The sequence below is a fragment of the Wolffia australiana genome, chromosome 1 (genome assembly GCF_029677425.1).
Source record: "Wolffia australiana isolate 7733 chromosome 1, ASM2967742v1".
In the NCBI taxonomy this organism is placed as follows: Eukaryota; Viridiplantae; Streptophyta; class Magnoliopsida; order Alismatales; family Araceae; genus Wolffia; species Wolffia australiana.
The window spans coordinates 10,461,330-10,605,508 of NC_135835.1; the positions used below are offsets into that span (position 1 = coordinate 10,461,330).

The following is a 144,179-nucleotide window of genomic DNA, read 5'->3' on the forward strand; positions in this document are numbered from 1 at the left end:
AAATAGAAAGATAGAGAATTGGAGATAGGGAGTAAGAGAACTAGGGAGATAAGAAAGGGATGGAGAAATAGAAAGATAGAGAATTAGGGATATCAGAGAGGGATAGAGAAATTGGAAGATAGAGAATTGGAGATACGGGGAATTGGGGATAGAGAAGTAGGGAGATTAGAGAGGTATCGAGAAATAGGGAGAATGAGAATTTGAGATGGGGAGATAGAAAGATAGAGAATTGGAGATATGGGGAATTTAGGATAAGGAAATAGGGAGATCAGAGAGGGATCGACAAATAGGGAGATAGAGAATAGGAGATAGGGAGAAAGAGAAACAGGGAGATCAGAGGGGGAATCAAGAAATAGAAATATAGAGAATTGGAGACAGGAATTAAGAGAAATAGGGAGATAAGAAAGGGACGGAGAAATAGAAAGATAGAGAATTGGAGATAGGGGGATAGACAAATACGGAGATAAGAGAGGGATGGAGAAATAGAAAGATAGAGCATTGGAGATATGGGGAACTGGGGATAGAGAAATAGGGAGATCAGAGAGGGATCTAAAAATATGGAGAATGAGAATTTGAGATAGGGAGAAAGAGAAAAATGGATGTCAGAGAGAGAGATCAGAGAGCAACAATCGTTTCTTTACTGAAGACTGAAGCGTACGATCGGAGATGGCATGGAATAAGATCAACGTGAAGGAAGAGGATCGGATATAGCATGGAAAAACAAAAAAAATTGCACAACTCATCATGAGAGAGCGAAGAAGAAGATCCACGTGAAAGGAAAAGTTCCACAGTTCTCCACTTCTCCTTCACGAATTGCAACTTGCCAGAGAAGATCAACGTGATCTTCAACGGTCGAAGTCTCGACTTCAAGTTCGAGTTCGACGGGCTTCCGACTTTGAGTTCCGACTTCTACTTTGACTTAGATGGTCAAAGTTTGACCTAAGGGGACTTGGACGCAGAGAAGTAGAAATTAGGTTACTATGTTTATTAACATAGTAAAATAAATAACATTACTTCCGTCACCAGTGACGGTGACGGCGTCACGGTGATGGTGACGTGACAGAACGAGGAACAAGGGACGCGTGATGGGTACGTGATGGAATTTTTCAGAATCCTCCGATGCGTGACGAGATGGTGATGTGATGAACATTTTGTCACGTCACCGTTCGTCACGCATCGTCATCCGTCCCGTCAAGTCCAGGGCATCACGTCCTGGACGTGCGTTCCCTGTCTGTAGTATGTGTCCACCACTCAAGAAGTGTCAGATCTGCTCAGCAAAGTGACGATTTATAGAAAAGATAAAATGCAAAAAGGAAATAATATTCATTTATCGATAAAGGTACATTTATAGAGAGCCGTCTCCAACAGCTAGTTGTAAAGGCTAGTTTTAACTAGCCGTTACTTACCCGATCTGTCATTTAAGCAGATCGGGTAATGGGCTTATGAGCCTGATACGCACAGAGTTATTGGGCCTGTTAATAACTGGCTTTTCACACTGATTACACTTTATATATTCAACACTCCCCCTCAAGTGTAGGAATATATATTAGTCATTCCAAGCTTGGACACCAGATATTGCAGGCTCTTAGTAGGAAAACCATTGGTGAAAATATCAGCACATTGATCTTCAGAGTTTACATACTCAGTCTTCAATATTCCTTGCTCCAAGTGATCTTGTATATAAAATCTGTCGATATTCACATGCTTCATCCTGTTGTGTTCCACTGCACCGTGGGCTATGCTGACAGCGGTTTTGTTATCGCACCAGATGATAATTGGCTTTAGATATGTAATCCTTAAGTCGTCCAATAGATTTTTTGTCCACATCACTTCATCAATTCCCTTTGACATGGCTCTGAATTCAGCTTCAGTACTAGATTTTGAGACAACACTCTACATCTTGCTTCTCCACGTTACTAAATTTTCTCAAAGTATTATGCAGTATCCAGTAGTTGATCTATAGTAAAGTCGAGAATCAGCAAAGTAAGAATCCATATAGAGAATAAGATCAAGTTTACCAGTCTTTCTGTATGCGATGCCCACTCCTGATGTTCCTTTTAAGTACCTGAGAAGCCTGTTCACAGCTTGAAAGTGAGAGTTTCTAGGTGAATGCATAAACTAACTTGAGACTTTTACTGCATAGCATATATCCGGTCAAGTATGTGAAAGATATAATAACTTTTACTACAATACTTTGATACGAGCTAATTTGTACTATAGGTTCATCCTCATTGAGAGTTAACTTATGATAAACTTCAATTGGTGTCTCATTCACATGGCAATTCTTATGTTTCGTTTCATCAATAAGATCAAGTATATATTTTTTCTGGGTCATTAAGATCCCTTTACTCGATCGTGCAAAATCTATACCTGAGAAATATTTTAAGGGCCCTAATTGTTTGACTCAAAAATCTTTATCCAAGTGGTCATCAAGAAGTGTTATTTCTCCTAGATTTTTTCCCGTAATTATAATATCATCCACATATACAATCAAAATTGTAATCAAATTCTGGGGTTGATTTTTAAAGAACTAAGTATGTTCCCCATTGTACTGATTATATCCAAGATTTTTCATGGCTTGGGTAAATCTTCCGAACCATGCTCTAGGTGATTACTTTTAACCATACAGAGCCTTCCTAAGTCTACATATATTACCCTGTTTTCCTTTATCTTCATAATCTGGAGGAATATCCATGTAGATATCTTCCTTTAGATCTCCCTGAAGAAAAGTATTTTTAATATCATATTTATTTAATGGCGAGTCTAAATTTACTGCTAAGGAAATTAATATTCTAATAGTATTGATCTTTGATACTAGGGTTAAAAATCTCTTGATAGTCAATTCCATATGTGATTGACATGGAGCTTTCCCTGATACTTCATGCTCTATATTCGGGTCAGCAGTATGTGGTTCAACCTGAATAATAGGGACAGTTGTGTCAGTTCTATACTCTGACACCTTATTTTGCTCAAAAATATTTTCATAGAGTTCCATATTTGTATTCTCACTAGCAAGTAAATGAGATAAATCTCAATGGGTCTCAGTACCTTTTGGTTTGTAGTAAAAAGATTTTTCATCGAATACTACACCCTTGGATACCATATATTTACAAGTGATAGGATGATATAATTTATATCTTTTTTGAGTAACAGAATAGCCAACAAAGACACATTTTAGTCCCTTTGAAGACCACTTATTCTGTTTAAATGCATGATTATATATGTATCCCACACAACCAAATGTTATGAGAGGTAAACCAGTTTTCAGGCAACTGTTTTGGATAATAAGTCTCAAAGTAATTCAAGGGAACTTTTAAAATATAGAACCCTTGATGGGAGTCTACTAATCAGATGAGTGGCTGTCAATGCTGCAAATCCCCATAAGTTTTCAGGTAACATTTCATGTATCAAGAGTGTTCTCCCCTTATCTACTATATCCCCTAGCTTTCTTTCAGTCACTCCATTTTGTTGTGGAGTGTAGGGACATGAAGTCTCATGCCTTATCCCCTCAGAGGTAAGAAATTCCCTTAACTCATTGTTCAGGAAATCCTTGGCATTGTGTGTTCTTAATCCTTGGACTTGATCGCAGAACTGTCTCTTAATCAAATTACATAATCCTTTTATGTTCTTGGTCACCTCATGTTTGTATTTTTTGTAAAAATACCCAACTATATCTACTATAATCGTCAGTACATACTAGGAAATATCGATGTCCTAGTATGTCTGATTGGGGAGATGGTCCCCAGACATCACAATGAACCATTTGAAATGGTTTAGTCATTCTGGTGTGGCAAAGAGAAAAGGTAACACGTTTAAATTTCCTCATTGGCAAGCTTCACAAATTAGGTTTTCTACTAAAATGTCCTTAAACAGATGTGGGTACATATGTTTTATGACATGATAAGATGGATGACCCATTTTATGATGGATCTCCATAATAGTCTCTTGGGGGGATGCCTTTACAGCTGCCATCTTGGGTTCATCTTCTAGTAGATGTCTTGACTTCTGCCAAGGTAGGTAGTAAAGACCCTGCCAAGGTAGCTAGTTCGATCCTCCACCCGATCCCCTAATGACATAAATAAGCATCCAGATAATCAAACAGAACACTGAGTTTATTATGTTTTGCAAGTTGTTGTACTGAAATTAAATTTATAAATAATTTTGGCACGTATAACACATTTCTCAATTCCCCAATGGCTGGAATGTTCATTCTACCAATGTCATCTACAGGGTAATGTACCATCGGCTGTTTGAACACGCTTGCCAGGAGTAATGTTTTCATATGTAATGAAGAGATCTCTTCTTGATGACATATGATCTGTTGCTCCTGAATCTAGGATCCATGCATTTGCTGGATCCTTCGTAAACAAAACAATATTAGTAATTACTTCCTTTTTACCAGTATTAGATATGGATGTTGACCCAATGACTGACCTGAATTGATTATGGACTTCAAATTTTCAAGTTCTTGCGTCATCTTCTGGAAATCCTGAGCTGAGGGAAGATCATTCCCAGTATTAGATGCTCCTTGTTGGCCTACATGAGCTCGGACAATTTGTGGAGGCTTCCCATGGAGTTTCCAACATTTATCTTTGACATGCCCCTTCTTCTTACAATAGTGGCAACTAACTTCTTCTTTGCTCACCTTTTCAGAATCAGTTCTCTGGTGATTCTGATTTTTTATGACATATGTTGTACTTTCAGTAATTCCTCGACCTGCATTTAGACGGCTTTCTTCTTGCGTCACTTTGGTCACTGTTTGATCAAAGCTTGGTTCGTCCTCCCGGTTGTTTAACTGACTCCTGATCATCTCAAATTCAGGTCGGAGCCCTTCCAGAAATTGACAAAGTCGGTTAGTGGCTTGATGGGCTCTGGCAACTGGATCAGTAGATGGTGGTGGGCAGTGATCCAACTCGTTATGAATGTCCCTCAATTTGTTTGAGTAAGTTAGGACATCCATATCACCCTGTTTAAGGGTGTATGATTGCACAATAAGATCAATGAATTTTGTTTTATCATTCTTTTTAGAATGACTTCGATGGATTGCTTCTCATAATGCCTTCGAAGTCCCATATAATGAATATCTGGCTATTAGCTCTGGTGCAATAGAATCTAGAAGCCATGCAAAAACGAACTCCTCCTCCATTATCTATTTTTGATAATTTGGATGAGATTCTCTTGGACTGTCTTTTGTAAGGTGATGAATGAGTTTACGAGGCTTCAGCACTGCTTGAATATTATGTCCATTGAATATATTGCATTTGAAAATTATTGGAAATGGGTAAGCCATCTATCAGCAAAAAGTACATGATTTCCTGATGATGATGATGGACCCACTTGTGCAGATAACTCTTTTGGAAGCTTTCCTAATTCTTCTCCGATGGCCATATAGATAAATTAGCAGAATAAGATCCTCCCGTAGGATGACCGTCAGCTCAGATGATGGACAGAAGCACCCAAAATGAACCAGAATCCTCCCGTACGATGATCCTTAGCTTCAATCAGACATTCAGGTAATCTCGTAGGTCACTCCTGCTCTGATACCATGACAATTTACGCTGATCTTTGGAGAGAGAGAAAGAGAATGGAAGTGAACAGAAAAGATAAAATGCAAAAAGGGACTAATTTCATTATTCAATAAAGATACATTTATAGAGAGCCGCCTCCAACGGCTTGTTGTAACGGCTAGTTTTAACTAGCCGTTACTTACCCAATCTGTCATTTAAGCAAATTGGGTAATGGGCTTATGAGCCCAATACACACGCAGTTATTGGGCGAATTCTTCTCTCAGCCAGGCCATACTACTGAGGAGCATAAACAAACGATGACATATGGACATTTCCATTCTGAGTGAAACCATGTGGAGTCATCAACAAAGATGACAAACCATCAGCTTATTGACAGGCTATGCACAGGCCAGGGCTCCCAAACATCACTATGAAAGGAACTTAAACTTCTATCACCAAAACTTTTAAACGACGAGTGTTTAGTTTATCTTATGCCAATCAGCAAGCCTCACAGACAAGGGTACTGATAAGATCCCGACTCGGAAGCATGATCGATCCACCATTGTACCGGATTTTTAAGAACAATTATACCAACATTTTAGTCCTGTAACGACAAAAATGTGGACTTATTTTTTTAATCTTTCCAGAAATATACCGCATTCTTCTGAAAGGTACTTTGAAATTGAGACGTTGGAAGAGTGGTTTTGGTCTTCCACTAATAACTTATCGATTGTTTCTCTCCTGTATCTTCCAAAAGGGAAACAACCGGAATTTCATTTTCTTTGAGTTGAAACTCTTATTTCTTGCAACCTTCGCTTCCAACGTTTCCAAAAAAAAAAGTGCAAAGCTAGGCGATTATAAAGAAATGCCAGAATCCCATCCGTGATGTTAACAGCGTACGGTGGTCAAATAGGATTGTTTTCTTCCCGTGACCTTTTATTTTTTATGATTAATTCATTCCAGTTTATGTGCTTTTCTCCATGTGGGGAGGGGCTCCGTGATGGAAATGAGGGAATGTTCACAATATGTGGATTCGGTCAGATACAAATTGAGGGATATTTTAGGTACATTAATCATGGTTTAAGGGAGGAGTTTGATATGTTCCCAATAATTGATGTCCGTATGAGTATTGATATGTGGTATTGATACTGATATCCAGTATCAATGTAATGTGGGTATGCTGAATTCGTTTATTGTTATGGATATCAGATATATGTCATCGTTATTGGCAAGTATATTAATAATACTAGACGAAGTTTTTTTTCGAAGAAAATATAACTTTCAAGTTATTTCTTATAAACATCACCTTTTAGGTTTTAATAAAGTTATTAACCTATATTCACACATAATTATTGACTAAGTCAAGAAAATTTCCAGTGGAGACTGGAGAGGGGGGCAACTTAATCGATCAGCAGACTGGAAAAGTTGTAATGAGTTTAAGTTTAATAATTAACTTCAAGAACTGTCTGCAGCTAGTCCAAGGACCCATCATTGATTGGCTCACCTTTAGCTTTATTAAGATAAAACTTTTCCGAATGGGTGAACCATGGAGGTGTATCCCATATAGATAATGATGTCTGTTATCCATAATAATATCCCATAATGGACACGACATCCGCAACCAAACAAGGTTCTGATATCAGTATCTGGTGTCATTGATCCTATCCTATACTGGATATCATTGATACAAGAATCAAATGCGGATACTGGTGTCATTGATCCCTATCCTATCATCATTCATTTGTTGCTTGAAAATTGTCACTGTTATTCTCATCATTATTGACACAGACGCTTGTGATGATGACGATGGCAATGTCAGGATGATTATGAGGACCTCTGGATGATGACGACGACACTGTCCGGGAAGGATGAACACTTGTCAGAATCATTCTCTTCCAATCTGATATTACATTTGCGAACTGAACACAAGATAGTTTATTGTCGCTTGATTAATGAAATATACAGGCCACTCTCAATTTTGCGGTGAATACGTCCCAGAAGGAGCATGTAGTTTTTATGAGCATGTGCCCTCAAGTCAGAGCGCATATACAGTACATGAGTATATGGCCCAGTTTTTCTGTTGTGTTCTATCTCTCCTGTCGTCATCATCATCCAAAAATCAGCATCATCATCATCATCATCCGGAAATAACCATTGTCCTCGTCAGAAGCATATGCCCTCAAGTAAAAGGGCATATATTTCATGAGTATAAGAGCCATTTTGTCTGCTGTATTCTCTCTTGTATTTGTACTTCATTTTCTTTGGAATTCCATACGGAACTACCAAGATTACTGTCTTCGTAATTCCATATGATCCATCATACTGACTATCTCTCACCAGGAGAGCAAAAATAGCAGTTAAGCATCAGCAAACATAATAAACACACCCCTGCAAAATCGTCATAATTTCCTACTAGCACAAGTAGAGATGAAGAGATGAAGCTATGGATCACAAGTAATTCTTCCTATTATATGAAAATTTATACAATTTGATGACCCATGCAGCTAGCATATCGCAGTAATGAAAGACGAGGGTTCATCCCTATGGACGTGGCTGGTGCCGATGCCGAATCAGCCCAAAGATTCCCTGCAAGAATGTTATGTTGAACACCTAATTTATGTCTTCAAAATATAGTCTATGAGAAGTTCGAGCATTGAATGGACATCGTAGAAAAGCAAGCGAACACCCACGATCAGATGATGACATATAAAGAAGAAACATCGTCAATAATAAAAGGGATGAGATTTAAAATACAGTGATTTGAATTTCAAGCAGATGTTTTCAAAGAGAAACTTTAGAAACGGATATTCAGGAAGAACTATCAATCCCTGATCCAATTCAGCCTCAGGGTCTTCGTTGAAGAACATTTTCTGTGCGATAATACTGCTGTTGAAGAAATTTTTATAGAAACTACGGTTCCATAGATGCGACTTACACTGCTAATCTGATTTCTTCCGAGCAGCCCTTGCGTTGTCGTACTCAAACTTCAGCACGTCGGTGATGTGAGATGTGTCTTTGATGTAAAAGAATCTTCCCAAAGCGCTCTCTTCAATTGAGGGGAAGTAATCGATGAGCAGAGAATGAACAACCCAGAACCACAGCGCGCCGAGGATCATCCCCAATGTCGCTCCCGCAAAAACCTGAAAATCACAACCAGCACCAAGAACAAGGGATAAAATAAGAGCGAATAACTAATCCAAGAGAGGGAAAACAACCAGAAATGAAGATAATTCCAGATCGATAGTCGAAATTCACCTGCGCGACGCTGTGGTAGCCCAAGTAAACCCTGGAGTACATGGTGAGCAGAGCGAGGGGCCAGGAAATCAAGGCGACGATGGCCTTGCCGGTGCGAGTGGGTATGCAGACGCCTCTGAAGGCGAGCAGAGAGAAGTAGACGGCGAAGAAGAACATGTACTGGGAGTGGCTGGAGGGCCAGCCGTGGGAATCGCACATCTCCAGAGCGGCGCAGGTCTCGGGGCGGGACTGCTGGACGGAGGTCTTGACGAGTTCGTTGAGCAATTGCGAGATGAGGAGTCCGATGGCGAAGAAGATGCCCTGCAGCTCGCGGCGGAAGATGAAGTGGGAGACGAACCCGCCGAGGCTGATGAAGACGGGGATGAGGGAGATCCATGCCAGGAAGTGGCCGAGCTTGTCGCCTCGCCGGTATCGGACGTGGGTCAGCGTCACCGCTTTCAGATGTGGATGCAGCGCCTGCGCCATCGCCATCGCTGCGGCTTCTCCTTTCCCCCAAAGAAACGCAGTTACAGAGCTCTGAAAAAACAGAAATTTGGATCAAGGTTGAAGAGTCTATCTATACAAGAGTATATATATTATGCAAGTTTTGCTATGTCCCCTCCAAATTCAAAAGGGTTAATATCACGGCTCAGCCTAAACTTTTTCAAAAATTAGAGATACAGCCCTAACTTTTTTTTCGCCGCGTCACAGCCCGAACTGCTCACTTGGTCCGCCGCTGTAGCCCGGCCGTGACGTGGACTCGACGTGGCTGCCAGGTGGATTTCCGGCGGAGTCCACGTAGGCGGAATCCACCTGGCAGACACGTGGAATCCACGTCATAACGCGATTTGAAGAAAGTGAGAAAGATAGGAACGATTAGTCCGTCCAATGTGAGTCACCCGGGAGAGAGCTCAGAAAGGTGGTGAAGGAGAAGGGGACGAGACGGTGGAGACGGAGGAAGAAAGGGCGTGAGAGAGAAGGGGCTTCCGCGCTGATCAACGCCTTGGGCAGTGGAATCGTTGCAAGCTTCTTCTTGGCTACGGGAGTTCCACGAGGTAGGGTTCTTGGCTCTGTGTCCCTACTAAGCTTCTTATTAGGCAGCTCGTTCCTTTTTACTGTGTCACTTCGGCGATCTATAGGGCATTTAGTCTTACCGTTTTATGCACATTCCACCTGCATATTCCTCTTCCCAAATACATTGAGCCAGTTTTCTCTTCTTCCTTTCTCTCCCGAATAGAACACCTAGGTTCGTATCAGAGGCCACTTCAACTAAAACACTTTTCGTAGCCCTTCAGGCCCACTGATCTGCTAATTAGAGGACTAAGATATACCTATGTAACATTAATTTTTTTTTAACACACACTCTGTAATGTTAAATTCCTCAAGGTGATATTGATCTGAGGAAAGTCATATAAAACCAGAGCGAACATCTATTCAACAGAGTTTGAAATGTTGCAGTAAAAATCGATCAACCTTTGTAACAATAAAGAGAGATCAGAGAAAGATGAACGTTGCTCACCAGCCCTCAGAATCCGTGGTGATCTTTAGTCGGGATAGATCGATTTTAAATGATCTTATAATTTGGAAGAGTTCAGTTGTCTTCTGAGTGTACAATGTAAACAAGAAATATGAGTGTACAATGTAGGGCTGGCAGTTTTCCGCATTACATATTGTGTTGCAATTTTCAATGGCCCACTCACATAATTTGTTAGATATAACCATCTTTCTATCTGTGGACTGTTTCCTCGTGTGATGACCTGCTGTCTTTTTTAAACTGCAGAGGATATCTGTAGACTGTATCTCTTAATCTTTATGTCAGTTTATTAATGTGTTCTTTCTACATGATTTCTTACCTATCAATGTACATATCTACAGTCTTTCTATCTATCTACGTAGCTTTCTATCTTTGTACATATCTACCTTGATGAACTATTCCTTTTTAACCCAGACGTTTTGGAATCCTAATTGACTTAACTCCTAGGCTCAATGCGAACATCCTTTTGTTTCTTATATTCATGTTGAGTCTGAATATGTTGGCTGAAACTCATAAAATATGTATTGTGGTACAGTGACTTGGTTTTCTTATTTTTGTGTTATATTTATCTGCGACGTATGGTCCATCATTTTCTTCTCGAGATCCTCTCTCTTGCTTGTATGAGGAATCAATTTTTCATTTTAGATATCGACGTGTGACTTTGTTCGTATCATACCCTAGGCGGCTTTCTGGTTTCTCTCTGGTTTTTTTTTCTGCGGTTTTTTTATCATTTTAAATTTCGCTCATCTTTTTCTCATTTTGGTTCTTTGGATTCTCGGTGGTCGAGATTTCTTTACTTGTTTAGAGCTTTTTTGCTTAGTTCTTGGACTGATCTGTCTGTTATATTTAATTTTCTGTTTATTTTTCTGATGATAATGCTGCTCACTTGAACGAACGAAAATTATGACGTCCCTATCTCCAATTCAAGATATTTTCCTCATCTTTTCTGATGTTGGTTTTGAGGCTTTGATGTATTGTTTAGGCCTTTCAATATCGTTCTTGGTCGGGCTCTCTGTTTTTTCTGATGATTGCGATCCTCTGTAGAACGAATGATGATAACATTGAATAATTGTCTTGAAAAGGTTGATTTTCATAGTAGTCGACATCGTCAATGGGCAGAGCCATATAGACAGAGGCTGACACCAATCATTGTTGTCACGTTGACGAAGAGGTTGGTGTTTCTTTATTGATTGACGATGATATGGAGAACGACTGGCAGCCCTGGATTCTTGAATGATATTGACACTATACCATCAACAAATCATCAATCTGATGGTTTCAATTCTGTTTATGATAATTGGAACATGCCAAACCCCGAATTGAGCAGCTTATTATCATATCTGTAAATTCTTTCGCATACTTATTGATGAGAACCCTCAAAATATGATCCTTTTTTAGTAATAGGAAGAGTTGTCCTCTTCTCACAGGCCTTGTCGGTGCTAGGAGAAGAGGTTATTCTACTTGGTTATTATACCTTATATTTCTTGATGAGAACCATCAAAATCATTTTCTCATCCTTTTTTTGCGTTTTTAGGCGTTCTTCTCTTCTTTGACAGTGGACACTTGGCTTTAAGTAATGTAAGTTTTTATTATCTTTATTTTTCCCTTTGCTCTTAAATATTGTATTTTTTATTATTTCCAATGTTATTTCAGATATTTTTGTTTGCTGTAGAAGAATGTAAGTTCTCCTTGGTAATTTAAGTATTTTGCACGCATGATCAATTACTATTTTCCATCTGTCTCTTATACAGGGCTGATGACGAGTGTAAGGTGTTTGGTTCTGATTATGATAGCGATGATGATTCTGAATATGATATAGGTAGGGAAGACGAGGAAAGTGACGTGTACTTAAGTGCCCCCGACGAATATTCGAGTGACGAATGGAATGAGGAGTTGGTAGACGGCCACAGAATTAGAAACGAACATGTCCAACAACACACATTTGTTGCTGGATATTATAGCGAGTATGATGATTCAGAGGGTGATATGTTAACCCCCTATGATACCGATGATGAGGATGAAAATGGAAGGTACATATACAGGGGCAAGACGTATGATCTAGGATTCCCCGCTGAGAGTTTTATATTTCAATTGGGCATGAAATTTGAATCGGCTTCTCAGTTTAGGGCAGCTGTGAAGGACCATGCTATATGGAACGGATTCAACATCACTTTTCTAAGGTCCGGTGACCGGAAAGTTGAAGTCGTTTGCAAGGGATGTTGCCCATGGAGGATATACGCTAGTTGGGATGGTACGAGAGAGGCGGTTGTTGTGAAAACGCTTAATGATACTCATACGTGCAGTAGGGCTCCGAGGAATAGCCAAGCCGATTATCATTGGGTTGCGAAACACTTCTTAGAGAAAATTCGAATGAATATGGATTTGAAGGTGGCAGATATGATGCGGGAAATAAATGATCTGTTCGAAATCACTGTTTCAAAGCAAACCTGTTATAGAGCTAGATCCGAGGCGTGCATGAAGCTTCTAGGAACTTTGGACAACCATTATCACATGCTTCCTGCATATGTTGCCTAGTTAAAGAAGGTAAATAGGAATGGTACTTTTGAGCTGGTTCTTGATAGAGCGACTCCAGATTCTTTGGTTAGGTTTAAGAGGCTCTACATATATTTTAATTCGATAGCAAGAGGGTTTCTTGAAGGTTGTAGACGAGTCATTGGATTGGACGGATGTTTTTTGAAGACCGAACTTAAAGGCCAACTATTGAGTGTTGTTGGCAAGGACGGGAATAATCAAATGTTCCCCATTGCCTGGGCGGTAGTCGAAGGTGAAAATCAATCTTCGTGGACTTGGTTTATTCAGCTTCTGATGACTGATTTAGGAATGGTTGGCGGAAATGGTTGGACTCTTATTAGCGATCAACAGAAGGTACTTAACTAACTCGCCCATAAATATTTATTTCTTTGAACGCTTACTGCTTATTGTCGAACAAGTGTAGTACATTAATAGATTGGTACTGTCTAACATCGTGCAGGGACTGGAAAATGCAGTGTCCTATTTATTACCCAATGCGGAGCATAGGAATTGTGCTAGGCATATCTATGCAAATTGGAAGAAGAAAGGACATTCCACAGAAATTTTGAAGAACTTATTCTGGAAAGCTGTGAAGTCCACAACTCATGAAGATTTCCAACGGATTATGAGGGAGATGAGCACAGTGAATCCACAAGCTGCGCAAGACTTCCAAGACATAGGTATAAAGAAGTTTTACAGGGCGTACATTAGTAGGGATACAAAGTGTGAGGTGATTGACAACAATATTTGCGAGTGCTTCAACAATTACATCATACATGCTAGATCTAAGCCTATCATAGACATGCTGGAAGAAATTAGAGGTGTAGTCATGCAGCGGGTAGCAAAAAAAAGGGAGTTGTTTTCTAAAAGAACTGATACGTTATGCCCCCGGATAAGGGAGTTGGTCGAAGAGAACAAGAAGAAGTCCAGGACATGCACTCTTAGGCATGCGGGGAAGTATCAATTCGAGGTTACAGACTTGGGAAGCAGATTTGTGGTTGATCTACTTTGTAGAACATGCAGTTGCGGATATTGGGAGATAAGTGGCATTCCATGCCCCCATGCTATATCTTGCATTCATTGGATCAAGGAGGACCCCGTCATTTTTGTCAGTGAGTGGTTGAAGAAAGATGTCTACCAACTAGCTTATAGTTACGATATCCCGCCAATGAATGGAAAAAACTTATGGTGTGAAGCTGATGGGAGCTATGTATTCCCTCCTCTTGTGAGGAGACAACCTGGAAGAGGAAAATTGACGTCAGTCAGAAAGAACCCATGGTACAAAGACTATAGAAGAAAGGCGTGCGTATGAAGTGCTCCCTCTGCCACCAAGTTGGCCATAATCAGAAGACATGTACCCAACCAAGAATGGAAGCTGGAGGCGAAGTACAGTTTGAATTTTATGCCCAACTTTGTTTACATGCTTCTTTGAGTTTTTTCAACGTTAACTAATAAACTTGTTTGATCAATCATGCAGGGATCTCAGCGAGCTACATATCCGCCAATTATCAAAGCATGCAGCGATCGCCGGTGAAGTTGCAATGGGGCTACGAAACCTCAACGCGCTCAACCTTATTATTCACTTGCACTGTCAGAACATTTGTAGAACAGGATTTACTTGTCATTTAATGATACGAACTTTGTTATCCAATTGCCCAGAAGTCTCGTTCATGTTCGCCATTTCAAGCCATCTAGCAGTCTATGGCTATGAGGAAATTATGACTAAATGCCCACAATTTCCGTATTCTCTATATATGTGGCCGTCTATGTGTTGCTCTATCACAATTGATATGTTTGTCTTCGTTTATGTTAATCCCTATCTCAACATATATATTTTGATAGATATGTCCTCTCTACATATTCATGTCTATATCCTTATGTATCTCTATCTTTATCTCAAAATCTGTATCGATCTTCGTGTATTTATGGTTCTATCCCTATCTTTACCTCTTTATATATTGCTGTTTATCGATTTCTATTTATGTCTTGTTCTCGAAGTTTGTGTCCTAAAATATTTGATGGGACTGGTTTTAAAATCATTATTCTCTATGCGAGATATTTTATTGCCACCTATGTAATGGTGATATAACTCAATGGGGCTTATTTAAAATTTGTGCCTATGACAGTTTCATGACTACTAAATATAGAAGCGAGAAAGTATCAGATATTTAAACTTTTAGCAGGGATTATGGAAGAAATATCACTATGGATGGGGATGTCTAATGGGTAAGGGCGCCAACATGACACTCGTTATATTTAGATCTCCATTACTTTATATTATTTTATTTTGATTCTGATTTTAATTTTTGGAAGAGCACTTTGTAACACTCATTTTGGAGTGTCCCTTAAGGAATAAAGCAAAACCTTTAATTTATGATTTAGTATATTAGATGGGTCCCTGTATGATAATCATTCAAGAAATGAATTTATACATTTATCCTTCATTCGTGGTCGTAATGATTTGTGAAAACAATTCAAACCGCTGTTTATGATTTTGCTTTTAATGTGATTATTTTTATCGTCATAGATGTGCATCAATAATTCCTGTTAAATATGTCCTGAAATTTGTATGTGTTTGCTTCCTCAGGTGGCATAATATCAAACATTTAGAAGTTAATTTCATTAGTTGTATGTGTTTCCTTTAGTTGCACAACCACATCAGTTATGGTCGGTCTCTCATTGGAGTTGAGTGATGTACAAGCCAGAGAAATATCTATGAACTTCCACACTGAATTCAACTCTTATTCGCCTTCTATTCTTGGGTCCACAATACTGCATACATCTCCCTGTTCCAGTTTTGTCTGAACTCTCTGAGTTATGTGGGTTCTATCCACATCAATTGCTGGCCTTCCAGTAACGAGCTCAAGCAGAACGATCCCAAAACTGTAAATATCACTTTTTTCAGACATTCTATTTGTTTGAACGCATCTGCAAAAGAAAATTTCAAGTTAACAATTTAAAATAAGAGTTAACAATCTGCGGATATTATTCATTGTAGAACAAGGTAAAAACAAGATAAAATTTGATTTTTACTCAGGGTCGATGTATCCCGGAGTGCCAGCTACAACTGTCGATGGGGCTCATTTCCATCATTATGTGTATAAGGCCTAGATAGCCCAAAATCTGCCAGTTTTGCCTCAAACGTCTCATTCAATAGAATGTTAGAAGCCTTCACATCTCTGTGAATAATGGGTGGCGTGCATCCATAATGCAGATAGTCAAGTCCTGAATTCTAGATGATCATATTCAGAAAATGCTTTCATCATAAACCAATTTATGGGAAAGAAGAGAGAAATAATTTCAGCGATTCACCTTGAGCAGATTCAATGGCAATTTGAAGCCTCAAATCCCAGTTTAAGAATTTCTTATATTTAGAGACACCTACAATAATATAAATTTGACATTAAATTATGAAATAAATTTAAAGTAGAAGATCATCTCCCACGCCAAATTTCTCCTGAACCTCATTTACCCACATGGAAAGAGCAGTCAAAGCGCCACCAACAGACAACCTAGTAAACAATAGCAACTCAGTTATGCTGACTAAAGTCCAATTTAGAGGGACAGAGAGACATGGCAGGGGAGAGAAAGAAAAGATGGACACAGAGAGAGGTAGAGAGTAGAATACTGTGAGATAGAGACCTTGATAGAGAAAGATAATGGCAACTAAAAATGATAGATAAGTTTCTGATTTTTTTTTTTTAATCAGGTCATTATCTCTATATTTCCCTTCGATAGATTGATTGAGGGAATCTTTCGAACCAAAAATGTAGATAAATCAATGAATTGGTGCAAATTGTGACTCTAATCAGATCATTAAATTCATCAAATGAAGAGAAAGAGATCCACAGATCATAAGGGCTATGAATCTAGTCACATGACACTTCTAAGAACTATTATGCAGCAGTTAATCATCATCTGTGCCACCAGAACACAAATAAATTACTGGAACTTCACCATCCACGTTTAAAGTATTAAATTCATTGAAAATGTCCTCTCACGTCCGATCAGTTCCAAGAATCAGTAAAATTTCATGACAATTCACACTTCATCTCAGCATGCATGTAATACATTGTTCGAAATTTTATCTTAGACCCAATAAATAGAGAAGTTCAACAATTGATCGAAATATCGCCTGAGAAACCATGATTCTAGAACAACCAACTCTCCCCAAATTCAAGAGAAATTTTCTCTAAAACCACGGATCGAAGAACTCGCACCGCCAAAAACATAATCACTCATCGATCAAAGCTGAAAAGAATCGACGAGGAAGAAGAATTGAAGATCAATCAAACCTGGAGCTCTGATCGAATGCGCCGACGGTACCACAGTGGCTATCAGCAGGCATGGGAGTCAGCCACTGAGAGAAATCACGATCGAAATACTCCCAATCCAGAAGCATAATCCCAGAGATTCCAAGGATTCCGAAGATATAAGTGGCAATCATCTTCTTGACGGAGAAGGTCAAGAAAGCCACAGCAAGAACAGCCGCTCCCAAGCTAACCAGGCACGTCGGTAGAACATCTTCTCTGCCCATATCCTCTTTTTCGACGAACCCTAGAACAGCAAGCGCAAATGGCCAAATGGGTATGGAAGAGCATGAATTTAGCTTGCCCATCTCCTCTTTCTCCCAGGGCACCTCCGTGGCCTGGGCGCAGGCGTTGATGACGGTGTTGTAGGTGAGGACCGTCGGCGCAACAGAGTCGGGCGGCCGCTTCAGCCGATCGAGGAGGGCGAGGGCGACGGCGTGGTCGCCGTTGTGGCCGAAGGCGTTGATCAGCGAGGAAGCCCCTTCTCTCTCACGCCCTTTCTTCCTCCTTCTCCACCGTCTCGTCTCCTTCTCCTTCACCACCTTTCTGAGCTCTCTCCCGGGTGACTCACATTGGACGGACTAATCGTTCCTATCTTTCTCACTTTCTTCAAATCGCGTTATGACGTGGATTCCACGTGTCTGCCAGGTGGATTCCGCCTACGTGGACTCCGCCGGAAATCCACCTGGCAGCCACGTCGAGTCCACGTCACGGCCGGGCTACGGCGGCAGACCAAATGGGCAGTTCGGGCTGTGACGCGGCGAAAAAAAAGTTAGGGCTGTAACTCGAATTTTCGAAAAAGTTTAGGCTGAATCGTGATATTAACCCAATTAAAAAAGCTATGAAACTTTGGGATTTAGAGTGGTGCTTTTTGTGCTAGACATGGTTGTTCTGTTCTGTTTGTATTGAACGAACAAAAAAATTCTAGCTAAAGAACCGCACAAATTCGCACATAAAACTAGAACAAAATTCGCACAAACCGAACAAAAGAATAAAAGAACTGCACACGGGTCTGCGCGATGTTCTGTTAGAATTTGTTTTTGTTCTGTTCGGAACACTGAACAGAACGAACAATTCGCACAAATAGAACAGAACTACCGTGTCTAACTGCTGCCAATTTGGTGTGATGTGGGGTCCCATTTAAACAGTCCAGTTTAAATAAACATGGATATAGTTCCGGATCGTCCTGGATGTGGACGGTAGACGGGACAGGAGGAATTTCGTCCCGTCCGACGTCCGGCTTCAGTGCAGGGATGTGGATGGGACGAATTTTTCTTCTGACGATACGAAAACTGTCCCGGGATGAATTTCCGTCCCGTCTGGGGAAAAACCGTCCAATCCCTCGTCCCAGATGAGAAAAAACCCGTTTTATATTTTTAATATATTAAAGGTCGTAAAAATTCAAGGAATTTAATGCAAAATGTCACAACAAGGCCACGTGGGTAGATCTTAACAGTCGGTTGTGAATCCGACAGTTTTTCGTCCTTCTCCGACCGTCCATCATCCGAGACCTCCGGACAGGACAGTTTTTTCGTCCCACGGGACAGAAACCGTCCCGTCCGGTTGTCCCCGAGACGAATTTTCATTCTAATTTTTGTACATTCCTTTGGATGACTCAATTTTTTCATCCTGGGACGAAAAAATTGTCCCGTCCACATCCCTGCACTATATCCACAGAGCCCCTTGTGTGGTGCGAATGTGTGATTATGTATGAATTTTAGTCAAGTTTTTTTAAAACGTAACTGCATGTTGTGTGTGTTGCTCTGGGTGCTTCCTTCGTTTGCCGGCTGTTTCTGTCATCCCAATGAGGATTGTGGCATTCCTGCGAGGCTTGTGGAATCTTGGGGTTAAAAGGATGAGCTTCTGGCTGACCGAATCCAGGTGAGAGTAGTAGTATGGTTACTATGTTCATGTGATGAATCAATTTTGCCATGAATCGTTTCGTTGACATGGCATTGATCATTGGGAGTATTTGGGTTTAGGAGTAATGAGATAAGGAAGCACTCCATTCATTACTAGAATCTGGTCTATCCCAGATCAATATTATAGATGGTGTGCAAGTTCTGTTGTTGCCTATCCTTATACAGTTATTTACATGTATCAAGAAGTCTAGATATAATTCAGTATTACTTAGTTGGTCATTCTTTAAAAAGGACAATATTTTTTAAGGACTTACACTTTTTTCCATCGATTGAGTTAAATCCTAAATTATGTTAAAACAGAAATTCTCCCATGTAGTCTATACACATTTGGGGCTGACCATCTTCATACGCATGAGCTTCTGTCTTCTTCTTCGCCTTAAGCCATGTAAGGTTTTCATTGTCATTTTCTCTTGATCTTGATTCAAGTTTGGGAGCAAAGCTTGAATTATGACGTATATGTGATTTTACATTGTTTGATCATTTTTATCCAAACGATAATTGGTCTTGTTTTAAGCATTATACATATATTTATATTTATATTGTTTGTCTCATCATCCAAAACAAAGAAACAGCCTCATTTTTCATGGATACATATGATGAAAACTTATCCATTAAATCATTTTGTAAAAACATAAAATGGAGTTAATGCCTTGTTGAATAACCAAATCCTCTCTCTTATATATCGTTTCATTTGAGGTACCACTATTTCGAGATGTTCAGACCAACGTAATCACATTCCATTGAGTTCATAATGAGTAAAGTTAAGCTGTTCCATCCTTTTTCATGCATATTTTTCTATAGAGCTCAAATTTCATGTTAATCCATCTAGTGGTGAGAATTACTCTGCACATCGTTTCATTGTAGTCACAAACACCGTGATAAACTTAAATATACTGTAAAAATTATGTTGTTGATTTGAATTTAATCAATAAAATTTATAACCAATACTTGTCGGAATATCTCATGCTAGTGGATGAAACGACGTCCTCCCCATAAGGAATGGAAATTAAGGATTTAACTATCTAGGTAGTGATTCAGATAAGATGAGAACAAATATGTATAGCGTAATAAGCCGCATTGTGATGGAAATGGTGAGTTTAGAAGAGAGGTTATAGGTATTGGATACAGATGCCACCATCAATGATATAAGTATCTAGGGTGATGTGAATAGAGTGAAGGGAAATGAGGGAGTAAGATGAGTGAAGATGTAAGGAGAAGATAATGGATGTAGGTGATGAATGAGGAATGAGAGGAAGGAAGATAGTAGTTTAGGGTTTATTAGATGAATGGAGGGGAAAACACCGGACCATATTGTGAGGACGTAGATGATATGTCTTAGGTGTTAGATGATGATTGATGATGATGAGTGAAGGTGAAATATGTATGGAATTACCTAAGTAAATGTGTTGAATATGGATCAATGTCAGTTAAGTAGATAATCTTAGATCCATATGTTCCACTAGGTTCAACGCATTTTCCTAATAGATCAGCCGTTTCATGTCTCTTTTGACCTTCTACAAGCACTCAAGACACCAAGAAAATCCTTAGTGGACCTTCAATACCTCTCTCCTCCAGTGTGCCTCTCAAACAGAAAGTGTTTAAAGATATTTTTTAAGGATCAAAAGCTCAACTTATAGATCAACCTGAAAATTTCAGCTTGATCAGTCTTTCCGATCGTCAGATATTGATCCCTAAACTTGGACAAATCCTAGTACTTGATTTGATTCAAAGATTTCTCTCTCCTCATCTTCATCAGCGTCGACACATTGGCTTTAGGCTTTTGTCTTTATGATTGCATTATTGCAATGACTTACTCAGCTTTTCCACGTCATCCTTGATCGATGGCTCCCGTCGCACCACGTGTCTCGATAGGAAAAGGAAAAATGGGAATAATGGTATAATAGTATTATTATATAATAATACCCATTTATATATAATAAGGGGAATATCAATGTGATGTGATGGTGCATTAGCGCACACCACACCAACAAACTAATCAAGGACATGTTGGTCCCACTGCCTTCATTGATCGTTTAGACTACTAAAAAATGAGTTTTTTTAAAGTTTTGCCATCCATGGTTCATGCGCGCAAATATTGCATGAAAATTCCCTCCTTTTTATTGGGCAATGAAATGTTAGTAATTTGATTTCGTTAATAATAAGGGATTAGCCATGCCATAGCTGTTATTTGTTGATGCCAAAGATGTAATGGTTGGTTATTTCCAGTGATTAGAAATAACCATCTAGTGGTTACCATTGGACAAATCAAACCTCAACACATGGCGCGCCGAATAAATACCAAAATTGCAATAAATAATTCATATAAAATTAAACATAAAGCCCAAAAATATAAGCAAATACATATTTAAACTTAGAAAATCATATCTTTATGAGTATAATGTCAAAAAAAATTCTGAAAAAATCATGTTCTGACTCAGAAAATTATTTTATTTTATAAAATTACATAGGAAAAATTCTTTAAAATATTTTAAAATTCAAAATTTGAAAACTTTATTCTAATAATGTAGTTAATCATTTTAGGCTTAATAACACATTCATCACCAATTTAGTGTGAATAAGCATATAAATATTGTCCTATTAACCTATTAATAATGTGCCTTATTACACCAGTGACAGAAAAGTGTTGTTTAATTCCATCCATCACAAACAGCCATTTCCTTCATAAGTATTCAGAAAAGTTTGCAACTAGAAGGATTACATGTCAATCTAATGCTTTAATCAAATCTTCGGATTATTTACTTATTTTGCTTGTGGTCAAATGAGAGTGGATCTTTTTAGGTTTAAGAGATGGGAACTGATATTGCTTAGGATAAGTTCAAAATGCTCAGCTGTAAGATTCATTAAAATTTTCTCACCTCCATTTTCAGATTTAATGGCTTTCAGTGAATGATGAAAATTAATATTTTTGATTTAGTCATTCTTCGGGCGCTCTGAAAAAATATGAAAATCATTGTTTTAGAGTCATAATAATTAGAATGCGTCTTTAATCTGTCAAGGGAACTTTCTATATACCCATCTGGAGGATAATCATTGAATGTCATGCTATTATTTATTTCATAACCTTTTGTGTTCATGTAATTCTCTCTCTCTGCATGAATGATTCATACTTTTCTGATCTTAATCATGCCAATTGGATGTCTAGTTATGATTTATTTTAATTCGTTATTACTTGACAACCGCTTATTTAGCTGACTTGGTTTTCTGTTCAAATGATTAGTTTTTTAACATTCATTCCTCTGTTGATCTGATTTTAAATTTTTTTTCTGAACGTGTTTTTTAACCCTATCTGAACTTTGTTTAATAATTCTCTCAAAGCTAGTATAAGACTATGTTAATTCCATAAAATTTCAGATGCATTAAGTTATCTTTCTTATTTTTTGTTCTACTCTTTTGAATTTTATCCCACATCTCAATTCATTTCATCAAATTGCAATTTGATGTTTTACTGGTTCACCATGGTCTGTTGTTAGGAAGTACTTCATAAGACTTATCCATTATATTCCACGATAAGAGATATATGTCCCATCATTGAGGGATATCAAGGGAAAAGTGAAGTCAATGTATAAGGACAGGAAGGAAATCATAAAAATAAAATTGGCCAAGGTTGCCCGAGTGTCACTAACACTAGGCCCTTGGACTTCGAAGAACAACATTGCCTTTTCAGGGTCACTGATCATTAGGCAGAGGCATAGTGAAAATTATGTGAGTGTGTGCTGGCATATGCCAATCGAAAGGCTCCCATACTTTGGAACACATGGGGGAAAGAGTCCAACTTATTGGAAGAATTTGAGTTTAAGTATAAGGTATGTGTGACTGCATTATGAATTATTGGTTTGTTCTTAATTCCTTAATATCATTATGACATAGTTTTATTTAGGTGTGCCTGGTGATGGCCAAAACTTTATCAAAGAACAAAAAAAAAATGAATATTCTAGAAGAAGACTCAAAATTGATGAACCCCCTCAGTTCAATGCAACAAGATGTGCACATCATCAACCTCGTAGTCCAGGCTGGGTCGATTATTGTACATGTGTCATGGGTGCCATTATAACAGGTCATTCTATATTATAATGATATACTTGGGGTGAATGGCAAATAACAACATAACTAATTTGATTGCTTTGTTTCATACTGATAAGCCAAAAATAGGGGTAAAAATTACGCAAATTTTTTAGCCCTTGTCGTTGTGAATTTTTGGCTTATGCAATAAAATTTATAAAACTCTACTTAATATGTATAGTGATAAGTATGAGTGTCGTCCAAGGGAGGCAAGTAGGAATTTCAATTTGATTTTATTTTTGGTGTTTTAGATCCTAATTAGAGTGAATTTGATCTTCAATGAGGATCAAGTCACCCTAATTAGGTGAGAATTTAGAGAGGGGGGTAGAAGAGATGAGATGAAAAGAAGAAATGTGGGCTCTAGATTGAATTAATTGATCCAATTGGATGGATCAAAGAATTCAATTAGAGAGGTTGGAAGAAATTTTTGATTTAAGTTTTGGTTGGTTTTGAGAATTTGCTAAATCAGAAATAAAAAGGGAAATCTTAATCTCCTAAGAATTAAAACTAAATTTTTTAGAGTTTTCTTTTGGAATGCAATTGAATGCCAAGGTAAATCCCTCAATTTCTCCTCTCAATCCTAATCAGGGCTTGTACATGCCGCTCAAGCCAAGCGATTTAGAAGTTCAGATCAGAATAGAGATGAAGAAACAAACAACTTAACCTAATTCATTCAAAATGCATAAAAGTTCAAATACAATCAAGGAAAAAAAGTACCAGATAACTTGATCCAAGCTAGAGCTCCTCTCTGTCTTGCAGCTGTGATAGAGCACCATCCAGAATGAGCTCCCCCTCTCGAAATTTAGCTTTTATACTTAGGTTATAGGGTAAAAATCACCATTTTACCCCCATTTAGTACTTAATATTTATCTATCAATGTAGGCTATATCTGAATGATCTAACCGTACAGATAGAAAGAGGGGATCAAGACGAACAAATCCATAAAACAATCATCTCAATCGGACTTCAGGATCAAAAGTTATTAATAAATCAATTTTAAACTAATTTAATCCATTGGATTTAAAATTGATTTATTTATTAGTTTCGTTTTTAAACACGCAATGACGTGTCGCTCTCTCATTGGCTGGCGCATTTTGAATCCTCCTTTTTGCAGAAAAGTCCTTAAAAAGCTTGGAATTGCTTTTGGACGCCGCCCAAAAGTAATTGCGTATATGCCCCTGGCGCACTCTCTCTCCTCCGATTTCTCCTAAAACATTAAAAATATATATTAAAAATTGCAATAAAACCCTGAATGATTTTAAATAGGATCTTTACGCCTGCCGTGGCGATCGAGAGTTTTCAGGGTCTTTTTGCAACGAAACGTTGCAAAAAGGCCCCGAAAAGTCTAGAAATTGCATAAATACATTTTTTTCTCTTCTAAATATGCCCTTTTTCATAGAATAAATGCATTTCTTCTTGAAACAAATCCCAGAAAATTCCTAAAAATTCGTAAAAAATTCTAGAAAATTCTAGAAAATTCCCTGATTAATTCCCATGTTGATAAATGTCGAAATAAACTTTTTAATGTGCCATTTTCATCCAAAAATAATTATTTCGAGCTTCAATAAATCCTTAAAAATTCATATAATTAACAGAAAATTAGGGAAAAATCAGAAATTACTTGGAAGCATTATTTTTGTGTAAATATATGATAACAACCCAAATTTAAGCCTTTTAAATGCATAAATCATGCTAATAACATGAAATAAAGACCGAAATTAGGGTGTTATCACATACCTTGGGTGATGTCATACTTTGGCTAAGGGAGATAGTATTGCATTATGCAAGCAGGTTTAACACACCACTATATAACAATAGTGGCTTGACATACCATAATATAGCATTATGCAAGAAAGTTGACCCACCAAACTAGAAAAAGGTTCCCTCAAAATTCCCAACAAGGTGTTTTATGTACTATGCTGGTAGCTAATGTTGAGAAGAGGGACATTCTTGACATCATGTCATTGAACGTGTTAAAGATGCCAGTATTTGTTGACTATGAAAGAGAAATGTTTAAAGGCTATGGAGGTACACTACAACCTCTTGAGATGGCTACTGCCCTTGCTTTCCAATCGAAGGTGAAGACATCAAATGAAGCCATTGTTATCATCAGAGAAATAATGAGACATTTGCATAGCATCATGTGCAGTATTAGAGATATGACCATGTTTCACATCAATCGACACAGCAATAGATATATGTCAACAATCAGTGATTTATCAGGCAATGAAGACTAAAATGAAAATGTATGCATCAATCCTCACTCGCAACCATGCTTTCACCATTACTATACTCATTGATCCGTCCATGAAGCTACAGTTAGTTGACCACAACTATTAGGCAAAGGCATATCGTATGTGTAGAATTTAATGTATGTGTTCGAGTTCACCATTGATCAGGGCATGGTTCATATAACTTATTTTGCATGTTTTTGTCCGGCATGGACATCTACAACTGTTTTTAGTAAAACACTAGACGAGATGTTTCCAGACAGCAAGAACAAGCTCACCATTGATCCCGGTCATGACCTAGATGTTTACATTAGCTCACCTCCTACCAAGGGAACAAAATTTTTTTACTGAGAGAAGATGACAGATAAATACTTGTTTCTATAGTAGCAATGATTGTGAAATAACTATTGGCGGTCTCGAAGATGAGCATATCCTTAGAGAGATTATTCTCTACTGGTTGTGTCATCATCAACTACAAGCCCTCATGGCTGACAGCAGAGATCATCAAGCTACTCATAAAGTTGAAGTTTTGGTGGCAAGTGGAGGATGATGTCAATAATGATACCAAGCAGGAGAAAAAACAGAGAGACGCAGACCCGAGCATTGATTAGGTTGAACCTTTTTTTGGCTTCAAGACAATGAAATATTTAAAAAAATTTATTTTGATGGAATACATGCCAAATAACTCCTCTTTATTGTCATAAAGCTATATTTAGAAATTCATTCCTATTGTGTATTTAATTTTAAACATAACGGATTTAAAAAATAGTTCACATCTAAGTAAAACCTTATGGTTATAAATATCAATGGACACATTATTAAGCATAGATTACATAAATTTATTTTCTACATAGTGTTGGAAATCAATAATTATAAATTTAATTTCAAACTTGTAGATATTTTATAAAATCCTGTCTGGCTACGTAAAATGTGGTTGCAAAAAATTAATCAGTGCATTATTAAGTTTACATCATTTAATTATTATTTACATAATTGCGGACATAAATAATTAAAATTTTAATTTGAAACTTATAATTTTTTTATACAGATACTAAATGGATAGGTAAATAGCTATGGTTCTAATATATTAATTAGTAAATTATTAAGTAGTATCAAAAAATAGTTATCATCTACATAGTGATGGTCCTCAATTATTATGAAATTAATTTCAAAATAACGAATATTTTATTATAAATATCCAGAAGATAATTGATGATGGTACCATACTTATTTTTTTAACTTGATTTTTTCTATAATTATAATGTAAAGTATTATATTTAAACTCCACACGCCACTTAGGTTGTTTGGTCCAACTGAAAAATTTGCATATTGCCTCCTATTATTTATTTCTTTCTCCTTGGAGAAATTGTTGCACATTGGTCTACAGAGATGGGGACATGTACCTTTTGTTCATCCCTAGATGAAGAATTTGTCTCCTCCAAAAGCTGTGAACAACAGGATTACATATCTGTGGGGCTAGTTTTGTAGCCTGTTACTTGGCACCATTATTGCATGTTGTTATTACTCTCCTTCTCCTCATAGCGCTTTGATGCTAGCCACCACCTCACTCCATCCAAATTTCCTTGATCTTGTGAATAAATAATTGGCATTTAAAAAATAAAAAATCAACCAATAAAATAAATATTATAAACCCGTATGTGACCCATTCATCATTAAGGAAGCTATCTACATTGTTCGTCAATGGCATATAGGACATTGATTGTCTTCACCATCAATGTTGATGGATGAGGGATGGAGGATCACAGACGGGCAATGATGCCAGCGTCATTGTCATCAAAGGATGAATTTATAGTGTGTATTTGATTGGACAACAACAGATCCCATTTCATATGTAACAGTGAGGGTTCACCACCTTTCACCAAACTTTGGTAAAATCAGATAGAACAGCAAAGTGAGAGAAAACCGAACCAAATCAGGAGTAATATATTTAAAATATTTTTTGACAACCGTCAATATTGAAATCCAGGTTACCTCTCTTATATCAGGTTTACCCTTCAGCCAACTGGGCTGAATTAGTTGCAAAGTATAAATTCTAAAGGCTGAATCAGTAAAAAAGTATAAATTCTAATGGCTGAATCAGTAAAAAAGTATAAATTCTAATGGCTGAAACAGGAATAAAGTATAAAATCTAAAGGCTGAATCAGTAATAAAGTATAAATTCTAATGGCTGACCGGTACCATTTCGGGTACATAGCGGGTACGATTCGGGTCCAGTCTGTAGGTTATACAAAGCGCCGGGAGTTCACGTTTTTAGCCGGGAAACAGTCGTCGAAGGGAGTTGAAGCGGGAATGGCCGAGGAAGCTCCATCCCACAGAAGGGAGCCCGTCAAATCCTCAGGTCTGATTCTCCCCACCCACCCCTCGTTTTCTTTTTATCTTCTTCTTGCGTTGGTTTTAGTTCGTTGATTCTTCCTCAACCCTAAGCGTGTTGAAAATTTCCGGTGTTTCGCTGTCTGATAAATCGATTGCTGGGTGATTTAAAAGGCGACAACTTGCGCATACTGATAGCTTTGGACAGTTTTTTTTTGTAAAAATGTATGTGTACTCAAGTACGGATCAGAGTAAAATTCGGGTCGAATTCTAATTGTTGATGTTGACTACTTAGCTATAAGATCAGCTAAACCTTGTTTGGCTACTCCGGGAGCGACGGTTTATGGCCATTATGGAGAAACCCTTCATCAAGGAGATACATCGATTGAATTTATGTATGAAAAATGAAGATCTGTTGACTTAACGCAATGTCTGCCAAAGTGGAACAGGTCTTAGTAATTTCAATGTATTGATGGTTTTTGGTTGTACGTTTATGCTTCTCCTCGGAAGTAATATGGATTATGGACCAACTCCTAGAATCTTCTTTCTACAATAAATCCCCTTTCTATGGGATGCGGAAGTTTCTGATGCTTCTAGACATATCTCTAAACAAAAATTGACATACTTGCCTTTCGTCGAAAATTCCTGCGATCGGTCTTTCGTTAACCTTGTCAAAAGATTGATTCTTGTTATTTATTTTCTCATGGTTTGATGTATTTATTAACCTTTTTCGTGGATCCAGCGCACGACCTTGCAGGACGTCGAAGACGCGAACATGCTGTTACTCTTGGGAAAGAAAGAAGAGAAGCTTTAGTACGTGCTAAGCGCATATGCAGATATGGATTTGATGACGATCCTACATCCCAAGAAGTTGGCATGATGGTTGACGAAGAAGCTGCTGCATTAGATGCGCAGACATCTCTCACTGTAGATGAACTGAAGCTCGTTGTGTCTAATCCGTTGGTGTCTGCAGAATTATTAATCTTCTATTTATTAGCTTTTGCATCAGTCGTTCAAAACTATGGTTTTAATTCTTGATACACTATTCTGACCTAGGGCTAAAGGATCTACGAGAAAGAAAATTGAGGTTCTTCGTGAATTAAGGCGATTGCTGTCGAAGTCTGAATTCCCTCCTATTGAGGCAGCTGTGGAAGCAGGGGCTGTTGATGTACTCGTCCCGTGTCTTTCATTTGGTTCACCTGATGAGCAGGTATCTACTATGTAAAGAAACATTCCATAGTTAATGTACTCCGTCCATTTGCTTGAGATTTTTTCGATATTACGCATAACTTTCTAAAGAACTTATATTTCATCTATAGTTTTGTTCATGATCGTTCTTGTGTTCGTCCTTTTTGCAGTTGCTTGAGGCGGCTTGGTGCCTTACGAACATAGCTGCCGGTGGCCCGGAGCAAACCAGGTCTTTGTTGCCTGCACTGCCTTTGCTCATAGCACACCTTGGAGGTTAGGTTTTCATGCGCATAAATGTGCAAGACTTGTCACAGTGCCATTTACGAGCTCCATGAATTCAGATGTTCATTATCCTTTTTTCCGTAATGGGCTACGGTTAATATGTTTAAGCAGATCCTTGTTGACTTTGTTGGGTAGCAGCAGTAAACCGCAGACTGAACATGTAATTTATGATCTCATCAGAAACCTGTCAAGATTTGATGTGGTTGACATTTCATGTGAAACAAATCTTTTGTTTTTAAAAATCCTAGCAAGTATTTTCCACGCATTCAAACGCATCAGTGTAACGTTTTCTTTGAAAGAAGTCGAGTTCCCATTTTTTGAACCACGAGTTTGAATAGTTTACCACAATTTTGACAATTTGACTGGACTGTGGTGAACAACAGAGAAGAGTTTGGTCCCGGTTGCGGAGCAATGTGCGTGGGCTCTGGGTAATGTCTGCGGTGAAGGTGACGATCTAAGAGATATTCTATTCTCCCAAGGAGCTCTGTTGCCCTTAGCCCGGATGCTGATGTCAGACAAAGGTTCGACGGCAAGAACAGCTGCATGGGCTCTCTCAAACTTTATCAAGGTCCCTCTCCGTCATAGCCCATTCCTCATTTTCGATTGAAATCCATTTGCCAGGGTAGACTTTATAGTGTTCTGTTTGTAAATGCCAGGGACCCAGTCACAAGGTGGCCACTGAGCTTGTAAGAGTTGACGGTGTTGTGGATGCAATTTCGCGACACCTAAAGACGGTGTATGTATTAAGTTCCTCTGATCTACTGCCAGTTAACTTTTTCTTTGTTGAAACTTTTCGTTGATAAATGCACAGGGATGATGACTTGGCGACAGAAGTAGCTTGGGTCATTGTCTATCTCACCGCACTCTCTCCTGTCGCTACTTCTCTGCTGGCTAAGACCAACGTAGTTCATCTCCTTGTGAAAAAACTTCAAGAATCAGAAAGCCTTCAGCTGCTTATTCCAGTAATTTCCTTGAAATTCATTTCCTTTATTACTTCTGGCCAGCATTCAATTAAACGTAGACTGTGATTGATTACTTTGTAGGTTCTTCGCAGTCTGGGTAATCTCGTGGCGGGGGAGAATTATACTACAAACTCAGTCTTGGTCCCTGGGCGTGATATCACAGGTTCATCATCGTGCCTTAGTATTCCCTCAAATTGTTGCTCTTGCTGATGCCGCAGAACTGGAATTTCAGTTCAATTTCTCTCAGCGCTGGTCAAATGCCTTAGGACTGAGCACCGAGTTCTCAAGAAGGCATGTACACCGGTCCACAGCTCCAGTTCTCGCCTGTCAATCTGACCTGGATGAACTTGGTTCTTCTGTTGCAGGAGGCAGCATGGGTCCTGTCCAACACTGCAGCAGGATCCATGGCTCACAAGCAGCTCATCTTCTCTAGCGAGGCAGCGCCGTTGCTCATCCATCTCCTACTGAACTCTCCCTTTGACTTGAAAAAAGAGGCAGCATACATGCTCGGCAACCTGTGTGTCGCCCCTGAGGGTCTGCAAGGCAGCATCATACGCCCCCACCTGGCAGCTCTCGTTGACCATGGCTGCGTTCCTGGCTTCATAAGCTTGGTCCGGTCCCCTGACATTGAAGCCGCCCGGCTCGGTCTCCAGTTCCTTGAGATGGTGAGCCGCTGTTGTCTCTGCCAAATAAAAGTATGTTTTGACCATGGATTCTACTGTGCAGGTGATGAGAGGCTTGCCTAATATGGAGGGTCCCAAGATTGTGGAGAGAGAGGATGGCATAGACGCTATGGAGAGATTTCAGTTCCACGAGAATGACGAGCTCCGGCTTATGGCTAATGCCCTCGTGGACAAGTACTTTGGAGAGGACTACGCGTAGCCAGCCACCATCATCGCCTTTGTCCTTATCATCATCATCATCATCATCGTCATTGTGGGGATAGTTATGATTTGTAACTTCTCCTGATCCCATCTGATGCAAGTTTTCATCGTGGGCTGGTGATGCCAGCACGACCATGCTACGATGATGCTGGCATTATGGCGTTTGATCTTCTCTTCAAAGGAATGCCCACACCTTGCTTATACTGCAATAGTAGAGAAATGCTGGGAGTGTACCATACATTATGTGGACTTGTCTTATTGTTACGTTCTGTTGATTTGGTGGCTCCTCCAAGTTGCCTCTATGGAATATGATCATTCCATTGCGATGCTTTCTGTGGCTATGAGATCACAAATTAGGAAACTTAAGCAGAGGTTCTACGTATGCAAACTGAAATATTCCCTGTAATTTTGCAGCAAAGAGAGGATGAGGTTTGTAAGTCATGTTCATGATAAAGGGGTTAATCATGAACATGACTTACAAAGGATACCCAACTTTTCACAAAGGATAGCCTAGATTTTTACCTTCTCACATTCCACATTGACTCGGCAAAGCATATAGGCCTCCATTTCTACTGTTATCAGCGAATATCCACTGCCACTTATGCAGCAAACTATCATGTTGGGTTTTGTGGTCTCGACTTGGAGAAACAGAAGCGATTCACTCAGCAAAAGACTTTGAAGGAAATTGAAATCACATTCATAAAACCATTCATCTAATCTCCTTTGGATGGATCAGAGCCATGATTTCTTAGTTCCTCGAGTGAGACATGTTGAGCATGTGAAGTGTGCGGCCTTCGTCATGTTGAGCATGTGAAGGTGAAGGAGAATATTCGACGAAGTGTGCGGCATGCGAAGCATTCATCTCCTACTTAAAGCCTATGATAGCCCAATAACCTTTATGTTCCATCCAAATTTATCAAGTATCCTTATATTGGTTAATTAAAGACATTGATTTAACCCAATCAATAGTTCAAGTTTCTTGCATGTGTGGTTCAAAGCCATACCTATCACTGTAGAAAATACAAAGGGGTGTATTGATTCATTCATGGAACCTATCCATCATCAGTTCCCGTCTACATATAGTCGTACATCCACTTATCGCTCCTAAGACGACTTGCTGTATGGTCACCTATTAAAAACTAATTGGTCATTTGAGTTAGCACTGATGTGTTCTAACATCTTTATATAGGATTTATTTCTTTGCCTTCGCTTCATTGATCTACTCTATAACCAAAATCATTTCAGAAATTTTCATTATCTGTTACTATGTTGCTCCCAGCTTTCGGTGACTTTAACCTCTTTATTTCATAAAACTTATCCAGCATCGTCTTCATGAATTCTTTCATTCTATTGCTTCACTCCCATTTTCATTTGGAACCTTGCCTGAAAGCTAAAAGTGGAAACGGAAAAGCTAAAGAAAGAAGACAACAAGGCTGGGAACTCTTCTCAGATATTCCACTACCTTGGCTAAGTACGTCATCGCATTGTTTTCCTTAATCTGTCTCTTCTTTTATTGAGGCTGAAAGATTCCATCTTGACCACTCAAATCTTGCCCATGAATTTGTTGTTACACCCGAACTTAGACTACATTGAATTCCATAATTAAGAACTTCTAGATCTGAGTCAAAGTGGAATCGTCGATCCACAAGACTGGATTGAAAATTTGGTAGAATGCCATTCAAGGACTCATATGAATCAATTAGTGAACTCTATCAGTTAAAGAGCACCCACTATCTATCTTTAGTAACTCCACACTAATGGCTACGGGACTATCATACTCATAATATGAGTAAGACTAGATAGTGATATTCTATCCAGGTACTTTGATTTCCTTATTGATTATCCTTCAAATAGAAATATTTAGAACACATGATCAAAGACTATTGATCTATGTATTATGATCTCACCATAATTTACTAAGTCGGATCATGTATTAATGGAATTCATTATAATTAATACATTGTTTTAGCAAACATAGAACACAATATGGAATGTGTGGTTGGCTTGCCGGTCACATATATTTCATTCAGGGAAAACCCGCTCTGCTATACTCATTTTATGAACACCATGTGCACTCTATCCACAATCCACCATTACTAAATGCTACAAAACCTCCACCGAAAGGAGTTTTCATTTAAATTAATCAGTATTTCCTACAATAATTTTCATAAATTTCTCAAAAATAATTTATAAATTTTGAATAAAATAGGTTATAGGATAAATATTTTCTCACTATCTTAGAATTATATCTGAATTTATTTCACATGTTTGCTTTCATTCAATTATATTTAATTCCAAAAATAATATATATATATAAATTATAGATTTGAGCCTTGTTTTGTGCTGGTAAGGAAAACTATAATCATTATTGGATAGTTCAGAAACTTCACTGATATACTTAACCCAACAAAGACAATTTATACATTCTAAAATCCCTGCTAGAGGTTGGAATCCGTCAACGAACTCTTGATTTTGAGCAAAAATGATGGCATACATGTAGTCATTCTTTGACTTGATTTGCATTTACAAAGATGATGACAATAGGAACAAAGATGGAGCGGTCAAACAAACACTTGTGTGGAGGCTCTTGCAGATATCTGAATACATCTAGAATAAAAACATTTCCTCATGGAAAACCCTGCAACCTTTTTGAGATGTCCAAGCTTGACACCCACAGCTAATGAGTAAGAGGATTACTTGTGAAGTCCCGACAGCAGCAGCCTCACTTTGCTTGGTGTCAATCAGTAAGGGAGATTGCATTTCTAATGCTAAGGAAGTCTGTTCAATACTTTGTTGCCATCAACCTGAGCAACATGAAAATTAAATGTTTATTATGTGTCAAACATGGAATTGAGACCTACAAGATTTCCCAACTAAAGAGCCAGACCATCACAATATTGTTGATGTGCAAGGCATGGCTTCACTTGATCAACATCCCCTTTCATTTTTGTAGATATCAAGTACATGTTGTTATTAGACCCAATCTATCTAAGGGGAAAGCATCGACACAGTTGCTCACTCTAAAAATGACCTTGATCCTCATGTGTCCATGCCTAATACTCTCTCTCTTCTTTGATCCGCATAACATGCCATTTTTGAACTGTCATTAAATAAATAAATAAATAAATAAATAAATAAATATATATATATATATATATATATATAATATTACAGTTCATAAGATGATCGGGAAAAATCCTGACTTACTTGTGTTGTTTGAATTTTAATAGCAATATCTTTTAAAGTGTCTCTCCTTTTAAATCTCATTTATTCATCTTTAAGAGATAAATTATACTCTTTTATACTATAAATATTTAAAATATATTATAAAAATACATATTTTTTAGTGCTGATCTTTAACAAATAAATAGACCTATTATATTATTTAATAGATATTTAAATTATATATATATTAAAGTACTCACGTTTTATAATTTATAATATTCATCTTTAAACAATAAATATTTTTATAATACTCTCATTTAGCCAATATACATTACTTATATTTTATCTGATACAATATCATATGATTTATGATACACTTATATAATAAATATTCTATAATATATTATAAGAAAATATGTATAATATAAAATAGCATATTTTTTAATACACATTAACACCCATATTTTATAATTTATTCAGCTTTTATATGTAATATTTTATATGTAATATTTGTTTCTAATGTATTATAATAATACATATAATAATACTAAGATTCCATAGTTTAGAATTCTCTTTTATGACCAAAAAATAGTTTTTATAAAGTGCATCTTATATAATTTGTTATAGTTATAAATAATTTATAATACTCTTCTATATACAGAAAATCGTTTTTTATGTAATACATCTTTTATGATTTGTTATACTATTAATATTTATAAATTCTTCTATTGATAAAAATAATTTTTTAGCTAATGCATATTTTATACTTTATTATGGTAAAAAATAATTTATAATACTCATTTTTAGCCAGTAAATATTTTTTATCAAATAAAGAATCAAAATGGGATCACTTGTGGTTTACTTAAAAGTTAAGTCAGACTATATCAATACGTGATTGTTGACTAAAACCTGATGAGATCATTTATGATGAGCTCGGTGATCTGATCTGTGACAACCAATCCAATCGTGTTCATACAAGAATAGTCTTTTTTGTCATTCTTTTTAGAATGACTTCGATGGATTGCTTCTCATAATGCCTTTGAAGTCTCATATGATGAATATTTGGCTATTAGCTCTGGTGCAATAGAATCTAGAAGCCATGTAAAAACGAACTCCTCCATTATCCATTTTTGATAATTTGGATGAGCTTCACTTGGACTGTCTTCTGTAAGGTGATGAATGAGTTTACGAGGCTTCAGCGCTGCTTGAATATTATGTCCATTGAATATATTGCATTTGGCAATCATTGGAAATGGGTAAGCCATCTATCAGCAAAAAGTACATGATTTCCTGATGATGATGATGGACCCACTTGTGCAGATAACTCTTTGGGAAGCTTTGCTAATTCTTCTCCGATGGCCATATAGATAAATTAGCAGAATAAGATCCTCCCGTAGGATGACCATCAGCTCAGATGATGGACAGAAGCACCCAAAATGAACCAGAATCCTCTCGTAGGATGATCCTTAGCTTCAATCAGACTTTCAGGTAATCTCGTAGATCACTCCTGCTCTGATGCCATGACAATTTACGCTGATCTTTGGAGAGAGAGAAATAGAATGGAAGTGAACAGAAAAGATAAAATGCAAAAAAGGACTAATTTCATTATTCAATAAAGGTACATTTATAGAGAGCTGTCTCCAGCAACTAGTTGTAAAGGCTAGTTTTAACTAGCCGTTACTTACCCGATCTGTCATTTAAGCAAATTGGGTAATAGGCTTATGGGCCCAATACACACGCAGTTATTGGGCGAATTCTTCTCTCAACTAGGCCATACTACTGAGGAGCATAAACACACAAAGAAATTAAATTAAATTAATGAAATTTGATCCAACGGCTCGGATTGGCCAATTTTCATTTACTAATAACTTTTGATGCTGAAGTTGGATTGAGGTCAAATTTTTTGTTGGATCATTCAGATCAAACCTATATTGATGGATAAAAATTAATTATTTCTTGGGGGTAAAATGGTAATTTTTACCATTTAACCTAAGTATAAAAGCAGAATTTTGGGTTGAGGAGGTCACTTTGGAGGGGGCTCTTTCACAGCTGTAAGAGAGACTGAAATCTGGAGGTCTTGGACGATGGACGGACAAATCTGGATGCAAAACCGCCGGATTCACATCCGATGGTTGAGATGTAGCCACGTGGCCTCGCTATGATAATTTGCATCAAAGTCCCTGCATTTTTACGTGCGTGCAAACTGACGCCGCTCAGAAATAATCGTACATATATCCTTCCGCATTCTCTCTCCTCCTTATTTCCCTAAAAACTTAGAGAAATCTATATTAACATATGAAAAATGTAAAACGGGTTTTTTTCGTTTGGGACGAGGGACGGGATGGTTTTCCCTCCTGATGGGATGAAAATTCATACTGGGAGGACTGGACGGGACGGTTTTCGTATCGTCAGAGGAAAAATTCGTCCCGTCCTGTTCATCGTCCACGTCCGAATCGGTCCTCCCAAAAACCCAGACAGACCGTTTCCTTCCCAAGTTCTCTAGTAGGGTTCGCCCGTCCCGTTGCCGGTATCAGATGCCGGTATCGGGACAGATGCTGAACCAGATACCGGAAATGAATTTTCCGGTATCCTTTTTTTTCGATATCCGGATATCGGATATCGGTTGCTACAGTGTCGATATCCGATATCCGATACCGATATCCGTGTAACCCCTTCTAGACAGATATCTACTGATATCCAATATCCGACACCATCTCATCTGGCTATCGGTTGGGCGAGCCCTAATCTCCGGTGCCGACTGGGCGAGTATGAATTTTTGCGACTGTGCGCACACCAATTTTTTCCCGGGTCGCTTAGATAGATGTTAAAGAGCTTATGGGGAGGTTCAGAATCGGCCGGCTTCCTCCCTCGTCTCTTCCGCCGCCAAGCGAGAGCGGCGGAGACAGGGCCGCGCGATTCGTGGGAGTTCATCCTCGAGGCCATCAAAGATCGACCCAGTTCAAGAAAATCGATCCTAGACGCGCGCAAGATCCACGCTCAGATCATCGTCTTTGCCGGCTCGGCCTCCACATTCCTACAGAATCAAATGCTCATAACATACGCGGCCTGCGGCTCTCCCGAAGATGCCCATCGCGTCTTCCTCTCCATTCCAGTTCAAAATTCATACTCCTGGAACGCCATGATCGGCGTTCTCTCCGACCACGGACGGACCGACGAAGCCCGACGACTGTTCGCCGAAATGCCCCATCCAGACGTCTGTTCCTGGAACATTCTCATGTCGGGTTCCTTCCGCAATGGTGAGTATCACCAAAGTCTGAATCTCTTCATTTCCATGATTCGAAAATCTTATCCGCCACCCAATCGGATCACCTTCTCTTGCGCCATGAAGGCTTGCGCTGCACTCGGATCTACCCCCGAGCTTGCGCCCCAGCTTCACGGCCTCGTCTCAAAGCTCAGTTCTTCCCAAAATCCCCAAATTCAAGTTTCCATTCTCGACATGTACGTCAAATACGGGTACATCCATCAAGCCGTAATACAGCTTTACACGATGGAGAAGCCTACTCTCTTCTGCTGGAACAGCATGATCTTCGGACTCTCGAAGTCGTCGTCAACCCTGAACAACGCTCTCGAACTATTCCATATGATGCCTGAAAGAAACACGGTATCATGGAATATCATCATCTCGTCGTTGAACCAGCATGGGTTCCGGGAAGATGCCATTTCTATGTTTTCAGAGATGAACAGGCAAGGATACAAATCCGACCCAGTAACTTATGCAGCTGCTCTTGAATCTTCCGTCGCCGTCCATGCACAGATCATCAAGCTCCATTCAACGGCGGATACATCTCTTGGGCACGCGCTGTTGAACAGCTACGCCAAAACGAGGGATTTGGAAGCTGCGGGGAAGGCCTTCGATGAACTGACTCGACCCAGTATCGAATCTTGGACTGCCGTAATCTCTCTCTTTGCGCAGTCTGGATATCATGAAAAGGCCATTACTTTGTTTAATCAGATGAGGATGGTGCCCTTGGCGCCCGATAGAACGAGCTTTTCCCAGTTTCTTGGAGCTTGCTCCTCTAAAGATCACCTGGTGCTTGGAATTCAGCTACACGGGCTTGTCTCTAAGACGGGTTACGCGACTTGTACAATCGTCGCCAATGCGTTGATGGGCATGTACTCGAAAACGGGGATTTTTCACTATGTTCGCATCATCTTCCAGTCAATGACTTTGAGAAATGTGTTGTCCTGGAACGTAATCTTGGAGTCGTTCGTTAAAAATGGCCGCAGGGAGGAAGTGATGAAGATGTACGTCTGCATGCTCAGAGAAGAAGAGGCGCGGCCTGACTCCGTCACGTTCGCTATTCTCTTCTCCGTCTGCGCGGACTTGGCTGTTTTGAACCTCGGCAAGCAGCTGTTATCTCATAGTGCCAGACTCGGGCTTGACTCGGACGTCGCGGTCGCTAACTCGGCCGTCAAATTTTACGCAAAATGCGGGAAGATAGAAGAAGCGCGCAAGATCTTTGATTCTATCGGTGTGAAGGACTTAGTCTCTTGGAACACGATAATTTCTGGGTATGCGCAAAATGGGTTTGCGCGGAAAGCCCTGCAGTCCTTCGAATGCATGCTACAGACGGGGATAAACCCTGATTCCGTCACCTTTCTCGGGCTTCTCTCTGCTTGTCGGCATGCAGGGCTCGTGACAGAGGGAAAATACTACTTCTCTTGCATGGGGAGTTATCGTAATATTGAACCGGCTCAAGAGCATTTTGCATGCATGGTTGACCTCTTGGGCCGGTCCGGCCTGGTGGAAGAGGCGAAGAAGATGATAGACGAGATGGAAATCCAGCCGTCCGTTGAGATCTGGGGAGCATTGCTGAGTTCGTGTAGAACCCACTCCAGAGTTGAGCTTGCGGAGATCGCCATGGAGAATCTGTTGAAGCTTGATTCCACTCATGCAGGAGGGTTTTCCCTTCTCTCTCACGTCTACGCAGAGTCGGGCATGGTGAATGCCACAGCAGGAATGAGGAAGCTTATGAAAGAGCGGGGTATCAAGAAAAGCCCAGGTTGCAGCTGGTTGGAGTTCGACGGAAAAATCCATGTTTTTGCTGCTGATGAATCGAATCATCCGAAGATTGCGGATGTAATGGTTGCATTAAATATGATAACTATTAGTTTAAGAGCTTGGGGTTATGAGGATAAGGGGACAGCGCGCGGCCATCATAGTGAGAAGCTGGCCATTGCCTTTGGCTTGATGAACCTTCCTTCCTGGAATTCTATCCATGTCATGAAGAATCTCCGTGTCTGTGGCGACTGCCATGGATTTTGTAAAGCTGTATCACTGGTGTATGGCAGGGAGCTAGTGATAAGGGATGCAAGCCGCTTCCATCATTTCAGTGGCGGATTCTGCTCTTGCCAAGATTTCTGGTGAATTTAATCCTGTGGATAATATGATTTCCTTATGAATCGTGGGTCTAATTTTCTGTAAATCATGTAATTGTGTTGTTGCGACTCACTGGTGTCCATGAGATAAAAGAGATGAGTTTCTCAGAGAGGAGGATGAGTTTCATCCTAGTTCAGTTCCCGAACAGTTTGATTTATCAGTCGTGGGGAACAGCCTGTGTGGCCTGTTTGGGCACAACTGCCCGCCTTTCAATTTCCTTATTTTCTGATATTTTCCTTTCTATATTTTTTCCAAAAAAATGTCAAAGGAAAGGCTATAAAAATTTTGATAAGTTTCTCCCGTGACATTTTGATAAGTTTGTTCTAAGGATAAAAAGAAAGTTTTTTAGAGCTAAAAGATAATTATATATCCGATTATTCATCAGCAATATCTTAAATGAAGGGAATGTTGAGTTTTATAAGCTATATTGATGATTCTAAATGATTCACACAACAAAAAATAAAATGAATACAATTTTCTCAAAGTGAAATCACTACACTATCATATCACCTTACATGAACATCATCTACTATCACCAGGCTCCTTAGATGAATCTCTTTGTGCCGTTCATGTCCAACTATCCATCTTTACAAAGATGTATCTCCTCATCGTCCCCACAAACATAATTCGTTGAAATCCTCGAGGATTAGAGAAGAGAGGGAAGTGTTAAATATATCACATATCCCCTTTCTATTTATTTCAGAACACTTAAATATCTAACTTCCCCCGTGTTATCCATTACTCTATTCCTACTTCCACCATGTCTCGCCCCATTTTTTCTACTCTGTCTCACCTTCACATCCTCCTATATTCAATTAAACACTAAGTCAGTAAACCCTAAATTAGGTATTTCTTGTCGTGAATTCTCATCTCGTCTCACTGACACCGCTTCACATCTTCCTTCATCCCATGCTATAGTTTCCACTCTCTGGATCATGATCCATTAGTCGTACAATACTCATCCCATCTTCTTAAATTACTGCTATCTTTATCTTTGATCATTATTTTCGTCCTATCAGTATCTCTTATGCTATACATATTCCATCTCACCTTCTCAAATTCACCCTATAGAGGAAGCTATTTCCCTAATATCTTTTTTTGATGTAGATGACCATTTCTCATCACTAACTAATCAAATTTTTATGAGTAAATATTTACAACTATTATTGCTTAAACTCAAATCATATTGACGTAATTTTACCCTTTGATTGAGTTTATCACCCTCTCGCTTTATCCCACTCAGCAGTTATTTCTTTTCCCTCTCACTACCCCCCTTTTCTTATCTCTTTTTCCCTAATTCTTTTCCCCTTTCTTGTTATCTCTTTTTCTCCTCACTCTCTCTCCCTATTTAGTGATCTCTTTTTCCTGTCACCCTGTTCCCTTCTCTATCTCTATTTCTGTATCACTCTCCCTCTACTCACATCTATCTATTTGTTTTTCACTCTGTTTCCCTCCCTAACTTTTTAATTTTCCCTCTTACTCTCTTCCCCTCTCTCCCTTTATCCAACTCTCTCTTTCATTCACACACTCTCGCCCTCTCTCAATCACTCTCTTTTCCCATGGGACTCAATCCTCATCTTTATATCCATCCGTTTATCTACATCAGTATATTTCCGTTCTATACTCTCCCTCTCCCTCTCTGATTAGAACCCACATTTTTTACTCCCTTTCAGTCCATAACTATATCTTATTTTCCATCCAGCTTGAGAAACATATAACTTGAAGGGTAGATAAAGTTTAGTGTAGTCGGTCCATAGATGAATTTACGTTTCTCAAGATTGGCTTTCTACTAATTACAAAGTTTAGCGTAGAGAAAGTTGTGTAATTGATCCATATATGAATTTATTCCTCTCATGGAAAATCATGTGAAGATTTTTTTTTGATTTATTTTATTGGTTCAATGAGTGAAGTTGCACATTTATCTTTTAATATAAACATTTAGCTTTTTTTTTTTCAAAAAAATCAAATTAAATAGTCAACATGACAAGAACAAAATTAGACGTATCAATCCTTGAACAGACCAAGACTGGACCAAAATTTAGGTCTAGGTTTAGGTTTCTGCTAAAACCAGCACGAGACTGGATTGTGACCTTCCCTATTCAGGTCACTAACCATTACAAATAGGTACCGTTAGGGCATCACAAATTGTGATGCCATACTGGGCCACTCATGATATGAAATTCATTTAATTTGTTATGAGGGGGACCTGTTGGCGTATTCATAATAAACACAGTATAATGTTGGGTACCAGTCAGTACGAAAAGAGCAAAAACTGAAATTGCCATAAATATGACTCAAAGATGGGGAAAAGTGTAGACTAAAGGCAAATTTGGTTTGTAGGAGACCAAATTTATGCTATAACACACTTTTCAGATAATCTTAGGACGTGGATTGACACATGGATCATGATGATTAATTGCATAGATTTGAGCAGAATCTTTAGTGATTTTGACAATTATTCTGATTTTCTGGTGCCCTGACACATGGAGGATGAGGAGAAAGAAATACCTAACATCTTAGAATGTTTATTCTTCAAAACGTGATATATGAATATCCAATGTGAATTTCAGCTAAACATTGAGGCTAGCTTTGTCTCTCTCTCTCTCTTCTCCAATCTAGATAAAAGGTGATTTTAAGATCCATCAAGTTTTTCGTGGAGAAAATCATTGATATAATTTTGAAGAAAAAATAGAAATGGTAGGGCACCCCTCCTGCCACAAATCACCTTGATCCCAACAGAAATTAAAAATATATGGTGAGTTCCTTTCACTTCCATTGTCATATTATTCTCACCATCCATCCATCATATCCATTTATGCACATCCATACTGCAAAAGCCATCCATCATATCTTATCCATATTCCCCATCATCACTAGCATCCGTCGTTTCCATATATAATTACACATTTATATACACTAATTATTACATCTGCCTATAATTATCACCTCTCATCTCAAAATTTGATTATCTTATAGCTTATATATTTGATTACCTCAATTATCAATCACAAACTAACACCCAAACTTTAGTTCATCACAGCTAAAGGAAGACTTCAGAAGTATGTTCTTCTAATTGACCTTGAGTCATTAATCCTTTCAATATTATGGTGTTTTATGAGCAGTCCTAATTCTAAAAGCATTGAGTCCACTGATCTTGAACTAAAAGATATCATTTAAATGAAGAAAACTAATGATATTGCGTCTGAATTCTGATAACACCCTAAATTTGCTATTTAATTCAAGTAATTAGCAAAAATTTATGCATTTAAATATTTTAAAATGGGGCTGTTATCATATAATTTACATGTTAATTAATGTTTCCAAGTAACTTCTGATTTTTCCCTAATTTTCTGTTAATTTATAAATTTTATGGAATTTATTTAAGCTTGGAATAATTCTATTTAAATCAAAATAGAAGGTTTAAAAATTAATTTTAATGTTAATTAATGTGGGGATGAATTACCAAATTTTCTAGATTTTTATAGAAATTGATTGGATTTTTTAGGAATTTACTTGAGGATCAAATGAATTTTTAAATAGAAAAATATATAATTACGATAAAAATAGGAATTTAAAGTAATTTTTAAATTGTGGTTGCCAATATACCCTTAAAACAGCTCTTGGTCGCACGTTGAAGGTGTAAAAATCCAATAAAATTATTTGGAGGGTTTTATTGAACTTATCGGAATTTTTCTATGATTTTTTAATGTTTTTTTAGAAAACATGGAGGAGAGAAAAAGTGGACAGGCATATGTACAAATATGTTTGGGTGGCATCAATTTGCGCATGCAAATTTTATCAGGGACTTAAGCGCAAAACGCCAAGAGATAGATTTCGGGTAGCCACATGGCCAAATCTTGGTAGTTGGAAGAGAATCCGACGCCCTAAATGTTGTAGGCATATTGGTCTCATGGGCGGTGAGCACAACACCTGAGCTTCGCATACAAAGCGCATGCACGGGAGGTGACATGGCGGTGTGTCAATGAATTGCGCTGGTAAAACCGCACAGGTACACGCGGCGGCGGCGGACGGAGACGGGCGGCGGCGGCGTGGGCGGACGGAGACGAGTGGCGTCGGCGGCGGCCGGAGACGTGGATGCCACCGTGGAGTCCACCTGGCTGCCACGGTGGAAGCCACGTCATGAGTTGCCTGCTGTTGGGGGAAAAGAAGACGCCACTTGGCGTCTTCTTATTGGTTCTTGCTATTTTTTGGACAAGCATGAAAGTTCATGCTGCCCGGCTGACAAAAACAAAAGTTGATTCTGTTTCGTAGTATTTGCCCTTTGAAGAATTCCCAGATCTGAAATTCGAAGTTACTGTTCCTTGTTAGAAGAGATAGGTGTTTGAAGAAATTCGAGTTGTTCTTTTGTTTTCCTTCTCTTTTCCTTCTTCTATTGGGTTGGACCCACGACAGATTACGATCAAGGAGAAGGTCCTGCGATCGATGACCTTTGTTCTCGACGGGAAGGGTTTGCTTTGCCAAGAACGACGATGGAACCTCTTCAGTTCTTCCTTTTTACATTCCAAAGCTCTAGGATATCTATTGGGCGTCTATTCTTCTCCTCTCCATCAAGATTAAGCTCGTTGGTCTGTCTCGTAACGCCTTGATTTGTTATTTTGCCAACATTCGGTGGAATCACCGTTCCATGATCTGAACGATTTCGGCGGTGAACTGTTGACTTGGCATTGTGGGCGTTCTGTCTCGTCGGATTTTCCTCCGTGTAATCGCTGGGACGGTCTCCAACAACTGCCGAACAATTGCTTCTGCGCTCGCCGGTTTCTCTACGCCCAATCGGAATTTAACCCTAGTACGGTGAAGATAATATTGGCGATCAAATTCGTTACAGTTTGAGAATTTACCGTCGTCATTCAACGGGATTCTCAACTGCGGTGGATTCCCCTCATCCTTCTTCCATGATTGCTCCTTCCGATCACCTTTCCTTGTGATCTCGTCCGTTCAGCACCGAACGTGGATTAACGTGGATTAACGGGGCCGTGGAACGGTTTATTGATCTCCAGTCATCCTTTTGACTCTCTCATCGGCTATCATCGTGAGCACATCTTGTCGTCTTTAACTCCCCAAAAAAAAACGGATGCACTGTTCCTGTATTATTCATTGCCCTATTGAACATTAGACATATTTGTATTCTATATCCACATCTTTTGTATAATTATGTCATCCGGGCAACTGGCATCTTGATTGATCGAGACAACAACTGATCGAGATGCCACACTAATCTGACACCATGTGGACTGCTACTTCATTGGTTGATCCATTCACTTCGGCTGACTCCCTTCCACATCATCTTTATGGTGAGACTAACCCTAGTTTGAGAATTACTTTCGGTTGAAAGCTGAGACAGTACTCGAGTCTGTCTTGCGGATACGACCTGTCATACATATTGTCCAAAGTTGCAGGTTTGTTCGGTCCCCTATCCTTTACAGTGTTGATTATTTCTTTCAGTGCCGATGTTTCGATTGCTTCGCTGCCTCGAGTGAGTTTAAACTTGTTTGGACTAGTCATCGTTATTCGTGATAGAATCTATCCTTGTCGGTGTTGGGCTGGTATCGTTCTCGGTGACAGTGTGGACGCTCACGAACGAGACGCCCCCTACATCACGGGTCATTGGGAGCGTGATCGTGTCAAAACCCGTCACGTGTCGCCCAATTGAATTGCATCTCGTATCCTTCAATGACTGGTGTACTTCTCGTTATTATTTTCCGAAATCATATACATTATTTCATGTCATTAACATCTTCTTTACTGTCTACCCTCCGGACGTAACACGAAGTGTCAATTCTGACCGTCGTGTTACATCATGCGATCAAATTAATTCCTTCCTTTTTTCTAAATATGTGAAGGAATTTTGAAATTTTATTTGGAAATATAAAATAGTTAAAAAATTAAAATGTTTGTCATAATCTTATAAATAACATTCCTAAAAATAAAATATCTAAGAGCTCATTTCGTTATGTGCGATAGAGTTCTTATTCAATAAACTCTATCCTCTAAAGATGTTTTCTAGTTCTTATTCAATTCAGGTGTGAGTGTAAACATCAGTCCTGAATTTCGTTATGGGAATTCAAGTTTGGATATTCCACACATATTTTTTGAAATACTGCTTGCCGTTGGATCTGTTGTATAGACTTATGGGGCTTGATATGTATGAATCAAAGTTATTTGACAATTAGGTATATACCATTAAGGGATTTATAAATATCAAGTCAATAAATCTATCCCCTAAAGGGTACCCAATATCTATCCTTAATGTTTCTACACTAATGGCTATGATATCGGCATATCATCCGACGACTGAGACTACATGGTGCTATCCAATTGAGATAATTTTCATTTGAATACAATTTAGTTATTATGAAAGGCTAGTTATCTCTATATTATGATCTCATCATAATTCACTTAGTCATATCATGTATTCATGGACTTCATGATACGCATCACTAATACCATGATAAATGTGCCTATACTTCTATGGTTTTTGAATTAATTTAATCATCCAAATGTTTAATCATGGAAATATTTAACAAGATAATTTTTGTATTTCTGAATTTTAAATAAACATCACTTTATGCGTACGGTCGGTATTTTTGAATAACCTTGCTTGACTTCAATGTCAAGTATTTTCATTATTGGTGAACATTTTCAAGTCAAGTGTGTAAAAATTCACAATAATTAAATTGTGTGATGGAACTAGGGTATCTTATGTGACTTAATAGCTATTTCTACGGGCTATTATGCCAAATTAGAGAAACTCTAGATTTTGGCTTGAAGAGAAGGTGTAAGCCACATCTTGGATCCATTTCCAGTTCCCTCTAACTTCCATTTTAATTAGGACCATAAAATCAAAAATAAGGAGCTTCAGAAATTCAAAATCAAGTAATGGGAAAAGAGGAAGGGATACGAGGAAATATGAAAAAATAGAAGGTCATTTTACATCATAACCAACGTAGATTTTTCATAATAATCTATGCATAAAATTCTCTTCCTCTTTCTCTCTCTCTCCCTCATTCTTAACATACTCTATCAGGGGCTAGCTAACACGGCAAGGCTCTCTATGATTCTAGTTATTTAACCTGGTTGAAGTAAGTGTTTTCAAGTTTTCATCCTTTGGATCATGTCGACATAATAATATCCAAGTTTGAGAATAGGAACTGGGGCCTCGATACATGAGCATCAACCATCTATGAACCTTGATGTAAAGTTTCAGCATCATCCACATCTATTTTCCCTAAATTTTTTTCATTTTAAGTCACTTCATCTTTTAAGCTTCACATTGTCTATGCTTCTTCTGTATAGAATCAAAATTTTCTCTCTCTAAACCTTACAGGATATCTTAAGTCTCTACACCTAAAGGATGTAGAGAACACATCCATTTAACCTCACAATTTGTTATTCCATTTCATCTTTGTTCAACCATCTGGTTGGATCACATCCTCTTTCTTACCTATGATTTCTTCTCATTTTTGCTTTGAATTTAGTTCCGCAAAAACATAAAAATCCAAAAGTATACATATCCTTTAAAATATTAAATAAATTGTGGATTAACTATATAAAAATATTTTAAGTTATTTTCAAACCTTTATGCAGAATACAAATGTTATAAACTCCAAAACAAAACACGAAATATAAATTTTACACACTAACCTTTTTTCTTTGATTTCTAGGCTTTAAATTTCCAAAATCAAAATTTCTACCTACCTTTGGATAGACCCATTACTTTGCCTGTATTATCCATAGAGTATTAAGTGGAAAATTTGTTATCAATATTGTTGTTAAGCCTAAAATATTTATAGTAATGAATCATATGTGCATTATACAGATATATTGAATTAGTGAATATTGAAAAAAATGGAATATTTGACTGGCTTGTGGGATACATATATTTCCATTTCTTTCTCCCAATAAAAATATATAATTATAGCCTTTAGATTATTCCTTGAAATATGAATTACTAGATCCTAAGGAAAACTTCCATGTTATTTATTATTTTGATAAACTTGAATGCTGAACATGATTCAATGGTTGTTCTGGGGAAGCATAAATTATATATAATATGGAAATTTGATGACTTTAAATGAATTATCTCCGTCTATTGAAAATATATTTTTTGTTGAGCAGAATTTGAGGCCATAAGGAGAGTAAAGGGAGATTAAACTCTCACATACGACTAGTTTCAAAAGCAAAAATTCTGAGATGGTTGAATGCTGATGTGATTTATATTGTTTCAGGTAGTTCTCGAGTCAGTATTGTGCATAGGATACCCAATAAATATGGAATAATTCTGTAGAAAATTTCTGGAGAATATTATTTTGTACCCAGTTTGAACAGCTATTAACTGCCACATCTTGCATAAGGAGCACCTGCCATCTGGTGTGAGTAAACTACACAGGCCCAACAACCCCCTGTCATTCCTATGCTGACCACTACTGAGAGCCACCAAGGTAATTTCATTATTTTATTTAATAATAGTATAAACAGTTTAAAACAATACAAATCATTTTGCTTATTGACTTTCAAGGATTTCACTACTATTACTTTATCTAAAATATTATGCAATCTTAAAATACATTTCTTATTTATAAAATTTACTATGCTGTTATTAGAGCTATAAATTAATAAATTAAATTCTGACATCTTTCTAGATTGACCCCTTTATTGCCATAGACTCAGAGTGGCTATGATGAAATCTGAATTTAATAATGACTAAAATATCCCTAAATTTGGACTTATCACCAAAGTCTATGCATGTCAGCCCTTACTCTAGACCAAATTGAGTGATATTTTACAATTTTTTTTTGTATTACCTTGGATAAAATATGATAAGTTTTTAGTAGCCCAACATAGAGTTCAACAGTTAGTGAGAGTAATGTATTCCTCTTTCTCTACCACATTCAATAATTTTATGGTATTCAGTTTGCCGTCAAGTTGGTTAGAACTTTGAACAGTTGATGTTTGATAACTTATCCCGGATAGATCTCACGAATAAATAAATTGAAGGTGTATGTGATGAAATCATGATATCAGATAGATAAAGAGGTTACTTTGAGAGAGAACTTTCTCTCGTCAGTCCCATTTATGTCTATTTGGACCTATGTCTCTATCCCACATTCAGAATTAAGCCAACAGTTAAATAATTCTCGCTGTTCAATTCAATTATATATTTCTTCAAATAATATATTGGTGATGTTCACGGATTAAATTCCACATTATGACCAAAATACCATTGTCTATGCCATTAAGTTCATGTTAGTCATTTGTGTATATAGGTGGCTAAAGAAAAAATTAGGGAAACTATCACACATAAATATTTCGATTTAAGGTGTCAAATTTTCCGTAATAACCTTATGTTATTGGCAAAATGAACTCAATAACTTATTAAATATGGCCTTGAAAAATCTTAAAAGAAAACATGTTAGAAAGTAGAAGGGATTTTGCCCGCACTCTCAAATTTAGAACGTTGTTTTACTCAGTAACCTCTCCTTAAATTCTCATTGGTCCTGTATTTACACTGGTCAAATACTTTTTAATTGACCTGAAAAATTATCCCTTTTTATATGTCATGTGGAAAAATCTCCTGAGAAACTCAGATACAAAGTCTTAGGGTTGATAATTAATAGTCAAATTCTCATAGGTATCAAAGATGCTTGCTCAATCCATTCAACACGAAAATATTCTATTCGGCATTAGATGTCATACTGTGGTGTTTGAACATGGACTGATTTTGTTTGGACCGAGTTTATCAAACTGGCGCCTTTCATCGTAGTTCTTGGACTATCACCAGAGGCGTCAACGTAGGGATTTTAACTCGGGCCTTGAAATGAATTTTTCACCAGTATCTCCTGAATACTTCAAGAGAGGGAGGGGATAGAGCAAGAAAGAGGCTCAACTTACGTCTTTCGAATGCCCCAAATAAAAATGGCAAACTAAATAGAAACAAGAAGGAAAAGTATAAAGTGAATAAGTTGACCGGTGTCCAAACACCGCCACCTTTGTCACCTGGCGTTATTTTTCGATCAAACTCAGGATTGCTCTTTTATGGTGTCTATATTAACACCTACTGGTGTGCATGGTCATCTATGGAAATACGAGGCAAACAAGAATGGGAGAGGGAACCACAGGTTGATATAGCAGTAAACGTGTATCGACGGGTCTTGACCGCTTTTATTATCACTTAAATGCTTGCCGTTGATGATCCTTTCATTCGTCAAAACTTTCAAACTACGGAGGATAATACAGCACGGACAAAAAAAAAGAATTAGGGGAGCGTTTCGGGAGGACACGTAATTCACAGTCGGACGAAACAACAGTCTCTTTCTTCATTTCTTGCCACCAGTCAGGTGACGGGTCTGGTACAACGTCGTTGTTAGCTCGTCTACTATCAACGATCCACGTAACCCCTTCAGTTACTGAGTCAGCGTCAGAAAGGAAAAGAAAGAGAGAAGCCCGCAGGAGTGAATGAATATTCGCGCACTCCTACGAAAAAAATCGAAATTCTATGTACCCGGCCGTGTAAGCTAAGGGGAATCACTCGCGTCTGGTTATGGTATCGTCGCCAAGACGGGACGAGGAGGAGGACGACGAGGAGAGCGGCGCCAGGGCGTTACAGTCGGAGTCGCTGTCCTGCAAGCTCAGCAGGAGGTGGTGGCTGCTGCTGCCGACGCTCATGGAAGGTTTGGTCAGGGGTAGGACCGGCGGCGCGGCCTCTCCGGTGAGCATCTGGCCCGCGCTCCTCATGGTGGGCCGGACCGCCGGGTCCGGGTGCGCGCAGAGCAAGCCCACGGCCAGCCCGGCCTTCATCTCCGCCTCGTCGTACTCGCCCATCAACCTCCCGTCTGCCGCCGCCGCCAGCCGGCCCTCCGCCTGCAGGCCCCACACCCACTCCACCAGGCTGCCCGCGGCACCGCCGATCGGCCGCCGCCCGCTCGCCACCTCCAGAACCAGCACCCCGAAGCTGAACGCGTCGCTCTTCTCCGTGGCCCGGCCCGTGAGCAGGTACTCGGGCGCGAGGTAGCCCATGGTGCCGGCCGCGGCCGCCGCGTCCGGCGACCGGCCGTGGTCCGCCTGGCGGGCCAGCCCGAAGTCCCCGAGCCGGGCCTCGAAGCCCTCGTCCAGCATCACGTTGCTGGACTTCACGTCGCGGTGGATCACCTGCTTCTCGCACTCCCGGTGGAGGTACGCCAGCGCTGCCGCGACCCCGGCCAGGATGCGGCGGCGGCGCCGCCAGGGGAGGGGCGGCGCGGCCGACCCGTGGAGGGCCTGGTCCAGGCTGCCGTTGGGCATGTAGTCATAAACGAGAAGAATTTCGCCTTTGTCCATGCACCAGCCCTGGAGCCGGACCAGGTTCCGGTGCCGCAGCCCGGCGATGATGGTCAGCTCTGAGTAGAACTCCGCACCGCCGCCGAGGCTGGTGCAGCGCTTCACGGCCAGCGCGGCGCTGGTCTCGGCGGCGACGCCCTTGTACACCGTGCCGAAGGCGCCGTGCCCAATTATCCGCGCCGCGTGGAATCCCTTGGTGGCGGCGCAGAGCTCCCGGTAGCTGTACTCCCGTGGCGAGCTCACCATCTCCACCGCGAGATTAACGCCGGCGCCGGGACGGCGCCGGCGGGTTGCCCAGACAACGGCGCCGGCGAAGGCGGCGAGGAAGAATGCGCCGCCGGTGGCCACTCCGGCCACCACCCCGGGTCCCCGCCGGCAGAGTCCATTCCTGGCGCAGACAGTGGAGGAGGCGGAGTCGGCCGGGGCGGGCGGGGCCGCTGGAGGCGGCGCAGCCTGCCCGGCGGAGGAGAAGGTCCACCAGTGGATGTCGTGGGCCTCGGTGCTGGCCTGGGTGGCGGCGGAGAAGCCCACGAACATGAAGTCATTGACAAAGCGGGAGAGGTCGATGGGGAGGGAGACGGCGGGGTCGGCGGGGCGGGTGGCGGCGGTGGAGACGAAGACGCGGAGGAGCAAGGCGGCGCCGTCGTAGTCGACCCAGGAGTAGACCGGGTCGCCGCTCTTGAGGTCAACGGGAAGGTCAGCGGCGGCGGCGGAGACGACGGAGCTGAGGTCCACGCCGACGTGGTTGCCGCTGATGTCGCCCAGCTGCGGGTCCATGAGCGTGTCGAACTCGACGGCGAAGAAGAGCCCGCCGTCGGGGAGGCCGAGGAAGGGTCCGGCGGGGCCGAGCCCGCGGTCGTCGGCGGCGAGCAGGAAGGCGAGCCCGCCGCCGACGGAGGAGGGGTTCAAGTGGGAGACAGAGAAGGAGAAGAAGGTGGAGAAGGAGAGAGCCCGGCGGCTGGCCGCGTGGCGGAACCGGACCGGGCCGGCGTACAGCGCCCGGCCCGCGCCGCTGTTGGGCACGGGCAGCTCGGACGAGAGGCGGATGCTGCCGTTGCTCAGGTGGGCGTCTCCAAGCAGCCTCAGACTCCCCAGAGACAGCCCCCCCAAGTCGAAGCTCGTTCCTCCGCCGCTGCCGTCCTCCGCCGCCGCCGCCGCCGCCGCCAACACCGCCAGTACGAACCACCACGCCATCTTCCTCAGCCGGCTCGCCAAGCCGCTTCCATGGCCCGCGCCGAGAGTGAGAAAGACGATGAGACGAGCACCGAGAAGAAGGGGAATCCGAGGAGGATAGTGGAGTGATGATGGGACATGTGGCGCTGACAGCCGGCACGTGTACAGCCAACGGTAAAAACGAAGGCCGGACGGGCCAATGAATGCGGCCCAAGCCCAGTTCCTGTTCTAGTCCGTCGCCGGAGACCACCCCGTTGACCCGGCCGCCTCTGATTGGCGGAGCGCGGCAGGCGGCGGCGCCGAGATCTCGATCATCTGCCGAATCGGACGGCTGTGATGAGCCTCTTGATGCCATCCGACGGTCGGGGAGGGCCGGGGTTACCTGGCTCGTGCTGGGGTGGCGCAGGATCAGCCTGTGGGCGTGAAGATGGTAGCCGCAGTCGCCGGGCAGAGGGTCGGAAGGCTTGCAGTAACCACTGTTAATTAAGCGCCAATGAAGGGGATGCTTATCCGGCTAATCCGAGATTAAGGGCTTGGGAATCGAAGAAGTTAGAGTTACCCGTCTTCTGCGAAGTCCGTATTGTTGTGATCAGACGGAATGCTCGTCGGACGTCCTCCAGCAGCGTAAAGGGGATCACCTGATATCGCCATTCGCGACTGATTATTTATTTGTCCATTTATTCTATGATGATTTCTTTAAACGCACCTACGAGAGGGTGGCCCATAAAAGCGAGATGAATACGGATCTGATGCGGTCGTCCAGTCTGAATCTCAACCTGATTAATGTGTTTCCCGATCAATCATAGTTATTTTCCATCAGAGAAATAAATGGTAAAAATCAACAAGTACCTGCACCAGAGTTTGGTTTCGCTCCAAGTTCCTCTCCCGGACAGTCACCTTGCTTAGAGCCGGCTTCCCTGGAATAAACGAGAAAAATGCACGTTATAATGATTAAAAAGAGATAGTTGAAGATGATTCGGAGAGGCTGAATAAGTAAGACCTGAAGCAGATGCGGCATAGAGCCCTTTTGCCACACCCGGGTAATGGATGATGCCTATGGGACTTTCGATTAAAACCTTCGGATAAATTTTTAATATTTATCAATGTTCAGAAAGGCAATGGATAACATGTAATATATTGTGATTGAAGTCAAAAATCTTCTTTACCTCGTCTTTATCAATTATTCCCCCCACCAGTGCCAAATAGAACTTGCTTATTTTTCTCACACAACCAGGATGAGCATGAGTTTCCCTGAAAATAAAAAAATATTTTTAGTAATCTTCAAGCGGAATATTTTCGGTTTTTTATGGGCTGAATATATTTCCGGGGCTCAGTTTTAGAAAATAGGATTCAGATGAATAGCAACATTTTACATCATTGACATGGATTTTCTTGTATAATGAAAATTTTGGGAATGTTCTTCTCTAGGACAGCTGAGTGACATTAAGAAACGTAATCCGACAAAAATGATTCAAAGATAAGTAGTATATTCACACCCTTGTTTCACAACTGAAGTACCGTCTGCAAAATAAGACGCCAGTTCAACTTTTGCACGCTTTGTCTTCGCGCACAGCAGAATTCCTGAGTCCCAAATCTCGGCCAGATTAATATAGCAAAATATAATCACCAAAAAATAGTTGCAGAACCACCAACATTGATGAAATTAGAGTAAAAGAATCATTCTTCAATGATAAAAACGACCGACACACTTTATTCCTGAGGAATCATAGATGAAATAATCAAATAGATGGTCGACAAAACAGTAGAGCGATAAAGAATAAATAGGTCAATGATCTCGGCATATTTTTTTTAAAAAAACCGACGAAATCCATCCGGAATTTCCTCCGAGATGACGACTTGCTGGCCATGGCCGCGTAAGAATACTCTTTCGCATTATTAACCATAATTTCTAAAGTCAGAGAAAGATCAAGGAAGAAAAATTAATAGAAAAAGGAGAAACGCTTTCAAATGCAGAGCGTCAAAAAACCTGAGGTCCCCCTTCCCAAGCGATGAACAGGTACGGGGTGTTGATTCTGCACTTTAGAAATTTCAGGCGCCGTTGAGGAAGCAATGAATTTGCAAGCCTCCCACTGAAGCTGGGTAAGAACAGTTCGCTGTTGGAAAAGACCTCCTGGCAAGACTTGCAAGCCAGACGGTTTGTTCAACGCCAACTGAAAATGCAAAAAAAAAGCCAAGCAAAAATCAAAATCTTCAAACAGAAACTATAAAGAAAAACCAGAATCTAGAGCAACTCATTCGTTGATTACGAGTTCATCGTCTTCGTAGAGGACTTCCAGCGAATAAGGAGCAGACGGCTCTTCCCACGGCAATCGACGGTAAACGAGCACCGATCCAACTCTGATCAATAGAAGCAATACATCAATTACAAGATCCGTTGAAGAAGAATGATAATAAGCAGATGGCGAAAAACCCAAAGCAAGGGATACGAACCTGAGCTTCGTTTCGGGATCGGTGACAACATGATCATCAATGGTTACCTGTGCAAAGATTGATCTACAAAATGAGCAGGAACGACGACAGAAGGCTGCGGTAAATGTTGCTTAACCTGCCCATTCGCGATCCTCAGAAGCCAACTGCGGAATGAGAGAGAGCAGTGAGCGAAGAATTCAAAACCTAGGGCATCATATACGGACGAACTTTCAGATTTCTACCCCTGCGGAGGCGCAGAATTGGCATATTTGGAGGAATAGAACTGGATCAGCGTCAAATCTTGCAAAAAACAAACGCTCAATCCATCGCCGATAACCCAAACATTCCGAGAAAACGAAAACGACGATCGAACAACGCACCGCCGCCGACGGACTTGACAACGTCGGAGTAAGCGAGGCCGTCGTTGAGAGCCGGCCACGGAACGCCGAAAGTTCGCGCCATTCTCGAGCTCACCGTCTGCAAAAGCTCTCCTCTCAGTGGAACTGTGCAAAAGAATTCAAAAGAGGAATCAGAGCCACGATTAAGGCAGCAATAAATTCATCGACAGTTGGTACCCTCGAAGTGGATCTGGTCAACCCTTTCACAACAAAACCTCCTCCTCTTCTTCTTCTTCTTCTTCGTCTCAGATCTTGATTTCGATCGCCGGGGGAGGAGGAAAGATGATGAGAACGCGGTCGAAGGTTTCTCTGGTGTTGGCGTCGAGCCCGGCCAGAGTGGAGAATCTGGCGGCGCCGCCGCTGTCGCGGATGCGGAGGCGGCGGAGTTCGTCGTTTTCTTCCGCCGCGGGAGCTCGCTCGAGCCCTCTGCTAATGGCGGATCTTCGGGAAGGGAGAGAAGAACCGTCTTCCCCCAAAGTCACTTGCATCGGCCAAGTCCGCATCGCCAAGCGGAGCTCGCAGAGATCGAATCGAGCGATGAAATTAACGCTGGGGAAGATGATCGCGTTCAGAAAGCTCAAGCGCCTTCTTCAGCGCCCCGCCTGCTGCCGGCGAAAGCTCGAGCTCCGCCTCCTCGACAACGAAGAAGAAGAAGAAGAACAAGAAGAAGAAGAAGAAGATAGGACAGTCAGTCCAGAGAAGGAAAGGGAGAAAGGCGAAGTCTTCTCTTCTTCGACTCCTCCGAAGAACGCGCTCTTGCTCATGCGTTGCAGGACCGCTCCCATCAGAGCCGCCGCCGCCGCCGCCGCCGCCGCCGCGTTGACGGCGGCGCCGGCGGCGGAGGAAGAGAAGGCTGTGGAATCTTCTTCACGGCTTGTAGTGCTGACCAGGTCGAGATCAGAGCCGGGACGGATGACGTCCCAGATGACGGCTTTGGAGGCGCACAACTGCTCCTGGAAGGCGGCGATCGCCTCCAGGGCGGCGGCGCCGCCGCCGCCGCTCTGTTCTTTCTAGCTTAATTGCGCCGCCGTGACCGGTCTTGTCAGGAATCTCTTCATTGAAAAAGTCGGGTAAACCGCAAAAATCACAAGGCAGGATCTGGGACGGTAGATGGAATGAACATGTTTGATGATGTTGATGTCTTACACTTTTCATTTTTTCTTTGAATTTTGGGGACTTGGTGTCTCTACTCGATCGATTCTATCGCCTTCCATGAACAAAAACTTCGTTGTAGATTTGTGTGAAATATTTTGTGAAATGGGTGAGTGAGTGTGACTGGAAGACTTTTCTGGGGACTGATCCATCAATTATCTTCAGCTCCTTAAGTATGGTGCATCCGTAAGCTACTAGAAAATACTTTTTTTTAAATTTATTTCTTTGTTCTTGATGTTCATCCTCAGTGAGAGTCGATACAGCGAATAGAAAAGAACGCAAGTTCTACACACACAGGAGAGATAAAAATTCTTGAGGCATTTGGTTGAAAGTGAGTTAGTTTAAGTGAACCAGACGTTGACATGATTTCTTGGAGAAAATATAATTAATGTTGTTTTCACTTCATATGTTATGATAGGCCATATTTTCCATTTGTATTCTTAATAAGTGGCTTATCCCACTTGACTTCATAAAAGCAAGTAGTTTACTTCTTATATTTTCTTGGGCTTTGGTGGATTAAATGAGCAGTATGGAGTCAAAAGTAGGCAAAATTAGAACCCTAGTTCACAACTTGTGCAGCCTTAAGGCAGGAATAGTGTAGTATCGCGGCTTAAATCCGCAATCCATGTTCTGCTTGAAACATCATGTCTTGAATCTGCAAAAGTAGCTTCTTCATGCCTTTAACATGCTCTAACAAATAGAACTCTTAGAGATGGGAGAGACATGTTTTTCAACAAAATAAAGTACTTAATTTATAATCCTTCAAGGCTACAAAGGGCCTTACATATAAGCCACTAAATGACAGTCCCCTTGAAAAGACAGGATAGAACAGAAGATTAAGAGCCTGAAAAGCTTCAGCAAAGATATTCTACAGATTCTGCTAGAATAAGAATTTACCCTTTGAGAATTTTGTAAGGAAAAAATATGTTAAGAGTATTTTGTAGGTCTGTAGGTACATTTTTACATATCTTGTTAGCTTCAAGAAAGGTCTCCATCTTGAGTCACCGCCTGTTAATGGGCCTCAAGAAATGGACTTTTGGGCTACATCAACAACCCGCATCCATAGGAAAAAAGGCATTACCTCGCTGGAGGAGGTGCCTATGACTGAGTAAAATGATACCACATTTTGAGGATTTGAGACAAAATTGGATGAGGACTTTTTCTCCTGATCTAAGTAAGAGGAGGAGGTGATGTGAACCTTAGAAGTGCCCAGTTGAGTGAAATAATGAAATTTCCAGACACATTATTATGCATGTTCCTCAAAGAAGTGGTGGAGGATATTGTGAGTTTCTTTAGGGGCCAAAGATAGATGAAACCATCAAACCTAGAATTGACACCTACTGGGGTCCACACAGCTTCAATCTTCATCCATTAGTACTTAAGCATCATTCTCCTTACTTAATGTGCCTCCATTGCTGGGGTCTACCTCTTCGTTGCACTCTACCTCTCATCGTGGCTCTCATACATACTAATGACATGCATACTAATAAGTAATGTATGATGATGTGCGCCCATAAGTAATGTATCTATATCAACATTTTGATGGTACATCAGAATAATAAGTAATGTATGATGTGGTGACGTAGAATCACACTACATCAACAGTTTTAACCTTTTATTTAATGACATGCATACAAATGTCATTTTTGTCAAAGAAAATACATCCTGTAATAATTATATGATGTGGTGACATGGATGTGCCACCACAATTTGTTTTTCCTTCCTACACATATCAAATGGTACCACGTCACCTTCCCATATTTTTGAATTTTCTAGTTTTAATAACACTTATAAATAACGATTGTTTAATCATGTATATTTTTCCACGGTCCATGTCACCCAATGGGGAAAAAAGGCAATTATAATCACCGACTGGTATGACATCATGATTTGCAATGCCATAATTACACCTGTTTGTAATGATTAGCTGCACTAGTCATTTCAAAAAACTGTGATTGAACCATTTGTTCAAATCAAATGCCAACAATTGCACATTTAAAATCTCATTTGATATTCATTGATATAATATATTCATTATAATGCATATGTGTTGCTTGTAATTTCAGTCCAAGAATATACGCAATGAGTGAGTAAAATTTTCATCATATTATTACTAAACAGAATAACCAATTAGGATTCGACGATTAACCACATCCTAAGTCATTTAGGAGCCCCACACAAATGAAGGACTATGCATACTTGGTAAGTATTGATGGTATATGTTTCCTGAGAGGGTTGCAATACTCCTTTTTATCTTCTAGGGCATGATGATAACATGATAAATGCATGTATTTTTCCATAAATTTTAGATGTTTTTAGTCTTATTAATTTATAATTTATCATGTTTTTTATTTGAATTAACCAAATGTTTATGCATTAGCTAGAAATTCCAATTTTTGCACATGATGGTTATTTTTCACTAACTTCCTTGGCTCCTTTGAAATCGAGAAGTTTTATTACTGATGAGTAATTTATTTTTCCAAATAACAAATGAATGGCTAGGATTTGCTCCAACTTCGAGGTTTGATGTCAGAAGGTCCAGAAAGTGAATGGACCTGAAATTTTGATGGTAGCTTTGTCCGTATCTTCTTTTTTCATCCATATCATCCCAAATTTGTCTTTTACATTTATAGAATAATTGAGAGTGAGTTTACAAGATCCGTCAAGCTTTTTCTTTGTTTCCTGCATGTTTGAGGAGAGGCAAAAGTGAAGAGGGTAGACTTACCATCACTTGCAAATTGTTGTAGTCCAAGAAAGATGTAAGGATCTACAGAAAGTAGCCTCACTCTTCATTATTTATTATCACCATCATTGTTAGCCTAAAACCATATTATCATCACCATCACATCACATCCATCTACACTTATATCAAATTTTACACCTTTCACATGATCATGTCTTTGTCATCTTCCCATCAACCTGCAATAGTAAACCGTTTTATCATATTTATCCATCTATCTTCTTATCTCCTCATCATCACTTCATCTCCAGTATCAATCATTCTTATTAACTCCTTTATATCACTATCTCGTATCTAATGTAATATATATTAATCATCTTAATATTATTAATAATTTTCATTGTTAATATTTATGATTTTTTACTACTAATGATTTATTTTATCTCCTCATCACTATTTTTCTTATCTAAATGGCTTTCATATTTATATGATCTCATCTTTTTAATGACTATTTAAATAATATTAAATCCTTAATTCCCATTAGATGTGGAGACAATCTGGCTTCATCACAAGCTAGGTTTTTTGTGCAAGCACATATTTATATTTTGTTGATTAAACTTAAAAACCCTTATTTTGGTATTTATAGGCAGTCATAATTAAAATTTAAGGAAAATTTTGTACACCATGCACCTGAAATAAGTGTTTTTGGAATTTCTGGGATTGATTTGGTGAGCTTTGGGAGAGGATAATTACACTTCAGGAATGCATATAAAAATTCCAAGAAATTAGGTAATCTTACTTACATTTCTATGATCAATATTTAGACTTTTAACTCTTTATATTTACCTCTTATTTGACATCTGTTTCATTTTATCTTTCAGATCTTGCTCTTCCAAGTGAGGATCCATCAAGAAGGTCTAACTCCATTAACCCTTTTCTTCCTCTCATAGCCTCCATCGTTCAAGGAGGATCAAGCTAAGTCTCTTCATCATTCTCCTCCTTACCTTTATTGACCTCAATCTTCAAGAGAAGGCTTATGTCAGCTTGGATTATTTATCTCATCTAGTACTATCCATCATATTCTTAAGCATTATCTTCCCTTATAAAATTTCTCCCTACTCCAAGCCCTAAACTTCATTTCAGATTTTACAGATTTTCCTTTTTTTGACAAACCCCTTTCTCTTCCTATACTTTATATATTTTTAAAGTAAATTTCATAAATATTGTTCTCATAGATAAACTCTAATGACATGATCAAGGAGTTGCATGAGGAGAAATGACAATCAAAGAGTGGAAGTACACATCAGTGATGATTGAATATTGTGTCCATGGCAGATGCACATACACAACTGACAATAAAGCCGCAAGCATGCGAAAGAAGCAGTGATGAATTGGAATTGTGAGGCAAAGATTAATATAGTAGCAAGTTTGAATCGTGGAAGTGACACAAGGGCAGCATGTGCGCCCATAGGGCACAAGAGTGCCTTGTGTAGGACTTAGCCTAATCGGCTAAGTCCTGACCCTATTGGGTCAAGCCCAATTTGGCTAACTCCTGACTTAGCCAAATTGGGCTGATTCTTAGTAGGCTTACCCACTAAGGCCCAAATGCTCTACCTCCGCCACCACAATCGCCGGCGCCACCACCTCCACTACCGCCGTCTCCACCGTCGCCTCCACTCCGCCGCAACCTCTGCCGCCGACGCGTCCGCTTTGCTGCTGCCTCTACCATGCTGCCGCCTCTGCTATAGCTGCCCCCGCTGCCACTGAAGATCGCTGGAGGAGGTAATTTATCCATTTTTCAGCATTTAAATCAGAAAAAATAAGGAAAAATTAGGAAAATCATTTCTGCATCTAAAAATTCTGAAAAAATAGGAAAAATCCCTAAAATTAATCTAATTAGTTTTAATAATTTTAGTAAAGTTTTTTAAAAATTCTAACTCTCGTTTTAAATATTTCTAGTGATTTTTGTTGTAAATTAAATTCCACAAAGCTTTAAAATATTTTTTTTCAACTTCAGGTGTTGATTAAAGTTAGGAAAAATAGTTTAAACTATTTATAATGTTTTTCTTTGTGTTTTTGTCTCAATTTAAATTACAGGGAATTAGATAAATTAAATGTAAATAAAAAATCTTAAAAATACTATTTCTCACTTGTAAACTCATTTTAGTTCATTCTAAGCTTGAGAAAAATCCTGAAATTATATTTCTACCTATATGGATTGACCTCTTAATTGCCCTATATTAATTATAGAGATTCAAGTGGAGAAGTTTCATAAATGTTGTTTGATGTCGGATGTCATCAAAGACATCGTCCGATTGGTAATTCACTAAAATAAATGTAACTACGTGATGCGATTGTCCTAGGTGATACGTACGTGCAGGGGCCGACGAGTGGGTTCTGCTGAGTTCAGAGTTCCGAAGTAGACAACCAGTGACGATGACAGTGACCTTCTGACCCTCGTCAGAGCGACGATGGCGACTACAGCACCGAACGGAACATGCCCGTAGGGGCTCGCACGTAACAGATGGGCTCGACCGGTACCTAGAAAGATGCTCAACATGTAGTTTTCTCGATGAAATGCCTCTCACCTAATGTAACCCAAGCACGGTGGAGTGTAGTCGAGAATATACTGTAAGACGTAATATAACTAGCGAACAACAGGAGCGGCGTACCTCATTAGTGGTGGTGTTCATCGTTAGAATTTTCATCGATGCACGGGCCAGTGTGGGCATATAGGAGGAGAACTAGGGAGAGATGCCTATAGACGGGCACGACGTAGCTCCACAGACTGAGACAGCACATGCTGGAGCGAGACGAAGGGGAAAAAACAAGGGCGAAGCAAATGGAGGAGCGGCAGGAGAACTCCAGGCGAATTGAGAGTGGGGGCGTGAGAGGCACACAAGACCAGTGTTGTTTGGTGACACGATGCAAGAGTGAATTGCTCCATAGATCAAGGATTTAACAGTGAATTGCTCCATAGATCAGTGGTCGAACTAGTGTGTAGAGTCACCGAATGCTCACAGGGATGGGTTTGGCCGGACAGGGAACTGCCGTCTTCGGGGTGGTCGGCATCCGCAGCTAGTCACAAATGGCGGTGACGTGAGCACACAGATTCATAGCGCCTAATTCAGCCCAGTATCTTTAGTGGAATCGATTTGGCTGGCGGACCAAAAAGAAACTGGACGGGTTGCTCTCAATCAACTAGTCAGTTGGTGTGTCCAAGAGGAGTGACACAACATTCACCGGTGCCGTTCAGAGGTCCAAGACCCCTTCCAACGTGGGTGGAATTGTGCTGATCTGATTGCAAGACAACCCAATGTTCGTGCGGCGACAATAGATCTGAGAATGCCGATTAACCCAGGATACACCTTGGCCACCAAGAAGAACGCCTGATGGAGGGTAGAGTGAGGAATCCTGCTGATGAATCCACGAAGAAACCCGCACATCTTTTCCCGCGCCAAATGCCTTTGGAAGGCATTTTCTTCTCCGGTGTCCTCCTGTTCCTTGCTGGAATGACGGGAGATTTTGGCTGCACACCACCGGCCAACAGATGTGGACCCCACATAATTAGGAGATTTAGGGGGGGGGGGGCGTGAAGACCTGATGATCCCTTCCCCAGTGAATTCCCTTGGGCAATCTCTTTCCTCCTTTCTCTTCTCGTTCTCCTCTCCTCTTCTCCAACTTCTTCTTCTCCACTCAAGGTTAGATCTGAAAAAAACGTGAACGTAACTGCAAATATACTTCCAGATCTAAGATTGAATGTGGTCCCATCATAGCCTTATATAGGGCCATGATGGGCCCTTACATGGAGTTCAAAAAGGAGAGTCCAATAAGGATTTTCCCTTTCATTACAACACAAATAAGAAAAAAATGGACAAGACAACGTGACTTAAAACGATACAGACGACGGAAAACAGAAATCAAGACGGCTCAAAACAGATAACGAAAAGACAAAGATACGAGTGCGGACGTGCTCTACCTAGGGTATTTAAACCTGGGCGTCTTCACGGATGCTTTGGCATGCCGGTCGGGCTGGACACGGACCGGTGGCGATGCTGATGACAGGGATGATGATTCTGTTGATGACTTGTTGGCTCCGTCGGGAGGTGCTCCACCATTGTTGGTTAAGTCTGAATTAAACCAACGATGTAAAACCCCTAAATTTGGACTTAACACATGATGTGTAGGATGACACCCTGCGGAACAAAAACTTGAATAGTCAATTGGGTTAAATCAATCATTGATTAATTAATCTATCTTTGTTATACTTGATTAATAAGGTTGGCCAATAAAGGTTATTGGGCTGTTGAAGCTATTAACTAGACAGGTACATGGGTCAAAAGAATTAAACACACGACTTTTGTATGTTGGTGGATATAATTTATTTTTGAAGAATTTTATTAAATGTTCCCATAGAGGGGGAGATTTGTACAAAAAAATCACTGATAAGTATAAATAGCACGGTCATTATCATATGATACCCATGCGAGGTTGTTTAAGTGCATCCCTCTTTCTTTTCTTCCTCTTCCTTGAGTGCTGCCTCTAGTGGAGACTAGAAAGAGGTGAAATATTTTTGGTTACCTGTTCAGAAGAAAAAAAGAGAAGATCTAGTGCGCCAATGATCATGTGGATACGACTAGGATTGGACATGTCAACGGGTTGAAGAGGCTCACCTAAGGAACCAACAAATCATGGATTCTACCAATGTGAAGGTGATATTTTTGGTTTTTTTATGATTTTGGTTTTCAGATCGGTCTTTGATTTGATACTGTGTTATGCAATGGGGTTTTGATCATGTCATTTGAGGCCCAAAATCCCAACAGACACATGGTGGTGTCATAATTCATATTATAAAATAATATAAAAATAAAATCTTGGAAACAAAAAAATTCATAATATAATATATATTTCAAAATTAAGTGTTCAAAGATGTCATTTTTTCAAATTCCTTAATCTACAAATCTCATCCTGTTTCTTATAATATAGATTTAATCATTTAGGCTTGCTAAGATGCATATATGATTATATTGACCTAATAATTTGTGTGTTGTCACAGTCCTTCACTGCGCCAAGTTGACCACTAAAACAAAAACACAAACCTTCTGGTTTTCAAATATTAACTTTAATGAGTTTATCAACATAGTTGGCGCTTATTCCCAAGCCTCATCAACGTTGAATTCCCCTTGTTTTCCATAGTTTTTTGAATTGCAAGAAAATATTGTGATTTCCATTCATTCCATTACCGTACAATTCTCTATAGCAGCTTTCAGGATGTATGTAGAGTTTTATCTTGTTGAATATTCCATGTGCACCTTCTTTGTATTAACCATGTCCAATATCTGACACATTGAAACATAATTCACCCTCATCGTGGCTGAATCATTAGTTGTTTTCATAAAAAAACAGACTTGTTGTTGCATATAATCCTTTGTGATAAAGCTACCTTAAAATGTTTCATTTTCTTGTCATTATCAAGAACAGGGAACACCTTCCTGTTTGTCATTTGAACCAAGTATTTCAGGAATTTTCACTTCAAAGATTTATCCTTGACATTCTTAAGGAAGTTAATAAGTTCAACTAGGTGGACCTGAATATCATTATATTTAAATTAAGAATGAACTATGAATACGTGTAATGAAGGAATTTAATGGTGAGATCAAGCTAATTTAAAGGGAGAACCATTCTCTAAGCATATCTCACCTCTTAATAGATTCAATCATCTTCACCACTTCATCATAAGTAGAATATCCTCATCTAGTGAGCTTCGCATAAACTTTTGAGATTGTACAATTATATGTCCTATTGCAATCATCAAATTACTATTAAGTAGTGTTTCTTAGCCTTAGGTTCTAGACCTTCATGCTTCCTAGTGACAAATAGATCATTGAGGTTACCTAACATTGAACCACAACATAGAGAGCTCTTCACATTCTAGTTCTTTACTTTCACCCCATCATCATCATGTAATGTCGAGTCAACAAGAGCATCATTCCCAAGGGCATAGGCTTATTGCTCTTAGTACGTCGGTAATGGAGAGGAGCCATGGGGAGAATGGAAAAGAAGGAGAAGGCCCCTGACCAATTCTGACCTGGATGAATTTAGTTTAGGGTCTTCCGCTTTTAATACTAAGTAAGTATTTTTCATAAAACTTAAGTATATCTTTCAATGTCCAAAAGAACATTTGCGTATGATCCTCTAGGCCCATGTATCAGTCTAGCTGAAAACTCGAGACACCCAATAAACTTTATTGGCCTTCAAAATGAAATAAAATTATCATCATATATATTAATTAATGTCAGTGATGGGGTCCATCCAGCTTAAAAAACCCGGTAGAACCAGTTCGTCGAGGGAGGGCTCACGCACGTGACCTAGCCTTTAGAATACCCGGCCTTGTCAACATGCCGTAGAGGTTTGAAGTTATCTTTCCTTATATTTTCCTTGTTTAGGAGGCCTTGTATGTTGGCTGTGTATGTGTTTATTTTTTATTTGTTCACGTGTTTGGGCTGCTGTATGGACCTACACGTTTGCGCGTGTGTGAGCCTGAGTGTGGGCATGTTAATGGGTTTCTTTCTCCTATTAGGAGGCCCTATGACACTTTAAGTGGGCTTTCTACCCTTTATTTAAAGGGGAAGGCCCATATTTACCCCTATAAGAAGGATGGGTGCCCATAGGAAGAGAGGAGAAGAAAAATATTAAGAAAAGGTGAGTTTTGAAGAACTTTCCTTTTTTTTAGTTCTCTTAAAAAATATTAAAAAATATTAATAGGGTGTGATATTAAGAGAAGAAAAGTATTTTTTTTAGTTCTCTTAAAAAATTATGAAATTGCCACTACAAAGTAAGATGAAAAAGGGTCTTTGAAAACGTAGTCGCCAGCACCGTCATTGCTGGCAGCCTTCCCCCCTGGGACTATAGCCCCTTGGGTCACTCGTGCCACCTCATCGGCCTTTCGATTGCGAATCGTGGTCGCAACCACAACAACAGACGCTGCCGTGGGTGCAGGAAGAGCGATGCCAGCTGCAGCCGCGATCCTAGCCGCGACTGCCAGCTGTAGTTGCGGGTGAATATGCAACTGCGGCCGCAATTACAGTAGTGGTCGCCAACCGCTACCGTGGTCGTAGCCATAATCGCGACCGCCAACCACCTCTACGGCCACAACCACTACCGCGGCCGCCAATCATCGCCGCAACCGCAACTATCACCGGGGCCACCAATTGCCACTGTTGGCGCTGCAATCGCAATCGTCATCCATGGTTGCCGTGCCTTTGTGCTACCGCGTCATTGTGCCTTGACGCCATTGTGCCACTGTGCCCCATTGTCTCCCCGCCGTGCCTTACTACAGGAACAACACCGTGCCTCCACACCCTACTGCTACTACTGCTGCTGCAGCGTCTTGCCACCGACGCTGCTTGTTGCTGCTACGCCTTGCCACTATCACACCTTGTCGTCGCCGCACGTTGCCACTACCATTTTGTTGCACTCCCACCTCTTGCTGGCGCCACACTGCCACTTCTTGCTGTCACCCCGTTGCTATGCTATCTCCGTGTCCTACCATTATGTTTCTATCCTGCGGTCATGCCCTGTCGGCGCCGCACCACTACATCGTGTTGCTGCCACACTGTTGCATTGTCATCATACCGTGTTGCTACTGTTCCACCACCCTGGTAGTGCTCTGCTGCTGTCGTGTTGTACTGTTGTCATGCCCTGCCACCGACGAGCCCTACTGGGCTAGCCGCCATGCCCTTTGCAACTACTATTGTCGTGTCTTATTGCGCCACCGTGTCTACCTACGCCTTCATTGGGCCAACATGTTGCTTGCTTCTACTCTTGTCAAATCAGGCATTGTTCGTGTTTATCGCTACTTGTACGCTCATAATCTCTTACTCAGCGTTATGTTAGTTCTTTCAATGCTCCAAACATTTTCTCCACAACTGGGGTTAGGTTAGTGATAGATAGGAATATGTAAGGGGGAATAGGTTTCTATTGGTAAAATCTTGGTTGACACTTTAAACAGTGCACGCACACACGGCCATAGTCGTACTCGCACCGTTCGCCCTCAACTCGTTGCCCAGGTCATCGGGAGCAGAGTGGCATTCCCAAGTGACACACCGTAGCCTTGTGGTCGTTGGTGTCCGTCGATGCCGAATTTATACTTATCAATGATTTCATCATCACGTCACCACTTGCATTACATCCCTATTAATTGTCTCCACTACATGACATGACTACTCTTGCCCTCCCTATGTTGTACCAAAAAGCGTTCGATCCCATGTCCATCATGTTTCATTGGTTAGTATTTAACCCAATCTATAGGTTGAGTCTCCAACACGTGGGGTGCCAAGCTACACCTCGTGCTCAATAAGATACAATAGAGTGTGTATCGGCTCACTCATGGAACTTGTTCATCATTAGTTAGCATGTATAGTCCCTCATCTACTTGATGCTCCTAAGATGACTTAGGGTATGGCCAACTATCAAACCCTAATTAACCATCTGAGTTAGTACTGATGCATTTGAAAATCATTTGAGAAATCTTCTCCAATATTTCACTACCTTACCAAGGACTTCATTACATCATCTTCCTTGATATGTCTCCTCTTATAAAGAGGGTAGACGATTCAATATTACTACTGAATCATATTGGTGAAATTCTTGATGCACTTGAACTAAGTTTGTTTTGAAACCCATGATTAGAGAATCGTAGGTCATACTCAAAGCGCAACTATCTGTCCACAAGACATCTTTGGTGTCGCAGGTATAAGAACCATGTACACAATTGTGACATGAACAAATGGTTTGGTTATATAACCCTAGATCTGGATGAAGAAATCAAAACGACATGCCGTAGAATACTTTTGCAGAATCTAACAACATTGATAAAATCATTAAACGATGTACCTTTACACAAATCGCATCCGTGATTTCTTAAATCTCAGAGCGAGTTGAGTCAAACTACCTAAATGTGTAGCCTCTAGATGTATCCACGCAATCCTCAACACGTCAAATCTCCTCCTTGTTGACGAGGCTCGTTCTACCTCTATCGTCTTCATTACGCCATCCCAATTGCAACAGGCATGGAGAGGGTGTGTGGGGAGAAGGCCTGAATAATTCTGGCCTAGGTGAATTTAGTTCAGGGCCTTCACATGTCTATACTAAGTGGGTATTTTTTCATAAAAATCCCCGAAATTTAAGTATATCTTCCGATGTCCAAAAGACCATTTGAGTGTGACCCTCTAGGCCCATGTATCAGTCTAGTTAATGACTCCAATGGCCGAATAACCTTTATTGGCCTTTAAAATTAATTAACTATATCATCATATAGATTAATTAATATCAGATCAATTTAACCCAATCAATATGTCGAGTCTCCAACATGTGGGGTGCCAAGCTACACCTCATGTTCTAGAAGATACAAAGGAAAGTGTATCAACTCACTCATGGAACCTGTTCATCATCGGTTACCGTGTGCATATAATCCCTTATCCATTATATGCTCCTAGGATCACTTAGGGTATGGTCAATTGTCAAACCCTAATTGGTCATCTGAATTAGTACTGATGCATTCGGAAATCATCAGAGAACTCTTCTTTGATATTTCACGACCTTGGCCAAGGAATTCATCCCATCGTTTTCCTCGAGTTGTCACATCTTATACCAAGGAAGGATGATCCCATCTTGACCAGTCAATTGTCTTCGTGAACTTCTTGATGCACTTGAACTAAGACCGTTTAGAATCCATGATTATAGACTCGTTGGCCAAAGTCAAAGTACAACCGGTCGTCCACAAGTAGCTTTGGATTCTTAGGTCTGAGGACCACTTACACAGCCGTGATGTGAATCAACTTGATTGACAGTTTGGTATAATACCATTTAGGGCTTCGTACAGATCAATTTAGTGAAATATTTGCACTAGAGAGCACCCACTATGTATCCTTAGTGTTTCCACACTAATGGCTACGGGACCAGCCATACTTATCATATGAGTGGGGGTACATAGTGCTATTCTATCCGGATACTTTGATGTCCTGCTCTTGTGTCCTTTGAATATGAATGTTTAGAACACATGCTTAAAGACTAGTGATCTTTGTATTATGATCTCATCATAATTCACTATGTCCGATCATTTATTCATGGACTTCATTATTAGCATCACATGTGCACTGTAATGAATATGTTCTATTAATGAATATGGAATGAGATGTGGAATGGGTGATTGGCTTGCCGACCACATATATTTCATTCACAACCCTAATTGACAATCTGATATAATACATTTAGGGATTCCTATGGATCAACCCAGTGAACTCTTTCTACTACAGAAAACCCATTATGTATCTTTAGTGTCTCCACACTAATTGCTATGGGACTGGCCATACTTATCATATGAGTGAGGCTAGATAGAGTTTTTCTATCCGGATACTATGATGTCCTTCTCAAGTATCCTTTTAATATGATGATTTATAATACATTCCTAAGGACTAGTGATCTATGTAGTACGATCTCATCATAATTCACTAAGCGTGATCATGTATTCATGGGTTTCATTATAAACGTCACACATGCACTGTAATGAATATTCTCTATTAAGGAACATGGAACGAAATACAGAATGTGTAATTGGACTAATGGTCACATATATTTTCATTAGATTAGGCCATTTAAGATATATGAGGTTTTAATAGACGCTCTATTCCCCTCTATGGGTTCCCACAAAAACTTATCATTCAGTATAACCATGAAGTGTTCTTAATTGTACAAACTGACATTCTCTTTGTGGCGATCATAATCTCAACACACATTCTAAAACTTGGTGCATACCCCCACCAATCATAGTACATATTACTCAGCACCCATCTCAAGAGACTTGCAAATGATTTTACTATTTGGTAGTATTTTTTAGCTCATGGGCCCCATGAACCAGTGAGTTTGATTTTAGGAGTACCCTTGTTCCTTTATGTAACTATATTTTTTGTGTAAAATCATCAGCAGTCTACGTGACTCCTTTAACCTGACCTGGTGTCATACACTAGTTTTTAGTCTCACCTCTTGAATGAGAGGGCGTTTAGTGTACCACCACAAAACCAAGTTAAAGAGATTTAGATCCTAAGACTATATTCAAGGAGCACAACACACGAGCCTATAATTCTCATGCTACGACTCATAATTTTTGGTCTCTATTATTATGATGAGCTCTACGTAATATCTGATATTATATGTGTATTCCTTTAGGACATATGAACATTTTATGTCGCATGTGTGGTGTGAGGATGTGTGTATCATCACTATTAGCTATCTTAAAAATGCTAAACCCAACATTAATGTGAACTTTTTAACCATGTTCTAGTGATTTTACATTAGGTTCCTCTAGATTTTCCAAGACTCTCTTTTCAGTCAACATTCCACAAAAAATATTACATATTATAAATCAAATAAAAATATAATTTAAAGTAAACATTTAATCTTATTTAATCATTATTAAATTCAGGAATACGAAAAATGATAATAAAAAATCAGGAAATATTGAAATCTGTATAGACTTTTTAATCTAATAATTTAACTTAACTTGTAGGATCCAGAGTTATAAATATATCAATTCTCCACGTTTATCAAATTTACTAACACTACATCAATTAAATCTTAATTTATATAGATTAATTAAATTTAAATTTAAATTTAAATTATATGGCATTAAATAAATTTAAATTTAAATTATTCAACTCAAATAATGGGAAATCTGCATTTCCAAATTGATGATTGATGCAGGATGTCTATGACTAAAGGTCATATAAGTAAGGATAAAACAGATCACAAATCAACACGATCGATTTCAAACATTTAAATCCATAGAAAATCATCCCTTTCCTCGTTCAAATAATTAGAAATCTGTCTTAAAACCATTACAGCAAAAACAAAGCTCCAAATTCCAAATGATTGACTATGAAAAGATGCAAACCTATCCCACTAACCTAGTTTACTAAGTCAGAAGACGGCGGAAAAACACACGAGAAAATGCTTAATAATATAATGTGGTTCACCAAAGCGGGAAGAGTGGAGCTTCAGTGTAGACATAGTGTGATGGGGAGATGCATGAAGTTGTGGAGGTATTTGATAGGGGTTGTGGATGATGTGCGCTTTTACAGGGTTGGACATGGATCCAACTACATGATCAGTTGGCAGGGGTCAAGGGGGAGAGTCGACCCCTTGCAGGATTCGTGGGGCGCCACGAAACCAATGTGGTAAATGCAGCGGCGGCATCCAAGCGCGCGCTATGGTCGCGTGGGTAGGCGGCAGTGCATATATGGGAAATATACTCTCAACTACAGTGGTGGCAACAACAAATGACAACACCAACGTCAGATAAGAAACCAGGGCAATTTTTGAGAAGAAAAAATCAATTTAAAGATTAAAAAAGGATCCATTATAGCAATGGCCTATTTATAGACCTTGGAGGAGAGAGAAAATAACTAAAAAAATTAAACAAAGTTCAGAAAACAAATCTTCATATGAAATGAAATTCGGATCCCATGTCTGAGGTTGATGATGACGTGGTATCATGACACAGGATATATCCTCCTATAGTGGTGGTGTCACATCGGATGATGGGGCATGTTCATGTGTACCACCAATTCCCTCGGAGTCAACATACTTTGACTCCAATGAGTTGGCGTTAGGGAGCTCGACTGGGATCAACAGGTCTAGGCATAGCCGTGTCAAATCTTCTTCTGTGATCCACAAATTTTACGCTGCCAAAAAATGAGAAACTTCCACACCGTTCCACCCTCAGTGAAGGTGATTAGTTCATCCACTGTCTCCTAGATGTTTTCATGCTAGTATGAGGATAATGCGTGGGAAGTGGAAAAGGCAAACTCGCTCTCCATAAAAGCCATGGGCTAGGACGAGTCAATGGATGAAAGAGGTGGCGCTTCGTAGACGACCAAATTTGAGATATTGAAAATGGAGCTTATCCTCCATGGGGAGGGTGTACCAATGATATAGGCATTCCCCCTACTCGTTTGAGGATCGGGAATGACCCGACAGCTTGAGAGTGAAGTTTATAGCCCGCTCGGGAGAAAATCTCTTGGCCTTACCCTCATCATCATCAAATCACCTTCATTAAATTCTCAAAAATGATGGTGTAAATCTATATTCTGGTTATTTGATGCATTGCTACTGGTGATGGGATGATGGATTTCCTCATGCAAACTTCTAATATGGTTTGTAAATGACTCACCATCGTCTAAGACTCTAGCATGCAAGGATATGATAATCAAATAGGTAGGTTTACATAGGGAATGACCATGGACAATTTCAAAAAGGCTCATGCTAGTGGTTGGTTTAGTAATGCGTTGTAGGCAAACTCGACGCGTGGAATGATACTGCCCCAAGATTTCAAGTTATCCCCAACCAAAGGTTGTGGAAGATTTCCTAAACTCATTTTGTCATATTCAGATTGTGGATCAAAATGGGTATAAAATTTGAGTCAAGTCCCTTAAAGGTGCTAAAGAGTTTTCCAAAAATAACTAATGAAGCGTACATCTCTAGTAGGGTTCGCCCGTCTTGATATCCGTCCGATATCTGGTATCAGACAACCGATATCCGATATCTGGAAAAAAATTGGACGGTTCTGGATATCGGATATCAGGCGATATCCATCTATCAGGGGTTAGATGGATATCGGTATCGGATATCGAAAGGGAAGGGACGAGGTGGATATCGGATGCCGGTTTTCGATATCCGGATATCGGTTTTCAATATCCGGATACCGATTTTTGATATCCAGATATCGGTTTTCGATATCCGGATATCGAAAACCAGTATCCGGATATTTTTTTCAGTCCTCGGCAATCCCATATGGAAAAATTCTAATTTTTTTGGGAGTTTATAATTGCCGCAGCCATCTTACAGTTGAATCTCAGCATCGCCGGCTCGCCGCCCACAGATGCTACGTAATGAAAAACTAAGTTTGGCCTTTTCACATAATGTTGTCCAATGCCGAATTTCATATGTGAAAAATGCATCAGTCTTTGGGCCTGAACTATTGTTGGACCGAAATTAATTTAATGGAATCTAAAAAATCTAAATCTTCATAATAAGGAGGGTAAAATTGCATATTGTGGAGTTGTTTTTTTTAACTTACAACTAATGTTATAACAAAATTAATATATTTTTATTTTAAGAAAATAAAATTGCGTTATATAGTTAATAAATTTAATAATAAATATGAGGGTAATAAGTGTACTAGGGTAGAGTGTAATATATTAGTGGAATGGTTATGAGAATGACTGACGAGTGACAACTAATGTTTTAACGAAATTAGTACACTGTATTTTTATGAGAATAAAATTGCAGAAAATATGCAATACCTTTACTAGACAGTAGTAGTAGTTAGTAAGAGGAATAATGAATATGATGGTTCAATAATAAAGGTAGAGCGTAAGATATTAGTGGGATGGTGATTTTAGACTTGCAACAAATTTTTGCACGAATTTTATATAATGTAATTTTAAGAAAATAAAATTACATAATATATTTAACACCTTTAATAGATAATTGAAATAGTTAGTAAGAGGAATAATAAATATGAGGGTGTAATAATAAGGGTAGAGCGTAAGATATTAGTGCGATGGTTATTTCAGACTTACAACAATTTTTTGTACGAATTTAATATAATGTAATTTGAAGAAAATAAAATTACTTAATATATTGAACACCTTTAATAGGTAAGTGAAATAGTTAGAAAGAGGAATAGTGAAACTGACGATTTAATAATAAGGGTAGAGTGTAAGATATTAGTGGAATGGTTATTTTAGAACTACAATTAATTTTTGAACGAAGTTAATATAACTTATTTTTAAGAAAATAAATTTACATAATATATTGAACACCTTTAAAAGATAAGTGAAACAATTAGTAAGAGGAATAATAAAACCGACGATTTAATAATAAGGGTATATTGTAAGATATTAGTGGAATGCTGATTTTAGACTTACAACAAATTTTTGAACGAATTTAAGATAATGTAATTTTAAGGAAATAAAATTACACAATATATTTAACACCTTTAATAGATAAGTGAAATAGTTAGTAAGAGGAATAATAAATATGAAGGTTTAATAATAAGGGTAGAGTATAAGATATTGGTGGAATGGTTATTTTAGACTTACAAATAATTTTTTACCGAAGTTCATATACTGTAATTTTAAGAAAATAAATTTACATAATATATTGAACATCTTTAATAAATAAGTGAAACAGTTAGTAAGAGGAATAATAAAACTGCTTATTTAATAATAAGGGTATAGTGTAAGATACTAGTGGGATTTTTAATCTGAATCTTTATAGTAATGTAAGGTATGAATAGAATTAAAAATATAAGAGAGGATGAAATGCATACCATGGCAAATGTATAGGAGAATAAAGGTGCATGATATAATTTATATTTGCTATATATACTCAAAATAGTTAGTAATAGGAGTAATAGAGGAGTAAGTATACTTCTTGGCATGATATTTAATTATAGGGATTAATTTTTTTGATTGATATTAAGATTATTTATTGGATAGTTGGAGAAATATAGTAATGACAAATATAAATATATAACACGAATTGAATGGGTCTATTTAATTTGATATAAGTTTTTATATTTTACTTTCATTTGAATCTTTGTAGTAATTTAGGGATATTCAAAGGAATTTTTGGAAAATGTATCAAAATTTAGGATATTCAAAAAAAAAATATACACGGCGTTAACTCGACATTTGTAGCAAAATTCACTAACTACATCTGACTGTGGCTCTGTCAAAAACACGCAATTCTTGTAGAAATCTCCCAATGGCTCTGTCAGCGATTTGTGCTTACTTGATCATCACCTACATTGCAGAAGATAAGAAATAAGTAACGACCATTACGTAAAAATAATAAAATGTAGTTCATTTATGTGATGTGTACCTCGAGCACATGTGACCACACCATCTTCTCCGTCGTCACCATCTGAATCTAACTCAATCTCATTGTACCACCGTTTGTTGTCCGCACAGAGCCAACACTTCACAATGATTAGTGTTTCAATGCTTATTGACAACAAACGCGATCGCTTGTACATGACAATAGCATTGCCAACCGAGAACATGCGCTTGGCAGGGGCGCTCGTCGCACATATGGATAATAGGTCCCTCGCAACGGGCGTAAAAGAGGGGAAATGCTTCGCCCCCGTGCTGGCCTACCAAGATAGTGGAGTGAACACACCCTCATTAGGCACAATCTCCGCAAGGAATTGGTTGAATTTGCCCCACACTGACCACGTTGTCGCAGGTGCCGGTTGCACGTGCCGCATAGTGCTCTTAAGCCAAGCGTCCAACTCTTTACCTCTTGTCTACCCCTCCCCAACGGCTCCTCTCGGTCCATAACTCGACGAGTCACCTAGTAATAACGACCGTACATATGCGATGGTTGCTTCTCGGACGCCCGGGCAGAGCATTGACCCTTTGTGGAATGGATCCATCAATGCTGTGACAGTGATTGCCTGATTTGCCCACAATATCTCAGCATACTGTGCAAGTTTGTAATGCATCGCTTTATACGCTTGTGCCATGTTCAAACGATCTCCTTCATGCAACCGTCATACGGATGTGAAGAATGTGCCATCTTCGATTTGCTGGACCACTTCCTCCATGTGAACCTTAAGGCCGTCTATGAGATACAGGACATCGCAAATCGTTGGCGTCACTGTCTAGCAAACATGATCAGTTGCTATGGCAAAATGGCCAACGATGCGACATAACTCTTTTACCAACTCCCCCTCATCCTTCAACAACTTCGGCGACGTCGCCTTTCGGCCAAAAGCCTTCGACACTTTGTTAATTAATCACGCTTCTTCACGGCGGCCGCCAACATAGTGTACGTGTTGTTCCATCGGGCTGGACAGTCTAAGATGACCATGTTGGAGTCCTCGACTTCGGGGTCACCTTCACATGCCTGTGTATAAAGTTCTCTACGTTGCGTAGAGCTCCGAATACTCCGCACTAGTGTGCCCACCTTTGCAACTGCATCACCCAAACATAACGGCTTGCGTGGCCCCTCATTGTCATCAGATGCTGAGAATATATCACCGAGTTTGTTATCCTGGTCGCTGTCGTAGTGCGCTGCTGTCCTTGTCACGTCGCCTTCTTCGGGTTCCACATCTTGGGCCGAAGGAATAGCGAAGCTTTTTATTGCCGCTTGCACGACAATGTTCAGAATGTGTGCCACACATGGGACGTGCCTCCTGGTGCTAAACGCCGGGTTAACGCTCTTCATCTTTCTCGCCATCAATGCCAACATCCTCTTATTCGTCGTGGCATTGTCAGTAGTCACGGCGTAGACATGCATAATTACGTTCCACATTTAAAGGCACAAGTTCAACTAATAAAATGATATAGACGCTGAGTGCTGACCTTCGTCCGCAAACAGAATTCATCTAGTGCTTGGAGAACAATGGACGCCATGTTCTCCCCATCGTGCTTGCCGATGATTTTTCGGATGGCAAGTACCCGCTCTCTGTACGCCCATGTGTCGTCCACCCAGTGGATGGTGGTGCCTAGCAATCTAGTTCCATTCTCCGTAGTCCATGCATCTACGGTGAGTGACACTTGGGTCACATTCTCCCAGAGCTTCCTCACATCATGTTTCATTTGGCCGTGCATTTGGATGGACCACTTCTTTATGACCTTCGCACTTGGAGGATCCAAGTTGATAAGCGTCGCGTAACGCCACATATCCTTGAAGGCAACATTGTCAACAATGCTCCAGGGTGAATCAGTCAGGCATATGAATTGTGTAATGAAATTCTTCATCTCATCTGGAGTGTGCCCTCTAATCGGCCCTCGTCGGCTAGGCTCTCCCTGTTGTTTGCTCTGCATTCTGTCGGTGATGCGTGGCTGATCAGGGTCTTTCGGGGCTTCGCCCTTCAGTTCTGTGTGACGAGTTGGATGGCAGGATTTGAAATGTCGCCAAAATACGTTGGTGCTTTTGTCGGCTTGCCTCTTTATTGGTTTCCTCTTACTGTGCGTGTTCAACTCCCCGCACAGTAAGCATGTATAGTATCCATCTTCCATCTGTTCAAAGTAGTCAATGATGACTGAACGATTCGAACGAGGCTGACTCTGTACGGCGCGAGAAGTTCCCAAGTCCGTATGTTGAGGGCCTACAGCTCCTGACCCAGATGTTTTTTGGGTTGGGTCATTGCCTCCGGGTGGGTTCATGTTTCTGAAGTCATAATTTGGTAAGCTAAAATTCAATACAACGGCATCACACGATGCCAAACTGTGTTTTAAACTCTAAATTAAGTAACAGATGCAATGAATAAGACAATTAAATAAATAGTGAATCAAAGGAGAATGGAATATATAGATAAAGGAAGAATGATAGATATACAAGCGAGAATTATTGAGTCAGGGAGAATGAGAGAGAGGTGAGAGGAAGAATGAAGAATTAGAGAATTAAAGAGGGTGGGAGAGAACGAGGGTGATGGATAGAGGTGTAAGTTAAAAAATGGCAGAGCGTGAAAGCGAATCAGAGAGAGGGATAAAATCAGAAATTCAGAATGTAAGAGGTGCTGAGAGAGGGAGGGTGAGAATCATACTGTACGTTAGAATGAGAGGGAGAGAAGAGAGGGGATATGGAGAGGTAGAGAGTTATAGAGGGTGAGAAAAGAGAGAGGGAGAGTTAGAAGTTAGAACCACTAATTAGAGAGTGAGATAGATGTAGGGTGAAAATTGACAGCAAACCGAGAGAAATAATTAGGGAGCAAGAGGGAATGAGAGCAAGGGAGGGAGACTTAGAGACAAAAAGATAAAGAGAAACAGAGAGTGAGATAGAATGAGAGGAAGAAGGAAGAATTAGAGGAAGAATTCCACATTAATGGAATGAGAGAAAGGTAGAGTGACAAAATGACTGAAAGGGTGAATGAGAGATATATGAGAGAAAGAATAGGTGAAACAATGAGAGAGTAAGATAGAATGAGAGAAGAAAGGGAGAGTTAGAGATACAAAAAATAAAAAGAATCGAAGAATGAGAGAGAATGAGAGGAAAGAAAGAGAGATTTAGAGAAAGAATTCCATTGAAATGGAATAAGAGAAAGGATGAGGGACAAAGTGAGAGAGAGGGTGAACGAGATAAAAATGAGAGAAGGAATGCATGAGTAAGAGAGAATGAGAGAAGATAGGGAGAGTAAGAGATAAACATATAGAAGCATAAGAGTGTGAGATAGAATGAGAGAGGAAAGGGTGAATAAAAGAAAGAGTTCAATTGAAGTGGAATGAGAGAAAGGGTGAGTGAGAGAGTTGGAGCGAGAGGGTGAACCAGAGAAAAATGAGAGAGAATTAAGGAAACAATCAGAGAATAAGAGAGAATGAGAGAAGAAAGTGAGAGTCAGAGAAAAAAGATAAGAACCGGAGAGTGAGATCGAATGTGGTAGAGACTGAGAATTAGAGAAAGCATTCCACTGGAATGGAATGAGATAAAGGGAGAGTGACAGAGTGAGAGAGAGGGTGAATGAGTAAAAAATGAGAGACAGAATTAGGGAGTAAGAGAGAATGAGAGAAGAGAGGGACAGTTAGAGATAAAAACATGGAAAGAATCAGAGAGTGAGATAGAATCAGGGGAGAGAGGGAGAAATAGAGAAAGAATTCCACTTGAATAGAATGAGAGAAAAGGTGAGTGACAGAGTGAGAGAGAGGGTGGAAGAGAGAAAATTAAGAGAAATAATTAGGGAGTAAGAGAGAATGAGAGAAGGGAGGGAGACTTATAGAGATAGAAATATAAAGAGGAACAGAGAATGAGATAGAATGAGAGAAGAAAGGGAGAATTAGAGAAATAATTACACTGTAATGGGATGAGAGAAAGGGAGAGTGACAGAGTGAGAGAAAGGGCGAAAGAAAGAAAATTGGGAGAAAGAATTAAAGAATTAATCAGAGAGTAGGAGAGAATGAGAGAAGAAAGGAGTTAGAGATTAGAAGATAAAAGGAAACAGAGAGTGAGATAGAATGAGAGAAGAGAAGGAGAGTTAGAGAAAGAATTCCAGTGAAATGGAATATGAGAAGGGAGGGTGACAGAGTGAGTGAAAGGGTGAACGAGAGAAAAAATGAGAGAAAGAATGAGAGAGTAAGAGAGAATAAGGAAAGAAAAGGAAGAGTTTGAAATAAAAATATGAAAAGAATCAGAGAGTGAGTTAGAATTAAAGGAAAAAGGGAGAACTAAAAAAAGAATTCCACTGAAATGGAATGAGAGAAAGGGAGACTGGGAGAGTGACAAAGTGAGAGAGAGGGTGAACGAGATAAAAATGAGAGAAGGAATTAGAGAAACAATCAGAGAGTAAGAGAGACTGAGAGAGACTCAGAATTAGAGATAAAAAGATAAAAGGAACCGGAGAGTGAGATAATTGCTGGAGAGACGAAGAATTAGAGAAAGAATTCCATTAGAATGGAATGAGAGAAACAGAGAGTGACAGAGTGAGAGAGAAGGTGAACGAGATAACACTGAAAAAAATAAAGAATGAGGGATAGAGGGAGAATTAGATTGTAACATCGACTGGGGGAAGGAAAGGGAGAATTATCCGGTAAGTGAGAATGATCAAGAGAGAAGAGAGCGGCGAGGGAGAATTGGAAACTGGAGAGTGAAGACTGGAGAGTGGAGAGTACGAGAGAATGAGAAGAGAGAGAGAGACTTAGAAGATCAACACTCAACACTCAACAGTGAAGAAGAATCAGAGAGATTAGTATGCATTTTCCATGGTATACATTCAATAGCAAGAGCGGAGACAGAAAAATCAAAAGCAATAAAAGAGACATTCGAGAGACAAGAAAAGCAAGAAAATCAAAAGATAGAATTAAAAATCAGAGAGATAAGAAGACATACCTCTGTTGCCGCCGCCGTCAGTCGCCACCGTCCGCCTCCGCCGTCCACCTTCGTCTAAGCTCTGAGCCTTTGACCGAATGACCGTGTATTTTCGATTCAAAAATTTTGAATCGAAAATACACGGTCAACCTAACAAAAATTACGAAATAGGTTAGATCCGATGTGGATATCGGTTTTCGATATCCACATCTGATATCCGATACCGACATATATCCCCTTGAGACGGAGACGGATGCGGACATCGGGACGGATATCGGTATCGGATATCAAAAAAACCGGATACCGGAAATTGCCTTTCCAGTATCCGGTACAGCATCCGTCCCGATACCAGCATCCGGTACCGGTATCGGGACGGGCGAACACTAATCTCTAGCAAACACTATAATCTTTGGAAGACCATGGATACAAATGACTTCATTAAATAGAGTTGGGAAACACAAGAGACATTAGTGGTTTTGGAGCATGGAATGAAATTGGACATTTTAGAAAAAAATGATCTACAACAACCATGATGGAATCATGATGCCTAAGAGTGCAAGGAAGCCCCAAAACAAACTCGATGGTCACGTCATCCCACAGTTTATGAGGGACAAGGAGAGGAGTATTGAGTAAGGCATTGTACTTCACCTGCTTGGCCAATGCACTTTATAGGAATAATGATACTTCGACACCTCATTATCAGAATGAAGAAGAAATTCCTTAGAAAGAAAATATTGATTCCAGTGACATAGGGAAATTGCATACATAGAATATTTGAGCCTGGCATCATTCAACTTCTCGCTAAAAAATGCGATGGGATGGTTTTCTTGACTCAAAACACCACCAATACCCGATCTGGATGCATCACTTGCGACCTCAAAGACAACCATAGTCTAGTAAGGGAAGGACAAGTGCTTGAGTCATTTTAACCTTGATTTCTTTGAATGACTTTTCTGAAAATGTAGTCCACTCAAAATTGTTATACTTTAAGCATTCGATCATAAGTGCCATATAGTACTGAAATTTGGAATGAAGCGGTGAAAGAAGGTAGCTAAACTATGAAAACTAAAAATATCATAGACACTTTTAGGAGTAGGCCATTTGGTTATGGCGTTTATTTTAGCAGGATCTATCAAAACGCATTGTGCTGATAAGATAAATCCCAGGAATGAAATATGATCAACTAGGAATAATTATTTCCTAGGATGAGCATATAACTTTTTCGGCTTTTAAAACTTTGAATATGATCATTCCTTGATTTACTATAAATGAGAATATCATCAAATTAAACCACAACAAGATCTCAAGTGAAAGGTCTAAAGACATGGTTTGTCAGCCATTGAAAAGTGTTGGGACCATTGGATAATCCAAAAGGCATTACCTTCCACTTATATAAGCCATCCTAAATTTTAAAAGCAGTTTTCTATTCATCTCCAAGACGGATTCTGACTTGATGATAACCAATATTTAGATCAATCTTAGAGAAAATCATTGAACCAGCCATCATATCAGACATCTCATCAATGCGAGGAATTGGAACTATGTACTTAACTTTGATCTTATTGATAGCTCTACTATCAATACACATGCGCCAACTCCCATCCTTTTTGGGAGCCAGAACTGCACACAGACTAAGACTTTCATAAATGAAACCGTTGTCCAACAATTCCTGAACCTGTCATAAAAGCTCCTTGTATTGGGTGGGATACATACAATGATGAGGGAGATTCGAAAAGGATGAGCCAAGAAACAAATCAATGGTATGCTGAATATCTAGCATAGGCGGGAGAGTATCGGGTAACTCCTCAAGAAAAACACTCTCAACTTTTGTCAACAAATCAGAAAGCTCTGATGGTGTTGTATAAGAAATGTCTATAGAATGACCAGGAATCATGGAAAGACAAATAGACAACTCACTATCTAACTCCCTTCAGAATTGACGCCCATCAAGATGATACAAATAGACAAATGGATTTTGGTGTAGGTGTCTTACGGGTCAGGGTGTAAGGATGCCAAGTTAGCTTCTTCCCCTTATAAATGAAGGAACATTTGTTACTCCTACCATAAATGTATACATCATTATCATAAAGCCAATGGCGGCCCAATATATGCTTCCAACCTTCGTAGGCAACACGTCACACAAAACCTTTTCCTCATATGACTGTACTTTGAGTGGAATGAGACATTGGTTCTTCACATGAATAGTGTTAGCATCGATCTATGAAGCATAAAATGGGTGAGGATGATCAATCAAAGATACACCCAAATGTAAAATCATCACATCTGAAATGACATTGATACAATTACCACTATCAATAATCATCTTGCAAATCTTATCACCGATCTTAACGTAAATATAAATATGGATGCCCTCAAAGCAGAATCATTTGTAGAAGGCTGGTAAGGGTGCAGCGAATGATACCCCTAGTAGAAGTAGATGGATCATGTCGATGAAGTGACAATGGCAATCGATGATACTGATAAAGCTCATTAAAACCATCCTCATTGACACATTCATCGACAACATAAATTTCAACCCTGTATTCTTCCACATCGATAGGCTTATCATCAAGGGTATGCTCAAGTTTGTAATATTCATTCCCAATGTGCAATGCTTTGTACGGGCACTTGGAGGCTCAATGGCCGCATCCTTGGCATTTGACACATGTCATTCTAGACTGGCCAAGCTGAGATGGAGATGGATGAGTAGGTTCTCAAGCAGTAGAATCCAGAGATGAAGAGGTATAGTGGTGGTTGGTAGTGGGGTGGAAAATGGGGGTGAAGGAGAAAAAACGGACTAATTAATAGAGGAGCGAGTAGGTGTAAGTGCAGGCTAGGGAAGAGAGAGAGGTAAAGTGCAAGGAGAAGACGGGGTAGGATAGGATGGATTTATGTGTTCACTACGAGATCAATGGCCATTAATTGCACATGTGCTATGAAGAGTCTGGCAAAGTTCTAGATCTTCTACAATCTCGTAGGCATGTTCAAGTATAATAGCCTTTTAGACAAGCAATTCAGTCTCAAGGTAAGGGTTAAGGCTAGTTCGAAAAAAGAAATAACAATGAGAAGGTTCCCTTCTACCTTGCATGTCATGTAAAAATTTTCAACTTGTGTAATGTACTCGGTCATTGGGCATTTACCTTGTTATAATCTGTGCCTTTGGTTTAAAAGATTATCCAAATATGAGATGAGAACATACTTCTCACAAAGTTTGTCCTTCATTTGTGGATATGTTTCTATAGGACCATCTTGTCGGTTATAGATTGAAGACTCAAGGTTCTCCCACAATTTTTTTACTTGACCACCCAACCTCATCTCTGCATATTGGAACTTTTGCCACTCAAGCATATCATACCACTTTAAGTAGCTGTTTAGTTTATATTCCTAGTCAAGATAGTCCTTGGGATCTCTAGATTGCTCATAGTATAGAACATCTACTTTGACACCCTTTTTGGTCTGCCGTCATTGGTTGTCATGATCTGGATGATGACGATCACGAAGATGCATTCTATTTTCTGGAGGACATGGATTGTCACGGTCAGGGTAATTCCTATCATAACCTTGAGGTCCATCCTCAAGCGGATAAAGGTCATCAAAAAGAGGATGATTACTATCAAGACCTGGGAGACTATCCTCAGGCAAATAGGGATTGTCACTAAGACGACGATTCATATCACGAATTGGGGGTCTATCCTTGGGTAGATGCAGATCGTCACATTGTAGATGACTCCTATCATGATCTTTGGGTCTATCCTCAGGTGGTTAAGGATCATCATTATCAAGATGATTCCTATCGTGTCCTCGGGATCTATTTTTGAGTTGGTTAGTGATAAGTTCAAAATGTGTGTGTTTATATTTGTCATTATTAGGGCTTCTTCGAACTTATTCAATAAAATATATTTATTCCTTAATGGTTAAGTAAGGGGTCAAACTCTAGGGAGGCGATGGTGCAGTTCAATTTTTATTGAATTTGGGTTTAGAACTGTCACTTGGACTGATGATGTCCTTTTACTCAAATGAAAATAATGTCTATAAGTTATATTCCAAATTCAGTTCATCCTAGTCAACAGATCTTAATTTCTGTATTCTTGGCAATCAATGAGAATTAAATTTATGTTTACTTGGCCATTCTTGATAAGATTTGCTAAATAGTCCCCTAATTTGGATCAATCATGTGCCAAACTGATTTTCGAAACGTATTTAGAAATTTTAATAAATTCTAATTGATTATTAAAAAAAATTTTGACGACACATGCTCACTGTTTCTCACATATTAGAAGCCATAAGAAAATTTTACATTATTTTTGCATTTTTATCCAAATTTACCGTGAAATTGGGAGAATACCTTAAATTAGCAAATCGTGATCACGATTTGCTAATTGAAGGATATTGGGAACTAATGTGAGTGATTAAAGGTTATAATTTGACTCAAAATGGGTTAACCTAATATCATGATAATTAATAGATTCAAACAAATAAGGCAATTTGAGAATTAAAATAAGTAAAATCAGAATTTAAGGTGAGACTTTATACAGAAACAAAGTATGAAATTGCAAAAATTGAATGCCACATAAAACAAAAAATTCATTCAAAACAAACCTAGGAGTATTAGGGATGATCAGTGAATCGATCAGGGCTGATTCCGCGCAATGAACACTCAAATTTCCCAAAAATTTTGGCTAGAATTCGGGGAAGAATGCGACGATGGATCTGCAAAATTACAGCCCAAATTGAGCTCCTAATCACTCCGAGTTGATTCTTGAGTCTTCAAGGAAGCTAGGCCTTCTTTCCTTGAGCTTCAAATCAAGAGATCAATTTTGACTTTTTCCCTTTTATACACAGGTTGCACGGAGCACTACGGATGGTCCATTTAGTGCCGTGTGTGCTTCATTCCTCATACGCACCGCACCACACCGCACCACACCGCATATGTATTCTTTGCACAGACAACATATCTTGGTCAGCATGCGATCTGCGCTGCTGATTGGGCCATGTCTGGTTTTGCACGAGCTTAACTCGCTGCGTCGCACACGAGTAAAGTCTCCCAGGATTGGTCCATGTCTGGCTTTGTATGGTGCATGACATGCACAAGGCTATGTACGTGCATGTCGCGCATCGAAGGCGCAATCACACCTTCTGATTGGCTTGCGCCATTCACTTGTGCTCTGTGCCACTCACCAATGCTGTTAGCGCTTAAACTGGGCCAATAAGGGCCATTTTCAATAAAAAATGATTTCTCTTTAAAATCAACTGAAATAAATTGTAAAAAAGAGAAAAAATATTTATGAATACGTAAATAATGTTTTATTAATTTCTAAAATAATTTTTATTGTTAATTTATTTTTATTTATAGAACTAGGTCAATTAAAAGCATTTAATCTTTTATAAAATTCAATTTTAAGACGTTTAAAATGTATTAGTTAACCTCATTATTTGTCAAAAGTACTGTTTTTCTTACAAATTAATAAAGTCTTTTTTTAACATAAAATCGTGATAACATGCTCTAGAATTTGATGTTTTTAAACATTAAAATCCCACAAATATGATAATTTTAGCATTTTTAGCTCTTATTTTCATGCTATAAATAAGGATTGTCACGATCACGATGATTCCTATTATGACCTTGAATCTGATCCTTGAGTGGATATAGCTTGTCATGATCATGATGAGCCCTATCACGATCTCGAGTTTCGAGCCGACGAGTTTCTAGCTTGTCATGATCTGATTCGGTGGTTGTCCATGTCGGTTATACGTGTACTCACGTCACGAAAACCATTCGGGACAATCTCTAACACATGACCTGCATCACCACGTGATGAAGATGGTGGCGAAGGTGGTGACGATCTTGGATAGGAACATAATCCTCATGGTTATCTATGGACTGATCAGTCATGTTGACAATGTGTTTGCTTGAACGTAGATGCATGCAAGATTAAATGATGAAAGATGATGTCTAAAATGCAGGGAAGGTAGGTAGACACATGCTAGATCTGATCTTGATTTGACGCATGATGGATTGGACTGACACGGGTAGGGAAGACTAAAGGTCAAATAAGGAAGGATAAGACAGACCTCAAATCAAAAAAACTTGATTTTGAACATTTAAATTTCAAGAAAATGATGCTGGTGGAGCCCAATTCCTTGATCAAGGGTGGGAGGACTGTCTTACAACCACCACGGTGAAAACAAAGCTCCCAATCCAAAATCTCGAATGATTGACTATGAGAAGGCGCAAAAATATTACGCTAACCTATTCTACTAAGTCTGACGGCAGTGAAAAAACACACGAGAAACAATAAAATAATGTGGATCGCCAAAGAGGGAAGAGTGGACCTTTAGCGTAGGCGTATAGTGATGAGGGAAGCGGTGGAGGTGTTGGATGGTGGGAGCGGATGATGTGTGCTTTGATAGGGTGAGACACGGATTCAACGATTAACTCTCTACTATCACTTGTGTCTATTTATTTATTTATAAATATTTTATGAATATCACATTAATTAAAGTTGAGAAACTCAATTTTATTAGTACATCTCACAAAGCAAAAGCTCGACAAGCTTCTATTCCCTTCACAAAAACTCTCCAAGGATGAATCATGATCGATCATTTGGATGATATGGGCAAAGATGATATGTCTTTGTGTAAAATGAATAGATATTATGAAAATGATTTTAATATGGAAGTGTGGAACAAAAGTTTTGGAGGATAAAACTTTTATATGGAATGTATGAATGAAATCTTGATTAATTGAGTAAAATTTGTCATTAGTAAATTGATAATCTCAATTTTAGGGTTAAAATTTGTCGTTAGTGATTGAGATTATTCGATAAAAATTTATTTAACCGTACTTAAAATTACGTAGTTAATGGTGAGTAAGGATCATCTCCATAGGGAACGATGATTAAGGAATTACTTTATTATACTAGTGATGATTGATGAGAGGATCGACGAAAACACGATTCAAGGAAATGAGCTAGTGAAATTGATAAAACATATGTAATTATAAGCTAAGTTAACTTAAAGAAAAGAGTAAGTGATTGTGATGGATATGACGATGAACGACGGTATGAACGAAGATAGTGATTGGATGTGAAGTGGTGTGGTGGGGAGGATGGATAGATGAGAGAAGATAGTAAAATAAGAGTGCAAGAACGATGATAAACACTAATTATATTAACTATAGCTTCTGGAAAGAGACAACGTAAGGCGAAGATACTTACCTTACATCCTTACGTTCCACCAGGATCATGGCAATTTATGAGTGCCAGTAAGCTCCCCCTCTTCTCCAATGCTTCTCCCCACACACCTAGGACACCAATAAAACTCTTGATGGATCTCAAAACTCACTATCTTTCAATCAGCGCACAAAAGTAGGAAGTAAATTCAAGATAAATCTTCCAATGATCTAGGCCTCTATTTATAGATCGGAGAGTATGGATAGAAAGAGGAGGGCAAGATGAAGCAATGCTGAAAGGTTCAGCTCAATTGGAGTTGTAGATCAAAAGTTATGGCCGTTTGAAGTTGGAGCAATCCTAGCCCTTGATTTTTCTCTCTCCTCATCAGCATCCTTGTTTTCCGTGTCCACTAAAAGTCAAAGCGCCTCATATTCTGCACCGCTTGGTCTTCCGTGCGTGCTTTTCATATGCCGAGTGGCACCCTTCGTATGTCGCGCCACGTGTACTTGAAAAGAAGAAAAAGACAAAAGAAGAAAGAGAAAAAAGGACTATAAAAGAATATCCTCGCAGCTGATGTGGCAGCGCGTCAGAGCACACCATGTCAGCATGTGTGACCTCAGCGTGGCCCTTTTTCCTTCTCTCTGCAGAAGCCATGTGCGCGCCACGTCGCGGTTCCCGGGCCACATGTACACGTGGTCGCACGTGGCGCGAGCATGTCGCTCGTCGCTTAAAAAAAAAAAAAGAAAAAGCTACAGAAAAAGTGTATTTTTGTCTTCTTCTCCCTCAGCCCACGCGCACATTCTGATTGGGCCATGTCATCCTGCGCCAAGAAAATTTGCGTCAGTCATAAATGCAATCATCTATTTGCAAATAACTAAGCGATGATTGCTCGGCTAATGATTGGCTGATGCCAATCATTAATGTAGCTAAAGATTGGCTGGCCCCAATCATCAGTGAGCGCATTGATTCGTCGCAGTTCGACAAATCAAACGGTGACATGTGGTGACGTGAATAAAAAGGCTTACAATTTTTTTTAAAATTCATAGTAATTAAAATAAAATCCCAAAAATACATATAAATATATATTTAGACTCAGCGAAATCATATCTTTCCAAATGTAATGTCAAAAAATTCCCAAAAAATTATATTCTGTCTCAAAAAATTACATTATTTCAGAATATATTGTTAGAAAAATCAAAAAATTCTGATAATTCATAAATTCATTGTAAAAATAGATTTAGTTATTTTAAGCTTGATAACATGCAAATATGAGTAATTTAATGCATAAGACATGTAAATATAATAATATAACGCACTAGAAATGTCTTTTATCATGATCAGCCCATAGAATGGGTCAAGGATTTTGGTTCTTTTATTTTGATGCTACCTTTTAAGGACCTCAAATAATAAAGGAGGTAAAGTAATGTGTAATGATTGACCATGAGAACAAGAATTAATTAAAATTTTGATGGTCACATAAATATCACGGCATACGATGATTTCATTCATGATGTTAATGTATCCAATGTAATTTTTGTTCATGATATTCCTTTGAGGTTCGTAGATAAAATGTGAACATGAAGGATGTTCATTTTCAGCACTTCTTTATATGTCAATAATGGATCAAGGCCAGAACAAGTTTTATACAAAGTCCTTTTTACAAACTGCACTGATCATTTTATTGATAGCAAATTGATCATATTTACAAGGGAAGAACCAGATTTATTCTCATCAGAAACATGAAAAAAAATGGACACAAAGAAAGATACTTTTTATATTGGAGCGATCATCTTATGGGTACTAAATCTCAAATTTTTAGAATGATTTAATGTTCGTTAATCTTCAAATACATTTTAGTCTCAATTTCAAATTTTTATGGACCAAGAGAGGTAGGTAAAAAAACATGAGTTACATATATGCCCACAAAGGAATTGAATACCTAATAAAATCATGTTCATGTAATGTACTTAATTTCAATAGTTTTAAGTTTTATTTATTTATTTAGGTGATAGTTCTTTGTTGAATTTCCCTAATAGAAGTTTTGATCTATCCTACCTCGAATAATTTTTTGTTGTTTCATTTTTTTTCCCAAAAAAATGAAGAAACTCATTAAATTAAACAGGTCCATGATTTGTAAATACCAATTGATCCTTCATTAATTTCATAAAAAGGTAAAATAAAGAAGTTCTTGGGTTTTTAATGAAGATAAACCTTTAAAGGTATTTTAGTAAAGTGTGTTAATGTGTATTTTGATGAATGTTAGAAGTAATTCATACCTCAGTAAGGGTTGAGATCAAATCACAATAGGTGCTTGCTAAACAATCTGACTGATTGTACATGAAGATAAAGTAGCAGCCTAGTTATAATAAAAGGCTACTTAGTTTGATTATGGCTAAATCGTCAAATCATGAATTAGCACTTGTATTTTCTATGACATGAAGATAAATATATTTATGACATTGTTCAAATATTTTCATGAATTTTACTTCATTTTATTGGTTTAATAACGTGTTCAAGTTCCTAATTACTAGCTTTGATTATTTAAATCTTAATTTTCTGATGATTTAATGAAAATTAATTCCATTGGAGATATTACCATCAACGGAGATATCTTTATTAAAATGATGTGGTAAACATACCTAAAAGTTTTAGATTAGTTTTAAACTGAAATCCTTGGCATAACAACCATATTTTTCTCTGAACACATGAGAGGTTTTTTGAACTGGAAAAATAATAAATATCAAAATTTTGAACTTATGTCAAAATAGTGAATATAAAAATTTAAAATTTAAAGGATTACTATTTCACATTGTCTAATCATAATGAATACATATCACTGCTAGAATTTTAAAAAATTACCATTATTCCCCTTCATATTTCTATGTCTGTATATACAGTTTTGATCCCCAATTTCAAACTTCCTTTCTCCTTGCCCTTTGAAAGTTGCAGTTCAAACGCTAGCGAGATCTTTCAATCCTTGAAGAATTTTCAAGAAGTTTTTTGGCATTCCTTCAAGAGGATATTCTTTATTAACATCAAACCAGTTCATATAACTTGAAATCATGGTTTTTGGTGTCGGGTGACTCAAGATTCAAATGAAAGAAGGCTGGCCTTGTGAAATTCGCACGTCATTGACCTAGTGATAAGTTTGATATTTTTAACATAATGTTTACATCGATTTAGAGATTTTGTTCAACTTATGAATAGCTTCTAACATACATACAAATACTTGGAACTAGGAATCATATCTTTTGGTTGAGTTTTGAAAGATATACAGGGGTTTTAACTTGGACATGGAGGAATTGGATGGTCGACTAAGAGCATGGAAAGATTGATTCCTAGAGATTTATCTATTTTCTATTTTGAACATTTTTTGTGAAATAACAGTTGTTCATATTTGTGTTACAAAACATAAAAGGTAAAATTATCTCATTTGGTGGATGAATAAAATAGTTTAGTTTTAAACACCCGAAGTTAAACATGAATCAAGGAATTTCATCCAAATAGAAATGTGGAGGAGAAAAGGACTTGAGGTAAGAATAGGGAGGTATTGCAGCAGGGAAGTCATAATTACATCTATAAATTTTTATTTCTCAAAAAGTAAATTTCTGTTCTAAAAATATTCTTATTTAAATACATGAAATTAGGCCTTGTCTTGAATACTCTTTAAGGAGTTGTCATACCAAGTGTATTTGAGGATAAGCTATTGTTCCATAATATATTATTCTTGCTAGATCTTTGTGGCCAGTGTGGTTAAGGGTTTTGGGGGCCATAAGAAGAAGGAATTGGGTGCCAAGTTGAAGTAGGTAAAACAATGTTGTTTCATAGAAAATTTTGAGGGTCTTGGACGATAGAGCTTCATCGACTTTTTCATTTTTTGGTAGCCTTAATTAGCCCTATTTTTAAGTGATTTTCTTGGGGAGCATTCGCACAAATACATTTAGGAAACATAATCACCTGGGGACAGATACCCATTAAGCATCATTAAGGATTAGCCAAAACTAATTGTATCTCCCATTTCCTCTAACTCATGTCATAGGTAGAAAAATCATATGGTAATTAAAAGAAAACTAGAGAACCTAATTCAGGACCCCTATTAGGCTATTTCTTATCCACTTAAAGAAAAAATTATTATTACAATCCCTTAATAATATTATTCTCTTAATATCTCTGAATCTCGTTGTCTAACTTTTTACTTAATTATATTAATAAATTCCAATCTTTGAGAAAATAAAGTGAAAAAGATTGAAAATTTTAAATTAAAATAAGAAATTAATACCCCTAATCTTGCTGCATCAAAGTTTCATTGAATGTCTGGCAGATCCATCCAAGCATGTTCGACATATGATGCATTGATATCTGATTTTATGTCTCGATCAGTTGTGTAGGGTGGTAAGCGATGGGAAGGAGGGTGGGTAACGGGGTGGGAGCATTGATGATTACCAATAGGTTAATGAATAAATGTCGAGCGGTCTGGGTTTCAAAGATGGTGTGGCCTGTAACAGTGATGATTATGCAGGAGGTGATAATAAACATATATTTTATACATCATTTTGGATTAACAAGGAAAAATAAAAATTTCCCATTAAAAATTGATATTTTAATCTATTCAATCTTTTTGTTCATGCAACTAAACCCACTTGGTTCTGTTGAACCTTGGTTATTATACTTATTATTTTCTTAGAGTTTTAAATGCATAATTGAGGTAAATAAAAATATGAAATTATGGATGCAATTGAGAGATAAGCAGAAGACAAAAATATGAATCGTATCAACATAGGAGACCCAATATTCGAAAAGGAGGAAAGGCCAAACTTGACCTGATTTCGATACCATGTGAAAAGGAGACATGATTTGTGAAACTAAATCCATAATTCAAATATAGACTTTCATATTGGAAGATATATGAAAGCCTAGATCATTGATTTATTTTAAAATATAAAATCCCATTAATTGCCCAGAAATAGGTCCCATGCTGGAAAGACTAGGCCTCCACTATTTTTAACTTCTCTTCTCCCTCTTGGAATCCCATTCATGATTTTGTCCCAATGTAATGTGATGGATAAGATGTGACTATCAAGACAAATCATACCACCATGTTTTACTTATGTTCATTGAATTAAATATTGTATTAAATATTATTATAGTGTGACATTTATAATGAAGTCCATGAATATTTACACAGGCCTAGTGAATTATGATGAGATTATAATACAATGATCGCTAGTATTTAAACATGTATTCTAAATATTCCTTTTTGATTGATAGTTGAGATGGACATCGAATCATCTGGATATAATAGCACTATTTGATCCTATTTATACGGTAAATATGGTTGATCTTCTGGCTATTAGTGTGGCAATAGTAAGGACAGGTAGTGGGTGCTCTTTGGAGAAAGAATTTGCTAAATTGATCCTAAGAATTTTAAAATGGTATGAGACCTAAACGTCAGTTTGGTTGATTCATGCCATAGTTTTATAAATGATCCATTGACCTGAGACACCAATGACATCTTGTGAATGGACTATTATATTTTTTACTACGACTTATGAGTCTCTAACTGCTGTATATAAGTCATAACTCGGATGTAGGAAGAAGCCCATGGAGTTGCTTGAGGGGTCAAGATGTGATCATCCACCTTTGGTATACGAGAAGACTGACTCACGGAAGATGATGCATCTAAATACTTGGCCATGGTAGTGAAGTACGTGTTCTCCAATGATCCCCATTACACATCAGTACTAATCGAATGATGGATTAGGCTTTGACGGTCAACCATAACCTAAGTCATTTGGGAGTCTCATGAGGAAGAAGGATTAGACTTATATGGAAACTGATGATGGTAAAGGTTCTATGAGAGTTGAAAAGATACGTGGTATCATCTAAACTACGAGGGATAGGTTGGCACTTCACGAATTGGAAATTTCACCTATTCATTGGGTTGAATTGATCTTTAATTAATCCATATGTTATTATAGTCAGTTAATAAGGTTAGATAATACTTGTTATCACTCCACTCAAGTTATTACCTAGAATGATGCATAGACCTAGACGGTCACAAGTTTAAAATCATAGGGGCATTGTAAAATATATTTTTTACTTGATGGGTTTTTTGGAGGAAAATCATAACTAAAATATAAATAGGGGAAGGAGCACCCATTTTAGGTACCCAAGCCAACCAGATATAGGCGTGCCAAAACCAACCAACACCTTCTTTCTCCATTCCAAGCACTTCTCCACTCATCCAAAGAGATTGTGTTCATGGTGTCAAGATCTTCAAGACTTTCAAGAAGAGTTGGAGAAAAAGTGGACATCAAAGAGCAACATGACCGCGTGGATATTTCTAGAGGTCAGGCACATGAACGACATCAGTACAATCTCAAAGTGAGAAAGTCACGGGTGGAATAAGTTTCCCAGAAGGTACATATGATGTATTCATTTTTAAGATAAACTCTTAATCAATTACAGCTTCCATTCTATAGAAAAATTGTGTTTTGTCTACCATTGAACCAAGGCACCCGAACCCAGCTCAATGTTCTTGACCTTAGTGCATCAATGTTTCTTGCCACACTCTATCTTAAGGTTTCCAGATTGAGAGAGCAGAAATCCAAATCCTTTGATCCAAACATCATAACGGGTATGACAAACAGCTCCATACATCATTTTATATTTCTAAAATTTTAGTCTCATATTTACTGCTGGTAATCATCTAGGGAAGATAGCCCTAAATACACAAATTTCTAATGCTGATAACCATTGCTTGTCACATGCCATAACCTCTAACTTATGGTTGTGTTTTGCATGGGTGCCAACTACTGCTGGACACAGGTGATGGGTTGAATCAAACAACCTGCATCAAACACGTGGTTTTTATATTTCTTTTTTCTTATTTGTGCACTCTTGAAAAATTCCCAATAAATATAATAAAGTATTTTTTAAATAGAATAAAATGTTTTTATCATTCATAATAATTTTATATTTGACCCATTTTTATGATCTAATAAATTCTTATTAGATCATAAAAATCCAAAAGAATATAAAATATTTCTAACAATGAAAATATTTTTAACTAAATAATTATTTTTTCAGTATTTACTTTGTGCTGGGAAATAAGTCTTTATAGTTTTTTTATAAGTCAGACCCTCAAAATCACATTTATGGTCAGCATGGAGGACGTGATGAGACTGATGACGAGGGGTCAAGACCAATAGGTAAGCATGGTATTTTTGCGTAGTAGTCAGTCGTGTAGTTGTCTTGGATGGTTTGAATTTTCAAAACTGTACTTTCACAAAATGTCGAGGATTTTCTTGCAGTTCTGCCGTTCCATCCTCTCATTTATCTTTATCATCACTCTCCTATTTATTTCTCTTTTATCTCTCCATTGTCTCTTTCATTTTTTCTCTCTTTCTCATTTTTATCTCTATATCTTTCTTTGTCCTATCTCATCACTTTCTCACATCTCTCATCTATACGTGTCTCTCTCCTTTTTTCTCTCTTCTCACTTCTCACTCTAGTTTATCATATATTTTTTCTTTATATCTTTCTCTCTCTATCTCTCTGCTTTCAATCATCTCCCGCTTATCTCTCTTTCTGTTGCACTTTTAGCTGCCTTATCTCCCTCCCTTGCTGGTCGTCTCTCTCATTTTGTTCTGTATCTCTCTTTTTAATCATCTCCCTCTTATTTCTCTTTCTCTCACACACTTTTAGTGTCCGTGTCTTCCTTCTCTCTCCTTGCTCATTTCTTTCAGCTCTCTCTCTCTTTATCATATAAGGAATGGAAAAACCCTATATACTTCCTCCGAATTCAATCACTCCATCTGTGATTGAAATATCAAACCCTCTGGCCTCTCATTTGGGATAGAGTTTTTCACCCAGACCTTTCAACACCTATCTTGTAGAACCTAGAAAATATAATTGTACCTATTTTTTAGGATCATAGCTATTTTTTTGGGGGCCACTAATTCCATGCTTTGTGCCTACTCAAAGACTGTCTCCTCTTATTTTTTATCCCATTGGAGTTTCCATTGACAACTATTTAAATAAAGAGTCCCCCACTCTCTCCCTATTATATCTCTCTCACACTCTACTCTCTCTTTCTCTCACTCTTCATTAATACTAAGGATGTTTGTAAGGTTTGTCAATCTGTTTAGGTTTACTAAGTGGCAGACATGATCCCAGCATCTACACCAGTAGTGCAGCTAGTGTGAGGAGACCCAGGTACTTGCTGGCATGTGCCTTGTCAACATTGCGTACGGTGCTGAGGCACCATCTAGGTTTTATCCCTGTGTCTTGTCCCATGAACAGGCATCTCGGTTCTGATTTGTAAAATGATGTAACACAAAGAGCGCTGGTATCGGTCGGCTCGTGTTACAACACAGGGAGTTGGCGAGATAATATGTAATCAAGACTATGAATGCAGAGTATGATGAAAATTAATGAGAAATACGTCATAACTTCTGACTAAGATGACGACCAATTAAAGGATCAGAAATGGACTAGTCCATTTTCAGACTCCCAATGGCAAACGGATCAACTAGATTTCTGTGTAGCAAGGGACACGGTATGTCTAGAGGCGTCCACAACCTTCGCTTCTAGGAACCTAGTTTTTATCACAAGAAGAGTTCTACCACTCGAGAACATGTGGACTAGTCCTATTTTCATATGTTTCTCAGGCAGAGGAGCAATTCAAGACGGCACTGTAGAAAATAATGATATTGCAAAAGAAGGGGGAACAAAGTAACCTGGAAGGGTCAAAACCTGTGAAGTCCGCTGCGTAGGCAGCACTGTAGGCAGATGCACGAGGCGCTCGTAGCACACCGTTTGGTTCTGGCGTGCGAGGAGCATGCGGAGGGCGCATGGAGTGCACGGAGTAGCCCACTGGGCACTCAGAGAGCCGAGTGGCGCACGAGAACTAGACGGTTGACAGCCGGGTGCGTCTGCAGCCCTGATGGATGGGTGGCTACGGCCGTGGTTAGAGATCGGTGTGCGTGCGTGCTGAGTGATAGAATTCGGTGACTCTAACCGAATGAGGAAGAGGGATGTAGACAAAGATAGATGAAGAACAAGAACAGAATGGAATAGAAGAGAATGAGCCAATCGGCCGTGTGGTTCATGATATGGCGGGAGTCCTTAATAAACTATCCAGATGAACGTTTGGTGTCTTCCTTATTAATGACATTTAACTCATTGGCGGCGTCCACGACGTGTCGCCGTGGTCTGGCGAGATCTTCTGGTGGTTTGCATGGCTCGAGGTGGCGGTGGTAGACTGTGGTGACTTCAGCCGAGTCTTTCTAGAAGCTTCCTCTGACGTCGTCTGCTCCAGTTGTCTGGTGAGTGTGTCATCTTCCTTAACACTGGGCGCAGGTGAGCGGCACTAGGCCCTCTGCTAGGTCAAGACCGTGCAGGCGCTGGGACGTGTGCGATGCTGGGAACGCTGGGGCAAAAGAGGCCGAGCACGCGGGTGCTGAAGGGCTGGTGTCTCGGGCGCGTGGCTCCTAGCGGGGCCAGGTGGAAGACAAATTCAAGAACCCGGTTCTTCGCAGAGCAGAGGCGCTAACCAAGTGAGGTGACTCGAAGGATGGCGATGTAAAGTGGAAAGCAGCTGCAGACGACCAATAACAGAGATGTTCTTGGAGAATGGTCCCAAGAAAATCCAAGAAGCGGCTACTATGGCGATCAAGAAAGGATGCAACGGCGATGATGGCTTGGCAACGTGTGTCTCCCATGACCTACTCTTGGAAAACTGTAAAATATAACTCCCAAAGGTGAAGGGGGGGGATACCAGACGAATAAACTTATTTCAAATTCCAAATGAACTCCTAGGGCCTCTTTGGGCATGCCTCCCTCTGTATAGAGTAGGAAGGATGCCCAAGTCGGCCGAAATAGGGGAAATTGCCTCATGACAAAATATTTACCCTTAAATGTACAGCAAAGCATAAAAAATGAAATGACGGATGAAGCCCACAACACAATGGCCTATCCTATCTTTCAGAAATCAAGATACATGAAAAATGAAAACAATGATCACAACCAGTCTCTAGGCCTTGTACTTGAAGTCTGGGTAGGGGGTGTCGGCTTGAGGTTCCTCGCGAGGTTGTTGGTGACCCCTGACCCGGCTAGGGAGATGTTCGCACATCACAAGAGCAGCAATGCTACGCATGCTCTCAGCGGTGGTGGCAACCAACATTGCGCTGCATGCTCTGTGGGTTTGTGGACATGCCCACGTTCACGCCTCTAGTGGCGAATGCATTAGAACTCTCAACTGGCATGCACAGGGACTTCACGCACCCAGCGTGCAACATTGGGGTAGTGATGCCCATCATGGTCCTAGGCGACTACTTATGCAGACTTGATGTCGAGCTTTGCACAAAGCATTGACTGACCAGGGTTGGTCCTAACAAGGGGTATGTATGCATTACCTCATGCTTGTTACCATAGTCTCTGGATGTTGCACCTAGGGTGTCGGTTCTAGAGGAGGCATTGGAGGGCACCCGTTGCTAAATACCCTTTGCCTCCACTCATAAGCCGAACCCACTACTTCTAATCCTAATTTATTCATAGACTTCTGCGGTGCTGGTGAAGGCTGCTTGACTTGGTGATCAAGATCAAGGCTGACGCATTGCTAAACTGCGAAATCAGCTCTTGACAGTGTTCTCTTGAAAATGTCTCAGGTATTCTCATTGTATTCTGAATTCATTTACGTCTAAAGATGCTTCTGGAAAGTTATTCCAAGCAATCTAGATCAGGTTAGTTAATTTTCTTTCAGAGACTATATCTTTTCCCCCCCTCTACTCTCTAACCTTCGCACGACCCTTCTAGGACTTATTTCTCATCTCCATGGAGAAACCGAAGCAAAGACTATGATATTATCCTTATTTCATATAAGAACATGAGAAAACACCCCAATCATGGGATCTTAGAATGCCAGAGAGCTGAGAGCCGGAGATCGCTTCAAGGCACCCATCTTCGCCATCCTCGCAGCCACCATGTCAGCGACAACTCCATCTCCGGAGGCGCGGCAGGCACCGAGAATTGCGCCCCAGATGGCCGCGTCCGGCGCCATGGGCATCGACCCGGCAAGCTCCAGAGCTTCCGGGACATGGCCAGCGCGCGCATAGAGGTCCACCAAGCACCCAAAATGCTTCAAATTCGGCGCCATCTGGTGCAACCTGACCATCTCCGCGAACAGCGCAGCGCCTCGCACCACCGAACCGGCGTGCCGGCAAGCGGTCAGCAGACCCACGAAGGTCCCCTCGTCTGCCTTCACTCTCATCTTCTTCATCTCCTCGAAGGCAGCCATGGATCCCGCTGCCCCGCCATTAATCGCCAACCCATGGATCAAGCAGTTCCAAGACCCGACGCTCCTTCTGGGCATGGCGGTGAAGACGGCAGCCGCCGCCGCTAAGCCGCCGCTCCTCGCGTAAAGCTCCATTAAGCTCGTCCCCAGTGTGACGTTCAGCTCCAGACCCATCACCGTGATCAAGCCATGGACCATCTTCCCCAGGAAGACCTCCCCAAGCTTGGCGCAGATGGAGAGAACCGAGACCAGAGCCGAGTTGCAGAGCTCCATGTCATGAGCTTTTCTAGAGGAGAGGAGGAGGCCCAGAGCAAGGCGAAGGCGCCCATGGGCGGCGTACACACCCGCCATGACTGCCCAAGAGACTTGGGTCTTCTGGAGCATTTCATTGAACAGTTTGCGAGCTTGGACCGGGTCGGCGGCGTAGCTCTGGAGCAAGGCAGTGGCGGCGAAGGGGCAGATAGCGAGGCCGTTCTTGGAGAGCTGGGCATGGAGTTGAAGGGCGAAGGGGGAGGCGGGGCAGGCGCGGAGGAGGAAGCAGAAGGTGTAGCCGTTGGGGCGAAGGCCGCGGTGGAGAAGTTGACGGAAGAGGAGGAAGGAATGGAGAGGGGGGGAGGCTTGGGCCTGGGCCTCGAGGAGGAGGTTGAAGGAGACGATGTCTGGGCGGGGGATTTGGGGGAGGAGGAGCCCGGCGAGGGGGAGATCTGGTGGGTGGAGCCGGTGCAGGAGGAATTTGAGGAGGCGGCTAGCGGCGAAGGCGTCGAGGAGCGCGCCGGAGACGATGAATTGGGCGTGGATTTGGCGGAAGCTGGTCTGGTTCGGCGGGCACTGGTCGAGCTGCCGAAGGAGATTGTGGGTCTCGCTCGGAGGAGATCTGTCGCTGGAGAGTGGTCGCTTGCGGAGGAGGACGATGAGCTTCGGTCTCTGCCGCGTCGCGCAGATCATGCTACGTGAACCATCTGCATGAGGGTGTACTGAGAGGTTATTTATATGTTTTACTGCTTCTTCTGTCTGATGTGTTTTCTAGTGTACCATCCAAAATTTGAAGAAGTTTTGTCAATGCCCAAGGTTTTCTGCAAAAAAACATTACATCACTTATTTAAACATTACAACTTCAGACTGTTCTGACTGATAGACGACACTAATATGTAAGTAGCATAGGTATCTCTACCATGAATTGATATGGGAGCCAATTGGAATTTGTTACTACCCACAAATTCTCAATTACTCAAAAAGATAAAAATATATATAAATTGAAATCTAAACAAACCATGATAGTCGAAATATAAGCCGAGACCAGGTTGGGTTAGTAAAATCAACTTCCCCTTTAGTAGAGGCGAGTGAGAGTGGATTGGGGTTTGAACTAGAAAATGTGATATTGTTTCATTGGATTTATTTTGAATTGGATGATAAAAAACAAGAAAGCAACATGCATCTGAATCGTCATTGACTTTTTATCATGGAGATGAATCTTCATTGAGTATTTCATTATTTTGTAACTTCTATTGTGTTTTTTATATGATGAACTAGGAAGTAGGCATTGATCTTCTTAACATTCCTTTCTCTTGAAGTGGACAAGGGAGTGTATATTATAGCAATCACGGGGCCAACGAGCATGACTTCATGTGCATATAGGTCAGTGTATTGGAAGCAAGCTACTTTCACCGTATTCTGAAGTTATATGCACTTTACTGATCAAAGGCTTCATGGCATATTGGCACAGTGACCTCTGTTTTTTTGAAAATTAAATTTCCAGACTGATGATTCAAATTCCCTTTGGAATTTTTGCAGCTGTTTCAAGAACTCATGGTATGAAACATTAAATATGTTAATTATTTTTCATACCTAGCTGTTAATTTCTCTAAAAATCAGCACCTTCCCAACTAAATACTAACATGCCCTATAAGCCTCAATCCAAAATCTTACGTATGTTTTTGCACATAGTCAGATAATAGCACATACCCAATAGATGTAGTTGTCCTCGTTAAGTCATGACTATTTGTTAACCTCTACTAAGAGGTGATGGGAGCTGAAATTGCATCCTCTTCCATCTGTGAGCCTGTCCGCAATGTACAATGCTTAGCACTATCAATTCTCCAAAAAATCAACTCAAGATTTCAGATAGTATTCCCCCAACCAATGCTCTTGATAACAATCCTGCCACAAATTTCTAAAATGCAACACCATCAATGTAATGAGAGGTTTCAAAAAAGATTATTTGCCCACATGTGCTATTAATGGAACTTATCCTTATTTCTACCATGGGGACCAGGATGGAATATAGTGTATTGTTTATGGGTCTTCATTTGAGAAACAAAGAAAAACACGTCTATTTGAGGGACTTCCATGTGTGTTTCTAATGTGATTTCCCATTGCAGGACACAACTTACCCAAGAAGAATTAAGTCTTAAGAGGGCATTTGGTGTGATATTTTGGTGCATCATTCTGAGTCAACCTGATGTAATATTCATTACTTCCTTCTAAAGGGAGACCAAATCTATTCTCCAAACATAGATTGTTCTCTTGAAACTCTGCCACTGTGGTGGACTGAGTATGGAAGTGATGATCTAAGTTGTAGCCCTTGTCCTTTTGAAGTGATATTTAATTCAGCCCTTGTTATTGATAACTTACAATCTATAATGTTAAATTGATAAATATTACATACATATATGTGTTCTACTATAACATTTGCATGTTATCATAATTAAATGGACACAAATGGCTTGCACTATAGTTCTACTACCACATTTTTTTTTAATTTTTTAGTATTTTTTACATGACATTTGACCTTAGTGCATGGAAGATTTATTTTTGCAGGGCATTAAATTCTTGGCCACATGCTTTTACTATTTTTTCTGGAATTTGTCCATATTTTTTATTATTTTCTGACCATTATAGAGCCAAGAAATAATTTCTAGAATTTATAAAATAATATTTCATTTTACTTGGCATTTTAAAAAGGGATTTCCTTTAAATCACGTGGCATCCATGTCATTTGCCCAAAATTTGGGCGAATGATTGGATGCGTCAAATAAGCATTTCATTGGCTTATTATGGCATCGCAATGCGCGATGCCATAATGAGCAAATCATTGTCTCGGTTTTTACCTTGCGCGTGCAGTTTGAGAGAAGAAGGTATATTTTTTCCTTCCCTTTTGAAAATTTTCATGCATTAAATGTACGCGGAGAATTGATAGCCGCGTGCAATAAATGCCCCCGGTGAATAGATACTCCATGTTCAATTATTAAAGCACTACGCTTACCAGTCTTTATTTTTTGTTTAAACGAGAAGCTTACGTGGTGACGTGGCACTGTCCCAGCCGCTAAAAAGATATAACTTCTCTTTCTTATTAACAGTAATGATTTTTCTGTTTTATTTGCACAAAGATGTGGCAGTGTGTAATCCAAGGGCGTTGAAAACAAGAAAATAGCATCAGCAAATCAGACAATGGAATTTTTTACTTGCGTGGAGGAGAAATAAAAAGATCCAATGGCTAGGAGTAATTACTTGTAAAATAGCAATATCTAAAGATCTAGCCGTCCGATTACACCCAAATTTTGAGGGTAGGTTTGTGTTTTCCCCCTCTACAATCTATACGGTTGGATTTTTATGTAGAGGTCGGGAAGAATGGAAACCCACCAAAGAAGCTCTCCCCAAGTTGTTTGGCCAGAAAGAACACAGGATTTGCTTCTGAAGTCGACAGATCTTGCTTCAAAAATCAAAGTTGTAAGTTTGTTCTTCACTATTGGAACTTCGTCTTGAATTATTTCAAAACGTCAAGGCATGGGCGAAATGTACATGCCATTGGAGATGATTTTAATGGTGATTAGCATTGCAATTTGAATTTGAATTAGCATAGTATTACATTAGAGAAAGATGTGACTTTTAATTATTCGTTCTACATTACTTTTCATCTCAATTTGCATCTTAGATCCCTTGATGAGAGTCAAATTTCATCTATAATTGATTTTCCCCCAAATCTTTCCACTTTCTTTCTCTAGGTTAGGTCGCCTATTTTCTCTCTATAGATATTAAAGTTGATTAATGGAAAATTCAATTCAACATCTAAAATACCTAAATCCAAAAATTCGTCCATGTTCAAGCACAATTTCAAAATCCCTTTCTTTCTTATTAATTCCCAATTTTAATACATAAAAACTTGTTTCGATAAATCATCTTGATTTGAATCTTGGTAATCCGAATTACTCTGACACAAGAATCCAAATTATCGTATCTAGAGTGTTTTGATCGAAATATTAAGATCACTGTTAAGCTTTGACTTACTTTTCAATAATTACAAAACAAAAATTAAACACAATCAAGGCCCATTAAATGCAAAAATTAATTCATTGAAATTAGGATAAAAATTCTTGAGAAGTGCCTCCCTGTGGTTCGACCCCTTACTCATCCTAAGCTTTCTATATTGTGAAAAAGGGAATTCTTGCCGTTTGGTAAATATTTAATGGTACGTTCCATTGCACTTTATTAATCAAAAGATGGCATAACATTTTGACTTGGGACTAGCACGAGTCTTTAAACTAGAAATCAGAACTTTCCTGGTCCATCAAAATTGTAGCCCTGTTAACGATCAGACTTGTGGCCTTAAGGTATGAGATTATTTAGAATTCCAGTCACTTGAATTTTCATTTTCAAACTCTTTAAATAATATATTTTCAAATATTTCATCATTGGCTCTTTTATGTATCTTCCTTAACAAAATAGGGAGTTAAAGGGTATAACTGTTTTATGGGTTATTCCAGTAGTGGAGATGAGGAAATTTTTTCCATCATAATCAATAGCTTTTGATATAATCATTATAAATATTTTACTAGAAAGTCAAGTTTCCAATGTGAAGCATGACCCATTTGTTCCCTGATGGCCATGAAGAAAATATTTGTTCACGAAGAAAATAGTATTGGACATATTTTGCAGGCATAGTATTGTTGGGAATTTTGGAGCCTCAACTGACATGATCTGATCTCAATTACATGGTAGAGTATCCAATCAAAGATGGATGTGAAAACTGAAATGTTGAACAACCAAAATTTTCACCTTTACACAAAAATCACTTGTGATTTCTCAATTCCTCAGATGAGCAAATTTAAGTAGATCATATATATCAATGCAATCTTCAGAGAGTTGGATATCCTCTTCTTTCTGTAAACTATGCTGTGAGAAATATGATTTTCTCTCTATCTAATTCATATCAGAAACAATACTCAAGGAAACAGAAGGGAATAAAGAGGGATGACACTCAAGCTAAATTGCTTGGGTATCAAATGAGGGTGACCCCTATATATATTTTTTGGAAAATTTGTTAAAGTCCTAGAAAAGTTTCGAAAAATTCTTCATCCTCAAGAAAAACTAATAGAAATATGCGAACTAAGAGTATATCTACAAATGTCCAAAAAATTTTAGTGTGACCCTCTTGGCCCATGTACTATTCTGGTTAATAACTTGCAATGTCCCAATAAACTTTAGTTTAATTATAAACCATATATATCCCATAAATTTTAGTTGATCAATGATTCAGTTTGTTCAAATGATTGGTTAAGTTTCTCATGCATGGGGTGTCAATCTACCCCTCGTGCCTCAGAATATACAAAGGCGTATGTCAACCCTCTCATGAAACCTTTACCGCCATCGGGTACCATGTATGTATTATCCTTCATCTGCAAGAGATTCCTGAATGACTTGGGGTATGGTTAATTGCACTATAATCAGTCAAAATGATTATTACTATTACATGGGCGAATCATCAGAGAACACCTTTGATGCTATTATTGTTTTATAACTATTGTAAATACTCATTTAGGGTGGGAAACATACTAACTATTTTTTTGTTGAAGAAGAACATAAATAATCCTATTTCTAATGGACAATAGAAGAATTCTATCCTTGTATTCTGCTTCTGATCATACTTATGTGATATTATTGATATATCTATGTGATCATATTGATCATATTTATGTGGTCGTATTTTCTCGTGTGATCATATTGATGCTATCAAAGTTACAATATTTATGTGAAAAAATGGAGGAACATGAGATATATCCATTTTGGAAATAGTAAGAGAAGTTCAAGAAGTGAAAATATTCTTCGACACTTTTTAGAAAAAATATTCAGCTCATCTTTATTTTTAGTATTATGTTTTAGTAAAGAATTTGCCTGGACTATATGCCTGTATTTCAGGATGACCATATCTTTCTTCACTTATCGAGAGTCATACTATTCATGTTGATGATCATCAGGTTCAGAACCCCCATAATTAAATTTTGAAATTTAAAAAATTGGACTTTGGTTATCATTATAGCACATATAAGAAAATGTGAAGTTCTATGAGTTTTCTCTTCCATCCCCTGGTCATGCCTTTGGGAGATTTCGTACTACTTACTCAATCTTTGAATTTTTAATTTATTTGAGAATGAGCATAGAAAATCCCATAAAATACAGTATTTATTATACCCATTTTTATTTCAAAATAGAATGTTTCAGAATTCCTACATCCCTTAGATACAGACAACAATAAACTGACCAACTAGTTTAAGATTTTTAAATCAATTTACCTTTTCCCCAAAAACTATTGATATCAATGTTCATAATTAATAAATTACATTTATCCTTGGTACCCTCTTAATGATCATACAAATTATTTTTTGTACAATTTTCAAAACATATTTTAATCTAAAGCTAAAATTTTGAATACCTGATCTCTCATGGTTCAATGCTTACTTTCAATGTGAGTAAATAAGTTCTTATCAATTTTTATATGTATTGTGACTTGTATTTTATGAAATAAGTTGTAACATTTTCCACAGGAAGATTCTACGGGGATGGTTGGTTGCATTGGGAAGACCTGGATTGTGGAGTTTGTTCCACAAATCATGCCTCTTCTTGACATGGTTGGTTGTCTTCTCTTTTATAAAATTGTATATATTATTTTATTGAAAAAATCATGCATTTTGGTGAAACTTGAAGAAAAAGATACACTCTTTTAAATTAAACATAGTGGGGTTAGTCTCCTAAACCTTTAAATTCAAGAAAGTAGGACATATTAGAAAATATTTATTTTTCCAATTAAATCATGAATAATGTATATGATACTTGTATGACTAGGAATAAATGATTAAATAAGTTATAATCATGCATAATTAACCCTGTAAATTTAATCATATCCTGATTAATAAATTGTTAAAATCTCTAATGTATCCAATAACTCATAAACATTTTCCTTATTGAATAAAAGGTAAATAAAGTTCAAATCCACCTCGAAGAGGTATTCAACATCGAGTTTAAATTATATTTTTGATAAATTTTTGATAAATTCAATTATATGTAAAAAACAATGAAAATATTTTTTTAAAAGTTTCAACTTTTTACGGAAACATTTATTTTATTTAAATTAATTTATGGTTATTATCTAGAACTTATGGGAGTTTCTTATATTTAAAAATGGAGCTAACTAAATTAACTTCTACATGAGCTCTTTCTAGGGTAGGGTAGGAATGGTATGGTGGTTGAAAGTGTTAGGGATAACTGTTGCATAATTTGTGTAAGAGGAATGCCATTGGTGGTGGTAGCATGTAGAATATTTTAGATGCAACTTTGACAACAGCTAGAATTTTTGGATGTGGTTGGTTGTACTGGAATGCTTATATCTAGGCTATCTATGAAGTGATGTCATCACAAAAGGGATGAGAAAATAAGGATAAAAACTGTGGAAGGCCACGTGAACCTCTCACTTGACTTTGCTTTTATTCACAATCCTTGTTCAGCCTTTTAGAATATCTGAATCTGTCACCTTTGTTATCCAATAATGGACCTAAGGAGTCTTCTAAAGCTGAATCATCTTCTCCAACAATAGGAGTGAACAAATATGATACTATGAGGGGGAGAATTAGTTGAAATATGGGAATCCATCTCCAAGTTTGTTTTCATCTACTTTAGAGGCCCGTCATTACTTCATCTGAAGCCCTGATCCACATCCTCTTATCATTTCAGGCTATGAGAAATTATTGGTTCCAAAATTTGAGAGTCCCTCATAAATAAGACCTTTTGACATCGTCTTGAGCTTTTATCTATGGGTTTTTTTGCTCCATTTTGATCCATATTAAATTATTTTAATTTATCAAATTCTACATCTTAATTAAACTTAAATAAAAATATAATAATTTACCCAAGTTGCATAAATTATTAAATTCAGAAAAATTAGGACTCAGAAGCTATTTTTTTATTCTTCTATGTCAACCTTTAATGATGGATATACATAAATTGATAGATATTAAAGTCAATCTCGCATATATGCCATGTTGTGCTTCACTCAAACAAATGTTGATTCATTCTTATTAACTTCTGATATTTATAATGAATTCTTTGAATATATGTTTTTTTTGCAAAATATGATGATCTCATAATATAGAGATTTAAGCACACCTATTAAATATTCATATTCAGAAGATACTCGATATGGACATTAAAAAATCCAGAAAGAATATCTGACGTATTACACACGTCCATCCGCCGGCTGGAGTTAAGTCTCCACATTGGTCTTACCGATAGGTAAGAGCCCATGCCTAGTTATTACCCAAACCCTAGTCTTTTTGTTCTTTAAATAGGATAAGAACGCATGAAGGATGGGGTGAAAAGTATTTTGGAACATTATTTCTTCCCTCTCTTCTCTTCTCTCTCTTATGATTCTCTGCTCCTCTCCATCCTAGCGACTCTGCCCCTTTCGTGCTCTTTCACTGTTGCAGCCACCTCCGTTTGCTGAAGCTGCCAGGAGTATCCAGGTAACTCTCTTCTCTTCTAGTGTGAGAGCCCTACGCCTGTTATCTCCAGCCATAGTATGATTGTGCTTTGATCGGGTATTTTCAACACGTCGATGTGTTTTCTTTGTACGTCTACATACTGATCAAGTGCTCTCATGCATGTATGTCATCTCTGTACCTTGTTAGCATTTCCATTCTCAACCTTATAATGCGACGGACGTGAGTTTCATTCGTCTTTAGATCAGAGTTTATGGAATGTGTTTACAGGCTGTGTTAGTGCCAGACTTTCAAAAATGAACTGCCCTCAGTTGATGTCAAGTGGTATCAGAGCAAATGATGTCACACAGAAAATGTAATGAGTGGGGGAGCCGACCGTTGCTCACATTACGGTGTGGCACACCATATCAGCCATTGGAGTTGTCAAGCAACCCAATGCCATCTACAGCCACCGAAGAAGATATACCACCATGGGCTTGTACATTGCAACGAGTTATGACAGGACTATGACATATGGGTTACCTGTGTTAGAAGAACATCGGCCGACATCAGCCCAACAGTCAGAATACGACGAAGACAAAAACCTTCCTCCGCACGCTAGACCGCGGATGTTTGCTCATTGAGATCAACCACCATAGATAGCTGAAGATGGTGGATTAGACTGTCAAAGCGTCAAAGTGGACATTCCAACGTTTGATGGCGAACAAGGTCCCGAAGAATATTATGATTAGGAAGAGGCCATGGATGCTTATTTTGGGTGCGTGGAATTGTTCGAGGCCGCAAGCTGAAGCTGCTAAATATTAAATTATGGGAACCAGCCAAAGTCTTTTGGAAGAATCTATTGGAGGTAATGGCTTGATGACGAGATCAACCTATTGTTACGTGGGAAGCTGCCAAGATGAAACTAAGAGAAAAGTATGTTACTGAAGGATATCATTAGTGTATTGTGGACAGATGGCAGCAAATTTCACTAGGTAATCAGAACTCTTGAGATTATATTAAAAAATTAAAAGCTCTAATGTTAATCTGTAGACTTAACGAAGACCCAACATTGACGATGTCACGCTTTTGGATGGGGCTAAAAACTCCTATTGGAAGAGAACGTGGACTCATACGAGCAAGGACCTTAGAGGAAGCTTATCGCACGACACTGGAATATGATGAGTTCTTGGTAGAACAACTGCTTGGGCCTGTGACGGGGACTCAAGTGGTCGAAGGCGACGGCCACACCCATGCATGTATCAGGCTCCCGATGGTTCGTCTCCATTTACCAAAGGTGTTCTTGATAGTACTCTCGAGAATCAAGCAGGCAAAGCTCGAGATAAGGTGGCTGCATCAGGTGTGAGACCATCATCCGTAGTCTCTCCTGCCATTCTGCCTCGTGAAACCAGATGGTTATTAGAAGTGCCACCCGGTCTGTGAGTACCCCCACTGACATTGAGTGGACAATGTTTCTCTTGTGGGGGATATGGTCATTTTGCAGGAAGATGCCCCAACAGAACCTTAGTCATTACCCAATAAGAGGCATTGGAAGTAGTAACCGAGGAACATCCTCTCATAATAGCAAAAGATATGGAGGAAGAAGAATACGAGTTGGATCCCAACTTTATTGGCCTTGATGAAAAAGTAGAAGACCTCCATTTACTGCAACGACTGTACCATCAAACGCAGATTGTTGACCCTGTACGTACCTCTATATTAAGCACTTATGTCTGCGTAGGAGATCAACATTACAAGGTTATTATCAACAACAGAAACAATGTTAATGCCATCTCCCAGGAAGTTGTCCTGAAAATGCAATTGTCCCTTCAGAAGCATCTGTCTCCGAACCAAGTGCCATGGGTAAATTCTCAATCTATACACGTGACTCACTGATGTTTATTCAACTTATAGATTTGATCACATCAAGATGATGTTTGGATGGATGTCCTACCCATGAAAGTCATCAGCATGCTCCTCGGCCAGCCTTGGATATATGATACATATGCTTGCTTTCATGGAAGAAGTAACAAATGCAAATTCCTACATGCAAACAAAAGAGTGGTAATTAAGCCTTTTCGACCTCGATCCAAGGCAGACACTAGACCCTAGTCATCGGCCTACAACTACAAGTTATGCCTCTGCAAATTATACTCCAAGAAGTTCGTACTAAGGCAGTTCCTTTGTTTTTAGTACTGAGGAAGTTTGTACTGACTACGATCAAAACAAACTCTACCCTCTATGGACCACAGGACTAAAAACTTTTGGGTGAGTTCCCTGATATTTTTTATAAGATTTGATGCTTCAACCCTCCCACCCCCAAGGGATGTGCAACATATCATCTATTTTCACCTAGAATCCACGCTACCTAATATGCCCCATTACCGCTTAGCACTGGTTGAACATTTACAAGACCTTTTTGATCAGGGCTTCATTGGAGAAAGCCTTAGTCCGTGTGCCATACCAGCCTTATTGGTCCCCAAGAAGGATGGATCCTGGAGGATGTGTATTGACTATCGAGCAGTTAATAAAATTTCACACCCAACGCTTTCATGAGGATTATGACACATACTTTTGAGGAGAAGTTGGGATAGTGTGTGGTTGTTTATTTCAACGACATCCTCATCTATAGTCCAACTGTCAACGAGCATCTTCAGCATCTCCGGATTGTTTGCCGCATCCTACGTTCGCACCTATTTATGGCTAACCTAAATAAGTGAAGTTTCTTTCAAGATCGAGTGCTCTTCTTGGGATTCATCATTTTGACAGAAGGAATCGATGTTGACCCTAAAAAGGTACACATCATCGTTAATTGGCCCATTCCTATTAACATTCATGATGTGCGTAGCTTTCATGGGTTATCCATGTTCTACCGTCGGCTCATAAAAAACTTCAGCACCATCATGACACCCATCACCAACTGTCTCTGCAAAGGAGAGTTCTCCTGGAATGCACGGGCTTAGGCCACTTTTGAGAAAATTAAAACTATGGCTAGTACTCCTATTTTAAGACTCCCATATTTTGATGTACTCTTTGAGGTTGCATGTGATGCCTCAGGCAATAGGCTAGGAGAACTCTCCTTTTCGAAGACAGTTGGTGATGGCCGTCCTCAGTCAAGGGGGACACCCATTCGCCTTCCACAGCAAAAAGCTTAATGAATCCTGACAAAAATATTCCACCTATGAAAAGGGGCTCTAAGCAGTGGTGCAAGTCTTGAAGCATTGGCAACATTATCTCCTCTTGTGAGAGTTTGCATTATTCTGTGATCATGAGGCCCTGAAATATCTCCACACTCAACGACATCTCCACCCAAAGCATGCTAAATGGGTGGAATACCTTCAGTCCTTTTAGTTGTGCCTAAAACACAAGCAGGGGCTAGACAACCAAGTTGTAGATGCCCTCAACCGTCATCGGCATTTATTATCCGCTGTCTCCACCTAGCTTATGGGATTTGATGGTATCCCTACTCTATATCACGAGAGTCCAGATTTTTCAAACATTTATGCAGATCTCACCTCGACACCGATACAAACTATTGACCCATTTTGTGTTACTAACGGTTTCCTCTTCAAGAATCACTGTTTATGTATCCCGAGTACATCAATGAGGGAATTTATCATTTGGGAGGTATATCAAGGGGGCCTCTCGGGACACGTCGGGAAAACCAAGACTTAAGAAGCTATTCAGGAGAGGTTCTATTGGCCCGAAAGGGGGTGACATGCCAACAAAACTCTTGAGAGATGTCATACATTTGTTGAAGGCAAATCCGTCAGAACTAACCAAGGTCTGTACCAACCCCTGCCAATGCCCGCGCATCCGTGGGAGGACGTCAGCATGGACTTTACCCTAGGGCTTCCTCTAACAACCAAAAAGTAGATCGGTTCTCATATACAGGTTTTCTATTTGCATGGTAGTAGACTGGTTTTCAAAAATTGTTCATTTTCAGGATGGTCATAAAACTTCCAATACTGCTAATATAACTAGACTATTATTTCTTGAAATTGTCCAGCTCCATGGGGCCCTAAGACAATCATCTCGGATTGGGACCCAAGATTTATGAGTTATCTTTGGAAAACTTTATGGTATCGTATGGGCACTAAATTTTACATTTCATCAGCCTTTCACCCCCAGACTAACGGACAAACCGAGGTTGTTAATCGAAGCTTGAGAAATTTATTACGCTGCCTCGTTAGTGATGCTTCTATTCCTTGGGGATTCGTTGTTACCTCATGCATAATTTTCTTTCAATAGGACCAGGACTAGATCCACTCGCAAGAGTCCATTCCTGATAGTGTATGGTCATAATCCTATTGACTTACCCCCTCTTTAAAGACTTGGCAGGTCATCTTTTACTGCAGAATCGTTAGCGGCAAGCATCCACTCCCTATATAATGAGGATGCCCGCACAAATTTCTATGTCTAATCAAATGTACAAGACCCTCGCTGACACCCATCGTCGTCTCATGAAATTCCAAGAAGGGGATCGAGTTATGATCCGTACGCAAACAGCTCGACTTACCTTGACTCACAGCAAATTACAGAAATATGGGACCATTCAGAATTATCAAGAAATTGGGTCCTAACGCTTACGTCCTAGATATATCCTCACAGTGGAATATTAGCTCTACCTTCAACGTCTCAGACCTTACCCCTTATGACGGTGAGCTAATGATTCCCCTAGGCCCGATGAATCAAGGCCCTCTCCTACACCCCACACAGGCGTTCATTGATCCGCCGAAGACCCTAGTGGCAACAACTCATCAATCGGAGAAGATTTTAACTACCAGACCACAATCTGAGGAACGATCGTCCATTGACATGCTGGTTTAGTGGTATGGTCTACTCCCCACCAAAGCCTCCTGGATTTCACTAACGGATGTTTTAACGCTCATCCCACACTTATGGGGAGAATATTTTGCAGGTACCCTAGAGCACCCAACCACACCCATGGTCATGACTCCTCAATCACCGATACCACACAGTCACCCCGAGCAAGGAGAAGATCAACCTCAGCGTAGTCAACGTCTTCTACGTCGTAGTGTCCGTTTGCTCCTTCACTGACTGGCCTACCATCACCCAAATGATGACATTCTTCTTATCAGTTCAGATTCAGATTCCGACAGCCCGACTTCTCAACTGGCCATGCCACTCCCTCAACCGGTCATCCAGCCTCCTACGTGGATGCCTCACCAACAAGCACTAATTGATGAAAGTGAGATGATCCTCACAGTATGCGTCTCTGCTGCTCAGCCATTATGTGATGAACATGTCATCTACAATGCTCCAACGACGCCCCCACCCTCCACTACAGGTGGCGGTAACAGTTGGCTTGTGGAATAACTGAATAATAGGGATCGGTGGACCAACTGCATTGAAGGTACCACTCGCTTCAGTGGAGTAAAATCTTCTGAACTCCGTGGGAGTTGACGTATTACGCACGTCGGTCCGGCTGCTGGAGTTAAGTCTCCACATTGGCCTTATTACCCAAACCCTAGTCTTTTTGTTCTTTAAATAGGATAAGAACGCATGAAGGATGGGGTGAAAAGTATTTTGGAACATTCTTTCTTCCCCCTCTTCCCTTCTCTCTCTTATGATTCTCTGCTCCTCTCCATCCTAGCGACTCTGCTCCTTCCGTGCTTTTTGACTATTGCAGCCTCCGTCGTTTGCTGAAGCTGCCAGGAGTATCCAGGTAACTCTCTTCTCTTCTAGTGTGAGAGCCCTATGCATGTTATCTCCAGCCCTAGTATGATTGTGCTTTGATCGGGTATTTTCAACACGTCGATGTGTTTTCTTTGTACGTCTACATACTGATCAAGTGCTCTCATGCATGTATGTCATTTCTGTATCTTGTTAGCATTTCCATTCTCAACCTTATAATGTGACAGGCGTGAGTTTCATTCGTCTTTAGATCAGAGTTTATGGAATGTGTTTACACGATGTGTCAGCGCCAGACTATCAAAAATGAACTCCCCTCAGTTCACATTAATATCATGTTTAAAATGATTAGCGTGGCCATTAGTGTGGAGATAATATGGACCAATGCTGGCTGATCTTTAGAGAAAGGGTTCACTGATTTGATCTGTATGGATCCTTGAATGACATTATACTCAACTATTAGTCAAGTTGACTCAGGTCATGGTCATGTAAGCAGCTCTAAAACCTAAGGCACCAAAGACATCTTTTATATCTATAAATATATTTAGACTATCACTTATGAATCTCTTGTAAATGGATTTGTGTTATTCTTCACTTGGATATAGTAAGAAGTCAATGAAGGTGATTGGGTGGTTAAGACGGGATTGTCTGCCCTTGATACTGAATTCCCTACATAGAGTGGTGAGATGATGGAAAGAGTTTTTACAGTGATCTGAGTGTCACATCAATACAAACCAGAATAAAAGAAGGTTTTATGGTTATCCATAACCTTAGTCATTTGGGAGAATTACACAGACAAAGAATTACATTTGTATATTAAACAAATGATAGTAAAGGCTCAATGAGAGAGTTGATGCACATATCTATACAATCTAGAGCACAAGGTGTAGCTTGTCATCCCATCACCTAATAACAAAACCTAGTGATTGAATTATGTTAAATAATATTTATGTCAATATAGTTAACACATAATATAGGTCAATGTCTTAACTAGACTGATATGTTGGATTTGAGGGTTACACACACATGGTCTTTGGGTGTTGGTGCCATGCGGAAAAGTTATAAGGACTCCTAAGAAAATGACCATAAGAATAAAAAAAAGGGGCACCATTTCACGTGACCATGCATGGCAGGCTTTGAAGGCCTCCAACCCCCCCCCCTTGGCGACCCATTTTATTATTTTGCTATCAAATGTCTTATGTCCTTCTACTCTGACTACATAGTTAGAAGATCAAACATATCTTCAAAAAGAGTTAAAGACATTCAAGTGTATATTTATTATTCAAGTGATCGTATGGATACATCTAGAAGCTGGAAACATGAATAGTAGAACCCTTTGAAAGTGGAATATGTTTCACACGGTTGACTTAATCATCCAATGTTTTACGGCTTAATTACTACTTCATTTGTTCATTCCAAATCATAACGGACCAATAAAAGATACGTAATCAAGCCCAGAAGAGCCCAATATATCAAATATTAATGGGAACATATAATCATAAACAATTATTCAATGTTGTAAAAAAATTCCATATACATTACCAGTTAATGGTAATCCTTAATAGTCTTATGGAAACTCTTAATAATGAGACTTCAACCGCATGTCCCCTACCTTCCGCAAGAGAAGATAAATTCTCCATATTGATAATTCTGAGTACCTCACATTTGCCAATGATCTTTGATATTCCTTGACAAAAATAAGGAAACATTACAAAAATCTAAATAAAAAGTTGAAATGAATATTTATATTACAGAGGATAGATCTCTAGAACCAGGTGTTTGACATAAAATAAAGATCAGCAGAATGTTTACTCAAAAATTTTAGATCTTTAAAAATTTCAAAATAAATTTACCAAAAATTTATAAAATACAAAAAGATCAAATTATCAAAGACATGTTACAATCAAACCTCAGTTTTCTTGATTTCTTCCCATGCAAATGCCAAGTTTTGCATTGCCAACCTTGTTCCCCTTGGTATAAAAAAAGAACAATAAGATGTCAGCTATGGAGATAATTTCAATGTTATGATGCAAACTAAAACCTGGTCATTTTTCCCAGAAATCCAATGGTGAAGAAGGACTAGTGATGACGGATCAAATTAACAAAATTATATTATTTTTTAACTACATTTTACAATGTGATAAAACACACAAAACTTTTATTTTCTGTAGTATTTAATTTCATATACAAAATTCATCAGGTATATCTTTGTAGCATATTTTTAGATGCAGATCTAACATCAACTACATGTGGAAAAACAATGATGGTTTAAAAATCCTTATTAAACAAACGAATTTATCAAAAAATGATTTGGTAGATAAAGCTAATTATAAGGGCATACCATGAGCTCTTGAGTATGTTACATATACAATATCAGATATAGCTTTTTTCTATAAAACTTGTCAAAAAATTCACATCCCAAACTGAAAGGATTGGATTGTACTGAAAAATTGTCTACACAACTTACAAGGTATTGTTCTTCACAACTTATTTATCTATAAAATATTAGATTTAACTAAGAATGCCCTCATTGATGAGGATGTTCTGGAGACAACAATAATAGAAGGCCACTAATGGCATATTTTATCTGTAATGAAAAAATATTATATCTTGGAGTTCTAAAAAGAGATAATTGTAGCTAGATCAACTACAAAGGAAGATTATAAATATTTGTTCAATGCTTCACCAGAAGCTGTAGATCCAATATTTTCTCAAATAGATTCCAATTCCAGTAGACTGTCCACCAATTATCTGGTGTGATAATATTGGAGTTACATATCTAGCGGCAACTTCGTATAGCAAAACATATAGAAATATATTTCTATTTTATGTGTCAGGTTGCATCCAATAAAAGTCTTAACAACTTCATTGACATTTAGGGGAAATTTTTTGATGTTTGACAAAACCTGCCTCAAAGCTTCATTTCACTATGATCAGAGACAAGCACAGCATCATGTACATCACAGATGAGATTGAAGCAGGGTATAAAGAAGTTTCATTTGACAGCCTTAAATCGTCCTCAACAAATAGTATTCAAACGATGATAGACAATACTCAGTACAAGATTAGTGGACATGATTCAAAATAGGTTCACATATAGATTGGAAGAAAGATAGATTAGTACAATTAATTATGGATAGATTACTAAACCCAACATCGGATGAAACATGGCCAGACAGGATTAATTCTGGATATGAGAGAATAAATTAGTACAATTATTATGAATACCTGCCAATTTTTTAAAAAATTGGTTTGCGCAATAAAGATCAACAAAATACGTAGGGTTTGGCAACTGTCTTCTATCACATATTTTGTCACATCGAGGGTGCATGACAAGAGATGATGTAATAGACGATGGGGTTGGAAGTCTGCTATGGTGACGAAAGACGTGATGAATGACGAGGAGGTACACATGGGGATATGATGGGGCGTCACATTCCGACGTAGGCAGGTGGTGATCACTGATTTCGAATCATAAAAAACTCTCTGAGTCTCTTTCTGTCTCTTCCTCTCCCTCTTCCTTTTCCTTGCTCTCTCTCACTCTCTTTACCTCTCCCTCTCGCTTTCTCTCATCTATTTATATATCTCCCTCACCCATTCTCTCTCTCTCCCTATATACATATCCATCTCCCATTCTCTCTTTCTCTCTCCCTACATATTTACTCTTCTCCCATTCTCTCTCTCTCCCTATATATATATCCCTCTCTCATTCTCTCTCCCGCTCTCTTTCCCTATCCTTCTCCCAATCTCTCTCTCCCTCCCTCCCTCCCTCCACAAACTTCTCTTCACAAGTTCATAGGGGGAAGCTGCAGCTCTGGTTTCCATTTGTTGAAATTTCTTGGCCGTTGCACAAGAAAAGAATTGAGAGAAGAAGCGAGAAGAGAAGAGAGCTCGAGAAGAGAGAGAGCTTAGAATCGTTGTATTCCGCAATCTTAACTTGTTACATTGGTGAGGTATTTATATTACGTATAAGTAGTTGAAAATTTAGTAACTGTTGTAACGTATATCCATTCTAACAAGTTACAACGGATATAAATTTGAATTATGGTTATCTGATCTTGACCGTTATAATGCCTTGGGTGCACCGATCACAGCCGTTGATCGGTGCCGTGAACCATCAAATTGTAACGGATAAATGGGTTAGATCTTGACCATTATAATGCCTTGGGTGCACCGATCACAGCCGTTTATCGGTGCCGCGACCCCATTATATAACGAATGCCTGAGATCTAATCTCCACCGTTATAACTATCTACGTTTAATCCTGACCGTCTATATTAAACCTATTCTATGTTTAATCCTATTCTAGATTTGAACTTATATTTAATCCTACTTCTAAGTCTCTAACGAGTATATAATTTTATTGAATTTTACTATCTAATCTTGATTAGATCCCTAACAGAGAATCGCCAAGAATCTCAGTGATCTGTCTGATGGCTTGGCGAGTAAAACTCCTTACACCATTGACGTAATGAGAGGTTAGTACTCGAAACAGAGAGAGGGCCTTAAAGAAAGAGAGCGGGAGCCTCTAAAAGAGAGAGAGAGAGGGGGGGGGGGCGAACAAAAGAAAGAGACTGAGAAGAGACAATGAGGGAGAGTGAGAAAATGAGAGAAAGAGTTGGAGAGTGTGAGGGAGCGATAAACTGAGAGCTGACGAACTATTTGTCTCTCTGTCTATGATGAACTACTAGTGACACACCATACCATCGCCACTATTCATCCGTCCAGTCACGTTCTTCTCCTCTGCTCTTGTCTCCTCTCTCTCTCTTCTTCTATATCCCTTATCGTTCTTGGTCTTCTCAAATTCTTTCAAAGGGAGCCATTCAAGCAGGCACACGTGTAAGCTGAGGTGCCTAAACTCCAGTGGAGGATGTATTCCGTTTTACTAGATATCTAAATGTGTTTACCTCTCATCCGCTTCTAGATGTCATGGACCAATACCGTTGCCACAGCCAGATTTCTCCTTGAGACCCAAGAAGAAGAAACAGGGAAAAATGTCGGAAACTACTCCTGGGCCTGCATCTCCTCTTTGCAGGACATCACCTGGTGATCGTGTTTCGGAAGGCTCCTCAGGTAAAGACAAACCAGTATGTTCATCAACAATAATTCCCCAATTATTTTGTCTTGTAATTCCTCTTCCCTATGATCTTGTCTGTCTCCTCTAATCATTTCGCTCAGATGGTATGTTCCAGACAAGTAAACTTTTCTTCTGAAAACTTCTGTGGAAATCACCTGCCTTGTGGAAACCATTCGCACACGAAATCTTGTCACGCGCTGGCTGGGGATTTGCATTGTTCTCTTCCATGCCAAAGGCCTGAAGGTTCTGATCTTCGACTCTTTCTCCGTTCTGGGTTTTTCCACTAGTATGTGGGTGATTCTTCTTCTGTTTTCCTTATTAAGAAAGAAGTCCAAAGTTCATACCTTTATATTGGTTCAATACAACAATTTATCTGCAAAAGAACAGTAAAGAATACGATCATGTGGCGGTCCCTGCCATGGATACAAACAAAACTGATTCGATCATAGCTTTCGACTGGTTCTCTTGGATTTCTCTTTTCATTCGCAAGGAGGATTATATTAGTATTGCGTGCAGAATTGACAAATAAAATTGATTAGGTTCTGTGAATTATCCTCTTTTGAACAATGATATTTGAGAAATTCCACGTATATTCAGAAAATCTTCTTCAGTATGCTTCGTTACGAGATAGAATGATGTCTTGGGTTTAAATCTCGGGTATAATTCATGCAGGAAGCTCCCAAACTGGCCATCAACTGAAGGTTTCTCACGAAAGTAGCTACCTTTCTTTCTTCTACAGTTCACCTTGCCAGTTCCTCGAAAAATTCTCCAAGATTGACTTTTTTCGTTTGGATGAACGAAGTTGACACGAGGGATAGACGGAGTCTTAAATTATCGGTGAGGATTGATTTCCGGTCGATGCCGAGAGATCCAAGCCGTTGGAAATCGTAAACCAGGTCGACGACTTAGAGGCAGTTTCAACGCGCTCGACGCGCTCTCCACGACGACAATCCAGTCAACGCGGTCCTCGTTCAAAAGACAACCCTCGGGCCCGGTCAATACCCCCTCTCTCGCTATCTCTCTCTATCTCCTGATGACATAATCATGATGTCGTATCTCTCTCTCTAGTCTCTTGACGACGCTCCCTCTCTCTATTTCTCTCATAGTTGATTAGAATCCAAGCCTCTGATCTGACGTCAGAGCGGGGTCGGTGGAGCAAAACGTCTTCTTGCGTATTTACTGAAACCCGTTCGCGTCCCTGACCGCGTGGCCAGCCGCAGTATGTAAGCACCGCCCCCACCTCTCCTACGCCTTCATTTCCGTCCACCGCCGCCGCCCGCCGCCGCTCATGCGGACGAGTCTCGCCTCTCGAGTGGTCGACGCTCGAATCGCGCCATCGGACGTCTCCCCGGAAACTGTTAGATGACGAACTCCGCCGTCGGCGGAGCCTCTTTCTTCGTTGTCTTCTTCATCTTCTTCCGGGCGGCGGCGGCGATCGGCTCCGCCTCTCCGGTCGCCATCGTCGGCGGCAGCGGCGGCGCCGTCTGCGGCGTGCTAGCCGGGCCTTCGACGCGGGGGATTCTCTGCGCCAGCGGGCTCTTGACCTTTCAGCTTCTCCCCAACATCTCCTTCGTCTCCGTCGCCGGCGGTAGAGATTTTCTCTGCGCTCTGAGGTCGGGCGGCACGAGCTTCCTCTGCTGGGGGTTCTCCGGAGAGAACCCGCGGCCGAAAAGGGTCTTCAACGGGCCGTCGGTTCTTAGCGAATTCACCGTCGGGGAGAGCCACGTCGCCGCCTCCGTCGCCGGCGGCGGCGTCCGGTTCTGGCGAGGAGCGAGGAGCTTCCCCTCCGTTGTTGACGGAAACTACAAGTCTCTCACCTCCGGCGATGGCTTCTCCTGCGGGATAAGAGTCGATGACGGGTCGGTCAGATGCTGGGGAGAAGAAGGCGGGATCGCCGGAGAACTGCAGTCCGGGTTCGAGAACCAGACCATGGACTCGCTCGTCGCCGGGGAATCGCACGCCTGCGGGATCACCACGGCAGGTCTGCTGCTCTGTAGAGGAAGGAACGGAGAAGGGCAGCTGAATTCTCCCCGCGAGGCTTCTCCCTTCGAGTTCGCGGGGCTCGCCATGGGAAGAGCCCACAGCTGCGCCATCAGGAGGGAGAATGGCGCGGTAGTGTGCTGGGGCGCCGGCGCCGCCGCCGCGTTTCAGGCGGTGAACGAGTCGATGGAATGGATCGCCGCCGGCGGAGACCTCACCTGCGGCGTCGCCACCGTGAACTTCTCGGTGATCTGCTGGGCGGCCACCGGCGGCGCCGCCCCGGCCGTCCGCCTGCGTAGGATCCTCCCGGGAGTTTGCACCGGCGAGAGCTCCTGCGGGAGCTGCGGACAGATTCCGGACTCTCAGAGCCTCTGCGGCGGCTCCGGGGTTATCTGCCAGCGCTGCGACGACGGCGCCGCCTCGCCTCCGCCTCCCACGACGGCGCCGCCCGGTAAAGGCCCGAGACGGGGGCTCCTGGCGTTCGCCATCGTCGGTTCCGTGGGGGCCTTCGCGGGGGTCTGCGTTATCGGTTACTTGGTATGGAAGGGCGCTTGCCGGCAGAAGCGGGTCCATAATTCTGTTCAGCTCGCCATCGTCCCCGTGGCGCCGCCCGCGGTCGCCACCGTCTCGGCGTCGCAGTCCAGGTCCCGATCGCGGTCCATGATCTCGCGGCGGCTGGACCCGCGCGTGATGAGCCGGCAGCGGAGCGGGCCCTCCGTGGTCAGAGACAGGCCCGAGGAGTTCACGTTCGAGGAGCTCGCGGCCGCGACGAACAACTTCGCTCCGGAGATGAAGATCGGGTCCGGCAGCTTCGGAACGGTCTACACGGGGAAGCTCGCGGACGGGCGCGAGGTGGCCATCAAGAGAGGCGACGCGGCGGTCCGGCTGAGCAAGGTTCAGGAGAAGGAAAGCGCCTTCCAGTCCGAGCTCGTCTTCCTCTCCAGGCTCCACCACAAGCACTTAGTCGAACTCGTGGGGTTCTGCGAGGACGACGACGAGCGGCTGCTGGTGTACGAGCTCATGCCGAACGGCGCGCTCTACGACCTCCTCCACGCCCGCAGAGGCAGCCCAGGAGCGTCCTCCCGCGGCGGCGAGATTAACTCCTGGAAACTAAGGGTCAAGGTCCTTTTAGACGCCGCCAGGGGGATCGAGTATCTTCACAGCTACGCCGTTCCGCCGATAATCCACAGAGACATCAAGTCTGCGAACATTCTTCTCGACGCGAGCTGGACCGCCAAAGTCTCCGACTTCGGGCTGTCGCTGAGCGGTCCGAAGTCCGACGGGGGGCACCTCTCGTTGAAGGCGGCGGGCACGGTGGGCTACATGGACCCGGAGTACTACGGCCTGCAACAGCTCACCGTGAAGAGCGACGTGTATGGGCTGGGCGTGGTCATGCTCGAGGTTCTGACGGGTAAACGGGCGATATTCAAGGACGAGGAGGGGAACCCTAACAGCGTGGTGGACTACGCCGTGCCGCACATTGTGGCGGGGGACTTGGCCCGCGTGCTGGACGCGAGAGTGGGGGTTCCGCCGCCGAGCCAGGCGGAGGCGGTGGAGCTTTTGGCTTACGTCGCCGCGCGCTGCGTTAGCCTGGAAGGAAGGGAGCGGCCCACCATGACCGATATCGTGGCCAATCTCGAGAACGCCCTCGCTCTCTGCGACGAGAGTCGTGCGAGCGAGGACAGCGGAGGAAACTCCATCGGCTCCGACGACTATTGCTGACTGCTGTGGTTGATTCCTGCCCGATTCGTGTGCGCCAACCAGTTGGAGAACTGGCTTTCTCCGTGGAAAAAACCGCCCCCGTTGGGGAAGCTTTCCGCGTGGTCCTCTGTTGACGGGGAAATTCGACGGGCTGAAAGGAGGACCTTGAGAAAAGGACCGCAACCAGGAGCGAGACCACATCATGGAGTAGGTCAATCCCTTTCAAGCGACAAACGTCGCACTACACTGTCATTCTCCTTCAAGAGCCTCTCTCTCTCTCTCTCTCTCTCTCTCTCTCTCTCTCTCTCTCTCTCTCTCTCTCTCTCTCTCTCGCTCTCTCGCTCTCTCTCTCTCTCTCTCTCTCTCTCTCTCCCTCTCTCTCTCTCTCTCTCTCTCTCTCTCACACTCTCTCTCTCGCATAGAGTAGATGAGTAGCTGACGGATTCATTATTTTACTTGGGATCTCAAGCGTCGCACTACACTGTCATTCTCCATCAAGAGTCTCTCTCTCTCTCTCTCTCTCTCTCTCTCTCTCTCTCTCTCTCCCTCCCTCTGGCTCTCTTTTTCTCTTTCCCTACCTCTGGCTCTCTCTCTCTCCCTCCCTCTGGCTCTCTCTCTCTCTCTCTCTCTCTCTCTCTCTCTCTCCCTCTCGCTCTCTCTCTCTCTCTCTCTCCCTCCCTCCCTCCCTCTGGCTCTCTCTCTCTCTCCCTCCCTCCCTCTGGCTCTCTCTCTCTCTCCCTCCCTCCCTCTGGCTCTCTCTCTCTCTCTCTCTCTCCCTCTGGCGCTACATTTGAATTGTATGTCCACTCCGAAAGTTCACCATGTCCATTCGAAGTATTGGAATCAGTTTTATTTGACCGAGTTAGCGCTGGACCACTCGTTCTCGAACATGCAGACGTTTTGACGAAAGTAATATGAACGAAGGATTGAAGGGGGATGCAATTTATTGAAAATGACTGTGTATCATAGAATAATCAAAATACAAAAAGTACTAAATAGCCTGATCAACCATGGGTCAATATATTTTCACTAATGCAAACTCACGGTGAACCGTGCGAAGAGATCCCTTCAGACTCAGAAGTCAATCAACGTGAAGAGACACTAATTTGAAGAGAATTGGATGGAGTTACAAAAAAACTTCAGTATATGAAGAAATTTGATTTTGACCTTACAATGAACATGTAACAAATTTGTGCTTGGATTTGAAATTTTCATGATATGAATGTTGATGTATTAAGAAATGTTAATTCATTCTGCGACTCAAGTGAAAAAAATGATACTAAGATGTATGACTGTGTTTATAATAACCAAATTATTTTATATTTTTTGGATGAATACGTAATGCGTGACAACAAATAGTCTGGTTCATTAAAATATTTGATAGTTTTTCTGTGTTCAAAATTAATAAAACTCAATATTATTACTCTATTTTTTTTAATGTGATTTTTGCAGAGTTTATTAACTATATAAATAAAATTATGAAGTGGTGTAAAACATTCTTCAATTAGTCATTTATGTGAGTGATGGAATTTATCTCTTGGAATATATCTATTTTATATGAGTTCAGGGGGTACAAAATCATGGTTAAATTTAATATGGAGACAACCTTGGTCTGGTGGTCGGGTTTCATTCTTAGTACTGATCAGATGACTGATGACAATTTTATAAACGTTGTCTAAAAGTGTTTCAGTGGGAATAAGTAAACAAATTTCAGTGTTATCAATGGATAATCTCCCTATCTCTTGTCATCTAGTCTCTATCTTTATATCTCTCCTTGATAGTGAGCTATCTCTTGCATGGACAAAAAAAATTCAAGATTGTCTCTTGAAAATCATTAACCAATAAAAACATTTCTCTTAGGATAATGTTATGATAAAATGCAAAGAAAATCATACATAATAGAATATTAAAAAATATCACTTCGTTTTTCACATTATATATACTATATTATATTATTTTGGTTCATAAATCACAAAGATTTGTCAACTTTTTCATTACGATACTTTGTATTGTTTTATGATTCATCTGGATACATATTGTGCTCCCGTGACAAACATTCGTAAAATTATGAGGATCAAGATGTAAAATTAAAAAAATAACTCAAGAGAGGGAGCAAAAAATAAAGATGATAAATATATTATTATAATTTTATTTCTTCCATTTTCGCTGTGGCTTTGATATTTAAGGAGAAACCCGATGGGAGAAACACAGACACCAGTATTATAAGGAATTAAGGGATAAAAAAATGTACAAGTGGAAAGGAACAGATGGTATAAAACAAATTAAGCCCTTAAAGATAATATATTTATGTTCAATTAATCATTTCCTATTTCATATAACTAAAAACTTAAATTAGATTCTAGGCAGAGCACAAATATAGCAATGTGAATATTATTTTTCTCCTGATGTTAAGTGAAAAAAATAATGGATGTTTTAGTTTCTGATGGTGACCATGATAATGCACAGTACCGGACGTGCCTCCACCTTCTCACGAGACATCCCACGTCATGACCCGTCACCAACACCAACTTCAGAACCGTCCTTTGACGTGACACATTGACACGTTGCCAACATCGGTTAATATTAGGTTTTTAAATTTACAGCTATCATATTTTCTCGTTCCTCCAAGGCCTATACGTAGGCCAATGTTGTAAGAAAGACTTGGTGAATTTCTTTTGGAATTGAAGTTTATGCTTCTAAAAGGAAGTTCTCCCTAGTCGTCTCCCATTTGAGCCGCCGCCGCTGCCTCTGGCCACCGTCGCAGCCGTTGAGAGAAGACCACCTGTCCTCCTGCACCCACGTGCACTGCCAACTGCTCGCACCTGCCACACGCACGTCCACTCGCACCGCCCGCCCACGCGGACGCCTGCCCATGTGGACGCCCGCCCATGCAGACGCCCGCCCACGCAGATGCTTGCCCACGCAGACACCCACCCACGCGCCCCCCCCCCCAAGCGGTCACCCACCCACGCGCCCGCCCTCCCACATGAACTCTGTGTTCAGTATCCAGGGGCTTTAGGCCCTCATTCTGCAAGTGCATGCCCTGTATACCGTTAAAGTTTCAGGGCGCTGCCCCGAACCCCACAAGGGGGCAACTCCCCCCTTGACCCCCCCCAACTGACCGCGCAGTTGGATCCACAGCACCCTATCGAAGCGCGCATTACTCGCTCACCCCAACGACACATCAAGAATTACCCGCATCGCCACGCCGCACTGCGCTAGTATCGAGGTAATTCTACCCTCTTTGATGTCGGTGTTCTTCCTCCAGTGTCCCTCGACTGTTTTTCCACCACCGTTGGATTAGTTGATCAGGCTTTTGAATCTTCCCGTGATTAGTTGATTAGGCATTTTTGAATCTTCTTGTGATCGACATTCGATTTATTGAAATTGTCCCTGTTTACCACGGTGGGTGAAAGACAGTACTCCCGCCCTCGATTGAGGAAAGGGACTGTACCATCAATTTACACCATATTTAAATCTTTGAATTCAATCTTGTGAATTGTGGTCTGATTTATCCTACCCTAGTCAAGCTAGCCTGGCCTACCCGGTCAGTTCCATCATCTCGCATAGCCTATCATCCTGCATCGCCTATCATCCTACATCACCTATCATCTTGCGTCAGTTTCTCTTAGTAATCCTTCAATTTAGATAATTTCATATTGAGCAGATTGAATTATAATTGAGGAATTAATATTTAAGTGTAAATTTTGTATGCATTTATAATCAAGTAACAAATTGAAGATACCTCAGATTAAATAGAAAGTGTGCAATCTTGATTGATCTATAGAATTTTTGTGTACATGTGTAATGAGTCAAGAATACTGAGTAGAATTTCAAAGAGTTCCAAATCATAAATATTAGATTCTAAGGTATGTGAAGATATAATTTGGATTCATATTAATTTTGTATTGATATTACATTTGGATCAAGTTAAAAATATAAAACTATATCAGTTTGGTGCAAAAAATTTTACCAGATATTGATATCTAGGTATGTCCCAGATGCGTTGATTACTAGAGTTGTTGCAGGAGAATCCAACCTGATTCTTGGATGTTTTAATAGCGCATGAAAATTATATTTTTGAAAAAATTCATTATGAATATATGAATTTTTTTAATATCATTGTGGTTCATTCAGCTATGGATCTGTTAGCCTAGATCCTTAAATAAGAATATAAAATGAGATTGAGGATTTGGAACATGAATTCTGAAAAATAATCATATAGTTGTTTGAGCATCTTTCGAATCATTATTGTCATTACTTATTTCCAGATATCATTCCCTATATGAATTTTTGTTTATTATTTATTATATGGTTATTCAAATGACACCTTTGAATACATAATTTTACCTTCCTTCAAGGCTCTTCAGTATCTCTAAATTCCAATAATATTTTGATAAATGATTCCATCCATATTCATAGAAAATTTTTTAACAGAGTCTAAGCCAAGAATATCACACATAGACATTCTATGGATGTTGGTGAAAATACTAAAGTTCAAAAAACTTTTATGAATATGTTCCACGCAAGCTGATACAATTATCCTTTCTTTTATAGACTAAATCTTGATGCATTTGTTAATTCCACTATGTAAATAAGTAATTTTGTTTTATAATATCCAATATAAACTTAAGAGGATAGGATTCACTACTTATAATTTATTGTGGATATTAAGTATAGACAATTTTTTACTACATATACATTTATATGGATGTCTTGATAATCTTCGGTTTGGACTAAATTTCTATCAGTAAAATTTAAATAAAATTTCATATTTTAAGTCTAAACCCCCCTATGGATCAATACTTTTCTCTCCCTACCCTCTCTGTAGTCAGAAAAATTTAAACATATCAATATGATTCGATAAGCTTAGAGACAAACGAAGCAATACAATTCACACTTGATTGAACACTAAATTTAGGCTTCTTAATGTCTCCTCTATTTTCTGCTCTCTTTAAAACCTTTCACTTTTGGGGTTTAATCCTAATCGTTGTGCAATTCTGATTTGTATGTAATACTGCTTATAATTTTACCCTCAATCTACAAAATACAAGTGTATATAATGACCAATGGGTGAAACCACATAGAGGAGACCAAATTAGTTTGATTTTATTTTTATTTTAATTTTAAGAAAGTGGAAGATGAGAAGAGATGGTGAGAATGAATGAGAGAAATGAGGGTAATGAAGTAGATGTGTAAGAATGAGGTGTATAATCTCTGAATTCATCTTCCAGATATTTAAGAACTTATAACAGAAAAGGAAAATGGGATTTAAGGTTCATTGATGATGAGAGGATGATATAAACGAGGAGAAATTAATGGAAACTCTAATTCTAAGTTCCAAGTGCTTACCTCCTTGAATGGTGATCCTCCCAAAACCTTTCTCTTCGTGAGCCCATACATTCTACCGCGGGTGTGGCATATCGCAAACTCGACATGAGAATTGAAGAGGAGTGGGAAAAACTCACTTATTGAAGAATAAATCAACTTGAAAATGACACCCCAAGGTATTCTTTCACAAGGCTTCCTTTATAGCAAGGAGACATAAGAGAACACAAAAGTTGTAATCTATGAGCCTATTTAGGATGTGGCAATCAGTTGATGGAAGACTATGAATAGGTGCAACTTCCACAAAAATTCAGCCTCCAACTCCTTATGAATCAAAAGTTAAGGCCCTTTGAAAATGCTACTTTTTTGGATTCTTTGTGCATTTTTGAATTTTCTCTGGTTTCATATGGTCATTCATCACATCCTGATCATCGGAAGGCGCAAGACTGCACCACATGATGCATCTCATGCATTGGCGCCATCTTGAACTTTGGCTGCATCATGAGCCGTTGGATCTAATGGAAATATATGTGGACAACATGTCCATCACACATTCCATATCTCTTTCAATGTTCATTAATAGAACATATTCATTATAATGCACGTGCGATGGTTATAATGAAGTTCATAAATACATCATCTAACTTCGTGAAGTATGATGAGATCGTAATATGGAGATCACTAGTCTTTAAGAATGTATTCTAAATATTCCTATTTGAAGGATACTCGAGAAGGACATCAAAGTATCCAAATAGAATAACACTATCTAGTCTCACTCATATGATGAGTATGGCCATTCCTGTAGTCATTAGTGTGGAGACAATAAGGATAGAGAGTGGGTGCTCTTTACTGAATTGATACGTACCAATCCCTAAATGGTATTATACCAAACTATCAATCAGGTTGATTCACATCACAGTTGAGTAAGTGGTCCTTACATCTAAGAACCAAATATTTCTTGTCGAGGGACAGTTTTACTTTGACTGTGACATATGATTTTCTAACCATGGGATTCTAAATTGTCTTAGTTTGGGTGCATCAAGAAGTTCATGAAGATGATTGAGTGGTCAAAATGGGATTGTCCACCCTTGATATAAGAGGTGATAGCTAAATCAAGATGATGTGATAATGTCCTTGTCCAAGGTAGGGAAATATTAGAGAAGAGTTCTCCGATGGTTTTCAAACACATTCGTAATAACTCGGATGAGTGATTAGGGTTTGATATTTGACCATACCCTAAATCATCCTAGGAGTGTCAAGTGGATGAAGAACTAGATGGACACAATAATCGATGATGACCATGTTCCATAAGTGAGTCGATATACACTTCTCTGTATCTTCTAGAGCACAGGGTGTAGCTTGGCACCCCACATGTTGGAGACTCAACCTATCGATAAGATTAAATCAATCCAATATTAATTAATCTATATGATAATATAGTTCATTAATTTGGAAGGCTGGAGTTCTTAACTAGACTAATACATGGACTTAGAGGGTGAGATACAAATGTTCTTTGGGCGTCAGAAGATATACTTAGGTTTTGGAGGTTTTTATGAAAAATACCCACTTAGTATAAATAGAGGCAGGCCCTGAATGAAATTCACCCGGCCAAAATTGTTCATGGGCCTTCTCCTTCTTCTCCCTTTTCCTCACACATCCTCTTTGCTCCCGATGCAATCGAGATGGCGTAATGATGACGATAGAGCATGAATAGAGTTTGTATGGGTTAAGGAGCATATTTCACTTACCAAGGATTGTCTGGAAATATTTAGGGCCTGCACGTCAGCCCCATGGATTATTGGGCCTTTTTTTGCAAATTTTGGCGAGAAAATGCTTAGAGAATACTCTAAAAATCAAGAAAACTCTCTAAATTATAATTTCTTTATTCTAATATGAAAGTCCCTCCTTTTTAATTGACTTTTTTGCGACATTAATCCTCATGAATTCTATTTTTCACTAAAATAAAATTTAAACTCAAAATATGTTTAATTTCATGCAATTGTTTGTTTTGAATGGAATGATAACACAATGATAAAAATTTCAGAAAACATGATAGTGTGCAATATAATTGAATTATTTGTTCCATGAATGCATAAATTATCATGAAATATGATGCATAAATTGCATGTTATCAACTTTACTCTTAATATCATGTGTTCCATGAATCATATTATTATATGATGTAAGAATGTCATCATTTGACTCATATATCTTGTCAATATGGCACAAGTATTGGTGTTCAAGAGGTGAATATGTGAAAGTGGTGTTATTTGTCTTTAGGATTGTGAGGTTCTTGTTTGGTAGGTTGTGTGCATGGTCATGCACATGGGTCATATGTCTGATGTGATTCAACACAATGAGTTTGTATTCTTACAAGTGGTGCACCTGATAATCTCAATTTTAGGGGTTTTAATTTTGTCGTTGGTAATTGAGATTATTCAATAAAAATTATATTTAACAGTACTTACTTAAGAATATTTAGTTAGTGATGAGTACAGATCGTCTCCACATTGAATGATGATTAAGGATTTAATTTTCTCACTATAGTGATTATATGTATGAAAAGAGATAAATACGAGAATAGAATAGGCAAGATAGTGATATCGAGGAAATATAAGTAGAATTATGCTTAAGTGTTACAGGAATAGGTGGATGGTGCAACGGATACTATAGTGATCGAATGCGCGAACAGAATGATGATAAAGATAGAGACGAGATAATGGTGACGTAAGTGAAATGATAAATAAAAAGTTGATAAAAAACTATAATTATGATAACGATGATGTCCGGAGAGAAACTACGTAAGGCGAAGACACTTACCATACATCCTTACATTCCACCAGGATCACAGTGATTGGCGAGTGTCGGTAAGCTCCCCCTCTTCTCTTATGCTTCTTCCCATACACCAAAGACACCAAGAACACACTTGATGGATCTCATAACTCACTATCTTTCTATCATCCCACACAAGTAGGAAGCAAGTTAAAGATGAATTTCACAATGATCCAGGCCTCTATTTATAGATCAGAGGGTATGGAAGGAAAGAGGAGGAAAGACGAAGCAATGCTGAAAATTTCAGCTCAATTGAAGTTGTTGATCAAAAGTTATGGTTGTTTGAAGTTGAGGCAATCCTAGCCCCTGATTTCCTTCTCTCTCCTCGTTAGTGTCCTCATTTTCCATGTCCGTTAAGAAGTCAAAAGTGCTAGAAATTCTGCACTTTTTGTATTCCACGCGACCGCTTTTCGTATTCCGCGCCACGTGTACCTGAAAAAAGGACAAAGAAAAAAAAAAGAAAAAGCTTTAAAAAACTTGTTGACGTGCTTCCACGTCACCTTATTTCTTCTTTATTCTCTCTTTTTTTTGCTTTAAATGAGTCAACACAAGCGTGCCACATAAACCGGCGCCAAAAAAACATAAAAATGTGTTAGTCATTAGTGTTGGCATCGCTTCGCGAGTCGCCAAGCAATGATTGCGTAGTTAATGATTTACTGACGCCAATCATTAACTTAGCTAGTGATTGGCTAGCGCCAATCATCATCGGGTGCTATGATTCCTTGCCGCTCGACGAATCGAACAGCAACACATGGCGGTGGGAATTTAAAAAACAAAAAAATACTTTAAAAATTCATACTAAATAAAATAAAAGTCCAAAAAATATGTATAAATATATATTTCAACTTAGAAAAATCATATTCTATCTTAAAAATTATATGCTTTTAGAATCTATTTTTCGAAAATTCCCAAAAAATACACAAAAATGTAGAAAATTCAGAAATTCATTCTAAAAATATATTTAATCATTATAAGCTTGATAACATGCAAATATGAGTGATCTAATGCAAATAGACTTGTAAATATGATCATATTAACTTACTCAATACACATGTTATCGGGACCCAATTTCTTGATATCCTTATTGTAACACGGTGTTCCTCATTCTTGTTGAAGAACTTTTAAAATTACCAAGTTGATGTTGATCTTTGTGTCGCTTCCTTTCTTGGGTCATACCTCCTAGAAACCCTTGACACCTCATTAGTTTGACTCAATGACATAGTTCCTTGCCCTTTATACATATTTTTTTAACCACTTGAGCCAAGAATTTTCCCTTCCTATAAGATTAAGAATCCGTTTTGAAATTGTACCACACTTTGGATGTGGAAACCACTATCAAGTCAATTTGGCTCCCCCTACGAAAAAATCATCCAAAATAGGTGATGGGGGACCATCCAGACGATGCCGGGACGGGACGAGTCCAACCACACCGGGCTGCTCGTGCTGACGCTCGCCATCCGGGGTTCAAATACCCTACGTAAGTACTATCTCATTTCGCATTTTATTTTGCTTGATTGTATTTTCGTTTATGGACCTTACAGAGTGGGCTGGTGTTTGGGCCTCGTCCATGTTATTTTTCATTTCCTGTGTAACCGTGAATAGAAAACAAACCACATCTCGCGACGGTTCCTCCTATAAACGATGTCACTTCGCACCTATCCTCACTATATAAGGGGATAGCATGCCCAAGTGAAAAAAGGCTTTTGGATGAATTGAAATGTGTGTTTTCCATTCTACCGTAGTGTTTAGAGAGATTAGATTGAAATTAGAAAGAGTAGTAGGAACATGGTTGCTCCCATCCTCACTTCGAGATAACTCTGTGAGCCGCAGCCACACGTCTTCGTCGAGATCACTTCGAGGACTTTTCTTCAAGAATCAAGAATTGTAACCTTGGGAGTTAGCACGCCTTCGACCACCTCGTCGAGACCACTCCGAGGCCGCGTCGATGTCCTCTCTCAACCGCTGCAACACCACCACCTGGAGGAGTTGTTCGTGCAGATCAAGATCCAAGAACCAAGGTTGGGCTACCCGATTCTTGGAAATCTTGGATTCTCCAACTCCAGCTCCACGCTGGGATTGCCGCCCTCATTCCCATCATGACTCATCCAGCGTGCTTATCTCTCCGCCTGCGTACCCTGATCCTCATCCGCGTACACCGGCACTCTGCTCGCGCGCCGCAGCTCCTGCCAGCGTGGTCGGATCATCCGCCCACGCGCCTCAGTCATTGTTTGTGCCCGAGCCCCCGTCCGCGTGCCGTGGTTCTTCGCCGTGCGTGCCCGGATCTTGGCCGCGCCCCCCGCCCTTTCTCCATGTGCCCCTGCCCTGCGCGCGAGCGCATAAGCAATTTCCCTACGCGCTCGCGCAACCAAGGCACTACATTCGCGCGCCTGCATCCTGCACGCTCGCGCGCCCGCTACCACCACCACGTGCTCCCGCGCGACCGCGAGCGCGCGTCCTCACCCGCGGCCACCACTGTGCGAGTCAAGTCCCTCCATCTCGCGCCAAGCCCTGAGCCGTTGCGAGCCTCAAGCCACCTCCCCAACGCTGGCTCGCCATCAACGAAGCCCCGGCGACGTCCCACTCACCAAACCTGATTACCTCGCCGTGGCTAACGACAATCAGGTATCTTCTCGTCCCCCCCCTCCCCCCATTACATTTCAGTATTATTACTTGTTGCAGTGCGACGATAATTGCTATAGGATAGCCATTTGTCGAGAGATAGGATTTCTTTGTGGTAAAATGATTAATCGCTAATCCTTAGACTCGGAACAACTCAGGGCCATCAAACACCTTACACCGTAGTCGTCTTTAGCTGTCTTAAGGGTCATTGGGAGTCTAAGATTGATCAATATCTCTATCATTGAAACTCATTGACCGTTCACCCTAGTCAAAGACATCCTATATTGCTCATCTGGGTTTTTTTTATCGACCTTCATTTCATATAAACAGACTTGTCGAACTCACTCCCTCATTCTTACTGTGTTGTGATACGAACCGTCGATTCCAATGGAATCGTGTGACATCAATAGGACACTACAATAACGTAGAAACACCATCAATCTTTTGTGGACAATGCCAACCATCCTAAGGACAAACCCGAAGTCAGCCATGGATGAAACCATAATTTCTGTCTTACCTTTGCATCCAAACTCTCAACAAGACCTCTTGTAAAACATCAAAATGCTCCAACAGATCTAAGTTTGTTACCAAGATATTCCTTTTTCCACGAGACAATAGAGACCCAGGCTAGTGGATATTTATCATGGACTTCATTTTGTGTTAGGCCTGTGTTTATTAATCCCATTTTGGAGAATTATTACTGCTGATGTAGATATGGATGCCAGATAAAATCAAACTTAGGTATGAAAGTTATGTCATTGTTGAGAAAGTTTAAACAATACATTAACATTCAATTAAGAATTGTTGACTACCATAAATTGGGCTAAAATATGCTGTTAAAAGGGGCTCATTTCTGTAATGATATTGATAAATTTTTTCTTAGCTTGTAGAGGGTAAGGGAATAATCTACCAATAGAAGGTAATGAGAGAGAAAATTGTAATGAATATAGATATATACTAAAACATATTTAGAACAGAAGTAAATAGTTTTTTGTTTTAATAATTTTTGGGTTTTATGTATTTTTAGGAAGAAAATTCATTCAAATAAAGAAAGAACTTCAGAATTGTTTAAATAAAGAAAAAGAAATTTTATTTTTATCTGCTTAAACTAATTTCATGATTTTAAAAAGTTATTTTGGGATTTTTGGGAACATAAATTCAATTTACATAAGCTCAAAAATCTTTGGCATGCAACCCATGAGCAATATTTCCAAGCAGCAATGTCGTCGCTTGGCAACAGAGTTGCGGAACAACAGGTAGTGCATAAAAGAATGCTTCTTTCAACAAGAAGAATTGTTTAGATATGTTTGATGTGTTCAAAAGTATCATCTAAACTATTTACTAGCGGGTTTGGATAGAGATAAAGTTAATAAAAACAAATTAAAAAATCAGATATCATAAAAGACTCTTTGTTACTTCTCCCTAGGGCCAATTAATGATTTTCCTTCCAGAATCATGATCATAATTCAACTTTCTCGCCCACATTTCTGTAGAAAAATAATCAATGGAATAAATCAGATGCACAAGGCCTTCAGCAACAAGTTGAGAGAAGAAATCCAAAATTAGATACAAAGTGAGGCAACTTAACTCTCCAAGCCTTTGGATCTAATTTTAAGGAGTCAGATGGCTAGTCAGAAGACAAAAATGAACTTTTTCGTACAATTTTTAGTTTATGTTTCTGATGGTTCCTTGTTTTCACTAAGAAGATTGTAAGCTATGTGGATATATGTTGCGACGTACCAGATCTCAGCGTCGTATGGATGGTCACCATTGGCCTCAGACCTTCTAGGATTAGCGACATGTACTTCTAGGTTTGTCACTTAATCCTCTCCTCTTATATTATTCTCTCAATGATCTTTCGTCAGGTCATGGCCTTTTCACCATCGCTGACTGAAAGAGTCAAGAGAAGATAAAAGGAGAAAGGAGGATCATTTTCCCGTTCAATTTTCAGTGAGAAAAGATGGTCGAGGCAAGAAAATTAGATTTCATAGGACTTGAATGCTCCAAAGACATCCCTGGTTGATATGGGACTACTCCCCATTGCTTTGGAATGGGGAGTAGTCCCATATCAATTTGCAGCCGCAATTGAGTGGAGATCCGCTGTCATCGTTAGAGTTTAGTCGCCAGTGATGAAGACAACAACGAGGGGTAGAAAAGGTAGCTCTTACCCCTCAACCATTTGATCTATGTCTTGTGGACCCCCTTAAGTTCTGGTGGTCCTCTCCTTGTCAGAATTATCTATGTCAGCTCCGATCTCCACTTGGTCTTGCATCATTGGTTCACATCGGCGCTCATCGTTGATCTGTCGCCTATTTGACAAAGAAGGTTATTATAATGCATAGATTGGAAGCTGATAATTTGATCTTATTAAAGACGATCAACTGACAGGATTAAAATATCAGTTTCAAGGAAAATCCATGATGCCACAGGCTTGGGCCTGGGTCGTGCAAAGCTTTAAATTTACTTCTCTCTATGATTTATGCATGCGGCGGCCCATGGGCTTAGTTAGCTTTTTATATTTAACCTGGCCTGACCAGCATTCCTCTGAAATTTCCAGTTATTTCAATCCCATATCAAAAGCTTTAAAATCCATCACTAGTATATAACTGTCAAAACAATATATCATTTCAATTTAAAAGAATTAACTAAAGAAAGAAAGGCAAGGTCTCCCGCGTGTAGCACATGGGCTGATATTGTGTACCTTCGTAGTTGTGATGTAGTCTGTAGGCTTCTGTGGCTACACCAAATTATAGATATTGTCTCTTCTTTTATGGCTACAGGCTTGCCCTTAGGCTATTGCCTTAACACCACTGATCGCAGTTGTGCATGTCGTGCTGCTTGGCCACTCCTAGGCCACAGCCCCCCTTTTTTCTTTACTTCTCATGAGTAATCATTATTATATATTTTTTATCTTAGTATCTTTAGGTTGTATGCATTTTCATAATCGTGCTCAATTCATAAAAAAGAAAATTTTATATAATATGTGAATTGATGCATGAAATGGAATCTAGTGAACACATATCAAAGAATATATATACTAATTCCATGTTGTAAACAACATATGACCTTGAAAGTGATAACATACATGCATGAATTTGAATATGGCAGCTAGGATATGGATTTCCTGCCTTGGGCCAATTGCCTTCCTTCCCATATTTGATAATAAACTTTTCAAATTCAAATTATTGCTTAGTTACATGATTCTTCCCTTTGTTCAACCTGGTTCATAAAAGGGTTTGCATGGGCTTGAATAATTAACTTCTTATGTATTGTGGTTTTCTTTCATGATCTGAACCATGGCGTGGATTTCTTGTTCTACTCCACATATGACATGGGCTTATCTTTGTCTCCCATTTTCATCCAAAAGTCACCATTTCATTTTCTTAAGTTTTTTAGTTTAATTAAAATTTCAAGAAGATGTGAGAAAATTTCACTTGACCTGAAGGAGTCAAGCAGTGTTAGTCTCGAAAACCAATGAAATGCAGAATTATAACTTAGAAAAATAAATTGGAATTGTCTTTTTTAACCTGAAATAGTGAATAATGCAAGTAAAAATTAATAATAAATGGCAAAAATGAAATATAAATGCACACTTTTATTAACTTAATATGATGTTATGAATCATCTATACAAGAAACAGTGATAAAGAATTTAAATCTCTTTAAGAAGTGATGAATTAGATGAGACATGATACTTCAAAGTTTTGGGCAGACAGACAAAATAAATGGTAAGGTGAGGCGGTGATTTTAACATTTAGTACAATAAACATGATGAATAGAACTGAAGGTATATAGGATATAGTGAGATTAACGATAGATAATTAGAAAGAGAGAAACAGTTGATGAAGTGGTGATGAAGCAATAACAAGGTGGATAGATACATAGATAAATAGGTGATAATATAAATAAATGTACAAATAGGATGGCAGTAAGATGATAAAACACCGTGAAAGGACGGGCATCATACATGACGAAGATGACAGAACAATGATATGATTTAATAAGATGGATCAATTACAATAATGATCACAAACATAGAAGATTGTAAAGTGAGAAGAATTACTCTAGGTCCTTAAGTTATTCTAGGACCACAGCAATTGGCAGCTTTAGGCAAGCTCATTCTGTTTCCCCTCCATCATCACTAACAACATAAAAATGAAGACTTTTTGGATCTCTCAACTCACTCTCTTACAATCAGTAGTGAAATGTAGGAAGTAAGTTTGATGATGTTATTGCAGTGATACATGCCTTCATTTATACATCCAACTGTATTCATGGAAACAGGGGAGAAAGCAAAAGTGGTTCTCAAATCTCAGTTTGATCAAACATTGTTGATCTTCAGATATCAAGCTTTAAAGTTGAAAAATCTTGGCCATTGAGTGGATTAAAATATTCTCTCTCCTCATTGTAATTTCTGTTGCATCACATCTAGGATTTTTGGTCCTTAAGTTCTCTTTAGTAATGATTGGCAGGGAATTTATAGTGTCCAGGATTCAGAAAATTTCACATCCCTACACATAAAAAGACAATGGCTGCCACATTCAGAATGTTTGTGAAATAATATATGTCTGACATGGAAATGCATCATCAGATGCCGCATCTAATGCTGTGTTGTTCCTACTGGTCTACATATAATCGTATGGAGTCATGCGTGGCCACAACTCACTGTAGGGACGAAATTTGCATTATGCAGTCAATACATCAACTTGGTGACACATCACTGTGCACAGCCTTTATATTTTATTTTACTTAGCCCGATAACATGCAGGTCACAATTTTGACTTTTGGCTCATTCAATGCAATTAAACGAAACCATTTTAACTTGGTGATACATGTATTTGTATGTCAGTCTCCAATTATTGCGATCATAATCCTGTCTTTTTTTTTCTAGTGGTCCGCATGGCCCTTGTACTTAAAAAAATAAAAGTTTCCAGTTAATCATTATCCATTATGGCATTTCCATTTATGATGATATAATTGCATATTTTCATGAGTATTATCTGCGCTAATCATTGTGGAGACTGATGATTGGTTTTGTTCAATCAAATCAACTGGTAACAAAAGGCAGGGGAAAAATAAGACCGGAAAATTTTAATTAATTCCAAAAAATATATAATTTAGAAAATACATAAACTATAGAATATGACTTATAAAACTAATATTTCGATTAATAAAACTGCACAAAATTCATGAAAACCGTAATCCAACTAATGATATAATTTTCTTCAAGAATAGGATGTCGACAAAATCTAAAAACATACCAAAAATCTAAAAACTAAGAATATTACAAAAAATATAGATTTACTATTTTGGGATTGGTAACACACATTAATAATAATTTTAATGTGACTAAACATGTATGGTTTATTATATTAACTGAACAGGTATTGTGTGATCATAAAGTTAACTGAGTCACTAACTGAACACCCTTTCATTTGACTAAACTCACTCAAGATGCTTGTGAGCCATCTTTGTAATTTTTCTTTAACTTCAAATTTGGGTATTTCATAAACATGGCCTAGGGTTTGACTCAATAAGAAATTGAATCTCACAAGAATAGGCACAACCAGTGTGTTATTTCCAAGGAGAAAACAAGACAGCCATATTAGCTTCTTCCTCTTACACAATCCTTCTCCTAGAACATTGTTCTCAGATGTTGTCAACTAATTAACTACTATTATTTTATTACACATTCCAGTGCATTGAGACAGATTTTGGATCATGAATTCATAATAAACTGTAAAAGTGACCCTTATTATAGTCATCCACAAGATAATATTTTTGATTGGGTCTTCCAACACCTTTTATGATATTTTTATTGGTTTATAGTACAAAATTATGTCCTCCACCCATGGCAAGTCCCGACCTAATGCCTCCATGTTCAGATAGTTATAGTTTTCTTGATTTGAATTCCTCTTAGACACTTTTTATGGTCGGGATACTTTCAAGAAGACTTTGGTGAATCATAACACAAATATTGAGTTTATTTCTCTTGTTGATCTAAAATTTATAATATAATATTACTAAACTTATGATAAGTGTAAATAAAGTGTGAGGAATAGCTTAGAAAAAGAGCTTATCTTACATACTTCTTTGGTTTCCAACACTCTGTGTGTGATAATAACAAATTAGGTTGCGCATGATGAGTAGGAAAAAATTACAATGCATCAATTATTTTTAAAGTACTACATGGCATCAAATTACCACATAATCATTTATGTGAACTATTTTCTTTATTTATTCACAATGTGGAACTAATCCACTTGACATCCATGAAGTTGTGTAAAAAATTCTGAAATCTTATTAAGGTTATTTGAGTATAAGCATCTATGTGGCCTTAATAATCAATGATGTATATAAATGAGAGAAATAGATAATCCCAAAACATTGATAGGACCAGAGCAAGAGGTCATATACATGAAAAGGGCACTCAATATTAAAATCAAGCATGGTAGTTGCCCATCTCTTATTCCAATGGAGCCATCTTCATAGTTTTAACACCCAATAGGAACATCTTGAAGATAGAATGTTTTATCTATACTATGACCTACAAGTTCTTATTCACAATATTTCAACTCAACTAAACTAGGATACTGTAACAAGTCCGTAGAGGTGGTTGAGTGGTCAATACGAGATTATCTACACCAAGTAAAAGGAAACAATTCAAGGAAAATGATATGACGTATTTCCTGATCCATATAAGGGAAATACTATAGAAAGCTTTTATAAATGATTTCTCAATTTATGAATCCTAGCTGCAAGGGCCTATAAGGTTTCATAGTTTTCCATATCCTAAGTCATCTTAGGAATGCCACATAGATGAGGGATTATGTGTACCCTTTTACTCATGAAAGCAAGCTTCCATGAAATGCTTAATGTACCCCCTGTAAATTCTAGAAGATGGGTTAAAGATTGGCACCTCATGTGTTAGTGACTCAACTTATTGGTCTAGGGGACCGATAATAAAATAATTCATTAGGTTAGCCAAGAAAGCTTTACTGGGCTCATACAATTATTATATAGACTTGATCATGACCTTCAAGGTCACACGTGTAAGACTTATTGGAATTCAAAGGATATAATTAAATTGTAGGTACTTTTAAGTAAACTTCTCATTAATTATAAATAAAAGGAAACCCAAAAACTATGACAATGCTAGTATTTCTGTAGATTCCATCCCTCTCTCCTTGGTGATCAGCTAGAAATAGAGGTTAGTTTATCCATTGTAAGTCTTATGTTTTATAGGAATATTTTTAAAAATTTTCTTCACAAGCATAGATGATTACAAGTATACTTTTATTCAAGGAGAAAGCATTTACTAAGTAAATTTTAATTTTTATTTCTAATTTTTAGGATTTTTATATTTATCCAGAAAATCAATCTAATCTAAGAAAATAAAATTCTTGAAAAATATTTTCAAATAGTTTTAGGAGGGCTAGAAAATATTAATCCAATTTGACCTGCTTTACCCATATTTTTAGAATAGTTTTAGTAATTTTTATAGAATTTTGTAGTGAGATATAAAAAAAATAGTTATAAGTAAACTATGGTAATGGGAGCCTTGGTAGTTCCGAGTGATAGGGGATTTTGTTGTAAAAGGGGGAGACATGGCTGGAAAAAATACTACAATTGATTGCAATAGAGATGGAGGTAGATATGCTCGATAAGTGACAGAGCAGCCAAGTGTTTCATATTTATCATTTATGGACTCAGTAGTGGCATGCCGGATTATGGAAACCTAGGATATCCTAGATGATGCTAATTTATTAAAAATGATGAAGATTTGAATCTAAAAAAAATAGACTAACCTTGTCATCTCATACTTAATGGAGTGAGTGGAAAACATTAAAGATAGGGAAAACTAGTAGTTTATTCTAAAAATGTATCTAATATTGTAATCTTGGATATCATTCATTTATCATCATTTAAATCAAAATAAAGATATAATGGACATGAAAGTACGATTAAAAATAGCTTTTTTTTATTTTGACTAGGGTGCCTCCCCTATTCATGTATCCGGATTGAGGAGAATACTGTCATGAAGAAATGGTGGCATTTATGGAGTAGAAGATGTGAAGATTTGATGTGTTCAGAAGTGTGTTGAGGATACTCGTGTAGCTCATGATGGGTCACTCAAGAACCCAAAATAATATTAAATTTAATAATCTGTAATTTGGTGTTATCATTGTGTTTTTTATTTACTTTTCAAGACCAGTAACCATCTGTTATTAATTCTCCTTATTAAGTCATCTTCATATTATTCGCCAGGGATGATAACCCAACAATTATAGATGGTAACTGATCGTTTTTTTGATATAAATTTTGGTATTTAAATCATCAAGATATATTATTTTATTAGTATAATCTTACGAAGATTTCAGCATTTTATATGAATATCATTATTTACATTATATGAAGCTTTTTAACTAACCCTTATTAATATCATATATTCTGAGATTTATTATTTATGAATATTTACTATTTTATTGCATACATAATTACATGAATTAAACATGAGTCCACTCTCAAACCACTGGGTAAATAAGCCAAATTGGAGGAAAATTGGTCAAAGCCCCATGGGTGTAGAAAGAGGTGAGTGGCCCGTTACCTGGATCCACCCACCAACTTCTCTTATTTTTTCTAAAGGGGAGAAAGAGAAACAGATTTTTTTCTAATGAACAGTAAAATTAAAAAATTATGCCCAATTTTTTAGTATTATATTATTCCCTCTCTCTCTCCAAATTGTGAAACTGCTCTAGAAGAGGCTAGGAATAAGTGAAAACATTCCCCATGATCAAGGTCGACAAACCTCGTCATGCAAGTGTTTTGAAGTGATTACAATTTTTTTACCATCTTCTCTGTGAAAATTTCTTTTTGTAATCTATTAGAGGAGGGTGAGGGATAAATCCTAGGAACTTATTTTCAATACCATTTTATCTTGATCTATTTCACCCATTTTTACCAAGCTTATCCCTATATTATTCAATTTTTCCCACATTCTGATAACATCAAAGACATAGTGATAATTTTGTATTCTTATATCTTATTTAATCATTTATTGTTTATTTATACATTGTCATATTTGTATTTAAAGGTTATAAGTGGAAAAACATAAATTACCTAGAGATTCCGAATTTATTAATTTATTGATTTATGAGATTAACCCCAATTAGTTATATTGAATCATATGGATGGAAGGTTCTATTGAAATTCTCCTTGTATCTTCTTCAGATGTTATAAAGAAATCTAAATAATAGTGAATCAAAGAGTGGATGGGGGATGTCTTGCCATTTAAAGTTTATTATATTGTATTTTTTATTTTCCTATTTATTTTATAATTTACTAGTGTTATTAGTTTATAAATTATCTTATTTATTATTATAATTAAATCATATTTTTGTCCTAATTTTTTTCGCGTCTATATGATATTTTATTTAATTTTTAATTTAAAGAAGTAATATCTATGTTATCATTTCATTTGGCTTATTTCTAATTTTCTTTTGATATTGAATTAGCTTCTGTCGTGATATCAGATCCTAATTAGATATTAGCATTGTTCATAATAATATTATGAATTTTCTACAAATCTGCCACTGATCCAAAGAGCATATGCATTGGTGAGTAGTGTCTCAACCACGAAAAAGCCTAGTGTAACCCTCCCACCAATCCAATAGTTTCCATGGGGGTCGAATCCCATTACTTTAAATGTGTGTATTATTTCATTATTTTTTAAAACCCATTTCAGGTGGTTACTACGCATGACTGTGTGTCTAGAGAAGAACCTCCACCTCACAAAAAAATCAATCAACAGGGAGGCACATATGAGCACGAACATCTTCTATAGATATTTTGAAACTGTTCATTGTAGAAAACGTGATGAAATGAAGGTTTTTATTGACAGTCAACAACCTTCCGTTGGTGAAGCCATAGGCAGTGTATCAAAGAGATGGGTGATTTGAAGGTCATATCCCATAATAGATGAAGGACATAATTGAATTTTTGTATACATGAAGGGTTGTCTTGATAACATTGTCAAGAATGTGACATCCAAGGAGCTGGGTTGATGTGCAGCGTAGGTCAAATTGGAGCCTCCTAATAGGAAGGTCATAAAGTATTGGACTCTAGTGAAGCATGGCCATATGAAGGATGATGTGACAATGCTATTGACCCAACTCCAGAAAATGTGGATCACAACATATCTGTGTACCATGGAGAACAGTTCTGACATGTTAGACATCACAATCATTAGATGGACAAAAAGTGAAGGTCCCACAAGCAATCAAAAGTTTAGCTTACAGCAGATTATGATGGTTTTCTCGTGGAAAGTTATTTGTCTTTATCATTTTTATTTTTTTCATGTCTTTCATGACTAAGGATAATCTCTCTATGACAATCGTGATGTTGGTAAGTGATAACATGCAAAATAAACGTGATAGTTCATGCTTATCCATGCATTTTAGAGCATAATTTAGTTGATTCATGCATGATATCATGAATTTTTATAATTTTTTAACAAAAAGAGAACAATTCACTAAATACCCATTTTATACAATAAAATGATGATATTTTAAGATTTTTATTATTTTAACAAAAAATAGATTTAAAAATATTTAATTTTGATGAAAATTTTGTGTAAAATGGAGTTGTAGATCAAAGTATATTTAATTTTGAGTTTTTATGGAATCTATTGAATATTTTCTAAGTTTTAAAGATCGGATTTGCAAAAAAAGTGGGGTCCATTAACCACTTGGCTGACGCAGCAAGCAGAGCTTACATGGCATGCCATGTATGTAAACAGGGAGCACGAGTGGCACTGACGAGGCACTAGTAGAAACACGTTAGGGGAGCAAGAAACGCGTGCCTCTTATTTTATAGCGATTAGTTTCTTAGAATTTTTTGATATGGGACTAACTCTATTTACAGAAACATGTGACATGGCAGCACCCAAGCCACGGGATCAAAATGGTGGAGGTAGGCTTACCTCCTCATTGTATTTATTTTGGAGATTAAGCGGGTATAGTGATCGGATGGTCCACAGCCAGCCCATTCTAAGAGGGCCGGATCCGACGGCCAGAGTTGAACTCACATTTGAAGAGGAAGATCCAACAGCCGGGTACACCGATCAGAAGGTCCACGATCAATCCGATCATAAGAGGAGGAGATTCGATGGCCAGAATCAAACCCGCATTTGAAGAGGAGGATCCGACGGCCAAAATCGATTCCGATCTTGATGATCAGATGATCCGATGGCTGAGAATCGATCCGATCATCAAAAAATAAAGAAAATGGCCATGAAAATTCATTAAAAAATTTTAAAAATACCAAACAAATAGGAAATGGAGGCGTTTTCTAAGGGCCATAACTTCTCATTCCGTAGGAGTTTATGGCTGAATTTTTTTGGAAGTTTCCTCTCTTCCCACTCTTTCAATGGACTGGTGGTCCCTATAAATAGAGGTGCAGAAGTCTGAAAAGAACTTGTACTCTTTCTTCTTTTCTCGATTTTGGAGATCTTGTGAAACAAGGGTTTTTGAGAGCTATTTTTGGTGTTTTTCTTCTTCATGATGTGAATTTCTTCTCTCTCTTGATCTACCTTTGTGTCTATTGTGACACCAAAGAACGCATTTGGGAGATTAGTGTTTGCTGCTGCGCAATATAAAGGCTCATGAAGAGAGACTAGTGTTGGGAGCATCACGAAAGAATGAGGTAACCCCTAAAATATTTGATTAGGGCTCATTCCAGTTTATTTCATTTCATCCATCCCTTCCACGTTCCCCTGTCCTTCTAATTTCTGCTTAAAGTTATTTAACCCTATGAGTAGGGATTAATAGCTTATACCACCAATCTCTAATTAGGGTTTTCATAGGAAACCCCTAATTAGGGTTTCTTCATCACACCTATTAATACCTCTCGTCCTATCCTTACTTTAAGATTTTAATACTATCATAATCTCTGTAGTAAATTCATTATTCTTATGAGTAATAATTAAGAATTTATACATAGAAATTAACTTAATTAAAATCACAATATATAGTTAGTATCTCTTCTTTCCAAACTCTCTCATCTTAACTAGTCTCTTAATCATTACACATCAATTTTAAATATCAATTTTAATCGCAAAGCCTTCTTTGTGGTTTGACCCCTTACTCACCAATTTACATCAGTAATAAGTGAATTAGGG

The 144,179-nt window shown here is 39.3% G+C and overlaps 8 protein-coding genes across 10 annotated transcripts; 4 read left to right on the forward strand and 4 right to left on the reverse strand.

The window, feature by feature from the left end:
• Nucleotides 1-7,827: 7,827 nt before the first annotated feature.
• LPPGAMMA (Phosphatidic acid phosphatase (PAP2) family protein) lies at nucleotides 7,828-9,301 on the reverse strand. Its single transcript, XM_078578882.1, has 3 exons — nucleotides 8,763-9,301; nucleotides 8,443-8,647; nucleotides 7,828-8,093 (listed from the first exon to the last, which is right to left on the reverse strand). The coding sequence occupies exons 1-2, from the start codon at nucleotides 9,231-9,233 to the stop codon at nucleotides 8,447-8,449; spliced, it is 672 nt and encodes a 223-aa protein (XP_078435008.1). The 5' UTR covers nucleotides 9,234-9,301; the 3' UTR covers nucleotides 7,828-8,093; nucleotides 8,443-8,446.
• Nucleotides 9,302-27,557: 18,256 nt separating this feature from the next.
• Nucleotides 27,558-31,282, forward strand: LOC144706011 (importin subunit alpha-9). 2 transcript variants are annotated; one of them, XM_078578891.1, is made up of 11 exons: nucleotides 27,558-27,709; nucleotides 28,424-28,646; nucleotides 28,738-28,891; nucleotides 29,040-29,142; nucleotides 29,535-29,719; nucleotides 29,808-29,887; nucleotides 29,963-30,113; nucleotides 30,195-30,276; nucleotides 30,346-30,404; nucleotides 30,479-30,778; nucleotides 30,840-31,282. In XM_078578891.1, the coding sequence occupies exons 1-11, from the start codon at nucleotides 27,661-27,663 to the stop codon at nucleotides 30,993-30,995; spliced, it is 1,542 nt and encodes a 513-aa protein (XP_078435017.1). In that variant the 5' UTR covers nucleotides 27,558-27,660; the 3' UTR covers nucleotides 30,996-31,282. The 2 variants fall into 2 exon arrangements, with proteins under 2 accessions (XP_078435017.1, XP_078435023.1); XM_078578897.1 differs by having other exon boundaries at nucleotides 28,424-28,640.
• Nucleotides 31,283-37,280: 5,998 nt separating this feature from the next.
• On the forward strand, nucleotides 37,281-39,672 carry LOC144706000 (pentatricopeptide repeat-containing protein At2g01510, mitochondrial-like). The gene is made up of 2 exons (XM_078578884.1): nucleotides 37,281-37,419; nucleotides 37,512-39,672. Exons 1-2 carry the CDS (start codon nucleotides 37,417-37,419, stop codon nucleotides 39,549-39,551), a joined length of 2,043 nt encoding a protein of 680 aa, XP_078435010.1. The 5' UTR covers nucleotides 37,281-37,416; the 3' UTR covers nucleotides 39,552-39,672.
• A 10,202-nt stretch (nucleotides 39,673-49,874) lies between these two features.
• On the reverse strand, nucleotides 49,875-52,225 carry LOC144706007 (Concanavalin A-like lectin protein kinase family protein). The gene has a single exon (XM_078578889.1). It carries the CDS (start codon nucleotides 52,089-52,091, stop codon nucleotides 50,106-50,108), a length of 1,986 nt encoding a protein of 661 aa, XP_078435015.1. The 5' UTR covers nucleotides 52,092-52,225; the 3' UTR covers nucleotides 49,875-50,105.
• On the reverse strand, nucleotides 52,168-55,214 carry LOC144706025 (Pseudouridine synthase family protein). 2 transcript variants are annotated; one of them, XM_078578906.1, is made up of 15 exons: nucleotides 55,076-55,214; nucleotides 54,881-55,003; nucleotides 54,743-54,800; nucleotides 54,637-54,664; nucleotides 54,522-54,568; nucleotides 54,338-54,428; nucleotides 54,058-54,241; nucleotides 53,567-53,651; nucleotides 53,237-53,321; nucleotides 53,071-53,146; nucleotides 52,920-52,987; nucleotides 52,781-52,846; nucleotides 52,630-52,708; nucleotides 52,453-52,546; nucleotides 52,168-52,385 (listed from the first exon to the last, which is right to left on the reverse strand). In XM_078578906.1, exons 2-14 carry the CDS (start codon nucleotides 54,960-54,962, stop codon nucleotides 52,479-52,481), a joined length of 1,017 nt encoding a protein of 338 aa, XP_078435032.1. In that variant the 5' UTR covers nucleotides 54,963-55,003; nucleotides 55,076-55,214; the 3' UTR covers nucleotides 52,168-52,385; nucleotides 52,453-52,478. The 2 variants fall into 2 exon arrangements, with proteins under 2 accessions (XP_078435032.1, XP_078435031.1); XM_078578905.1 differs by having other exon boundaries at nucleotides 52,777-52,846.
• On the forward strand, nucleotides 55,065-56,179 carry LOC144706035 (protamine P1 family protein). The gene has a single exon (XM_078578910.1). It carries the CDS (start codon nucleotides 55,181-55,183, stop codon nucleotides 55,910-55,912), a length of 732 nt encoding a protein of 243 aa, XP_078435036.1. The 5' UTR covers nucleotides 55,065-55,180; the 3' UTR covers nucleotides 55,913-56,179.
• Nucleotides 56,180-97,685: 41,506 nt separating this feature from the next.
• Nucleotides 97,686-99,011, reverse strand: LOC144699993 (pentatricopeptide repeat-containing protein At5g66520-like). Its single transcript, XM_078571391.1, has one exon. The coding sequence runs from the start codon at nucleotides 99,009-99,011 to the stop codon at nucleotides 97,686-97,688; it is 1,326 nt and encodes a 441-aa protein (XP_078427517.1).
• A 19,672-nt stretch (nucleotides 99,012-118,683) lies between these two features.
• CCR3 (CRINKLY4 related 3) lies at nucleotides 118,684-122,081 on the forward strand. Its single transcript, XM_078578914.1, has one exon. It carries the CDS (start codon nucleotides 118,905-118,907, stop codon nucleotides 121,242-121,244), a length of 2,340 nt encoding a protein of 779 aa, XP_078435040.1. The 5' UTR covers nucleotides 118,684-118,904; the 3' UTR covers nucleotides 121,245-122,081.
• The last annotated feature ends 22,098 nt before the right edge of the window (nucleotides 122,082-144,179 follow it).

What these genes read in the sequence shown, in the direction of transcription:
- LPPGAMMA (XM_078578882.1), bottom strand. Translation starts at nt 9,233, where the DNA reads ATGGCGATGGCGCAGGCGCTGCATCCACATCTGAAAGCGGTGACGCTG. An exon ending in GCTACCACAGCGTCGCGCAG is followed by an intron (nt 8,648 to 8,762) that starts GTGAATTTCGAC and finishes TGTGATTTTCAG; the next exon opens with GTTTTTGCGGGAGCGACATT.
- LOC144706011 (XM_078578891.1), top strand. Translation starts at nt 27,661, where the DNA reads ATGGCCGAGGAAGCTCCATCCCACAGAAGGGAGCCCGTCAAATCCTCA. An exon ending in GGAGCCCGTCAAATCCTCAG is followed by an intron (nt 27,710 to 28,423) that starts GTCTGATTCTCC and finishes TCGTGGATCCAG; the next exon opens with CGCACGACCTTGCAGGACGT. An exon ending in TCGCGACACCTAAAGACGGT is followed by an intron (nt 29,888 to 29,962) that starts GTATGTATTAAG and finishes ATAAATGCACAG; the next exon opens with GGATGATGACTTGGCGACAG.
- LOC144706007 (XM_078578889.1), bottom strand. Translation starts at nt 52,091, where the DNA reads ATGGCGTGGTGGTTCGTACTGGCGGTGTTGGCGGCGGCGGCGGCGGCG.
- LOC144706025 (XM_078578905.1), bottom strand. Translation starts at nt 54,962, where the DNA reads ATGGCGCGAACTTTCGGCGTTCCGTGGCCGGCTCTCAACGACGGCCTC. An exon ending in GATCCCGAAACGAAGCTCAG is followed by an intron (nt 54,429 to 54,521) that starts GTTCGTATCCCT and finishes TCTATTGATCAG; the next exon opens with AGTTGGATCGGTGCTCGTTT. An exon ending in TCTACGAAGACGATGAACTC is followed by an intron (nt 54,242 to 54,337) that starts GTAATCAACGAA and finishes TTGCATTTTCAG; the next exon opens with TTGGCGTTGAACAAACCGTC.
- LOC144706035 (XM_078578910.1), top strand. Translation starts at nt 55,181, where the DNA reads ATGATGAGAACGCGGTCGAAGGTTTCTCTGGTGTTGGCGTCGAGCCCG.
- LOC144699993 (XM_078571391.1), bottom strand. Translation starts at nt 99,011, where the DNA reads ATGATCTGCGCGACGCGGCAGAGACCGAAGCTCATCGTCCTCCTCCGC.
- CCR3 (XM_078578914.1), top strand. Translation starts at nt 118,905, where the DNA reads ATGACGAACTCCGCCGTCGGCGGAGCCTCTTTCTTCGTTGTCTTCTTC.